The 144,179-nt window shown below is 41.8% G+C and overlaps 3 protein-coding genes, 1 long non-coding RNA gene and 1 pseudogene across 5 annotated transcripts; 1 reads left to right on the top strand and 4 right to left on the bottom strand.

Moving 5' to 3' along the window:
- The first annotated feature begins 30,085 nt into the window (after nt 1-30,085).
- On the top strand, nt 30,086-141,606 carry LOC140915413 (uncharacterized). 2 transcript variants are annotated; one of them, XR_012160155.2, is made up of 3 exons: nt 30,086-30,223; nt 37,119-37,297; nt 140,811-141,606. It is a non-coding gene; the product is annotated as an uncharacterized LOC140915413 (long non-coding RNA). The 2 variants fall into 2 exon arrangements; XR_012160161.1 differs by lacking the exon at nt 140,811-141,606 and adding an exon at nt 101,501-101,667.
- Nucleotides 64,035-66,267, bottom strand: TMSB4X (thymosin beta 4 X-linked). Its single transcript, XM_073354992.1, has 3 exons — nt 66,158-66,267; nt 64,792-64,905; nt 64,035-64,483 (listed from the first exon to the last, which is right to left on the bottom strand). Exons 2-3 carry the CDS (start codon nt 64,889-64,891, stop codon nt 64,449-64,451), a joined length of 135 nt encoding a protein of 44 aa, XP_073211093.1. The 5' UTR covers nt 64,892-64,905; nt 66,158-66,267; the 3' UTR covers nt 64,035-64,448.
- TLR8 (toll like receptor 8) lies at nt 102,016-115,450 on the bottom strand. The gene is made up of 3 exons (XM_073332670.1): nt 115,445-115,450; nt 109,228-109,473; nt 102,016-105,225 (listed from the first exon to the last, which is right to left on the bottom strand). Exons 1-3 carry the CDS (start codon nt 115,448-115,450, stop codon nt 102,070-102,072), a joined length of 3,408 nt encoding a protein of 1,135 aa, XP_073188771.1. The 3' UTR covers nt 102,016-102,069.
- Nucleotides 115,546-122,036, bottom strand: LOC140907220 (toll-like receptor 8 pseudogene; annotated as a pseudogene).
- LOC140915390 (toll-like receptor 8) lies at nt 131,214-134,755 on the bottom strand. Its single transcript, XM_073354980.2, has one exon. The coding sequence runs from the start codon at nt 134,753-134,755 to the stop codon at nt 131,633-131,635; it is 3,123 nt and encodes a 1,040-aa protein (XP_073211081.2). The 3' UTR covers nt 131,214-131,632.
- Nucleotides 141,607-144,179: the final 2,573 nt, after the last annotated feature.

The following is a 144,179-nucleotide window of genomic DNA, read 5'->3' as shown; positions in this document are numbered from 1 at the left end:
AGTAGCCAATGCAATCATTGACGTTCTGCTATCAAGAATAGTGACTCTGGGAAATGTGCAAGTCATACTGGTGGCTTTGCTGCAATGGGGTTCCCTAACTGTGGTGGAGCGATAGATGGTACACATATCCCAATCTTGGCACCGGACCACCTTGCCAACCCGTACATAAACCGCAAGGGGTAATTCTCAATGGTGCTGCAAGCACTGGTGGATTACAAGGGACGTTTCACCGACATCAGCGTGGGATGGCCGGGAAAAGTGCATGACGCTCACATCTTTAGGAATTCAGGGCTGTTCGAGCAGTTGCCAGAAGAGACTTACTTCCCAGACCAGAAAATTACTGTTGGGGATGTTGAAATGCCAATAGTCATCCTTGGGGACCCAGCCTACCCCTTGCTCCCATGGCTCATAAAACCGTGCACAGGCAGCCTGGACAGTATTAAGGAACAGTTCAACGAAAGGCTGAGCAAGTGCAGAATGGTGGTAGAATGTTCCTTTGGATATTTAAAAGCTTGCTGGCGCTGTTTGCTGACTAGGTTAGACCTCAGCGCAACCAACATTCTCATTGTTATTGCTGCTTGCTGTGTGCTTCATAATATCTGTGAGAGTAAGAGGGAGATGTTTATGGAGGGGTGGGAGGTTGAGACAAATCGCCTGGCAGCCGATTTTGAGGAGCCAGACACCAGAGTGATTAGAAGAACACAGCTAGGCACACTGCACATCAGAGAGGCTTTGAAAACCAGTTTCATGACTGGCCAGGCTATGGTGTGACAGCTGTGTATGTTTCTTCTTGCTGCAAATTCCCTGTAAACCAATCACCCTCCCCCCTTGATCACAGCTTACAAAGGAAATAAAGTAACTATTATTTTGAAACCATGCATTTTTCTTTATTAATTAAAAAAAAATTGAGATAAATGACAAGGTAGCCAAGGTGGGGTGGGGTGCAGGAGGAGGGAAGGACAAGGTCACCTTGCTTATTGTAGCCACACTACAAATCAAAACTGTTTGAATGACAGCCTTCTGTTGCTTGGGCCATCCTCTGGAGTGGAGTGGCTGGGTGCCCAGAGCCAACCCCCACCACGTTCTTGGGCGTCTGGGTGAGGAGGATATGGAACTTGGGGAGGAGGGCAATGGATGCAGTGCTTTCCTGCAGCTCCAACAGACGCTTCATCATGTCCGTTTGCTCCCCCATTAGCCTCAGGATCGCCTCCTGCCTCTGCTCTTCATGCTCACTTAATGCTTTCCTGGCCTCTGCCACTGAATGCCTCCATGCATTAAGCTGTGCCCTCTCAGTGTGGGAGGATTACGTGAGCTCGGAAAACATGTAATTGCAAGTGCGTTTTTTTTTGTTGCCTTCTAATCTGCGATAACCTCAGGGATTGAGATGATAGGGGGAATATAGAAACATTTGCACCTGGGGGGGGATAAAAAGGGAGAGTAAAATTTAAGATGATACATTTCTGAGAACAAAAGGGAGACTCTTTCACAGCAATCAAAGCAATTCACAGCACACAGCACATGTGCTTTAGGTACAAGGTCGCATTTTGCCTTTTATATTGAGCACCTGCCAGTATGGTGACACATCACACACGGCTGGGCAACAGAATTTGGTTTTCAGGCAGCCATGGTAAGCCTTTTGGTAGGTGGGATTGGCTTCTTCCGCCTTCATAACATGTGGGAATGGTTTCAAACTGCAGTGCCCTCCTTTTCCATAGCAAACAATGCCGGTTGGGTTTCGCATTTAAAAGGAGGGGCTGTGGTTTTCGGGTGGATGTGCAGCACACACCTTCCCCCCACCCCACTGCATGGCTATTCTCCGAGATGATCCCTTTTAGCCAAGCACAAACAACCCAGCATGAACGGGGTCCTTTTACTGTTCCCTTACAAAAATTCCCCTATTTCAACCAGGTGACCATGAATAATATCACTCTCCTGAGGCTAACGCAGAAAGATAAAGACCGAATGTTGCTTGAATGCGACCAAAACCCAGGACCATTTGCTGTCATGCTTTGTGCTGAAATTATTCCAACTACTTGCTACTGGCTTGGCGTGGTAAAGTGTCCTACTGTGGAGGACAAAATAAGGCAGCCCTCCACAGAAACCTTCTGCAAAGGCTTTCAGAGTACCTCCAGGAAAGCTTCATGGAGATGTCCCTGGAGGATTCCATCCCTAGACACGTTAACAGACTTTTCCAGTAGCTGTACTGGCCATGAATGCATCCCAATTCTTCAGGGCAAATCAAACATTAAACACTATTGCTTTTAAACCCTGCAGTGTAGTTACAAATGTGCACTCACCAGAGGTGCCTTCTCTGGCTTCAGGGTTGGGGATCCCGCCTTGGGAGGTGTCATAAATATAAAGGGAAGGGTAAACCCCTTTGAAATCCCTCCTGGCCAGGGGAAAGCTCCTCTCACCTGTAAAGGGTTAAGAAGCTAAAGGTAACCTCGCTGGCACCTGACCAAAATGACCAATGAGGAGACAAGATACTTTCAAAAGCTGGGAGGAGGGAGAGAAACAAAGGGTCTGTGTCTGTCTGTAGTCGTCTTGGCCAGGGACAGAACAGGAATGGAGTCTTAGAACTTTTAGTAAGTAATCTAGCTAGGTATGGGTTAGATTATGATTTCTTTAAATGGCTGAGAAAAGAATTGTGCTGAATAGAATAACTATTTCTGTCTGTGTATCTTTTTTGTAACTTAAGGTTTTGCCTAGAGGGGTTCTCTATGTTTTTGAATCTAATTACCCTGTAAGATATCTACCATCCTGATTTTACAGAGGGGATTTCTTTATTTCTATTTACTTCTATTTTTTATTAAAAGTCTTCTTGTAAAACACTGAATGCTTTTTCATTGTTCTCAGATCCAAGGGTTTGGGTCTGTGGTCACCTATGCAAATTGGTGAGGCTTTTTATCCAACATTTCCCAGGAAAGGGGGGGTGCAAGTGTTGGGAGGATTGTTCATTGTTCTTAAGATCCAAGGGTCTGGGTCTGTAGTCACCTAGGCAAATTGGTGAGGCTTTTTACCAAACCTTGTCCAGGAAGTGGGGTGCAAGGTTTTGGGAAGTATTTTGGGGGGAAGGACGCGTCCAAACAGCTCTTCCCCAGTAACCAGTATTAGTTTGGTGGTGGTAGCGGCCAGTCCAAGGACAACAGGGGGAATATTTTGTACCTTGGGGAAGTTTTGACCTAAGCTGGTAAAGATAAGCTTAGGAGGTTTTTCATGCAGGTCCCCACATCTGTACCCTAGAGTTCAGAGTGGGGGAGGAACCGTGACAGGAGGGTATTGGCTCAAGGGTGATGAAAAGGTCCTGGCTGCTGGGGAAAATGGATTCACCACCTGGCTGCTGCATAGTCTCCTCCTCCTCCTCCTCTTCCTCATCCACAAAATCCTCCTCCCTGTTGCATGAGACTCCCCCCCTTGCAGGTGCCCACAGACAGTGGTGGGGTAGTGGTAGGGTCCCCCCCCAGAATGGCATGCAGCTGATCATAGAAGCGGCATGTATGGGGCTCTGACCCAGAGCGACCATTTGCCTCTTTTATCTTCTGGTAGGCTTGCCTGAGCTCCTTAACTTTCACGTGGCACTGCTGTGTGTCCCTGTTGTAGCCTCTCTCCACCACGCCCTGTGTGATTTTGACATATATATTAGCATTTCTTCTTTTTGATCAGAGTTCTGCCTGCACAGATTCTTCTCCAAATACAGCAATCAGATCCAGTGTCTCCCATTAACTCCATGCTGGAGCTCGTTTGCAATTCTGGGGGGCCTGCATGGTGACCTGTGCTGCTGAGCTTGCCACACTGACCAAACAGGAAATGAAATTCAAAATTTCCCGGGGCTTTTACTGTGTACCTGTCTAGTGCATCGGAGTTTAAAGTGCTGTCCAGAGCGGTCACGTTGGAGCACTCTGGGATAGCTCCTGGAGGCCAATTTGTCAAATTGCATCTGCACTACCCCAAATTCGACCCAGCAAGGTCAATTTTAGTGCTACTCTCCTTGCTGGGGAGGAGTACAGAAGTCGATTTTAAGAGCCTTTAGGTTGATAGAACGGGGTTGGTTGTGTAGACACATTCATTTTAAAATTGACCTAACACGGCTAAATTTGACCTAACCCCGTAATGTCGACCAGGGCTTTATGGGAGCTGAGGGTGCTCAGTGTGTCCTCTGATCAGGCCCTTTGTGATACAGAATGCATGCAGGGGCTTGCCTATGTGTGGAAATTAACCGGAATAGCTATTGTAGAATAAACTATTCCATACTAGCCTCTGTGTGGCCATTATTTCAGAATAAAAGTGATTTCATCCCGAATAATTACTTCTTATTGGAAGTGAATTAAGATAAACTGAATTAAGGCCACTTTTGTTCACAATGAGAGTGGTTTTACTAATCCATTATACTTTTGGCTTTCACAACATCCAAAGAATTAGATAAATTCATGGAGGATAGGTCCATCAATAGCTATTAGCCATTCACAACATCCCCTGGCAACAAATTCCACAGGTTTACTGTGCCTTGTGTGAAGAAGTATTTCCTCTTGCTTGTTTTAAACCTACTGCCTATGGAATTCATCAGGTGTCCCCTGGTTCTTTTGTTATAGAAAAGGCTAAATAACACTTCCTCATTCACTTTTACCACACCATTCATGATTTTATAGACCCTTAGTCTACCATATTCCCCCTTAGTCTCTCCTCCAAACAGAATAGTCCCAATCTTTTTAATCTCTCCTCATATGGAAGCTTTTCCATAGCCTTTATCATTTTTGTTACCTTCTCTGTATGTTTTCCTTTTCTAATATATCCATGGGCAGCGGATATCATAGGCTGGGGGAGCCTGTGCCTCCCCGAACAGACTGGCATGAGCCCATCCCCAGACCCCTCCTGCAGTTCCCTGAGTTCTGCCCTGACCCTGGCTGCCTGGGGCCGGGGCTGGGGCTGGCCGGCCTGCCTGCCACAGGGACTCGGGCGGCTGGGGCCGTGCTGCCCTTGGCCACATCACCTGACCACCCAACGTTCAGGCCGAGGTGGAGGTCTCTGGGCTCCTGTGGAGGTGGGGGGACTGGAAAGGAAGGGGAAGGGCCTTGGGCACGGGGTGGGGCCCCGGAGGTTAGCCTCCCCCAACAGCCGGGTCACCAGCTGCCTATAAATATATCTTTTTTGAGATGGGGCAGTCAGAACTGCATGCACTATTCAAGGTCTGAGCCTACCTTTTAGATAATTTAGGATTTAGATAACGGCATTGTGATATTTACTGTCTTATTGTCTGTCCCTTTCCTAATGCTTCCTCATATCCTGTTAGCTTTTTTTGAATGCCACTACATGTCAATGAGCTATCCACAATGACTCCAAGATCTCTTTCTTGAATAATAACAGCTAATTTAGACCCCATCATTTTGTATTTTGGTTGGGATTATTTTTCCATTGTGCATTACTTTGTACTTATCAACATTGAATTTCATCTGCCATTTTGTTGTCCAGTCACCCAGTTTTGTGAGATCCCTTTGTAACTCTTTGCAGTTTGCTTTGGACATGACTATCTTTAGTAGTTTTGTGTCATCTGCAAACTTTGCCACCTCACTGTTTCCTGTTCTATTAATATGTTGAACAGCAGTGGTCCCACTACAGATCCCTGCAAGATACCACTATTTACTTCTCTCTATTCTGAAAACTGACCATTTATTCCTACCCTTTCCTGTCTTTTAACCATGATCTGATCCATGACAGGACCTTGCCTCTTATCCCACAGCTGCTTACTTTGCTTAAGAGCTTTGGGTGAGGGACCCTGTCAAAGGCTTTCTGGAAATCCAAGTACTCTATATCCACTGGATCACCCCGTCCATGTTTGTTGACTCCCCTTAAAGAATGCTAGTAGGTTGGTGAGGCATGATTTCCCTTTACAAAAGCCAAGCTCTTCCCCAACATGAAATTATGTTCATCTATGTGTCTGACAATTCTGTTTTTTACTATTATGTCAACCAATTTGCCTGGTACTGAAGTCAGGCTTACTCACCTGTAATTGTCAGTATTGCCTCTGGAGCCTTTTTAAAAAATTGGTGTAACATTAGCTATCCTCCAGTCATCTGGTACAGAAGCAGATTTAAGTGATAGGTTACATACCACAGTTAGTAGTTCTGCAATATCATATTTGAGTTACTTCAGAACTGTTGGGTGAATACTATCTGGTCCTGGCGTTTTCTGATCGTTTTATTTATCAATTTATTCCAAAACTGCCTCTAATTGACACCTCAGTCTGGAACAGTTCTTCTGATTTGTCACCTAAAAAGAATGGGAATCTCCCTCAAATCCTCTGCAGTCAAAATGGATGCAAAGAATTTATTTCTCTTCTCTGCAGTGGTTTTGTCTTCCTTGAGTTCTCCTTTAACACTTCAATCATACAGGTTTCAGAGTAGCAGCCGTGTTAGTCTGTATTCGCAAAAAGAAAAGGAGTACTTGTGGCACCTTAGAGACTAACCAATTTATTTGAGCATAAGCTTTCGTGAGCTACAGCTCACTTCATCGGCTGCATTCAGTGGAAAATACAGTGGGGAGATTTATATACACAGAGAACATGAAACAATGGGTGTTACCATACACACTGTAACCAGAGTGATCACTTAAGGTGAGCTATTACTAGCAGGAGCGCGGGGGAGGGGGGGGAGGCTGGAATAAACATGGGTGTCACAAGTACTCTTTTTTTTTTTCAATCATACAGTGGCTGCACTGATTGTGGCAGGCTTGCTGCTTCTGATGTACTTCCCCCCTCCCCACCGCTATTAGTTTGAGTCTTTTGCTAGTTGCTCTTCAAATTTTGTTTTGGCAAGCCTAATTTTACTTGACTTGCCAGTTTTTATGTTCCTTTCTATTTTCCTCAGTAGGATTTGACTTCCAATTTTTAAAGGATGTCTTTTTGCCTCTAACAGCCTCTTCTACTCTGTAGTTTAGCCATGGTGGGTTTTTTTAATCTTCTTACTATTTCTTTTTAAATTTGGGATGTACATTTAATTTGAGCCTCTATTATGGTGTTTTTAAAAAGCTTCCATGCAGCATGCAGGTATTTCACTTTGGGGGCTGTACCTTTTCATTTCCATTTAATTAGCTTCCTAATTTTGTGTAGTTCCCTTTCTGAAGTTAAATGCTACTGTGGTGGGCTTCTTTGGTAGTCCCCCTACCAGGATGTAGCATTTAATTACATTATGGTTGCAATTACTGAGCAGTTCAGCAATATCCACCTCTTGGACCAGATCCTGTGCTCCACTTAGGACTAAATCAAGTATTGCCTCTCCTCTTGTGGATTCCAGGACTAGCTGCTCTAAGAAGCCATCATTAATGGTGTCTAGAACTTTTATTTCTGCATCCCATCCTGAAGTGACATGTACCCAGTCAATATGGGGATAGTTGAAATCTCCCACTATTATTGAATTTTTTTATTTTTATAGCCTCTCTAATCGCCCTGACCAGTTCACAATCATCGTCACCATCCTGGTCAGGTGGTTCGTAATATATTCCTACTGCTATTCTCTTATTATTCAAGCATGGAATTTCTCTCCATGGAGATTCTATGGTACAGTTTGATTAAGGTTTTTGCTATATTTGACTGTATGCTTTCTTTCACATATAGTGCCACTCCCCCACCAGCATAACCTACTCAGTCATTGCTATATATTTTGTAACCTGGTATTACCATGGCCCATTGATTGTCATCATTCCACCAAGTTTCTGTGGTGCCTATTATATCAATAGCCTCATTTAAATACCAGGCACTCAAGTTCACCCATTTTAGTATTTAGACTTCTAGCATTTGTACACAAGCACTTATAAAATTTGTCACTTTTTAGTTGTCTGCCTTCATATGATATAACTGAACAGGACTCTTTCATTTTACTTTTTCTCTTCAGTTCATATCTGTAATTTATAAACTTCTATTCTGTCCTCTTTACTAGAAGTGAGAGAATCCCCATTAATAGATCCCCCATGTGGGATTCAGAGTAACAGCCGTGTTAGTCTGTATTCGCAAAAAGAAAAGGAGGACTTGTAGCACCTTAGAGACTAACCAATTTATTTGAGCATGAGCTTTCGTGAGCTACAGCACAGGTGAGTTTGTGTGTGTATGGGGGTGGGGGGGTGAGAAAACCTGGATTTGTGCTGGAAATGGCCCACCTTGATTATCATGCACATTGTAGGGAGAGTGGTCACTTTGGATAAGCTATTACCAGCAGGAGAGTGAGTTTGTGTGTGTGGTTTTTGGAGGGGGGTGAGGGAGTGAGAGAACCTGGATTTGTGCAGGAAATGGCCCACCTTGATTATCATACACATTGTGAAAAGAGTTGTCACTTTGGATGGGCTATTACCAGCAGGAGAGTGAGTTTGGGGGGGAGGGGAGGGTGAGAAAACCTGGATTTGTGCTGGAAATGGCCCAACTTGATGATCACTTTAGATAAGCTATTACCAGCAGGACAGTGGGGTGGGAGGAGGTATTGTTTCATAGTCTCTGTGTGTATATAATGTCTTCTGCAGTTTCCACAGTATGCATCCGATGAAGTGAGCTGTAGCTCACGAAAGCTCATGCTCAAATAAATTGGTTAGTCTCTAAGGTGCCACAAGTACTCCTTTCCCATGTGGGGTGTCTCTGTCTGAACCACATACTCCTCTGTACCTATCAGCTTTTCTCCAGCCCTTAGTTTAAAAACTCCTCTATGGCCTTTTTAATTTTACGCACCAGCTGTCTGGTTCCGTTTTGGTTTGGGTGGAGCTCATCCTTCCTGTATAGGCTCATCCTTTCCCAAAAGGTTCCCCAGTTCCTAATAAACCTAAAACTCACCTTCCTACGCTATTGTCTCATTCACCATTGAGACCCTGCAGTTTTGCCTGTCTAACTGGAAGCATTTCAGAGAATGCTACTTTAATCTCTTACTGAGAAGCCTAAATTTGACCTCCAGGACCTGTCTCCTACCTTTCCCTATATCACTGGTACTTACGTGCACCATGATCACCTGGTCATCCCCTTTACTGCCCCTAAGTCTATCGGCAATTTTTGCACCCTGCAAGCGATTCTCCTGGTCATCACAAATCCAGCTGTCTATATTTCTAATGATTGAATCTCCTATTACTATTCCCTGTCTCTTTCTAATAATTGGGATTCTCTCCCCCAGAGAGGTGTCCTCAGTTTGCGAGGATACCTAGACATCATCTGGAAGGAGGGTCCCAAATATGGGATCATTTCCCTCTGCTCCACTTTGATGTTCTCCTTCCCCAAAGCTCTCATCCTCCTCAACAGCACAGATGCTGTCAGATGGGGGGTGGAGGGGTGACTACTGTACTGTGTCCCAGAAAGACTCATCTATGTACCTCTGTGCCTCCCTTAGGTCCTCCAGTTCAGCCACTCTGGTCTCGCAATCCATATAAATATCGAATCCTTTTTTTACTTAGCCTGGATACTACTCAACATGAATAATATTGGAAAAATCTGTTCCTTAGCTTGCAAATAAAGCCAAATGAGTGCTATTTTAGGTCTAATCCCCTATGTCTTCTCATTCTCCCATCACTGCCCCAGGATCACCTCACAAATGCTGGAAACAAAGTGATGACACTGTGATCCCATCCTGGACCTTGTCTTGTGTCTCACCCTCTATGGAAAACTCCTCTGTTGGCACTGGAGAGATATCATCTTCTCTCAATGCAGTGACACACTTGGAGAAGGAATGTCTTCACATTTCTGGGTGGGCCTGCCAAACAGCTTTTTCAGGGCTCTCCTTGCCCCGCCCTAAATGTCCCCCCTCTCCTGTCTGCCATGGTTCACATCGTGCACAGGGCTGGCTTCAGGATTCTGAGGATGTGTGGAGCATGCCATTACTTACCTGACTCATATTATAAAAATGTAGCAGGCAACAACACGGAGCAGTCACAATTTCAGTTCATCTTACTGGTAAGACTTCTTTAGATAAGGGATTAAATGTTTCTTAAAACCAATTATACATCCTGTAACTCCTCCAGCAGCAAGTCTGTTGCACTCTTGTACAGAGAGGCCTTTCTTCTAAGTACTAATGTACTAGGAGTTTACTTATTGCTTACACAGTTACAAATGCTGTCTCTGCTGTCATTCCTGTAAATACATTCTCAGCAGTTTTCTGGTATTTTCAGCTATGATAATATTTTCATAGTGCAAAAGATCTCCCCTCCCCCTCATAAAAACAAAACACAAACAAACTCAAGTTATAAATACTAAAGTCTCTCAAGTGTCATGTTTCTAAGGCTTTAATATGCTCTGCTCCTGCCCAGGGATGAGTTAATCAATCTGAGAAAAGTTGTTTCTAAGTGCTTGCTGTATATGTTTGAGGGAAAATAGGAAATATCTGAGTTTGATAACAGTTGCGTTTGAATCAAAGCAAATGGCATGTAGCCAGAGCCTGGTTCACAAGAAAGGGTGAGGTTCCTAGGAAATCATAATTATACAGCTTCCTGTTTTTAAAGATGTATTTCAACAAGGATCGCAGCCGCTTCAAAGCAAATAGATGCTTGCTACCGTTAGGAAAGCACTGAGTGAGCTCTCTCCAGAATATTGCTCAGTGCCAGCAAGTTGCACAGCTCTCTGCTTTTCTTAAAAGTGATTCATGCTGGAAATGAAATCAGGCTTCCTTTTTTGGGTTTCGGCTACAGCGGGGTCAGTAAACGTTGCAGTGTTGGACTCTTTTTTCTGCTTTTGCTGTTGTACAAACTTTAGGCCTTGTCCTTGGCAATGCTGAGTGTGCTCAAGAGTTTAAGGTGCTCAGTGCCCTGCTCAATTGGGCCCTTTATATACAAAATGATTAAAACACAAGGCACACCAGTTATTTTTAGGGGAAAACATCCTGCAACAGATCTATTGCAATGTTTTATATAGCACCAAAATACCTCTCCTTTTCCCCCACCCCCTCCAAAGAGAACAACTTATACTCTAAATTGTCGGTTCTTTGTACTACTTACTCTAAAAAATATCATTTTATTTCTGAAATGAGAAAACAGGTTGCATGCTGCAGCTTGGATACTTATATTAAAGGTACAAACTTGCTAATCTTGTACATTTTCTTTTCTTAAAGTATACTTTTTAGAGGCAGCAAAATGCTTTCACTCTTTTACCCAGCATATGTTGACCAGTTTAAAACAATGTCACGATGGGCCTGTGATACAGTTGACTGGTTTCACGTCCACTGGGGTTTGGCATTGAATTGTCTTGAGTTAGTCAGCCACAAGTTTCTGGATCACCTCTGTTGGCATGGGTCACCTTTTCCAATGCTGGGAAGGGAGAGACACTGGGAGGTGAAACACTGCATGATTTCTTGTTTAATCAGTGTACAAACATTTGTACTTTAATCCAGAACAGTTTTATTAATTTTGATCACAGGGGACTGTAGAGAAGCCTGAAATTTGTCAACTCCCCCTCCACCTTTTCTGTCAGATGTTACTATGGCTACCACCTAGATTACCCAGAATGATACAAATTGGGGAAATAGATTCCTTTTAAAAACAGGATTGGAATACAAACCTGGAGTGAGATGGTCAGGGATGCAACCCCATTCTCTGGGTGTCCCTAAGCCTGTGACTGCCAGATGTTAGGACTGAATGACAGGGGAAGGATCACTTGATAACTGCCCTGTTCTGTTCGTTGCCTTTGAAGCATCTGGCATTGGCTCGTGTCAGAAGACAGGATACTAGGATCAATGGACCATTGGTCTGACCCAGTATGGCAAGTCTGACATTCTTAAGAATATTTAGACTTTATTGCTAACAATATTTTTGGAAGAGATATTACACCACACATTTCAGGGATTAAGCCTAGCTTTAACTATTAGAGATCAAGATGAGATATAATGTGGAGACGGATTATCCCCCATCTGCCTACCACAGGGTTCTTACCTTCCGCTGAGGCATCTCGTGCTGGCCACTGTCAGAGACTGGATATTGGACTAGCTGAACCTCGGGTCTGATTCAATCTGGCAATTCCTTTGTTCCTATCTTACTCCTCAAACACTACCATTGACTTACTTAAGGCGTTGAGGCCTTGTTATTGTTTGCATCACTGTATCTGCACCAATGCAACCCCACAGTGTAGATGTGCTGCCCTGGTGTGACTACCCAAGGAAGCTACTAGAGTAAATCACACCAGTGCGAGCCTGATGCGGCGTTACTGCATTGAGTAGTTAGGCTGGTGCATATGTACCTCGTATAAATCTCTAAGGTGTTACGCAGACAGAATCTGGCTGTCAAAAGGAAGTTTGAAGCCGTCAGCCCCTCTTTCAATTGCTTTGTTTCCTAAGTGTCTGGGAAGCTATTAGAGGAAGTGAGGAGGCCTGAATATGTAGGGCACATGTGCTGGCTGTGAACTGTGCAGTCAGGAACCGTAAAATACTTTTGTAAGCTAAAGCAACAGTTTCAGTGCTTTTTACCCTCAGATTTATTTTGCTTTGGATATATCCGAGTCCAGCAATGTAGCTGGGAAAACAGAAGAGAGGGAGTTCTGATTTAAAATCTGTTGCAAACGCAGCTCTCTGACTTCAGACTGAAGAGTGTTATGTAAACTGTTTAATCAGGAAAACAGAAGCTGGCTATGCCAAATGTGATATGTTTACTCCCAAAGTCTCTCCAGATTTTACAGTATAAGCCTGAACTGAGTTAGAGGGAAAGGCTATGCTCAGTCAGCTGTATTTCTGCAAGTGTCATTGGTGAAGGGCCTGACCATGGGAAGTTCTGAGCATCTATAAGTCTCTGAACAACAGGGAGGGTAGGATTGTGGGGCATGTGGAAGTTGGGTGGAGGGGTGGGAACCTGAGGGTGTGGGTGAGGATGGAAAGGACATGTTGGAATAGGAGACCAACTGCAATGGACAGAACAAGAAAGCAAACAACCTCTAAGAGCCATAAGTGGGAACTGGGCTGGAGGTGTGACAAGTGGCCTCTGACATTGCACGTACACCTTTTGGCCACTAAGATACTTTTTCATGATTGAAAACACTTGTGAAGAATCGACTTAGATATCCCTAGACTCTGATTGCCAGAAGCTGGGAGTGGGCAACAGGGATGAACCACTTGATGATCGCCTGTTCTGTTCACCCCCTCTGAAGCACCTGGCATTAGCTACAGCCAGAAGATAGGACACTGGACTAGACGGTCAATTGGTCTGACCCAGTGTGGCCGTTCTTATCTTCTTGCTGCAGCAGTTTGTAATGTAGTAGTACTATTCAAGTCACTGAGAACTGAATTTCCTGTTGTGTAATTCTCAAAACTGCCATAGGCAAAGTTATTTTATCCTTCCAGCCCCCCAAGCCCTGAAGCAAATTAGCTGTAACAGTAAATGATTTATTGTGAAATAACGATTACAGTGATTCCATTTCTATACAGGGCGTGAGTCTGACTTTATGGCTGTTTTCAGTGGGCACATGCTTTAGGGATCCTGGCTTTGCACATTGGGTGTTGCACTGCAATAATGTCTCAAAATCTGGGCCCTATCCTATCCTTCCTCATACTTACCCTTTGCCTTTGATTCTAGCCTCTTGGAATTATCCTGCTACTCACACATTACATTATTAATGTCTTGATAATAGTTAGTACTTACATACCACTTTTCATTTTCCCAAGTGCTGGACTAACATTAAGGCCTGGCCTACATACAGATTTTTATACCAGTATAACTATTTCCGTTGGTGGGGGGACAGGGACAGAGATCTTTTTTTTATTAATATATTTATATCAGTACAACCCCTAGTGCAGATGCAGTTATTCCAGTATAAAAGTGTTTTATGGCAGTGTAGCTATTCTCATATGGAAAGGGGAATTATTTATAAAGGGGCTGTAGCACTTAACTCTACCAATACTTACGTGTGCAGACAAGGCCTAAGAACCAGAGTTTGCCACCCTTATCCACACTGAGTAATTTCATGAGTAGTCCTGGAACCAAGATATAGATGGCAAAAACTGGCCCTAACTAATGAGGCATCACAGCCCCCATGAATCCAAGGAGTATTACTATTACCATCATGCAGATGGGAAAACTGAAGTCTTGTCTGTGCACTAACTTCAAATGTACAGAGTGGCACCAGTTTTAATTAATCCAGTTTAGTGCGGATTCCTATGTGGACACTTTTATTTGGTAAGGAGGATCTTATTTTGGTTTTGCTCTAAGCTGCTTCTGATCAACCTAAACTAAACTGAAACAAGCCTAGTATAAACTGCCATAGAGTGTCCACCAGCCTTTTGTACTGTTTTAACCAAATGGGTTTAAAATCCCACCTAGAGTTAAACCGGCACAACTCTGTGTGTAAACAAGCTGTGAGACAAAGGATGAGTGGCCTAGTTAGCTCCCTCCAGTGAGTCAATGGCAGAAGCATGATTAGAATTTAGCAAAAAGAAAAGGAGTACTTGTGGCACCGTAGAGACTAACCAATTTATTTGAGCATAAGCTTTCGTGAGCTACAGCTCACTTCATCGGATGCATCAAGTACTCCTTTTCTTTTTGCGAATACAGACTAACACGGCTGTTACTCTGAAAATTGTAGGGAGAGTGGTCACTTTGGATAAGCTATTACCAGCAGAAGAGTGAGTTTGTGTGTGTGTGTTTGGGGGGGGGGGGGTTGAGAAAACCTGGATTTGTGCTGGAAATGGCCCACCTTGATTTTCATACACATTGTAAGGAGAGTGGTCACTTTGGGTAAGCTATTACCAGCAGGAGAGTTAGTTTGTGTGTGTGGTTTTTGGAAAAAAAGGGGGGGGGAGAAAACCTGGATTTGTGCTGGAAATGGCCCAACTTGATTATCATACACATTGTAAGGAGAGTGATCACTTTAGATAAGCTATTACCAGCAGGAGAGTGGGGTGGGAGGAGGTATTGTTTCATGGTCTCTGTGTATATAATGTCTTCTGCAGTTTCCACAGTATGCATCCGATGAAGTGAGCTGTAGCTCATGAAAGCTTATGCTCAAATAAATTGGTTAGTCTCTAAGGTGCCACAAGTACTCCTTTTCTTTTTGCGAATACAGACTAACACAGCTATTACTCTGAAACCTGTGATTAGAATTTAGAATTTCTTTGCTCAGTGCTCAATCCAGTAGACATTGCTTTCTGTCCTCACTTAGCATTCTGATCTGTGGTTCTGAGGGGATATGATATCCCTTTGGAATAAAGATGATGGTAACAGTAATAGATTTGATCGCTGCTGGACTTTATTTTGGTATCTTGAGTGCAAAATTGTTAGAAGGTACAGTTAACATTTTGGAATTGCCAGGGAGGCATTCAGTTTTTAAGATGCACCCTGGGCAATATTGTTAGTAATATTTACCACATTTTAATAATTTTAGTATTTATTTGATTCAACTAACATGGAGAAGGGTTGGTTCCTCAGGACCCTCCCTTGTACAGCCTCCCTCAGCAGCCTGGCTGGCTCACAAGCTCCTTAGAGCATCCTCCTGGGGACTACTGCTGTGTTACACTGGGAAAATGTCTTGGTTTCTTAGCAGCTTATCTGATAGAAGAAAAAGAAGGTTAATGCAGCACTGTGTGTGATGTTTACACTAACACATGCTCGGTTAGTTTATAGAAATAGGCGAGAAATGTACTTCCAGTTCCCTTGCTTCAGGCGATAAGGCATTTCCTGTCTTGAATAATGGTGAAGGACATACGCATTATGCCTTGCAGTAAAACTCCTCATTCCCACATTACCAGGAGGAGCAATGGAGTCCAGTGAAATCCACTTAAAATCTAAGAACTGAGGAAATAAATAGTAAAAGTTTCAGGATATTGGCATTTTATTTTCTCACTAAACATGAACCATTTATTCCCAACTTGCCTTCTGTTATGGTCAACAATTGGTTTAGGTGTTGTTCCAATGCAGTTGTGCAGAGAGCAGCTCTGCGTTGTTCATTTGTCTTTATCTCAGATTGTGTTTTGTGGCTGAGTATTGTTCATCAGTTTGGCATTCTTTTCTCCGAAAAATGAGAGAGCATTGAAGTATTTGCTGGATAATGCATTTCTATGTGTGTGTTTGTTTTTACAGATAAAATCTGGCTTGGCACTGTATTTGCTATTGAAGTCTTTGCCTGCAGATATCCAGATTCGACAGGATTGGGAAATCTTGGATGCTTATACCCCAAATGGCCTCTTCTGATAGCATGGTAACCACCAAGTTTATCGGGAAGTAGGGTCAGGGATAGAGGTTACTGCTGTGGCCCAGAAGATGCTCATCCTTCAGGAAAACTGAGACTCCAAAGGTGAAGACAGAATACACAAGTGTATGTGTAGGGGAAAAACAACAGGAGGAAGTGGAGAAGGGATGAATTGAGCAGAAAGGAAAGGATAGGACCAGGTGATGATGGATCCAGGGAGGGGGAAAAAAAGAGTGGTCCATGGAAGAAAAGAAAGATTGGGTAAAAATGATGGAGCTGGTGTTTAAGAATGGCACTTAGCAGCCAAGTGGCACTGTGATTAATGCTGTTCTGCCTTTTCCCACGGAGACTCTGGGCTTATGTTTTAGGTACAGTCTTGTACTCCCTGGACCTGAAGGAGAGAACATGTCATGCCACTCTGCATGACCCCTGTGTGCACTGATGGGCTCCCGAAGCAATTCTGTCCAGCCCTCGTCAGCCACACAAAGAAACAGTCATGGAATGAGCCTTGCAGGAAAGGAGGCTGGTGTAAAATAAGGTGGGAAATCGTCTCTCCAGCGGGAGGGGAGGAGGAAATGACTGGCACACAAGGCAGTGCAAAATGTCAAGAGCAAACACTTCCCCATCACTGAAATTGCTCAAATAATTCCTTAGCAGTTTTTATGCTGAAATAGTTTCAAATATATCTGCCACAATGAGGTGAGGTAAAACAAAAACTAACATTGCTCTGCAATCATGAGGCTGTAGTAAATAGCTTACCATAGAAAAGGATCATTATACGGTCATGTTCATTTTATTTTTTTTTTGTTCTGTCACTTCAGCAGTTGTAAAACACTTACATTAAAGACAAAGTCTGTGGCCTGAAGCAAGCTGTGATGGATCTAAAGACTTATCTAGCCCCACCAAAACCCTAAAGACTAGTTAGCACAGCCTCCTTACTCATTTGCTATTCAGGCAAACCTTTTTTAGGCATGTCTAATTTACAGAATCTTCTTTTTGAACTGTCAAGTTGTTTTTTTTTTCTGATGGTTTGACTCACTGCTAAACAGAAGTGCAGCTTCCTTAGCCTAGGACTTTCCCTTTTGTTTTGTTCCCTTTTTTTAATCCTCGTTATTTATTGGGCAGGGAGTCTTTCCCATGTGTCATCCACACTTTGCAATATGAAAGGATAGTTTAATTTAAGCTTTTATTCCACCTTCCAGAGCTTAAATAGCAAGTTTTGCCCCATTCCCATTTCTCAAGCATGCTACGTCCTCTCTGTAGTTGAAATTGCTAATGAAATTGACTCTGCCTCCTTTGAGATATGGGTCAGATTGTGCTGTCAGCTACACCAGTGTAAATCCAAAGTATCTCAATGGAGTTGAAGTGAGTTACTCTAGCTGCACACAGGGGTAACAGAGAAGAATTTGGCCTGCTGCTTTAACCATTCTGCTTGGACAGCCTTGTTTAACTTCAGAAAGCGTTGATGACTCAGATCAGCTTACCCAGTTACATGCAGCATTCCAACAGGCTACTTCTCTTGCAGAAAAATAGTGAACAGAAACAGGAAGTTCACATCAGGGTTGTTAATGCTGCAAAGATCAGTTAATCAGGCTCTGCACCCCCATCTTCAGTTGTTTCTGTTACAGTTTCACAGTAACAGAAAATGGGCCAAAAAGTCTGATTGGGTCTTTAGAAACTAAATTTTCAAGTCTCTCATTCGGTTTTACAAGTGGGTAATTTAATCTTAAGGTAGAAAGTGGATCAGGATAAAGTTGCAATGGCAAACATTAAATTTTGAATAAAATCATTCACATGCTGTCAAGAGTTTGCCAGATTCTAAAACAGCTCTGTCATGGCTGAAAAATTGTCTGGCTTCTTACAAGCACAGGCTTTTCAATCTCTTTATCACTTTATTACATATACTGTCATGTTAATTGTGCTACGTATATCAGCAAACTTTGTCAGATCAATACTTACATGTACTGTGGTAAACAGTTCCCAACCCTTCTTTTTGAAGTGACCTTCCCTTACAAACTGTCCACATCCAACCTGCTACCCAGTGGGGACAAGCCAGGAAATGAAATTTCTCAATCTCAAGCTCCGACTTGGAAGGCAGCCAGGGTGCACTCCAGAGTATGAGCTCTGACAGCGGGCATCAAGGCTTCTGGCTTAAATGTAGGTCATCATTCAGTTATGGAAATTCACTGCCTCGAATACTGCGTGTGGAATGCCATGAAGCACTGCTTTGGAGAGACAAAGCAAATGTGTAACATGGTCTGTGACATAACTGCAAATGTGTGAATGGAAATCCTTCCGTTTGCTTTAGCTGTATGTATTAAACACTCAGCTTGGGTGGCAAAGCAAATGGCATCACTAAGCCAGCATATAGATACTTGGGGGCACATATAGGGCTGCAGTTAAAATAGAAAAAACTGTGACATAAATGAGGCATCTGTCCTTTGTATTTCTGAATGGTCTATGTTCCAGTAAAAGTTCCATTCCTAGTCTCAGGGAGAAGCGCTGTCTGTGAGCTAATCTCCCCATTGTCTGCAGATCTCTATCCTGGATCTGGCCAGCAGCAATTAATGTGAATCTTTCCTTGCTTGTAACACACCCACCCACACCCTTGCTGTTTGGATCTGACTGGTGCTAGGTTTTCAGTTCCACATTGTTCAAACACAACATGCTAGGTTTTTTAAACCGTGAGATTGACTCCTGCCTCTGATCGGCCCATGATGCCAGACTCCATCACCCACTACAAAAACACCTTTGTGCTTTCTCCCAGGCTGCCCCTCGTGCTTGGGAGGAGCTTCCTAAACTCATCTGCAAAGCTACATCATGGTCCTCCTGCAAATCCCTCCTTCGTCATGGGGTGCCTACAAAAACTTGACATTGTTAGACCACAGTCTACCATGCTGACTAATACTGTTGCCTTGCGCTCCTCCATCTGTCTTTCTGTATCCATCTGTTGTCTTTTGTCTTATACTTCGATTGTAAGCTCTTTGGCACCCTATCTTTGTAAGCTCTTTGCCACCCTATCTTTGTTTTTGAACAGTGCCTCGCACATTATGACGTCTAGCAAAATACAAGTACTAAACAATACAACATAACAATTATACTACTGCACTTCTGAGAGGTATTGTGGCCAATGGGTAAAAAGAGGCACAAGGAGTCAGTATTCTTGGTTTTAATATCCAGCTCTGCTCTGACTTATTATGTGACCTTGGATAAGTCACTAGTCTCTCTGTGCTTCGGTTTGGTGGCCTGTGAAATGGGTACGCTAAGAATTCATGGGATGTTGTGTGACCAGTTAATTGTTTATGTAATAGTTGTCAGCAGGGAATGAATCTGAGACCTTCAGCTCCAAAGCATAGTCCTCTACAACTTTGGCAATAGTTGGTAGCAGTAGTAGGTTATTCTACTTTATTTGGATCAGAGGGGCATGATACATTTGGCAAGTGTCTTATATTTATAAAATTCTCTAAGATCCCTAGATGGAAAAGGCTGGTATAACTTCAGTAAACATAGGGTTAATTATTTATGATATATTATTTAAATTATCTATTATTTTGGTATAAAACTCACACCCTACCACCATTATTTATACTTTTCCTTCTTTTGAGTGATTTTTATTTGCTTGCATCATCTGTTTGCATTTTCTGAAGTAAAATGGAGATACAATGAAGCAAATCAAGAATTGTATAATCACTGTGGTGTATGAAAAAATAGTATTTGTTAATATATACCTAGCCCACCTTTGGAACTGGAATCAGTGGAAAGCCCACGTTTCTCGGAACCACAAACATTTGGCCAGGACTGCATAGATGCTGAATGACAGGAACAGAAAGAGTGGAGAGGCATCTTCATCCTTGCTTTGAGAAAAGCTGATGGAGAGAGAGGAGGAAGAGAAGAAGAGAAAATGAGAGAAGGGGAAAGCCAGTGTGGGAAGAAGACAGTGATAAAGGAAGAGAGAAAAGTGCAGTGCAGAAAAAAGTCTGCATGTCATTTTCAGACAGCATCCTAGGTTGGTGTTAGGGGTTCCAAACAGGAAGATTGATGTCTCTGTAAGCAGAGAGTATGAGCCCTCAAAACTGGACAGGTTTTATATTTTCCTTTGCCTAGCTCTGCTAGGCTCTCCAGGCACTCTGCTCTCCTTCTAGACATGCACTTAATGAATCACATTGACAGTCAGGCACAGTAAATCACATCCCATCACAGAGCACTCACACTTCCATTCTCATATATGCTCATTCATTACTATGGCTAGGTATATCACAAATAATGCATCCGAAGAAGTGAGCTGTAGCTCATGAAAGCTTATGCTCAAATAAATTGGTTAGTCTCTAAGGTGCCACAAGTCCTCCTTTTCTTTTTGCGAATACAGACTAACACGGCTGCTTCTCTGAAACAAATAAGGACAGTGTCTTTCGCTTTTAGCAGCAGTTATTAAGTAATGCTGTCAAAGAAAGAGAGAGGCCCTCCCTTTCCCCATCAGTCTCCTAATCCATACTCACTCCTTGCCTTTGAGACAACTGTCTGGATAAGGGAACTACAGATGGAAGAGGGGAGATAGTCAGTACTCAAGTCCACCCGATTTGCATGATTATATGTGGAGACTGGTGCATTTAAAGTACTTTTAAAGCAAACTCATTCATAAAGGTCCTCTTAATCATTTGGTTAAGTGAGACATGGGTTACTGGAATCATGATTCCATATTGAACGTCGGGGTTAATCAAAGGCATTTGCAGTCTCTTCTTTTGGCATCTACATCTAGTTGTTGTTCTTGTCTCAAAACGACACATCTTCTACTTTCTTCTATTAACAATAGGTGTAGAAATAGCTGGGAGGTCAGTTTTCTTTGCTTTAAAAGATGCCTGATCTTTCATACTTTCTGGTTTGCTTTTAAAAAATATCTAAAGAGACACTCCCCACATTTTCTAAAAATTAAAAACATTTTACATGCCCCACATACTCATTTTAGAAATAATCAGGTGATTGGGGGGGAGGGCAGGAGGAGAGGAATGGAAGCTTTTCCAAAGTTCCTATGCCACTTTAAAAATGAGATTTAGGATACTAAATCAGTTAGATGCTTTTGAGGTAAATTTTTCAAATCTCCTGAATGTATTATTAAAGGAGGTGAGCCTGATGTCATGTTGCAGGTATTAAACTTAATCACTTCAAAGAAAACCACCTGAGCTAGCAAAAAAATCCAAATCTACTACCATTAAACATTACAAACTTGTAGAGCCTTGTTCATGTCATCTAGTGACATTATCTTATGTTGTAATGTCATAGTGAGAAGTATTTGGAGACAGAGTTCAAAGGTGAATTGTGAGATGATGTAAGTTACACTCTGAGATGCACTCAGATTCCATCAGGACTAATTATGCCCACTTTCTAATGTGTGAGTGAATGTAAGGAGATGCTTAAGTGGGTATAATTTACACACTGAGGAAATGTAAGTTCAAATAAGGGGTGGCTTATTTATATCTTTGAGATACCCTCCTGATAGCACAACTTTGGCACAATAGCCAAAATTAGTCAGGGCATAGGAATGTCCTGGCCATGCCCCTGGCATTCTTCCTGCTTTGACTGCCTTAGATTTATTTAGACTTGCCACAAAATTTGAGTCATAGAAAAAAACCCAGTTGTCAGACCAGTATCTGTTATGCTATGTGTCTCTCTGTAACAACACGTGAAAAGGAAATGGATCACAGGAAGTTTTTGGGGGCCAACAGCTTCAGTAGCCCCTTGTTCTCCAAATTTAAATCACAGGGCTTCTCCTTATTCTGCTGTGGGTCATCACCTAAAAAAAAGGGGGGGGGACTGGGCAAACTTTTACTTTCTGAAACAATGGCAAGACTATGCTACTCAACACAAAATCATATTGATCTATATTTGACTCATAAAAAGAGAGAGCGAAGCATGGTGCTAAGGTGATTTTTTATATATATTTTTATATATATTCCTTCTCAAAACAGTAGAACTTAGAGATAGGAAAAAAGGCCATCTAGTTCACTTCCCTGCCTGTGCAGGATATTTTCTTGTTGCTTTAGTGCTAACATGCACAGTATCTTTGGTTCTCATCGCATCAACAAGTAGTGAGAGTGGATGGCAAGGTGGGGGGTGTATGTGTGACTCTTAGAAAGACAAGAACAATACATATGGTGTGCAGAAAAGATTCCAGGCCACATTCACTCTTGCCAGTGCTGTGGGAATCTGACCCTTCCCATAGCCACGCACCAGCATGGGAGGGAGCATTAGCTCTGGGGAAAGGCACTGCCTCCCCACCCCAGCCCCAGGACTTCATCTGGGAGAAGACAGCTTTAAATTACAGCCAGGGATCCTTCCAGCAGAAACTGCCTAGAGATGTGCTGATTCAATGCATCACCAGGCAGGCTGGCCACATCCCTTTCACACAGAGCACTATCCTGTTTTGGGCTTGCACTGGCTGACTGCCCCCGCCCCCCTATGCAGAATGCGGTTCAAAGTTGCAGCCCCTTCCTGCCAGACTTTCTACTACCGCAAACCCTTCTGCTGATGTAACCAGGAGTTGAAACAAGCCCAGGTGCTGATCCCCCACTGCAGTAGCAGGGGGGTGGGTTGGGCTGCACCATTATAGGCACTATCCTTCTAACTAGGCTTTGATGTTAAATCCCTTCTGCCTGTGTCTGACAGTTGTTCAAGTAGATGTAAAAATATCCCATAGTGAGTTTCAAAAAGAGGCTAAGAAAAACTGGGAGCTCGGCCAATGATTTCCTCCCCCAGTGAAAGAGGTTTTAATATCCAAGGCCAGGTGTGTACGTAGGGATTGGTTTCAGTGTCAGTCGTACCTGGCTTCCCCATATTTCCTTTCTACTGCAAGGTCAGTGTTTCTCATCATAAACAGACCCTTAAACAACCTTCCCTCCTCTCTGTGCAGCTCCCTAGACCTGATCTCATTTACACTCAGAGCTATTTACACTGCTCTTCGCACTTCCACAGTTGTGAAAAGGGGCTGGCAGGTAAATGAGAATCGGATCCCGTTGTCCAGTAGGTGTTTGCCCAGCAGGGCTCCTTTGGAGTCTTGCATTCTTCTAAGGTTTCATCTTCAGATATACGCTGGATACACTCATTCCTTCCAGAATTTTGTTTGAAAGAACATCTTTCAAGCCACTTCTGTCTTTGTAGGGTAAAAGTCTGATCTTGAGACATGGATCAAGCTGTGATGTCAATATATATTCTCTTTCAAATCTTCAGCTGAAACAAAGGTCTGAAGGCTGAGTTTCAATCTCGTTTTCTCATCAGCATTTAAATTGTTTCCTTTAGTTTCTAATTCACATGATATTTTTCTATGGTAGATATGGCTAAGTGTATAGCAGTGCCTGTTTAATGTTGACATGGCCTTTTTCAAGGTATTGTAACCTGGACATGCAGGGCAATGGACTTTATGGGATAACTGGTCTTTCTATTTCTAATTAGATAGGATAAGTACTATATGTGACACTCTGTTCCTTGGGGGAACATCCTGCACCCTCATGTTCATCCTTATAATATGATTGTGTGGTATCTAATGCAAAGTTTGTCATGTCGGGTGTCTTCGTGATGTACTGAACATTGTTTTTATAGTAATGTTATAGGTTGTAATTTCATGTATATAGTTATGAGGCTGAAAATGTGTCCTCATGGCTTAAAACAAGCCCAGGCAAACTCCCCAGGAACAGAGAGGCAGTTCACACCAAATCAGGACAGGTATGGGACAAACCCAGCCCAGCCTCTCAGGAACAAAGGACACTGACCTAGGCAGCAACAAATGATCTGTTGGGCTCTCGAGTGAGTCACCCCCCCCTTCGTTTGGGACTATGATGCGGTAATGTTCATCTGATCCTGAAGGGGGTGGGAGCAAAGCCAAGAGGGAAGAAAGAACATGATAAAAGGGAGAGATGTTTGCCATGCTTGCTCTCTCTTCCTCCTCCATCCACCACCAAGCAACTGAAGTACTGATCAAAGAAGAGAGTCTGGCTGAAGGGCAACTAGCCAGCCTGTAGTGAGAAGCATCTAAGTTTGTAAGGGCACTGAAAGTGTTAAGATCAGCTTAGAATGTGTTTTGCTTTTATTTCATTTGACCAGATCTCACGTGTTGTGCTTTGACTTATAATCACTTAAAGTCTATCTTTTGTAGTTAATACATTTGTTTGCTTATTCTACCTGAAGCAGTGCGTTCAGTTTGAAGCGTGTCCGAGATTCCCCTTGGGATGACAAACCTGGTACATATCAATGTTTTTGTTAAATTGATGAACTCATATAAGCTTCCAGCATCCAGCAGGCATAACAGACAGAGGCTCCTAGGGTTGTGTCTGGGACCAGAGATATGGTCTAGTATCATTTGGTTACACGATCCAAGGAGCAACTTACATGCTAGGGGTCATGCGGGAGCAACCCGGAAGTGGGGGTTCTCACAGCAGAGCAGGCTAAAGCCTGGAGTGACCTAGCGGATCACTGGTCCAGATAACACCAGGGGAACATCACAGTGGCACAATGAGCAGGGTGTATGTGCAGCTTGTTACTCCCAAGTGGAGTTCACACTTTAAGCACTGATATTTGTAATTTTTAAGTGAGTCTAAGTGCAGTGGCTAAGAAGAGTCAAGGATTGGAGTGACCTAGCAGGTCTATTTCAGAGTAGCAGCCGTGTTAGTCTGTATTCACAAAAAGAAAAGGAGTACTAGCGGCACCTTAGAGACTAACCAATTTATTTGAGTATAAGATTTCGTGAGCTACAGCTCACTTCATCGGATGCATCCAATGAAATTGGTTAGTCTCTAAGGTGCCACTAGTACTCCTTTTCTTCTAGCTGGTCTAGCAGATCTAGTGACCTAGCTGGCAATAATTTTTCAGCAGGTGAAGTTAAGGGCTCCATCTTCTTTTCTAGTCCTGTGCTTGCCAGGATAAGCATGTATGGCTTTTTGTTGTGTACTGTTGCTATGTGCTTCTGAGTAGTTGTAACTCATCCAGAATATGTTCAGAAGAGACAAAATACCAGCTTAGTGAAAGGACTGCAAGAAATGTATTTTTTGCCAAATTCTGTGCTCTCCAATGCACAGAGTTTTGTTTTTCTTCGGGCATACAAGGCCCATTGCATGTATGATGGTACGATAGAGGTACAAGAGCAGAACCCATAGGAAGGCACAGTACACTAGCACCATTTATTAGGCTTCAGAACTGCGCATTTAAGGTAAATATTGGTCATCATGAACAGCAGAGATAAGGAAGGGAGTTTTCCCACCAACATTACTAATGACTGTATCGTGCCTTAAGATACTGCCCTGAGCACAGAATAGTATATAAGGCACTCAACCCCAGGAGTTACCTTGAGAGACATTATGCCTCGGAGAGATCTGTCTTAGGTACAGCTTCTTCAGCGCTTCCCCTCTTGTGTACAGAGAGGGGTAATTTGGTATATATATTTTTACAGGCCCCAGCGTACTTCCCCATCCTTATGTCCAGCCAGATCCATACAGGAGAATGGAGATTGGAGGAGTTCCAGTCTAACTCTAAGTGAAGAAAATAGCATATACTGGCTGCAGGAAGAAACCCGACAAGAGTATAATTGCCATTCCCCTTCTCTACAATATTACTGTCCTATCTTGATGTAAAACCAAAAATTGTGGTGTATTGAAGTTACAGAGAGAGCTGCAAACTTCACTCATTATGTTTGTTACCTCAAGACTGCACCTCTATTAAGACCTGTTTTGTACTTTTATTACTCTGTTATACTTAGCTGGTATTTCTACTTTTCAGTACATGCTAAGCTGAAATTTGTGTACATTCTGAAGGTGAGAAGTAAGTCCATGAGCCTATGTATCTCGCACGTGACTGAGACAAGGAGGCAGAGCACAGCTGTTCCACTTCTCCCAAAATGTGTACCACAGAGGCAGCAAAAATAAGAACAAAATGGGTCACATTTTTGTTCTCTTCTGAGTTCCTGCTTTGCTATTCACTAGGTCTCACAATGGAAAGCCATCTGATGGGATGGCTGGTCATTGGCCTTTGTGAAATGTGTTGATGGTCTCAATCCAGTTCCAACTTCCTGGTAGACTCAAATCCTTCACCATAGCTGGCATGAATTGGCATATTCGTTAGTAGTGTCAGGAGAGGGAGGAATTGAGAGATTGTAGAAGTTGTCCTTCTAGGTCGGGTGAGAGGCAAGTTGATGAGACAATATTGGTGAGCCTGTCCTACTGTTGCTCATGGTGTTCCCAATAAACAGATGGCTTCCATCTTCAAGGCTGTCAGTTAAGCCACGTTCCCAAACATGACAGTCACTATAAACTATTTTACAAAGAAAATGAAAAGTAATTGCCCTACTCTTTTTGTGTTTAAAGGATACAAATGGCACAGCTAAAGTATCCATCAAAGATATATATATAACTCATTCTAAAGAATTAGCTGGACTAGCAGAGTCTCTATTTCCAACTGGTTTGCTCTCTCTACCAGTAGACCATGTGTGATTTGGTTTGGTTATTGTTCTTATTCCAATGGGAGAAACAAAATCCCTTTGGAACTTTTAAAGTGACTTTATTTAGACTATCAATGAACTCCCTGAGTTCATGCCATAGGAAAAGATTTTACACATATGGGGCCAGATTCAGCCCAGGGATGCAAGGATGCCATCAGCATGAATCAGGGCACAAAGTTTATGCCTTCCCAGGTGTCAGAATGTCTGTTCTGAGTGAAGGTACAGTGATTCAAGGCACCCACATCCTATACTTCACGTAGGGGCCAGCTTAGCCCCAAAATTACTCAGTGCTAGTCAGGGATGGGGTGATATCATTTTACCCTGAAGAGGTACTATACAAGTTCCCAGGTAACTTCTAACTGCAATTATCTTATCGAGCTTGATCCACAAGTTAAAGATGTCCTTCTCTAGTGAAACCTCTGCAGCTGCCTTCTTCCAGGAGTGAATCTCCCTGGGATGCAGCAGTCTCTCTTGGTACAGGGGTGTGGGAGAACAATTTGACCATCTAATACAAACAGAAAAAAGCCCAGGATATGTTCATTCTTCCCCTCCACAGTTGTAGCCCTTGTTGTGTGATCTTTTGAGGTGGACTGTCATACTTGACAAATCACGTGTAAATGTCAGAAACAATACACTATTATAAATTACACGATTTTGCTGTGAAAATAAAGGCCTGTTCTATTCTGCTTAGGAATTTTGGTTCTTAAGACAAACAGTTCAGTCTTGCTCCTTTCAAACACAACTTTTCCATGGGACTAAGTGTTTTAATAAACATCACAAGCTATGTTTTAATACTTCCAAATCCCCTCCTTTCCTTGTTCATCTCGTATTATCTCTTTAATGCGCATTAGCTTAAAAACGTGCAATATATGCCTTTTGTACCATATGTATTATAAGATGAACTGCAGCCATCCAGGATCGCTTCCCAACAGTATGGTGAATCAGAATGATTTGTATGACTTATGTGCTGCCTGTCCCCCTCAGGTACTTTATTTCAACTTCTTGGCTGCATTTCCAGGCTCCATTTTATTGCCAGTTATCACAGTATTTGAAGTGTGGGTGTATTTCTAGCAAATAATCCCCTGGGATTTACTTAGTAAATGCCATGAGTCATAGGTTCAGCTCATCTGCAGTTATTATTACTTAACAATGTGCAAATATTGTGAGGTGTATTTCTTGTTCTCTCACACCTCTTACTGAGCTGCATGTCTAAAGGTATAGGCCACAGTTGTGTTTCATGCTGTGGCCCAGGTATGCTGCTCTATTGGCACAAAATCTCTATAAATGGATCTTAAATAGTCCCTGCAGAATAGATCATGGAGGAAGGTTTTCTCTTGATGGCATAGAGCCAATATGCCTTCCACACCAGCACCCTCCTAGCCCGCATAGGGGGAATGTAGGGATTAGCAGGCAAGTGATGAGAAAGGAGGAGACAGGCATTATTTTCAGATTCTTTTGTAGCAGCATAATGGCCCCATAGAGATCTGTTACAAGTTGGTGCAATAGAGTAACCATGACACAGGCACAAAGGTAGCTCCAGGCTACCTTCCCTATGTCACTCCCCTGCCCTTGCTTTCCTGTTCTGAGGATGGACAAACAGGCATGCAGCACACAGTGCCTCCTGGTAAGGCTAATTGTTGATGTGATGTGATGATTCATTTTTCAAGTGCTTTATAAACAATATGGCCACTTACACTGTGAGGTAACACACAGTTACCAGGATTTATTCCAGGGTAATTGAGCTTAGAGTCTGGCACTTTGAATACTGAGATTATTATTTTCTACAAGCTTGTGGGGGGAAAAAAATTGCTTGTTGCTGTCTTTTCTTTTCTGGATCTACTGCAGTTTTCTGGCAGCACTAGATAAAACAGGCATTAATTCTTCTAGATACCATGGTGGAACTAAGAATCCCCGTTCCTCATTATTGCACAAAATTTTGCAGCCCCCAAGCTGTTATGAAACATTGTACAGCGATCACAACAGGAAGTACCATCAATGGTGAGTAAATAAAGCCACCACTTCCTATTCTACAGATTTCAGAACTTCCTTATCCTCCAGTTCTCAATCCTCTTACAGCTGTTGCTCTTATTTATTTATGGGTTTTGGGTTTTTTCTGCTTTTTGCATGGGCTGCTTTAATGGGACCACCACCTGCTCCCTCTTACTGGCATTCTCTTTTTGCATGCAGGAAAATAAGTCACAGCTTAATCGGTCTCCAGGGAAGACTGGGAAGCCATTGGTCAAAGATCTGCAGATCGCATTAGATACTCTCCTCCCCCAGCTTTGCAGGAACTGATGTTGCGTCCTCATCCCCACTAAATATTAGTGGAATGATTTCTTCTATTTAAATTTTTCACTAGCAAATCAGACATGATGCGGTGGCTTGTAACAAGCAATAATCCTATAGCCTGTACCTGTTGACTCTAGCATAGCAATTTAATCAGAATTTGCCTCAAAATCCTATCAATCTGTTTGTTTATAAGCAGAACAAATAAATCCTGATAAACTATTTTCAAAACTCAGAAGACAGATTACTTGTGCCCATGCCACATCAACAGCAGAAGCTAAGGCAAGAGTCATTATTTACAGATTTACATTATTTGCAGATACTGACTAGTTGCAAAAATTGTTCAGATCCTGTTCACCTTACTTATATGCGTAGTCCCATTAAAATGACTGTGATTACTCATCTGAGTAAGGCAATCAGGGTTTGGCACATTATTTCCAACTCATTTCATATTCCAGCCCCTGATTCAACAAATGTTCTTATGCACCTTTAAGCATGTTCAGACGTAAGCAAGGAATGAAGCATGCTTCAATGGCACTATTCAGGTGCTTTAAATTGAGCCTGGGCTTAAATACCTTACTGAATAGAATTCTGTTAAAGAATTCACATCTCCTGAGGCTTTGTATTCTCTAGGGAGAAAGGTGTGCTCTGAACAGGAGTTGGCTATCATGAGGTAAGATCCTAATGAAGACAAGGCAATTTGTGGTTTTCACAGGCGTTAGCAAATCAAGGTCAGCCCTAGGTTTCCCCATAGTCTTTAATTCAGCCTGCTAATGCGTGTGGAAACTTCAGACGCTATACAAACACAGAACAAAAAGACTGTCCCTGCTACTTGATTTTTAAAATTTTTAATAGTGGCTGTTTGAAGCTCTAGGGATGTGCTGCGTGTTAGCGTTAGTGGGGAGAGGGCAGGTATGGTGATTAAAGTACCTGATAAATTTGTTCACCCCTTGGGATAGCTACCTCCATATACGTGGTGAGTATAATATATACATCCACATCTCTATAGTGTGTGCACAATACATATAACATGTATGTGTATGATTATAAAAAAGAAGAAGAAATACAGCTGAGCAGGCCTGCAGCAAATGCTGTTTTTGTCTTCTTCTTTCTTGGAAAGGCTGCTCAGAAGAAATTAATAATTAATCTCACTCCAACAGCTGGTGATTGCAGACTGTCTCCCCATGCACACTGCTTAGTCTCCAGTTTTTGTTTTAGAATTCTGTAGTCACTTCAGCTGGAGTAGCCCTCAGGCCTTACATTGCAAAGCAAACTCTGTATCTCCTGGATTATCTGCTTGTCACTGCCCAAGGCCTGTTGATTATCACTTCATCAAGCAAAATGAGGTAAGGGGATGGGAGAGGGATATAATGTAAGCGTGCACCACAATCTTCCAAGGTTACTGAGGGGCTGGTCTAAGGTCTGAGCTGTTGATCCAATGACTATTTCTTTGTTTCTGTTAGATGGGACTGTCAAGGCTGCAGAAAAGCTTCCAGATAAATGACAAAGGAACAACACATACCCCAGCCCCCACCACTCAATCACTTTCCCTAAATGGACAACTAAAAATAGGGATGTGCAGCAGCTAGGAAGGATCAGCCTTTATCAGATGCTTTATATAGGGGATTGGTGGGAAATAGCCTTAGCCCGCACAGAAGGACTCCACTAAATGAAGTTAGTGAAATTTTAAGATTAAACTCTCTAAAGAGAATTAGAATAGAGTTATAATAATGTGAGGGGACTGAGGTTTAACCTGGAAAAGACAAAAAAATTCAGAGCATTGTAGACACTCTCTTCTTAAGTCCTCACACTGCCTCTGAGTAGCCCTTAGAGTACATGTGGCACAAAACCATACATGCTTGGGCATGTCTTCACTAGCAACGTTAAAGGACTGCCGCGGCCAGGCTTTAACGTGGCTGTGTAGGTGTGGCACCAGCACTGGGAGAGCTCTCCCAGCGCTATAAAAAAAACCACTTCCACGAGGGGCGTAGCTACCAGCGTTGGTGCACTGTCTACACTGCCACTTTACAGCGCTGAAACTTGCAGCCCTCAGGGGGGTGTTTTTTCACATCCCTGAGCAAGAAAGTTGCAGTGCTGTAAAGTGTCAGTGTAGAAAAGGCCCTGCTTGGCTACATTAATAAGAAAACACCTTAGAAAACTAGATTAGCAGATCCCTCTCTATTTTATTTATTGTTTTGAAAGGGTAGACAATGCATGTAAGAGATGTCCTACTACAAAGGGTCATCAAGTCTAAACTGGGAGGTAAAACGTAGTGGATAGGGCATGGCATTAAAGAGTCCTGCGCTCTATTCCCATCTCTGGCAAACCGTGTAACATTTTTGTGCCTAGGGTATGTCTATTCTACAGCTGCTACAGTGGCACACCTACAGCTCTGCATTTGTGCCGCTTGTAGCAGTCTTGGTGTAGAAACCTCCTACATAGACTGAAGGGGTATTTTGGTCAATGTAGTTAATCCACCGCTCCAAGAGGTGGTAGCTAGGTTGGTGGCAGAATTCTTCCATTGATCTAGCCACGTCTATCTAGGGGGCTAGGTTGACCTAAATATCTTGCACTAACACAAAACTTTTCAGAGCTGTGAGCAACATAGCTAACTTGATCCAATTTTTAAGTGTAGACCAGGCCTTAGTTTTCCCATTGGTAAAATGGGTATAATAATGCTTCCATATCTTGTTAAAGCACTTAGGCTAAGTTTTTCAAAAGTGTCTATTGATTTTAGGGGCCTCAACTATTTGGCCTCAACCAGTTTGAGACTCCTTATATACATAAAGCACCAACTGTCCACACATGCATCCGATGAAGTGAGCTGTAGCTCATGAAAGCTCATGCTCAAATAAATTGGTTAGTCTCTAAGGTGCCACAAGTACTCGTTTTCTTTTTGCGAATACAGACTAACACGGCTGCTACTCTGAAACCTCTGAAAATCAGGCTGCTTTAAGGCATCTCAAGTTAGGCATACGAAATCCCATCACTTTTGAAAACCTTGGCCTTTGGGATGTATGCATGAAAAGTTCTCTATGTACTAGTATTAAGTACGACTGTCTCAAAAAATAAAATTCATAAAACAAAAGGCTATGCATGGACAAGTGTGTGTCAAAGGAACCTCAAACTCAATTCCAATTGTTCACAGAATCTGTATTTGCATGTGGAGACCTGATGACCTGCTGGTATAATATCTGCCTGCATGAACAAATTTAAAGCCCATTAAAAAATTGGCCCCAAACATAGACAACTCAAACACTTATTTTTTTGTACCATATTGAAAAAATATCTGTTGAATGAGATGCCCACATTCTTTTTTAACATGCAGCCTCTACTTATGCAGCAACATGAAAAAAGAGAGAGCAAACCACACAGAAAATGGTTGAACTCTATAATGTAATCGTGTTAAAAGAAATAACAGCTCTTTCCCAAGATAAACTCTTGCCTCCAAAATTTCAGCTGAAAAATCATCTCTATGACTGCGTTAATATTTTTTAATGGAAGATGCCTCGACAGGAAATACCAACAGAACCTTTAGCAATAACAGCCATGTCGCTGATGTGTGAACTTATTTGTTGAAATTCAGATACTGCTTTCAACAAATAACTGCAAAATATTCTTTCCTTCCTGGCTATTATTTTTTTTCCTCTGCACTGACTAGTATCCGTCAGCAGTTTCAACATTTAGTCTGCTTGTATGGCTGAACAAAAAATAAATCGTTTAAACTAAATCTACCCAGATAAATTGAATTAGCATGTAAATAATTGGCACTCACAGTCAATGTGTTGCTATTTTAAACACTATATGAAAACTCGTGATGTTTTGGGAGCTTCAGTAAAGACTGAATTTCTGTTGCAAAAATTTCTGTCTCCTTATTCTTTTTACATAGGCATGTACTGTGCAATGCCAAGGGCTTTCACTAATAATATTTATGGTGCAATAAATCTTCTTCCATATCATTTTTGTGGTTGATGTTGCCTTTGGTACATGGACATGTTCTAAAGTAGAATCTACAATTACTCATCCCCAGCAATTGGTTTTAATAGGATCATTTTGCTGAATAACTATTTGACTTCCAGACATGTTTAAAGGTAGCACACAACACACAGGAGGCTGAAGCACTGTTTAAGGTCACTTTTCTCCATGGGATCGCTATTCTGTCTAATGACATGCTGAACTGGTTTTGAACTCTTGCGAGATGGAGAGAGAGAAAAGGGGATACAGGAGACCAACAGGTCTTTACTACCCACTACCAAATCAGGTGAATGAGTTAATTTATGAAGCAAACAAACGACGACAACAAAAACAGTCCCCAACAGTGGCTTCATAATCTACACAGATTCCCAGTTCATATCTATAACTCCTAGAATGCTCAGTCTTTCTATTGTGTTTACTAGGCCTCACATTCTTTCTCTGTCTCCTCAGAAAAACACCCTTGTTTCCTCTTATTCTTTTATGATCTTTAAAATACAGATGCTCACTTGATTAATCATCTACACATCTTCCCATTACCTGCTTTCTGTGTCCAAAGAGTGGAATTCCCTTCAGGGCAGGAGTGGTAATTTTCTTATTGACATCCCAATAAGAGCTTCACTTTACAGTGAGCAATACAGCATATGCATCTGCAGCTTTCACCTATGATTTCATCTAACTTCACAAGCTATGCAGGAGTGGGCCAGGTCAGTTCTTGAAGAGTGGTATAGCCTTGAGAAAATGCCAGGTGCTGCAAGAAGTGGAACTGGCTATTTATTATCCTCCATTGGACCCAGCCTGTACGTAATTAACCTGCCCTGAAGTTAGAGAACACCAAGAAGGAGATGTACTGACTATTAATGGTCATGGTAATTGTATATTATTTTGCTGCAGCCAAGTTTATGCTAGCCAAGGGTTCTCAAACTTCATTGCACCATGACCCCCTTCCGACAACAAAAATTACTACACGACACCAGGAGGGGGGAAACGAAGCCTGAGCCCTGTGGCCCAGGCATGGGGGGTAGGGTGGGGGGGCAAAGCCAAAACCCAAGCCCCACCCCGTGGTTGGGGGTGGGGGGGGCAAAGCTCAAGGGCTTCAGCCCCATGCACAGGGCGTGTAACCTGAGCCCCGCCATCCGGAGCAGAAGCTCTCAGGCTTCAGCTTTGGCCGCAGGTGGCGGGGCTTTGGCTTTGGCCCCAGGCCCCAGCAAGTCTAATGCCAGCCCTGGCGACCCCATTAAAAAGGAGTCGCGACCCACTTTGGGGTCCCAACCCACAGTTTGAGAACCACTGTGCTAGGCAATCCACAGCACAGGTAAACTGCACAAGATCCTTGCCTTGTAGAATAGCTAACTACATGTTCCCGTGTGAATTTTGGCGCAGCAGGGGAGTTGGCTGTATGCTTTGTTGTGTGTATTTTGGCAAAGCAGAGTGCTTGTGAGCTGCTTGCTCCTAGAGAGCATGTAAAATAATAGTGTTTAGCAAGGGGATTTTGAAAGGGGTTTTTTACGATCCCATTAACAGTTCTAAAATTAGGGCAAGAATTATTTGAAGAGGATTATTATTTTAGATTTTTAATGTGACAAGTGAGAAAAGGCAACATGGAAACTATGGGCTGTAAATGAAAATAGAGATGGTTTTATTCCCCCCCCCCCCAGTGGAAAATGCAATGATGGAAGCTATGCCAACAATACGCATTAATTACACTAATGAGCAACAATGGGGAGGGGAAGAAGAACTAAGCAAACCCAGCTATAAATAAATAAAATTCCATGAAATGAATTCCATGAAAACTCTAATGTTAAAAGGAATTGTTCTGTAAATGTGTATGCAGTTATGCAGACATTTTGTGTATATCGCTGATTGGTAGATATTCTGGATATGACGAGAAAAAAGTGAAAAGTCACATTTTTAGTCTGTCTTCTTGCAAAATCTACAGTAAAACATATCTTTAAACTAATTTCATTCTCATCTAGTTCTCACTCCATTTAGAAGACTTAGTAATACATCGGTATTGTAACTGTTGGGAACTTTTGTGCATCCTGAAATAGCTAATCTTTGCAGAATATTACAGCTGTAAATTACCTTTTGAAAACTTGGACAGGAATCCACTAACCAAATGAATAGATTATTCAGTTATGAGGTACTACTCCCCCCCCCCCCCATCCCCCACTCCCAGAAGCCATAATGGGAACAATTTTGTAGAACATCAGTCAGGTTTTCTGACTGCAATATCAATACAAGAGCCACCACCTTTCTGTGCTCTACCTTCAGAAGAAAAAAAATTTGGTAGTGTAGTAGAATTGTGCTGGCTACTATGTAGAAAGGAATGTATGTAGCAAGATTGCCACCCTACCTACCAGTGCAATTCTCAGCGCGTTCCTTATTAAACTAATATAGAATATTTCCTTTTTTTGGTCATGGTTAAGGTTTATCTATGTGCATTTAGAACTCTGGTTACATGGGATAAAACATGGACTTCATTTTAGTGGTTTTTCCTTCAGTGTCTTCAAATGGTATCAATACAGGATGGCATATCTTACAGAAACACTGCCTCATGTTCTTTCCTGACATTCAGGAAGGCTCAAAGTGGAAGCTAGATGAAATAAACGGAATTTTAAACAGTCTAAATCTGCAGTCCTCAGCCTTCCTCTTGTCATCTGCCTGTACATTTTTTTTCTGTCATTCCTTCTCTTTACCCTATAAATGGATTATTACTTGTAAATTATAGTAACTCAAGTGGTACTTTGTCAAGTAAAAAAGCTTATTGCCTTTGTGCATTTACTATCCTCTTTTACTGATGTATCCTCTAATATGTAGTAGTAGTATTCCTAAAATACTATTCCATCAGTGAGCTAGAGGATTTAAATAAATTCTCTGGTCAATGAGCAATTCCACAGCCAAAGAAATATTATAAACCAGCATTCTAGTGCAGGGTTAATGCATTGGCTTTTCATCTGCAGACCAGAGCAGCTATCGTCTATTTAGTAGTGTGAACTTAAACAATTACAATGATATTTGTCCACATCTCAGAGCACAGTTGACTGGACCCAGTTCAACATGAGTGTCTCTTCAGGCTCTCCCCAAGTCTGTAGGCCTCTCAGTTAGCACAATGGCCATACTATGAGCACAATGCCTGTCTCTCACCAGTATTGTCATGCCCCACAGTAGAATTAACATTCACCAGCTTCAGTGGAAAATTGAAAAAATAAATAAGCAAAGCAATAAAAACTTACAGCCAGTGCTGTTGGAAGAGCATAGTGACAGGGGGCAGTACGCTCTTAACTTCTGTCGTAATCAATGGAAGTTAGGAGACTAAATACCTTAGCGCTGGGGTTCTCAACCTTCATTGCACCGTGACCCCCTTCTGAAAACAAAAATTACTACAGGACACCAGGACAGGGGACCAAAGTCTGAGCCCACCCAAGCCCCACCACCTGGGGAGTGGGGGGGGGCAAAGCCAAAGCCCCACTGCAAAGCCGAAGCGCAAGGGCGTCAGCCCCAGGCAGGGGGCCTGTAACCTTAGCCCCACTGCCCAGGGCTGAAGCTCTCAGGCTTGGGCTTTGGCCCTGGGCCCCATCAAGTCAAAGCCATCTCTGGCAACCCCATGAAAATGGGGTCACGACTCACTTTGGGGTCCCAACCCAAGTTTGAGAAATGCTGCCTTAGAGGATCTGGGCTAGAATTGCTTAGTATAGTTTGGTATGGCTGGTGGGCATAGATAGCTAGTGTCTATGGTATCAGTGATGTAGTGTAACAATGACTAGTATCTGCATCAGAATGCCTTTACATGCAAAACACTTGCATTGCCGCAACCCCGCTTATCCTTTAATACGTACTGGACAGCTCTATAATTATTAAAATAAGAACAAAAGCCTTTGGCTTTTGCTAGTTCATTAGGACCTTGTTCATTCATGCTCCTCGTGACTGGGCGCCCATTGTGAATAACAGAATTTTGTAAATTAGTAAAGATCTGATCCTGCTCCCAATGTGGTCAGTCAGAATTTTGCCATAGAATTCAATGGAAGCAGGACTGGTCCTGATTGACTTGATCCTGCATCACTGAAATTATAAGAGGCTTTACCATTGACTTCTATTGGTGCAGTGATCAGGCCTTAAAGCAAGTATGTGAAATAAGAAACAAAACAATGATCCCATGTCACAAAATATATTTTGTTAATTTATTTTGCCAGTGGTAATTTGTGTAATTATTTCTTATATTTCATAATTAAAATTGCCATTAATTATTGTGTATATATTATTTTACAGCACCCAAACATGTGATGAGCTCATACAGTACAAGTAAGACGTGATGGGGACAGATGCTCAGTTGGCATAGAGTACTGTAGTTCCATTGACTTCAGCTGGGGATCTGTCCAAGCATAACCCTGACTGAGGATGCTTTACATTCTAATTTCAGGCACGATGCAACAAAGTGATGGGATCAGGTAATAAATCAATATGAAGGGGTGGGTTGGGGGCACTGGGAGAGAAGAGCAGCAATACTTAGCCAAGGCGTGTACAGAATATGTGGTGTAGTCAATCCCACAAACCTTGTATAAATATCTTAGCCTCAATATACATAAGTATCTTTGACTCATTTCTTGCGGTAAACGCATGGTAGTAGGTTTTGTTAAAATAATGTAGTCTTAATATAATTCCTTACTACAGCATCTGCTGCTAAGGTTTAGATGAGGCATTGAGAGGGACTGCCATTCTTCTGTGCAAATTGTAAGTGCCCTGGTTTTACAGTCCTCTCCTGAGCAAGGACTGTAGGAACAGACTCAAAGAGTGAAATCCTAGCCCCACTGAGTGTGGCTGCAAATAAACCAGGATTTGAACTCAGGCTCAAGCCTAACCTCTCTTCCATCTATGCACAACTATCACTTACCCAGAGCTTGGACCCAGGGTCCCAGAACCCCATGCAGGTGGAGAGTGGTCCAGCCTAAGTCAAGCCAGGACCCAGGGTTCAAGCCCTATTGCTTTGCAGTATAGACACAGCCCCACTGGACTAGTGCTCTGGGAGTCTGCCAAGAGTATTCCACAATACCACATTGTGGTACTTCTTTGTCCTTTCTTTGTCCTCTGGACAGTCAAGTTTTCCCACATTGCACCATGAACAAATGGCTAGAGCAGCCACATTTTGGGAGGGCTCTAGGAAGTCTGGGATATGGGTGGTTGGACTTGAGCCCAGATAATGCAGTGTAGATGTTGGAACTCCAGGTTGTAATCTGGGGTTATAAATGAGTGTAGACACTTAAGCCCTAGGTTAGCAAACACAGGGTCTGCTAACTCGAGTTCGACGAACCCTGGGCTTACTTTTCACTGTACACATACCCACTGAAGACAAAGGAGCTTTGCCATTGACTTCAGCAAGGTCAGGATGTCACCCAGGTATGCAGGTTAGTGAAGTGTGGATTAGCAAACCTCTGCTCTGTTTAAGGAAATCTAGCCCTCATGTTTCAAAGTATTTTATTTACCTTGGGTAAACCATTAATATTTCAGTGATTTGGTGATATATTTTTCACAGACTATATTTAAGCACTTTCTTTTTTAACCTGTACAAACAATGTGTATCTGCAGCTTTTTGGCCTTGTTTTAAATAAAACTAACAGTAATAAAGAAGAGAAGCAGGTTTTTGCTTCCTTTTCTGCCCTTCTTGTTGAAAAGAGCTATTTGAAAGTGCAGTCTCTGGGGAACAGAGTCACTTCCTGACTGTATTTGGCAAGAGAAGGATGCTGTAATGCATGATACTTTTTTATACTGAGGCAGGAAGCTCTGGTCTTTGTGCTCTTCATGAAAATATTTTACACATCTTTCTGCTGTGTTCTATCCTAAATGAAGATATATTTTAAATATCACCAAAAATTGACTTGTTTCATGGGTAACAACTTTATTTGAGAAGTTAGAATGCTACAGTTGAGTTCAAACTGAAACACAGGGCAAGCGTAAAGCAAACTTACTCAGTGAAGACTTCCTGTAAAGGTGGCTAAGAACCAGAAAGGTCTAATGAATATTTGAGTAAGTGAATTTACAGTGTAGAGTATATAAAAGCAATTAGGAACTCCCCACCCCTTCAGCCACGAACTAAAGGGTGGCTTAAAAAATAAAAGTAGTTTTGCCACTATGTAAATCTCGATACAAATGAATGTGTTACCAAGAACCCAGCACTTTTCTTTGCAAGATTAGCCCAGATGGAATCTGAGAATTAGCACATTATTAGCTGAGCTTCATTTTTGGAATGCTAGGTACTTTACCTGGTTCTTATAAAATGTCTTTTCTCTTGTTCCATGAGGAGCACCTGGATCAACTGAAGGTAAAAACAGATCATGGGGCCAGATGACCCACTACCAGGCATTTTGCATAATTATTCATACCTGTGTGAAGTGGGTGTGAAACATGAGGGACCAGATCCTGGCCTGGCACTGGCTACTTTGCACTATACTAGTAGCATGAAGTAGCTGTAAAACTGGTGGATCCTGCCTCTTGAGATTTCTTCTCTATGCCAGGAAATTATCAGGAAGCATACACCACCCAGCTTCTCAGCCTCTCATGCATAGGGTATAACTGAGAGGAAGGGGGTGTAACCAGGGCTTACTCCCTGGTGATCCCAGTGATGTTGGGACCAGGGGTAGCTGGCATCAATTGTAGCAGGCCTGAGACCCAGTCTCTAACCAGCCCTAGTATTGTTTGAATGAAAAGGTAACTTAGAGCCATTCAGCCACCTAAACTGTGTGAAGTGCAACTTGGATGCAGTTTAGAATCTGGGCCTTGGTAATGTTTAAAACTCACTTTGCACCAGTGTTCATAAGTATGCAAGGTGCAAGGCAGTGCCTATCAGAACCTAATGTTGAAAGTACTAGGGAGGTTTTACACCCCCTCAGTTTCAGATCCCAGCCCTTCCAAGGCCCATTGTCCTGCACTTGTGCCCCACGTATTACTGTCTGGCATACTACTACCTGACAAAGCACAGTGCTGTATTGTTACATTTTGCAGAGGTTCTATTTTGTTCTGAATAAGCCTGGCCAGTGCACCTGTTCCCTCTGCTAAAATAATCTGGAGGAAAAAATTAGAATATGCACATTTAAGTAAGTACGTAAACTGCTTTATTGTTTTGGTTTTGCTCTATTGTGTTGGGCCATGAGGTAACTCTATGCATTCCCTGAGTCCTGTATCAGGAAGTCTGCAACAAGAGGAAATTTATCTTTTTCCCAAGGACAATGGAACATGTGTTAGAGTTTGGGGTTTGTTTGTTTCTCCTAGGAGAGAGGTTTGTCAGGTTCTCGCTGCTGTATTACTCACTTCTCAGTCCTGAACTAAATAAATCCCATTCTATAGGACAGGCTACATCCTGTCATCTGCCAAAACTGATGTTTGTGTTTTCCCCTGCTGACTTGAAAAGTTGTGCTCTATTGGTGAGAGAATCTCTGAAGCCTAGGATGTCTGGACATTTTTTTCCCCACAGGCTGCTGGTCTGGAGTGAGGAGATTCCATATATTTTATTGACATGATGTTCCGCTACATAGGAGATTAAAATCCCCCTCTTCAGAAAAGCTGGTGATCCAACTCCTAATGTCAATGGTAATTTGATCAAGAGGGGAAAAAAACTTGTTCCAAGAGAAAAAATTATTTAGTTTGAGCCTCACTACATTAAAAAAAATCTATAATGATGATTCCCCTCTAGTAGTAGTTTGACATCAGTGTATAAGCATTTACTTCAGTAGAGTTAATCCTGATTTACACTGGTCCAAGAAAGAGAGGAATCAGGCTCTTTGTGGTACCAGCTGAATGTTAGGGCTAGGTTGTGACTGGCCCTTGTGTGGGTGCTCACAGAAAGGCAGGACACAAGCAACATTCTCACCATGCACGAGGGCCAGTCTTAGATGAACACTGTGTGCTGGAGAGAATGCAGAAGAATGAGGAATACTCTTTTCATGCCCCCACTGTGGATGGAGAAGAGGTGGGGCCACAGCCAGAACCCCCTTCCACAGTAGCTCATGACCCTGTGTGGCAGACCCACCATAGGGAAGATGCACAATTCAAAAGGACAGTACAGCCTGCACACCTGCTGTATGTGCTCCCTGAGTTACCTTGGATGATGTGGCCACATGCCACAACCAATTCAGACTTTGTACTAACTACACAATCAGATCCTTTATCACTGATAAAGCAGCTCCTTCCTCTTATGCACAGTCTGAATTTCCCTTCCCTTTTCCTGTTTTTGCATGAGATGTTCCTTCTAGTCTCTTATGACACTCCCGTGTGTGTGCTTGTGGCTGATATCTTTATGATTCACTGCTCATTGCCTTAAGGGATATAAAAGACTATTGAGTTTAACGGTCAATCCCTTATGCATCCCATAAGCACCAAAAACACATGCAAAATCTTAATGGACAAAACAAACCTTTTCAATAACAAATTTAGCACATTCCATTCTACCTATAGTGCCACAGATTAATAAGCCAGTCTTTAGAGCATCCTACAAAGGTGTTAGCTAAAAACCTGATTCTGACCACTACTGTCAATGTGAGTTTTCCCGTAGACTTCAATGGAAACAGTATTAGGACCTTAGTGATATTATTACAACTAGGTTTCATTTTTATTAAATTATGTCTTTAGTTTATAATATATAAAATGCATTGCCCAGTTTATTACATAATGATCCAAAACATATTTACTTTGAGATATGTTATTATTTACTTAAATTATTTCTAGTCTAGTAGAGGCTCCAGTGAGAGATTGTGCTAGATCTTGTACCCAGCAAAAAGCTTTACAATCTAAGCATACAATGAGAGACAACAGGTGGACAGAACAAATACTTTTTTCCTCCTTCCTTCCTCCCACGTAACTGAGGGACAATTATGTTTGGCATAACAACCAGCAGTCACAGCACACCCATACACTTGCCATTGTCGAGTGCTAGGAATCATTTCAAGAGTGGCCCTCATTGCTTTAGTTTATGTCACTAAATACTGCAGATGGGGTTATCATTTACTATATATTTGTAGGTTGCCTAGCATAATGGGGCTGTAACCTAATCGCTAGAAGAGGTTGTTGAATTTAGGAAGTTGTGGAAGTACCTTTCCTGGTGGATTTGGAAGGAATAAATACAGTGCTCCTTCAACCACACTGCATTCCTGTTAAACAGTGTAATTTAGGAGCTCATAATACTTGGTAATAATCCATGTTTCATTCCATCTATGAAAACACACCCCATTCCATGTTTACCTATTGTTGTAGTGTGTTGTTTGTTCATTACTATATCACTTCATGTATTTAGATTGCCATTAAAGCCTCCACGTCAATGGCTTTGTACTTGTTTGGCATTGTCTCCCTAATGCACAATATAAATACATATACCAACTTGACACTACAGTAATGAGTGCATAGGAATGAAAACCGTGTTTAACTTTGGTAATTAGGGACCTGATCCAAAGCCCATTGAAGTCAAAAGTCGAAATGAAGACTTCAACTCATGCTACCCTACAGATGAACTCCCAGGAATTTGTATGCATATTGAGACACTACAAGGATAAAAACACTGATTTTCTGTCTTTGTGAGAAGCACATTTTATTATTTTTAATTATTATTCCATGCATAGGAGTAATATGGAGGTCCTGTAGGTCCGGGGATGGAATAGGCCCACTGCTTCTCCTGCATGTCATAAGAGGTGACTGAAATGGGGTTGCCTGGAGAGGGATGGGCTCCAGCAGGTTAGAAATTTGCCCAAGACACACCATATAATGAGCAAGTCAACCATGTCCATACTGGATTGGTCGCAGCCCGGGTTAATAATGACTGCGCCATCCGTCTACCACCAGGGAAGATGTGACAAGTATACTACTGGTGTAACTCCAACAAAGAGGATCTGTGGAAGAGTTAATGTCACCGTAGCCACATGGAATGTAAGGACATTGAGACAAATAGGAGGTTGAAAGAACTAACATACAAAATGGAACAATACCTGGCACCTCCTAGGAATCTCTAAGGTCAGATGGAAGAACTTTGGAGAGGCACTAACGGAAGAAGACCATGTACTCTATTACAGTGGAGAGGACAAACATGTCAACGGTGTAGGATTTCTTGTGCATAAAGATATCAAGAATTCAGTATTAGGATGCCGCTCAATATCCAGCAGGCTTATTTCAATCAGTCTAAAGGCAGTACCATTTAATATGACAGTGGTACAAATCTGTGTACCCCTACAACAGACTATGACAATGAGTAAATTGAAGATTTTTACAATCAGCTCCAAGACATCATCGATAAGGTACACAAGAAACATATCCTGATTGTACAGGAAGATTGGAATGCTAAAGTGAGTACCAGGCAGATTGCACAGGCAGATTGGCGAGATTATTGAGGCCCTTTATGTAATGTGATAACCAATGAGAGAGGATTGAGACTTTTGGAGTTTGCCAGCTATAACAATCTGGTTCTTGCACACACATTAGGAGCACATAAAGCATCCAGACAATCAACGTGGCATGCACCTGATGGTCTACATCACAGCCAGATCGACTACATTATGGTCAAAACCGATTAGTTCTGGGATTAACAGAGTTAAAACAAGGAGCTTCGCTGGTGCTGATATTGGAAGTGATCACGACTTTGTGATGCTAAACTTTTGGCTGCGGCTAAGGAAAATCATCAGGCCCCAAAATTCACAAGAACCAAGCTTGATTTAGAAAGACTCAGAGACCAAAACATTGCAGAGTCATTCCAAGCAATGATCAGCAAAAAATTTGCCCCTCTGCTTGCTCTAGAGGAAGACATAGAAACAATGACCAACAATTTCAATGCTGTAATGAATGAGGCAGCAATGGACATCCTTGGGAAATACCATAATAAGAAAAAAACATGGGTCACAAAGGTAATACTACAAATGTGTGACATTAGAAGAGAACTCAAGAGAGACAAGAACAGCACTGAGGGAGCTGATAAATACAGAGCGATTGGCAGAAAGATCAAGAAAGGAATGAAAGTGGCCAAGGAAAGATGGATTGAAAAACAATGCTCTAAAATTGAAGAGTGTATCAATAATAAAAATAGCAAATGAGCCTTCCAGGTTGTAAAAGATCTGACAAAGGAAAGATGGATCAAAGCTAATGCAATTCAAGACAAAGAAGGGAACAGTCTTACAGAAGAAAGGGACATCATCAATAGGTGGACAAACTACTGCTCTGATCTATACAGCCACCAGACAAATGGAAATCCTAGTGTCTTAGACAGCCCAGATTCAACAGAGGAGGATGACTTTCCAATACTGTGTGAAGAAGTGGAGACAGCTGTGAAATTACTCAAGAACGGAAAGGCTACAAGTATTAACAACATCCCAGCCGAACTGATGAAATATGGAGAAATAGTAATAGATGTACTCACCAAGATCTGCAACAAGATCTGGCAGACCAGTGAGTGGCCCTCGACGTGGAGACAGTCACTAATAGTGCAGTTCTCATCAATGGCACAATAGGAGTGGGGGGTTGCACCGCTGCTGGAGTCTGGCAAGTCTGCCTTCTTTCACCCACACTGTTCAACATCTACTTGAAGCGCATAATGACTGATGCCCTAGAAGATCACATATGCACAGTCAGCATCGGGGGGCGAACAATCTCAAATCTTCGGTTCGCTGATGACATTGATGGCCTGGCAGGTAGTGAAGATGAATTTGCCAATCTTGTGAAACGATTGGATGAAACCTCTGCAAAATATGGCATGGAAATCATGCAGAGAAAACCAAGCTGATGACAAACAAATGTGACGGGATCAGCTCACATATCACTGTCAGTGGACAAGAGCTGGAGACAGTGAAATAGTTAAATTATTTGGGGGCAGTCATCACTGATGAGGATCCAAGGCAGAAATTCTGGCAAGAACTGTGCAAACAGCAGCAGTGGCAAAGCTAAAGCCAATTTGGAGGAATAAGAACATCTCCCTGGAATCCAAACTGAAACTGCTGCACGCACTGGTCATCTCCATTTTTCTGAATGTGTGCAAGACATGGACCCTTATGGCAGAACTTGAACGGAAAATACAAGTAGTAGAGATGAGATACTTCCGTAAAATTCTGGGCATCTCCTACTTTGACCATGTCACTAATGAAGAGGTCCAGAACATCATCACCCAATGCACTGAGTCATCTGAAGACCGTGAAGAAGTGCAAGCTGAAGTGGTATGGCCATGTAACACGATCATCTGGCCTATCCAAGACCATCCTCCAAGGGACAGTACAGAGGAAGAGAAGAAGAGGTAGACAGAAGAAGAGATGGACTGACAACATAAAAGAGTGGACAGGAATGGACTTCGCGGAGACTCAAGCACTGACACACAATCATCAGGGGTGGAGACAATTGGTTGATTGCTCATCAATGATGGTGCCTCAATGACCAATGCAGTTATGGGAGTGATGACGATGATAGCTAAAGTTCCCATCACCACAGTATCTATCTGCTCCCATCATACCATGATACTCATGGATGGTATGGTGAGAATGTCCCTTAAGCACCAGTCCTGGTGGGCTAAAAATTTTGTTGTTTGCCAAGATGGCACCCTTGTAACATAATTTTTGTTAATTTAACAGGTTCTGCACTCTTACCATATTCTAAGGCAAGTAACCCTTTAGAAGAAATACAATTTGATGACAGTAACCACTAAAGACAAATAAGGCTTCAGCCTTGCAAGCTTCAAGCAGCAGATGGTACTATTGACTCCAATCGGAGTTCCATGTCTAAGAGACTGTCTTTCTATTCTGCGTTTGTACAGTGCCTAGCACAATGAGGTCCTGGTCCATGACTGGGGCTCCTAGGTGCTACCACAGTACAAATAATAAATGATGAGTGGCAGGCTTTCAGGACCAGATGGTAAGTTTGTGCTACTTGACACGTTTACCGTCTTCTAAATAGGGAAATGGAAACATCTTTCAGGATGGTTTCCTTCTGTGCCATTTTATGAGGCTCGAACTGCAGTAGTCGCAGATTGTATGTTGGCTGCAGTGTAAATAATCTGGAAGGGTAACCGCATTTCAGTGTTTATCTGTCTCCTTTTTAAGTATAGGAAAAGTAACATCTATAAATTCTATCAAAGCAATACATTACAAGAATGGTAGCAGCATTATCTCCCTGAGTGGTTACTTTCTGTATCTCTGTAATAGGTGGGGGCGGGGGGGAGGGTGCAGGGGAAGGGGGAGTTATATGTCATACCATGATGATCCTGTGATAGTAGCTCTATCTGATAATAACTTCTGCTGTTTGATTTTTATGCTAACCTTGATTTCATGAAGCTCCCGATTTCATGCCTTAATTCTAGATGCTAAATTATTAAATAAGGTGGGGGGTTTTCATGTTGAATATTTGTCAAAACATTTCTTAGCGTGGTCTGCAGACTGCTGTTTCTAGCCTTTGTATTGCTTTCAGTCTTTGCAAGAAGGGAGAGACTAATTCAGTTATTAAAAATGAAAAAGTCACCTACACTCTCTTGGTAGATCTCTAAGGGCACATTTCTAATGGTCCCTTTCTAATATTGCTACTGTAGGGGTGTCTTAGTAATGCTGTTAGACTTTATATTGTTTGACTTTATCTATGGATGTTGTACCTATGTAAGTACAAATTTGCAATATGTATTATTGAGCAACAATGGCAGCAATTTACAAGATAGGTATCTAGGTAAGTGGACAAATATTAAGTTTTCTGATTTTGGGGTGCCCAGCTTGACTGATTTGGGGGCCTGATTTCCAGAGGGAGGATGCTTAGTATTTATTAACATTCATGCCCATTTAAGGCATCCTAAGTTGGGCACCCAAAAATTGAGACATCAAAATCACGAGTCGCTTAAAAAAATTAGTCCTTTAGGTTAAACTGAAAATATCTAAAACAATAATGATGCTAAATATGCTGTTACATTTTGCAGTTAAGAACAGTTTTCAGTATAGATGCAGGAGTTTCATCATAGACTATTTGGTGGTTGTTCAAAAATAATTTTACCACTGATAGGACTCAACAGAAAAAAATAAATTTATAGATGGAGAGAACCAAAGGTGCATCTAGTCCATCTGCTTGCTTTATAGCAGGTGCTGCTTGCTATCTAACAGTCATGACCACTATAGTTTTGAATTTCACCTTCTTTAACTCACACCTCTTCTTGCCCTTTAGCATGTAAGTTACAACAATTCTGAGGGCTTGTCTAGGGGACACTAAGGAAAATTAAGCCAAATTAACTAAAGGTGTGAAATTGCATTAAAGCACATTTTAGTCCTATGTGGACACTCTGTTTCAGAAGTCAAGAGGCCTTAGTTCATACTAGTTTAATTCTCCTCCAAGGAGGAGGGATGTGGGAGATAGGAGACATGAGCCATGAACAGTGTCATTTTAACATAATGTCAGAAAATAAAGACAATGAGTCAATGACTATAACAACTCTTTGATGTTTGACTCAGTTCACTGGGAATTTGTTTCTCACTCTAGGCAAAATAATTTGGGTAAATACATTATAAAATGGACTAAACTGTAATACTCCAGCCCTGGAGACAAAATTAGAATCAACCAAATAAAGTCAACATATTTCAGTTTGCATAGGGGAAGATAGTAGAGATGTTCCCAATTTTTATTTGCCTTGAGAATGGAACCTCTAGCTAATATAATATCCATAGACTACTTACACCAAGAAATCTAAGTCATACCACTATAGTAAATGGGGAGATATATTTATTGTCTATTACTGACCCTAATGCTGCTCCCAGATGCTACCAACCATACAGCATTATGTTAAATGATCTAAATTATATTTTAATATTAATTGATCAACAGCTGGAGTGATGCCCTGACAACATATACAACTAACTTGCCATTCATTTGGTGAGCATAGGTGATGAAATGTTTAGGCATTTAAAAACATCATTTAGCACCTGCTTTATTTAGAGGGAGATATGCTTGCAGGTCTGAAGCAGATTGAGCAGAAAACATGAGGTGGGGTGTAAAAGGCAGGTGCAATTGGAAGCCTTTAAGCTACCACACAAAGAGGAAGAATTAGCAGTTATTTATTTCCAACTCTATTATTTAGGGCACAGAAGCCATTTGTAAGTATGTAGCAAAACGAATGGAAACAACTGAAATACTGTTGAAACACTGAGAACAACAAAAGCATTGGCTATTCTGAGCTTAGTTTACTTCCCATGTATATCAATATACACTATTTTCAGAAGTGGACCAACATACACTATCTATACATTGCTCCAATGCAGTCATGTTTTGAAAGTGTTTTGGTTTAAACCGGGAAGCGGGAAGGAGACTTAGCCACCAAATTCACAGAGAGTGCAACCCTGGAATTTCAGACTGCATAACTGTATCACAATCTTCTCCTGGCAGGACGTCTCCTACAACCTACTGCCCGTGGAAGTCCCACATACAGGGGAATAATGCAACATAGAAGGAGTTTTGAACAAATGTTAGTGCAGCCGCAGGCTACACCAATAGTTTGGTGAATTCAGTGCCAGATGCTGCGGGGTGGGAAAGGTAATAATTCATGTCTACCTTGGACCACCATATTCCCAAGGATGTGGTTACTATGAGGTCCAATGAGGGTGGGATGATTATCACCGAGGTGCTCACCCTCCCCTTTCATGTGTACAAAGGAGATCTGTGGGTGGATGTGGAGCCAATATGTCATAACGTTATGAATACTGAGCTCTAACCATTTTATGAACACTTCATGTGACCTGGTAAGTGAGAGGAAGTCATGGTATATTGGGATTATTGGAATTTCCTGCATGACCATATTGATCTAACTAATTGGGGACTGTGGGAAGAGCAAAAACAGGAAAGTCACATAATAAATCTAGATAAGGACATCCCAACACATATTGTGGCAAGTCGTTAGCTTCACTAATCCTGTCTCTGGCCTCTAAGAAGTAGCAGTCTAATTTTGCCAAAGCTGTGAGGTTAGAGATCAAAAGAACACTGAAGAATTAAAAGCTTTTGTCAGTGGCAGAAGGGAGTCAGTCACCTGTCAGTAGCTGTCTAAGGAGACAGGCTGACACTGGAAGAGAGTCTCTGTGGAGGGAGTCTAAGCAGTAGGGCAGATCCAGGGAAGAGCTTGATGTGTGTACAGTCCATTTTATTGTTTTAAAGATGTTTTATCTGAAATGTTTTTGTTCTAAGTAAATGATACTTTGCTTCAAGGAGGCTATTTGTTTACTGATTTCCACTGCCATTCCCCTGGCGAGAACAGAACCTCAAGGTCTGAGCCTAAGTCAGACCTTCCAAGGTAATCATAGTTGATCCACAGAGGACTGCTACTCAGGGGCCAATGAGTCTGAGTAGGTGAATCATGCGATTCCACCCCAAGAGAAAGGTGACAGCTTGAGGCCTGAGACCTAGAGGGGTGTGTGCTCAGAGAGACCAGGAGGAGTCAGAGGGGCAGCTCACCCAGAACTGTGAACAGTTCACCCAGGAATTTGCATTATTTTTTTGTTATCTCAACCTAAACATACTCACCAGGAAAGATACAAAGGCAGATTCACAGCTGATATAAACTACCATAGTTTCACTGAGCTATATCAGTGGTGCTACTCCAGTTCATACCATCTGAGAATATGACCCATAATCTTCAAATTACAGATGGTAATGACAAATGTAGAAAACAGACACTCGCAACCTGTTAAGCTAAAATTGGAGCATGATTTAAGACCTAACATTGATTTGTCAGAATGGTCATATACGTGAATTACAAATATATTGCCGTTAACTAGATGCAAATTACCACATTACCCATTTTCACCCTGCATTTATATAACCGTTATAAATCTGTACCATATGCACCCTAATAATTCTAAATATTTTAAAATTACGCTGGAGACCATTAGCCATCCATCAACTATTGAAATGTCTGCTTGATCAAAGAGTATTGGGTGTCTGGCCTCACCACCAAAAATACTGTTTGCATATGTAGAGTGAACTGGGCTTGTGTTATGCCTCTTGTCTGTAACTGATTAAATGTGTATTAAGCACACTGAATTTGTGAAGATGAGCTTGATACTTGTGAAACGGAAAGAACTGTGTGAAGGGCACATGGTTGATAGTCTATTATTGGATTAAAGATAATATATATATTCTGCCTGTGAAAAAGAAACAAGCTATAAGGAATAAACTAACATGGAGAAATTTCACAAGTATGGGATAATTTCCCAGACTTTATTAAATTTAATGGAGGAAGTCAATGCTTATAACTGAAGTGCCGCAATGGATTATAAATAATTTAGCTTTCTGAAGATCAAAGAACAGGACTTGGTCATGTAATCAAATGATATAGTCCCACAAAGGAGAAGAACGGAACCTGCACCTGCAAACACTTATCCATCTGAACAGCTACTCACAGAAGTAGCTGCCATCGAAATTCAGATTGAATAGCACCTTTCACACAAATAATTCTGATGGGATGGCTCATGTGAATAAGGGTTTACAGACTTGACCATTAGTGACTTACAGATAATTACAAGCTTTTATTAATTTGTTCTTTCTATTGCCTGTTTTCTTTCTTTCCCCTTTTAATGCTGTTTGCTCATGAGACAGCACCATGGCAGAGGACAGGCGTACAGACAACAATCCTACAACACCACTGCAAACTGTATTACTTTCTGTAAGAAAATCAATAAAAATGAATTTAAAAAAAGATGTCAAGTACTGGAGTATTCAGAAAACCATCGATTTATTTTTCCACCTGCCCTTCTTTTTAATGTAGATTGTGTCTTAAGGCATGGCCCTGGGGTGATGCATAACATGCCTCACTGCAGGAAGAATGGTGACACAGGGACACCCTACAAAGCACAATTCCCTTCTTGCTTTCCCTACACCAGCAGCAAATTACAACAGCACCCTACCCATCCACCAGCTTGGTTGTAATGGCTGGTGTTTTATTGGGGTCCCATTTATCCCAGCCTACCTGCTCTAAGGGGAGGGGGATAAAGGGGGAGAGGGAAGGATAAGCAGCAGGGGAGTAAGCATTTGAACCCGAGATCCTAACCAGAGCCTATTCCTTCCCCCTGTGTATGTAGTCCAAGTCACAACCAAGCCCTTAATCTTTTGAGGCTCATTTTTTCACCTTTACTTATGTTTGTCTCTCATGAAAAGCCGCACTGAAAATAAAGGGAATACTAGTGTGGGTAAGGCAGTATTCACGGTGAACAGAATCTGAGCCTGTGATCACTCTGGGAAATTTTCAGCCTACACTGCATTGGAAATTACAGGGTTTTTTAAAATTGGGTCAAATTCTGCAGTTTTTACTTAGGCCAGTTTTGCACTGACTCAAATCCTGAGAAGGGCTGAATATCTGCAACTCCCGCTGACTCTAATGAGAATTGCAAGCACCTGCCTTCTTTCTGGATTTGGCTTATTGATTTCAATGTGCATTTTCCTTAGTATACACACGTGTGCCATTTCTATTTTGTTAGCTCCTAGCCACAACTTAAGCCAAATATTTTTAGTGTCTCCACATACAATTTAGCTGTACTGATAACAATCTAACTGATTTCTGTGTTAGAACCTGGCCTGCAACTCCCTGGCACAATACTAAAATAATCTCCAAGGAATCAATCTTCTATTAGCAAGTAGAGCAATATTATATATTAATGGGTTTCGGATCTACAAGTCCATAATTTGTAATAAATTCCCTTTTTTCTATGTAACTTAAACCTCCTTATAGAGCTACATCTGTATAAGCACCCCTGGGGAATGCAATGTGAGAAAAGAAGCTATGCAGAGACTCAAATTTATGGATATGTCTAATAGAAAAGGCCTAAATATTTCAAATCTCAGTAGATGTGAAATGTGTGGGCAGGATGTTGCCCGTGATTACTGTCTGCATTATTGACCCTCTTATCACTAGCTAGTAACCACTAGGAATAAGTCAACTCCTTCAAGAAAAAAAACAAAACAAAACACTGCCCTGAAGCTGAGGTAAAGAGTAAGCCAAGATTATATGAATATTTAGATAAATGTCCTCTTCTTCTTCCTGATGAACAGTCTATACTGTTCCTAATTCTGCCCCATTTGCTGATATTCCACTGGCCTACTCTGCTGGGTCAGCTTTTGTCTTTCTGTCTTGCTTATCTGAGGAAGAGTGGGAGGGGGCAAATGGAGTATTACACAGGTATATCACAGGTCTAGCTGCCTGAGGCAGAAGAGTTTTGAAAGGAGCCTCTTGTTAAAAATTTTGCAGGATATCACTGCTGAGTTTGAGGGATTTAGAGACACCAGACAGCCCAGCAGACTTGCTCTGACACTGTATAAGGGATTCAAGATATTACCACAGATCGTGAGAGTGCTTGGTGGGAGAGGTGGCACTGTGACATTCCCCAGGGGCACGCAGAGTTGTGAGGCACCTCACCACTACTTGCCCTTAATATGAAGGAGTCTAGTCTGGGTTGTGCCTGCTGTGGACCAGCTCCCTGAAATCAATGGCCACGGATAGCATAAGCACCACCTTTCAGGCCTTACCCTTTCCGTACAGGTAGTGACAGCCACACACCAATCCCTAAGTCCTCAGAGCATTCCCTGTAGTGTCCTTCCCCTTATCCATGGGACACTCAGAGAATTACCAGGCTTGCTGTTCCCAAAGGAACAGTACACACCAGCTTGTCAGAGTCATCACTTGGCTTTACTCCACAGTACTGAGATATATTTATAGTACAAACACTAATCAATTTATTATCCAAGACTTAGAGATTCAGGAGATAGTAAGGATATTGGAAACAAATGGTTACATATAAAACAAAATCACAGCATGCTTTCTAGAGACTAAATTTAACTAACAGTTTAGTGTCCTGTCTAAACAAGATTATGTTACCCAAGGACCTCTTCAGGTTTTCAACCAAGATCCCGTTTTCATGAATATAAATGCACTGCCTGTTTACGTCCAAAGTGCAGGATGAAGAAGTGTCATCTTTGCTTTCTCGAAATAGCTCCAAAGTTCATTATCTTTACTCATAAACAGGATAACCATGTTTTTTCCTGCATGTCCTTTACAGTTGACTTCACATCTCTTGGTTAACATTTGACTTTGTATGGAAATGGGCAACCATTGTGTCATCTTACAATGCTTTAATTCACCTATCTCTCTGTCAGGATGTAAATTAACATCTTTTGTCTGACAAAACTGTTTTTCACCTTTGCTGGCGACCAACACCTTGATACAGATACTAAGATTATATTTTTAGTGTATATACATAACACCTTACATACTGTTCACAGTGATATTAATAACTAATGTGACACCAGCTTTCATCTGCAACCTTGCATTACATTATTTGGTGAACCAGAATGTGCATACCAGAATCAGGATCTTCCTGTAACACCCTTGCCAGCTAGCATTAAGAGTTTCTTGGGTCACAGGCACACAAATAGATTGTGGATCAGGGCAGTGTGAGGGCTAAGGAAAAGACAAGGATCATGCAAATGCAGAACTGGAATTATTGGGGGATCAGCCAAAGAGAAAATTGTATTCAAAGAGTGGGGGAATAGGAACACAGAGGAAGACAAGGAGTTGGGAGGGGAGGGGAGATGACTAGGTTTGGGGAAAAAAAGAGAAAAATGTCAAATAAAGAAGGCAGTGGGTAGGGAAGGAGAAAGAAGAACTCGGAAGATTTAATTCAATTTTACATAAGCATTCAAAGATGGGAGATCTATCCAAACCTCCAGGCCTTCTGATGAGCACTCATTACAGTTGACACCTGCCTGAGAGGTACAATAGAAGCTAATTTAGGTTTTGTCTACACTACACAGCTTTTAGTGACACGGCCATGTAGCTAAATGTCTGGCAGCTTAAATGCTGTTTGTCAGCACTTTTGCTGACAAAATACTTCCACCCCCTACGAGCAAGGTTTGCGTTGTCCACAGAAGAGCGATCCTGCCGACAACGCAGGCGTTCACACAAGCACTTGCCATGAATGACAAAAGTTGTGTCGTTCAATTGGCAGTGTAGACAAAGCCTTAGAGTCTTCGGCCAAAATTTACAAATGGGGGTGCCAACAGTTAGGTGCCTAAATTCAGATTTAGGCACTTACATAAGAGTGGCCTGATTTTCAAATACACTGAGCGGCCACAAATCTCCCCAAGGGGCGAGGGGAAGCTGTGAGTGTCAGCTCCTTTGAAAATCAGGGCACTTATTTGTGGCACGGCATTTGCAAAGGGAGAAATGTGAGTTTCAGGTTTTAAAAAGGTTTCAGAGTAGCAGCCATGCTAATCTGTATCCGCAAAAAGAAAAGGAGGACTTGTGGCACCTTAGAGACTAACAAATTTATTTGAGCATAAGCTTTCGCAATAAATTTGTTAGTCTCTAAGGTGCCACAAGTACTCCTTTTCTTTTTTCAGGTTTTAAAAAGTGAGCCAAAGTTATTCCAAATCTAAATACAGTGTCTGTATTTTCCTATTTTACATACCATAGGCAAAATATACGTTGGTATCCACAGCATGCCCTATATCCTGTATTGAAAACAAAGTTGTGTAGGTATCATTGGCTGACCAAATCACCAAATTGGCCCCCCAAAATATGTGAAGTGACATTTATTATTACATTAGAATATTGTATATAATAAAATAACATTAGAATATTACTGTATGCATGATTATACAGCTTTCCGCAAGGACATAAACATGCCATCATTTACAGACCTTTCAGAGAATGCCAGGCAGAAGTTTACTGTTCCCAGCTTTAACCTTTAAAAAGGCAGCAAGGACACTGAGAGCTACACTGACATTTCTCAATGGAACTAACACCTCCCACATGCTGCAGAGATGATTTTTAACAAGCGAAGCAGCCTGCCACACACGTACATGTTTAGAACTGTGCAACTTGCAGCCTTTTTCTTTAAAGGTTTATTCACCAGCAACCTTTGGCCTGTTCTCCCATTTGATACTGGAAAGCAAACCGCCACGCCCAAGGCAAGCAGCTGATTTTTGTACATTTCACAGAGTGAAAATGTTGTTCCCCGAAAAATGTGAACCTCTTCATGGGAGCTTAATTCTCTGCGTGGTCCAAACAAGCATCAGCTGCTTTTACAGTCATGAGTCGTGTGGATAAGGCTGTCTAGGATCCACCTTGCTCTCTTCCATGTGTTAAACCAGAGGGTGAACAATTCAGCTTTTCACATCAGAGACTTCTTATCCCTAATGCTGTTGGAATTACAAGGAATGAATAATATCACTGAAGCCTATAACACTCACTCACTTTTTGCATTTCCCTAGCTATCTCTGGGAAATGATTGCCCTTATAAAAATCATCACAAATTTGAATTCCGTTTAGAGTCATTATATTAATACCCACCTAGACACAACTTCAGGAGAACCTCAGACTTCCTCATGGCTTCAGATGTACTCTTAGGCTGAGATTTGTTGGTAGACCTGGCTATGCCACTATGAAGCAAAGCCTTTGGCTGAACAGTGATATTTCCCTAAAATAGCAATGTCTCTATAATTACATAAAATGAAGGTCCAGCTGCACATTCAGGCTACTTCGCACCACTCCTATGATGGAAAGCAGCAATAAATCCAACTTAAATGGCTGGTTAAACCAGCTTTATGACTGCTCTCCATTAGTGGAATGGTGCAAAGCAACCAGAATGTATTGGTATGAACCAACCATTTTACAAATGTATCTTAAATTCCCCACCTCAATGATTTGTTACCTAGCATCATCCTTGAAACAGCTGCATTGCCAATGAATGTAACAAAATTTAATGGACATTTTTCAAGAAAGAGAAAGTGCGTATTTTCCAAGACATTTTCCAAAGTAGTTCTAGGAAAAGACTAAAACAAATACACAAAACAAGGAAAAAGCTATCTTGCTTGCTTCCCTCCCTTTAGCTTCAGCTAAAGTCCCCTTCCCTCTTGAGTGCTTCCCTCCCTCCCACAAAAAAAAGCTTTTTTCCATTATGGTTGTGGTTTTAAAGAAACCATGTGAACAACTTGCCCTCTTAGTCTCTTCTTGCCATCAGGAAGCAAGGAGATACCAATACTATCTGTTGTTCTATAGGCAGATGAGCAAAAGATCAGGAAAAAGAAAAGGAGTACTTGTGGCACCTTAGAGACTAACCAATTTATTTGAGCATGAGCTTTCGTGAGCTACAGCTCACTTCATCGGATGCATACCGTGGAAACTGCAGCAGATATTATATACACACAGAGATCATGAAACAATACCTCCTCCCACCCCACTGTCCTGCTGGTAATAGCTTATCTAAAGTGATCATCAAGTTGGGCCATTTCCAGCACAAATCCAGGTTTTCTCACTCTCCACCCTCCTACACACAAACTCACTCTCCTGCTGGTAATAGCCCATCCAAAGTGACAACTCTCTTCACAATGTGCATGATAATCAAGGTGGGCCATTTCCTGCACAAATCCAGGTTCTCTCACTCCCTCAACCCCCTCCAAAAACCACACACGCAAACTCACTCTCCTGCTGGTAAAAGCTCATCCAAAGTGACCACTCTCCCTACAATGTGCATGATAATCAAGGTGGGCCATTTCCAGCACAAATCCAGGTTTTCTCACCCCCCCACCCCCATACACACACAAACTCACTCTCCTGCTGGTAATAGCTCATCCAAAGTGACCACTCTCCCTACAATGTGCATGGTAATCAAGGTGGGCCATGTCCAGCACAAATCCAGGCTCTCCCCTCCCCCCCCCCCCCCGGGACACACACACACACACAAACTCACTCTCCTGCTGGCAATAGCTCATCCAAACTGACCACTCTCCAAGTTTAAATCCAAGTTTAACCAGAACGTCTGGGGGGGGGGGGGTAGGAAAAAACAAGGGGAAATAGGCTACCTTGCATAATGACTTAGCCACTCCCAGTCTCTATTTAAGCCTAAATTAATAGTGTCCAATTTGCAAATGAATTCCAATTCAGCAGTTTCTCGCTGGAGTCTGGATTTGAAGTTTTTTTGTTTTAAGATAGCGACCTTCATGTCTGTGATTGCGTGACCAGAGAGATTGAAGTGTTCTGCGACTGGTTTATGAATGTTATAATTCTTGACATCTGATTTGTGTCCATTTATTCTAATTCATTTGCAAATTGGATACTATTAATTTAGGCTTAAATAGAGACTGGGAGTGGCTAAGTCATTATGCAAGGTAGCCTATTTCCCCTTGTTTTTTCCTACCCCCCCCCCCCAGACGTTCTGGTTAAACTTGGATTTAAACTTGGAGAGTGGTCAGTTTGGATGAGCTATTGCCAGCAGGAGAGTGAGTTTGTGTGTGTGGGTTTTGGAGGGGGGTGAGGGGGTGAGAGAACCTGGATTTGTGCAGGAAATGGCCCACCTTGATTATCATACACATTGTGAAGAGAGTTGTCACTTTGGATGGGCTATTACCAGCAGGAGAGTGAGTTTGTGTGTAGGGGGGTGGAGAGTGAGAAAACCTGGATTTGTGCTGGAAATGGCCCAACTTGATGATCACTTTAGATAAGCTATTACCAGCAGGACAGTGGGGTGAGAGGAGGTATTGTTTCATGATCTCTGTGTGTATATAATATCTGCTGCAGTTTCCACGGTATGCATCCGATGAAGTGAGCTGTAGCTCACGAAAGCTCATGCTCAAATAAATTGGTTAGTCTCTAAGGTGCCACAAGTCCTCCTTTTCTTTTTGCGAATACAGACTAACACGGCTGTTACTCTGAAACCTGTCAAAAGATCAGGATCACTTCGGGTCGAGGCACCCTTGAATGGTCCACAGGCCAGAGTAAAACAAACTGGAGCTTGACAAGCACACAGGAACTTGGCAGCCTGCAACACATACAACATGGAGCAACAAATTGTCTGCACCAAGAGCCATCTGGAAGACAGGCATAACTTTGCCGATTTTGGAGAGGCAGATTGCAGTGCACCATGATGAGAAATGCAAAGAAAGCAGAAGAAAAAAGTAAAAGCAGAACAAACATAAGATGGCATCAGCAATGTTTCAGGCCTTGCTGGTTTCTCCTGTGCCCCTGAATGCAGAGGAGATCAAGGACACTGTGGAGCTTATGTCTTCTTCAGGGAATGAATCCCTAAGGTAAGACCTTTGCCACATTTCCATTTGGGAAAGGTGCTCTACAGCTGGGTCACTCTTCTTAATCTCTTCATTGACTGACCATGTTAGGCTTCAGAAAATGGGTTTGATATCATTAGGATACTGGGCTAGATGGACCTTTGGTTTCACCCAGTATGGCTGTTCTTATGTTCTTAGTTTACCTTTCTGTGTTAATCCTCTCAGTACCTCTACCTGGGATCTTCCCTTTCTCAGTAGCACATTGCTCTGTTCCAACCAGCCATAAAGTTAAATGCTACATTTTTAGTCATAACCTTTTTGGCCACCTGGGGTGCTCAGTCAGTGAAGAGTATAGTGCATGCTTATTCATAACCACATAAGTGAAAATAATCAAGGTGATAAAGGGCAGAGCAATATGATGCATTTACTGCTTGTTAATTATATGGTCATACAAAACTCTTGTCAGAACCATCTTACTATTCTGGGCAATTGATACAAGTTAGAACAGCCCTCAGCCTGTTCTAACTTATGCCAGGGAATGATCAGGTGTGGACAAGCCCCTGGATTGTGGGGTAGCTTACCATTCAAATTACAAACTTCTAGAGGCAATAACCCTGTCATTAATGTAGTGCTGATTGTTTTCCACACATAACTAGAGTGACTTGAAAATGAATTACAGTGCTAATAATTGTTTTGCAGCAATATTTCACCATTTCAAAATGTTTTAAAAAGCCAAAACATAGGGTGAATAAGCACCAGTATAAGAAATCAAGTGAAAACTAATCTAAGGAACATTTAATTTTTAAAGTATTATTTATGTTCCAGATTCTAGTTATGGACTTTTTCTTAATTTCCCAATTTACGGCCATTTCCATCATCTCCTCTGCAATCTCTCACTTTCTGGCTAAGTCATCTCAGAGAAAGACACACATCTATGCACTTCCTACTGCTTGGTGGCCAATAACTACACAAACTGCCCTTTGAATGAGATTGTAGAGGGAAGACAATTGTTGAGCTCTCCTAAGTGAAAATGCCACCCGCAGCAGTAAGGTGCTGACAGGCAATTACAATCTGGCAAGATTTACAGCTCTGGCACTCTGCCCTAGCTTCAAAATGTCCAGTAACAGTGTAAGCTCAGTGGGGGTAAAGACATATCCACCAAAGAAATTTGTGTTCAGATTTATTAAAAACACCTTGTAAACTATACTACCATTATGGGTGAAATCTTGTCCTCATTGAAAGTAATGAGAATGTTGGCATTGATTTCAATGGGGATATCACCTTATAAAACTAGCTATCACATCTGCAACTGTCTCATCTTTCTAATTTTGGCACTACTGCAGGTTTGGACCATCACAGGAAATTTGGGTTATTATTAGCAAATAATAGTACGTGCTAATTTACAACCCCCACCCGCACCCTCCCGTTGTCAAATGCCTCCTAAGATGATTCTAATTTCTGCAGGGGTATTCCGTATTCACAAGGATTATGCAAACAAATTTCAAGGTATGGGTTGTTTTTGAACTGTTCACATTTACTATTTGCTGTTCATGGTGTGTGATTGGTCAACAAGGTCACATGATACTGTTTCTGCTCCCTGATTTCAGGAATTAAACATTCTGAACAGCAGAATGACGAATAACACATAATTTTTTTTGGATGAGCTATCATGAGTGGGTGACCATCCAAATAATACTATCCCAGAGGATTAACGGCAAATACATTGCAGTGCTTGTATTTGCATGATATTTGCTAATCATTTTTTCATTATTCAACACAAGAAACAGTATATACTAGGTAAATACATTTAAAAAGTATCAGAAAATAAATCCAAAGGCATCAGAAAAACCAGAACAACAGGTTCCATATCTTTTAAGAAATTTTTGCTTATAGCCTCCTTTGATCACTCTTCTCATACTGAGTAGTAAGTAATGAGTAGTCCTATTGATTTGGGCCATAAAATACTACCTTAACATGAGTAAGGGTGGCAGAACCAATTCAGTGTAGCCAACTCTCACAATTTTATTTTGAGTCTCACACTATTTGACATTTTTCTTAAAGCCCCATCTCTGGGAGACCTGAGATTTTGTGAGAATCTCAGGTTTTGCGTTTTCTTCCCCCCCCCCCGCCACATTGTTTTAGTGCTTGTGGCTAAGGAGGAAAGCTTGAAAATGTGACCCTAGTGCACAGCAAAACAGAAGGCAAATAAAAAAAACCCCACATTTATAATTTCTAAAAAAAATCTCATGATTTTTGGGGGTCTGCCTCATGATTTTTGAAAGCTTGAAGGCAGCAGTATTGAAATCCAGCCTTTAATTTGGAAATCCTTCACTCAGAGCAGGAGGGAAAATGGATTCTTCCTTGTCACAAGTTATACAGCTTTAAAGTAGGTACATGGTTAACAACAATGCTTTCTAAAAATAATCATATCACAGGGACGGTGGCAAATTAATATGTCAAACAGTATACAAATAACACAGAGATGATATATAAAATTGCCTTTATACAAATTAACAAAATAGCCAGTTTTCTTTGCAATTCCATTTCCCATTCTGATGTATTGCAAAGTGTATAAAATAAGCACATCAAATGCTGTCAGAGGAAACTGCCTTCCCCAGCCTTCTCTTACAGATTTCTAAGGTTGATTTGCATATTTGTACTAATGTGTATGAATAAGTAAGCTTCAGCTATATTTTTAATTGCATTAAAGAAAATTCTACCATATGTAGGATTAAAATGCCCACTTTCTCTGTCCTATGTTATTTTTTGCACCATCCTTATGGCTTGGCTTATCATTTTCCACAGTCAAACACATGAATTACTTTAATGTACCATTTGGAGTAGTACTTATTCATTCCTTCTTTTTAAAAATAATTTTCTTCAATAGCCTCATGTGTTCGCCACATATGATTAAACTAAAAGCTAGAAACTGGTCTTTGGTGTTCATTTCTACCCGGTTACTAGGGAAGTAAAGGTTACCAAGGGAAGTGGTGTTTTATCACACATTCAGCATTGCACAAAAATAGCCTAAATGTTTGCATTACGGAAAGGCTCAACAATTTTTTTCTGTAAATTTAGTGCCAAAAGGAGCTATTTTGGATATTGGGAACGTATGTTTTCTGTTCAATACATAGATCTTGCAACTTGTATGACAGTGAAAAATCTTATTTAAAACCCTAAAATGAACAATTTGCTTCAGAGCTTGAAGGCACCACTAAACATTTCATAACCTAGGCAGTTCTCAGAAGCTGAGCTGCATTTCTGGTGGGAGTGGGGGTGGGGGAGGGGGAGACAGCACATCAGACATCATAAAGACTTTGTCCCTGAGGGGGGCTGGGCTGATGTGGCTGCACAGCATGTGAGATCAAAAACCATATGTGCTGCTCTGTTTCAAATGACCTTTTTTTTCATAACCAGGTTTCTTGCCTGTGATTTTTTTAGTGAATTTAATACTGGTGAAAGTTGCTAGATTGACAGCGCTACAGCCTAAACCTAAACCTGTCTGTTTATTATTCACAGTACAACTCTAGAAGAGTAAGGAGCATCACAGTAGGTCTGATTCTCCCCTGCCTTGCACCTTGTGTGCTCACTTACACTTGTGCTATGTGAATGTACGATGCTACCATATTTAGAACTCTTTTTTCACACTGTGGGGAATGTTTTGCAGCCACTGTGCACTCACTTGGCACTGATATAAATGGCTTCACATGGTGTAAAGCAATGGAGAATGGGGTCCGGTATTCTTCAAATCTGACCTGGAGGGATCACCATCAAATACTGACAGGTTTCAGAGTAGCAGCCGTGTTAGTCTGTATTCGCAAAAAGAAAAGGAGTACTTGTGGCACCTTAGAGACTAACAAATTTATTTGAGCATAAGCTTTTGTGAGCCACAGCTCACTTCATCAGATGCTTTGCCTCTCTATTGAGGATCCTGACAATAGGACTAATTCACATCAGTTGTGACAAAATCACCTCCCTACTAGAGACTGGGCTGGAAACTCATCATATACTGTAGGCCTTCAAACAGCTAGCAGATGGTAACACTCTTTGAACATTACTGACTTCTGGTGCATTTGGACCAGTGACCTAGACGGGAAAGGTTCTATATCCAATTACCATTTGCCTGAGCCATCCTATATTCACCTACACACACACACACTGAATTACAATTTATCAAAGCTGCAATCAGATAGCTACAGGTTAAGTTCATGAGGCATCAATCTAAATGCATGCCATAAAAGGGAATGTGAAGCTACTGGCCACAGTACCACAAATACATGATATTGGGCCAGCTCCTCAAGTGGTTTAAATCAGCATAGCTCATTGACTTAAATGGAGCTATGCCAATTTACACCGAGGATCTGGTCCTCTGTGTCTAATGCTCTAATTCTTTTTAAATATATTGCTCTGATATTGCTACGGTTTTCTTTGCAGAGATGAACCACTGCAAGCAGATGCTCACTGCCATTCTAATTGACCACGACTCACATACATACAATGTAGACTAACACTCTTGAGTTTAGTCATATGCTACTTCCTGTGCTAGCTGATTAAGATCAGAAGCTAGGAGGTGATTGTCTAAACTATTTTTCAGAGTCTAACTGGTTTCCTGTACCTTTTCTACAATTCAGGAGGAAGAAAATGAAAGCCTAAAAATCTAACACTACAAGCAAAGATAACTGACTTTATTTTCTAATGGACCACCCTAAACATAATGGAATTATCCTGAAGCATTTTTGCCAACAGATTTTCAGTGGATTACATCAGCATTTCACTGAATCCCAGTTCTTAGAATATGTAGACTTCCTTATTAAACGCTTGATCATACAAGATGTTGAATGCCTTCAATTTTCATTGACTTCAGTGGGAGTTCAAGGCCACAGAGCATCTTACAGGATCGAGCCTTTATTCTGTTGTAAGTATTAAGCTAGAGGAATCAAGTTGTGCGCTGATGCTGGTGAGAATTCAGTCAAGAACAGAATTCATCCTGCGAGGTGGTGAGTGCTCCCAGTATCTTTTGAGTACAGACTAGGTGCACTCAGCATCTTGCAGGATTAGGCTCCGATCTATACACCTTACTCAGGGAAAAGGCGCAATGAAATCAATGGAGTTACCCCCAGGAATAAATTTGTCTCTGTTGCAGTTAATTCACATAGCACCCATGGGTACAGTTGATCCTGAATCAGGAAGAAGGTGCAGGACCAAGTCTTAGCCACTGAATAAGCTAAGATACTAGTGATCTTCACAGACCATCCCCACAACACCCATATGAAGAAGTGTCATTTCAGGCTGCTATATGCTTAGCGATGAAATCCTGATGCCCACTGCCTTTAAAATGGGTCCAGAATTTCACCCAGTGTCAAGTGACAGGGATGGGAGATGAATGTGTACATAACAAAGCAGGTTATGTGAAATGGCATGCTACTGTCTGATGGTTTACAAGATAGTTTTGTCCCATAATGATTTTTATTTTTTAAATTAACATGGATTTTATCCCCAAAGTATTAATTTTAAATTTTACGAACAAGATTCTAGGTCAGATCATCATACAGTGACTAATAAGAAAGACATTACCCAATGAAGCTCTGAACAGATCCAAACCATATTTAATTCTGCTGAACTTCCATTTTCACAGAATACCCTTTATTAAACGATCATTAATAGTTTTACTTTTAGCACAGCACACAGAATGAGTGGTCAACAATACGCAAAAGGCTGGCTACCCTTGTTGCTCTCTTAATGTATTTATTCTAAAATTTTTAGGTTCAGTCTATTATTGTACTGCCTACTAAACTGAATGCAGATTAATTACATATTTGCGTGAAGAAAGTGCAGTTCAAGGGTGAAGATACAGAATGGTTTCTACAAAAGGAAATGTTTTAAAAAAAATACAAAAATGCTGATTTACCTCAAATTTGAAAAATATATATTAGAACTAAGCATATTTACAGGAAAGCAAACAAAGTTAGCTGTGATGCATATAAATATGAATGAAATCGATTTTAAGTGTTGTAGGACTGAAATTGGCAAGAGCATATATCAAGAGCCAAAAACATTTTTTTTTAAATAATCTCCAAAGGTCTCCTAGCATCCCACATGTTAACACAGGCACTTACGCTTCATCCTGTGAGATCACTGTCCAAAAGATAGCACATCAATACCATCCAGGTTTTAAAACATTTTATTTGCATATTAAAAAAATTGTGCATTCCAATAATTAAAATCATTTGAACAAAAAAAAATGGCACTCGATTAACTGCATTTTACAGCTCGCAGGACCTTGGTACAGCTTTGCATTTATTCGTGTGTTACTAGTTTACTGTAGTCCCACCCAAGTTCTTCTTTCATCAACATGCAAGCTCTTTCATGCCACCAGGACCAAACCCAGACAGGCAGATGGAAAGGCAGCGCCTTCATTCAGTGTCAGTAGTTCTATTTTTTGATGTGAAAGGGGCAGTACAGTCATTTAAACTTTATCCGACCTCTTTGCATCTTACAAAGTTAAACAGCTAAAAGAAGTAAAATAAGAAGGCAATGCTTGTGGAATGTACAGTGCATAATTTGGAAGGGCAGATTTCATTACGATTCACCCGCTTGCTTCTCCTGTTCAATTGCTAAAAAAAAAAAAAAAAAAAAGAGGAAAAAAATAAGAATTTAAAAAATAAAGATGAAGTACTTGACCTTTTCTAAATATTAACTTTAATAAATTTTATGGTATAGAAATCAAATGTAGATTTATAAAATTGGTAAAAAAAATTATAAAATGTACTATGTTAACTTTACAGTGGTTAGGATATTTTATATCTACTCAGTAATCATACATATATTTCACATAATTTATATATGTATAAAAACTGTCTCTACCCTGGACTTTATCTTTTCCTTGCCTTCTCCCTCTCCCTGTTAAATTATACATACTTACTTTCTTTTGAAGGCAGTGGATTTTTCTCTTTCGTTTCTATTTTCTTCAATTTAGTCTTGTCAAATTTCTCAATTTCAGCCATATCTGGTTTGTCGGACATTTTTGCAGATTAATCTGTGCGTGGAAAGGAGAGACAGTTAGACTCCTCCACCTTTTAGCGTTACTCCTTGATCTCCAGCCAGCAACCCCGCCTCCCTGGTTGAGAGGTACGTAATAGCCTCTTCTTTTTTTGGTAATAAGATACATATTCAGTGAAATAAAATTCGTCCTGTTAACATACAGTGGGATGAAATGATATGTACATTTCATATACAAGGCTGATTAAGGAGTTTAAAACAAAATCAGTGCAGGAAATACGTTGTTTTATTTTTTAAGTGGAAATTTAATCCATTGTCAAAACAATTGCCTATTGTTGAGACTGTTTTCTTCTCATTAAAATCTCTTCAATGTTTCCACGAAGAGAACAATAGGGAGGATGGTGCCTGGAAGAGGCTATTATCTTTTTTTTAAAAAGATTTAATGCACACACACACATTTAAAAATGTGAAATAATGCCAATGCCAAGGAACTAGCCTATGCTAATCACATTCTCCATCTTGGGGTCTGTCTGCTCTCCCTTCCCTTAGCACATTTGGCTGAAGTCCTGCATTCTTTTCTCCTCACAAAGAACTGCAGCTGCAGTCTGAGGAAGCTCAAACCACCGCCCTTCTCCGTTTGCTGCCTTTCTCCTTCTCAGCAATGCAGCCACAGCTACAACGCTGCCTGGATTTAAACAAAAGATTTTCTTGTATCGATACACACACACACAGAGAGAGACAGAGCCCCTCTTTCAGCAGCTGGAGGTTTGAACAATACAACCTCCCCTTGCTCTCCCTCCCTCCCTCCCTGTATTGGGAGCTTGAGATTTTTGCGCACATCTGCTTGTAGTAAATTCCCTTCTAAATAGCAGGGAAGGAAGTAGTAATGCGTAGATCAACAAAAGCTCCCGTTGTTGGGTCACAGATACGAAAAGATTCAATGAGTGTCGACAAAGATGCCAGCTTTTTTGGTCAAGCCAGAACAAAGGAAATGGAGAGGGCTTCCCCCATTCTTTCCTTAGGCTCGCATTTAACATTTTCTCTCAATCTGTCCACCTTTAACGACGCCACTAGTCTTAAACACGGGCTTACAATTAAAATCTCTTGGGTGCCTTTGAAAGCAACAGGAATATCCCATCCTGAAATTTAGTAACAAAGCAAAGGGTGTTGAAGAAGGACTTGGGTTAAAAATCCACACTCATCAGCGTAGAGACGGAGAAATGCATGCTCATAAAAGGGGAGAAAGGGGGGAAAGAAAACCAGAGTTGAAATATAAATTGTATCCTCACCACTGATGCTCTGCACAGAAGTGACTCTACCCTTCGCCGCTGCTGCTCTGGACTGTAGCATCAGCGCTTTCGCTGCATGACCAGTTATATCCCCACTTCGATGCAAATGAGAATGACGTCATTGAGGCGGCTTTAACCCTTTCGCGACACGTCCTGGTCCTTGCTTCCTTTTTTATGTGATTTTTATTTATTTATTTATTACACCGCACTAAAAAAGCAAAAGCCAGCAACCAGATCCCCTATTGGAAAGCATTATTTTTGTAGACAGCTGTCCCTGAAAAGAATGTGAGGGAATTTTGTGTGTGAGATTTGTACTACTGCCAAATTATCACAAGGAAAGGCCTGTTGTGGCAGCTAGGCCATTACACCCGCCCCCGTACTAGAAAACGGGCAGGGTAAACAGGCAGCAAACCAATACAACACAGGGGGATGCGATCTTTGTGGACCTAATGCAATGATGGAAGGGCGGGGGGTGTGTGTGTGTGTGTGAAATGAACGTGTATGTCACTCCCTGGTTCCCCTTCATGTCGATGTGAAAGGATTTTCCCCTTGTATTTTTGTTTGCAGTTATTATTGCCTTCTCAATGTCTTCTGGCCCTTGAACACTGTCTGACATCAGGTGGGTTACTGTATTTAGTGCTAAAATCCCAACCACCGGGGAAAAAAATCCCATTTTAAAATCACTCCAGTTAGAACAACACCTTTTTAACAGATAATAACTCTGGGCCATATCATGCCAACCATTATTAAGCAGAAATCTCAGTTGAAATTAATGGGACGTTTTGCTTAAAAAAATCAATGGCAACAATATGCTGGCTCCAGAAAATAGCATAACAAAGTGCTTATTGTTCGTAATTGCTGCTTTTCTTTGTTCTTTTTTACTTCCTCTTAGTGTGTATGGAGGCGGGAGGGTCCAGTGATAGTTGTTTTTTTACATTTTGCAGAGAAATTGCAGCCATGTTGTGGTGACCATGTTGTGCTGCATTTCCAAAACCCTGGTATATTTTTGCACAAACTTTTTGTGGATCTCTTTTTGTTGAGCAATAGTTTCTTACTGCTCATGTTACTCAAATTTCCTCACTTACAAAACATCATCTCTATCAGAGAGAAGACTCCAGGAACTGCCCCCCTGCCATCCTTGTGATTGTGCTGCAAGTGAAAGAAAGAAATCATGTAGGCAGGCTTTCTTGCAGCTTCAGCAGACAATAGCTCTAAAGGAGACCCTGACTTGCCCCTCTCCACCCCTAGCTCCATTCACTACAGCTGGGTTATCACAAACCATGCATCTGCTTGTGTGCTTCCAGTTCTGGTTCATTGTGGTTGGAGGGCAGACAGAGACATGGTACAAACAGGATTTCCACCATACTAGGCCTTAGCTAAGCAAGGCCTGGGACCTCTCCATGCTGAATATTTCAAGCTTCCTTGCACACAGAGCATTGCAGGGAACACAAGCAGCACATCTAAAGGAGTAAAATGATCCATTTGTGAGAACACGAGGGTTTTTAGATGTTTGGGGTAATTTTTGGACATGGGGGAGGAGAGGACGGCTGGAATATGGTTTCTGTGTATACAGGATTGAACAATGCACCAAACTATCCATGCAAAAATACATAGAAGCGAAAAAGTTCAGTTAAAACTGTGAATTTTAACTATCCTGATTCGTTGTCTCCTGGAGAATGGGGGAAAGGGAGTTTTACAGGTCACACCAAAGGGGCAAGGTTTGTGGAGTCCCAGATTGTGTATGTGGAAATTAATTTAATCTTCGCTGACCCTGGGCCATCTATATGGAGACCCATGCGGCCCGTTGTGTTGCTCCGTGGTCCCATGCCCTGGCAACGTGTGTGTGTGTGTGTGTGTGTTGGAGGTCATTTGAAGCCACAACTCCTAAGCAGCATTAAGTTACACTGGTAATTATGAATAAATCTATGCCAGTTCCCTCGGGAGCATGCCACACAGAGTGGCTGCTAAATGGCGTTGCCTTAACCTATTACCAGGCAGTCTCCATAAAATCACAGAGTCTTAATTTCATTGGGAGAAATCCTGGCCCCATTGGAGTCCCAGCAAAAGTCTCATTGACTTCACTGGGGCCAGGTTTTTACTCATGTGGTTCACACAAGAGGCAATCCCATGTATGAAGGCAAAAAGGGTCAAGAAATTGTTTCCATGATCTGGGAAACACACAAGACTGAAGGCCAAAGGAACTGTTTAGAAAAGAAATGGAAAAGAACATACATTACTAAAGTCTCTAGAAAAATGGTCGGGACATAGATGTTTATTACAGCTTTTCATAATAAAAGTGTTGAAAGGATCCTGGAATATTTTCTTTATTAAACACAAAGCAACTTTGCTAATATGTGAGCAAGATTTGTAGGATAACATTATGACTGTTTCACTACTTCCAAATTTTGTGAACTTGAATCTTGTAAATCTGAATAGTTAAAATATTCCAGTTATTGGCCTATCTTTTTCTACAGTGTATGAAGTCCATTATGGCTCCACAATCTCAGATCTTTGGGCTTTCAAAAGGATCTTTGTAATGAATGTTGCGGAAGAGTTGAGTGCAAATTTTTCTTAAAAATTCCCTGAGCAGACTGCCTATTTCTTCACTTCTATGGCTCCAGCAAACACTTATGCGTGTGCTTATCTGTAAGTATGTGAGTGATCTCATTGTACTTTTATTGACTTCAATGGGAATACTCATATGCTTAGAGCTAGGCATGGATGTGAGTGTTTACAGGATTTGGGTCTGTATTTCTGAAAGCAGTTGGCCCAGTGGCAGGTACCTCATCTTTAGTTTCTTAGTTTGGGACAGATGCCCAGCTGGCATAAATCAGAGGAGCTCCATTGATTTCCATGGCGATTTACACCCACGGAGTATCTAGCCCAAATTTAGATTCAGTTATGGTTCCGAATGCCAGAGACATGCTAGGGCTCTAGTCTTTCAGCTTCAACTTGCCGCCCTCCCTAGTCCCGCCTGCTCCCATGCACTCAGGCTGGGATATTTAGAATCTACTCCTATGTTAAATATAGAAAGCATGTTTATTGTAATACACTTATGACCTGATGCTGACATTTTTCTCCCATTGAAATGAATGTGCTTATTGAGTAATGGCAGGAAATAAACGGTAAGTAATTTCTGACTGTAAATATCTATCTATAGGGCATATTTTATTAGTGATGGGAGCTACAGAATCTGCATACCTTAGTGCCATACTTTTTAGTTATATTGTGACTGTGAGAAAGGTGCTTGATCATCCAATACTAATTCATTGCACAATACCCTAGGCCTAGGGGATAGAAAACTTCAAAATGAACTTGAAGGTACCAATGCAGAGCTCATAAATAAACCAACCAGCGCATAGTATGTATTGGATAACTGGCTTAGAAATGCTTATTTTGGATATTGATGATCTGTTAAATTTTTCATTACTTCATGCGGTTTTGTCATCAATTTCTTCTCCTGTTTTGTTTTGTTTTTATTTAAATCAATATATCTTCAGTGATGTAATGCCTCATTGGACATGCATTCTGGTAGCTGTTTGCATGTTAAAGGCACGCACTTTTCAGCATGTTAGACAAGAGTCAGCCTCATGCTAATCTAGTGTTCTGTAACTCAGTGAAGGAACAAAAACACAGAGAGGTTGCAAAACCTGTCTCGTGTTTTTGCTAGTTGTAACAGGACAAATAGTGAATGGTAACAATAATTCAGAGCCCTTATGTATCATTTCACATGTCCAAACCATTGTACAAATACAACATCACACAAATATTAACACCCTCTTTAAGCAGGCTGGGAAGCAGAGATGCTAAATGACTTGCCCAGGGCAAAGCAGCAAGAACCCAGTCTGAAATCCACTGAAATCAATGAAAGTATCTCCACTTGGGAGTATGTCATTGACTTCAGTGGGTGCTAGATCAGGTCCCAGTCAGTGGCAGTCAGAGATGTGATTAAAATTCAAGACTTCCAACCTGGTATTAATTCCTCCAGACTTTGTCTGAGTTAATTAAAGCACACGTACATGGTAGTAATTATAGTAAAAATGAGGGATGAGAAATATCTATGTGACACAGTGGCAGAGATTAATTCCCATATCATTTAGTCCGTAATAATGGAAAAAGTGCTCACTGGCACAATAAATAAATGAATGAATAAAAAAGAAATCTGCATATAAATTTCTCCATCATCTGGCAAGTAAACTTAGAGACAAGCAACCAAGTGATTGGTTGTCCAGGATTTGAGGAAATCTTACTGTCAGATGACTTTCATTGTCTGTCAGAACTTTCTTTCTCTGCAGTTTGCAAAAAAGGTTACATAGAACCAGGAGTTGGCAATGAGAATTGGAAATGTAAATGAGAAGATGCTCACATGTTGCAATTTTTTAAGGCTCTGCTAGACTAACAATGCTCCTTGTTGTAGGCTGAGTATTTGCTGACACCATTATTTTGCTATTATGATATAATTGAGTAAAGCTCTTAAATACAACACCCAATACATTCTTTTTGCATTATATTCCACTCTACTTGGTACTAATTCCAGCAGGGTATTGAGACACTCAAAAATGTGTCCAAATCGTTTTTTAGATTTTTTTAGGTAGATATAAAAGTATTCATTTAACAGGCTCTCTAAAGGGGCATACTATTTTTTCACAGGTTTAATTCCAAAAGAGCACTTACAAAATGCCTCCTCCCAGTACTAATTGGCTTTACAAATAATTAACTCTCCTTTTTGTTGGGACAGATGATGGGAAGTTTGCAACAGGCCATGACATTAATAAGGTAAAACTCATGGGGTAGCAACAGAGGGCTTAGGAAACTAAGGTTCATCTCTTGGAGTTCAGGGGCTTCCACAGGTTCTCATGGACGGAAGAGGCTGCTGAGGCTCCCTTCTGCATCTGTGTCTGGATTTGCTTCCTTCCCTTTTGCCTGCATAAATGAGCCCATATTTTAATATGCACAAATAACAATACAAACAAGTTGTTTATAAAATAAGCCATTCTGACACACTGATTAGGACGTTCTCTTCATACAATCTAAAACAAAGGGCAGAGGATAAGGAGGCACTGAACTCTAGTTTTCAACTTCTGATGGAAGTTGTTTTCTTCTCACATTCTGCTGTCTGTTACGCACACAGCAGAGGGAAGGAAAGGTGGGTGCTACATTTTGGCGGGAGTATTTTATTGCCTGAAGTGTTTCTAAATACTGAGTTTAAAATTTATCTAAAAATGGTGTATTTTTGTTATTCAAAGTATCTGAAAGAACAGTAAACAAAACACTGCCAGGAAATCTCCTGTCAAGTCATTCCTCTCTTTCAATTTATGTGTGTGAATATAATGCTTTTGAAAGCATTGGTATAGTGCATGAAGGTATTGTGCAGTCTTTACCATTCAGCTCTGCTAATGCACCTCAGTCCTAACTAACAATACCCCTGTAATTCCAGTGCCAGGCCTCTCCTATGTAGTGGCTGCTAATCATATCCTGTGTATGTGTCAACATAGAATACAATTAGAAATCTGAGGCAAATGAAATGTGACTCCATAAAACATATAGAGCAAGGGTGGGGAAGAGAGGGAGATTGGACCTGTGACCGTTGAATATAGCTCCCTATCTATGTAAAGATAAAGCTGGCTTTGCCTCCAAAATACCATGGCCTCTTTGTTGAACATATAAACAAATCAATATATGTAAAATATATAAATGACAGGAAAGCAATTTCTATCACAACTCCCTTGGAAAGGGGATGGCCAAAATTAACACAAGGGAAGAAACAATAGCCAGTGGCTCGAGATTGATTTCAATGGGAGTTAGGTGTCTAAATACCTTTGAGGATAGGGGCCTACATACATAAGTGGTCCTAACTAGTACAATGAGATTTTTATATTTTTAAAGCAGCACCAGCTCTTATGCTATAGGCACCCCAAGCCTCATACATTTCCTATCTAGCTCTGCTCACCCGGTGGTATAGTCCTGATTCTTCAGATATTACTAAGATTCTTCCTTTTGTAGCAAGTTGCAAACATAACCAAATGTACAGGGTCAGTTAGAGGGGGAGGTTATATGGATAGAGTCCAAGGGGCTCTAGGGTGCCTCAGGAGAATGCCACAAGCAGCATAGGGTTTTTTAAGGGACTTCTTGAGGGGGGTGGAGGCAGGGAGGGGAGTCTGAATGCTTTGTCACCGCAGTCAGGAGTCAGAAAAGTGTATCATTCGGGATAGGATCAGTACAGTTCTTTCTTGGAACTGGCAAGTGTTGGGTTCCCATGTTTATCTTTCAAGGGAGAGGGCTTTTTCATGATGTTACAGCAAGAGTGCAGTCATAGATGCCTGCTGGGAAGGGGAACTGTTGAGCAAAGTCACAAGTTTGTTTCTTTGGGGAAGGGCTTTGGAGGGGGGTTGTTTTCTTTGAGACACAAGATTGGCCTGCGCCTGGGGCTGGCCCTGCAATTGTACGTCTTGTGTTTTCAAGCAGCACTGAAGATTATTTGTCACTGGGGGGAGAAGGGGAGAATGACGTTGTTCTGCAGAAAGCACAGTTTTTTAAATAGAGCTATCGTTTCAACTTATTCATGCAGCACAATAAAAGCCAATGCCGGAGGTTCATGATTGTGAATGCTTGTGACTTTTATTTTTAAAACTTCCCGTTTAGAGAAGTAAACCTACACACGAAAATACCAGGAAGGGAACTTGTTGTTCAGGACAAAAAGTTGGTGGGAGCTGGGGGGTGGGAGGGAGGGAGAGGACTTTTGTTTTATTTCTCCCTCAGCACTTCTGTGGGGGCATCCTTCCCTGGGCACATATTCTCAGGGTTACATGCACTGAAGGGAGAATATCTCTATTTTCAGGCATTAACTCAATCTGGTATGTCTGCTTTTTTGTGGTATCACCTCCTGCCTTCTCTGTTATTCATATTGTTGGTAGATACAGATTCATTTATATCTGAATGAAGCAAAAGGAGGCAACAGATAGCTCATTTCCTTGTGATTATCTCATGTCTCGTGTCTCTGGTCACCCTGGTGTTCTGAAGCACAGGGTATGAGGGCTAAAGGCTGAGTGACTTCAAATACCTCAGGAATGCAATAAGCTCTCAGAATGTTTTCTAGGGTGTGCTGTGATTCTCAGGAAATTATCATATACACACTCGAAAAATCATTAACGTACAGAGGGCTCTTGCCAGCAGTGTGTCATCACAGCCAGCCACTTAGAAAGCTCCATTTGTGTTTATGGGTCAAATACCCTTTGTAACTGAATTTACTATAAAACATAGTAGCAGAGAGAAAAATATGCAGGCTCCAATCTTTAAGTCAAGGGGAATTTTGCTGGTGATATCAATAAGAACAGGGTGGAGCCCATACCTTTTATTTGTTTTATTTATGTAATGTGCCTTAACGTACAGAATGTATGTGAAACACCCTTTCTGAATGGAACATTTCTTGACTTGGATTTACACCATCTAAATCTTTGGCTGATTAGTCTCACACAATAATTCTGGTAACATCAGAATTCTGGGTTGAGAAACAGGAGTAAAAGGCTAGATTGAATTATAAGTGAAAGTTCAGTGTATCTTTGCCACTGAATCTGGAAACTTAAAGCCCATGGTATTGTTCAAAGTTCTGTGCACGAGCAGTGAACTGCTGCCACCAATAGGCTGGGATTTGTATTGGCACAAACGTTAACACTGTTAAAACATCCAAAATACTTGTACAGTAATAGTGACCATAACTTTAAAAATGTGTCTAAAGTTAGACACTTAAATCCATATTTAGGAATCTAAGTAAGTCTTATTCAGGTGCCTAAATATGGATCTGGAAAACTAACTTTAGACATCAATGTTTGAAAATGTTGGCCAGTGATTACTAATTTGAATAATTATCTGTTGTTATTGTGTGGCATTTATTGACACATACTATAGTAGTTAAATGGATAGTTTCAATGGACACCACTAGTCCTTTTGGAGCCATTCTCTTCTGAGCATAACAGGCGCTCTATTCACCTCTTGTTTACACTGATGTTAGTCCACGGGGCTTGATTCTCAATTACTCTGTAACCTGTAGTTATTTACACCAGTGCAAAGTCAGTATAAAATGTTACCATCCTAATCTGTAAGTATATAACACATACTTCACTGTCTCTGTGCACTAATATCAATGAGTACACACGGTGCAGGGCAATGAAGAACCATGCCCATTTGGAGTTATTCTTGAAAACAGGACTGAGTGAAAGGAAAATTAGCCCTGATGTTCTGACTAGTGTTGATGAAAACAAATCCATGCTCTTGGCCAGCCTACGACAGTGTTTCACACACTTGGCTAATATTGAATGTTTATTTAAGGGCTACTGTCAACCTACTTTTGTCAAGTTCACCAAAATCCAGTCATCAAGATACTTTTGGAAAATAAATCTGCCTTTGAATCTGACTGGCTATCCCTTGCTTTTCAGAATTGTTGGAATAGGGCAGGGTTGGTTTCTCTCATCCTGGAGCTCATTAGTTGCGGACAGCTACTCTAAAAACAATTAATCGCTATTTGTTTTGTTTAATTTTTACGCAGAAGCTGTTAAGTAGTTTATCTCCATAAGGGGAAAAATCAAATTTTTGATCAAATGTATGTAGCTTCCTAGTCCTTTTTAATTATGACAAGATTTATTAGAGCTATTTCTCCTGTCAAAAAAGTACCAGTATGAACAGAGTCATATGCTGCTAAAATGGGCCCAAACACCAACTCAGTATTTAAACTGGCTTCACATATGTAAATATTATCACTGAAAAGTTGAAAAACTAGGGGCTTGTCTATGTGATGTGGCAATGCACACCAGAGGGGTGTAAACTGTAGAGCACTCTTAATATGTTGCACTGTAACTTCCCTGTGTAGATCCTGCTGATGCACTTGAAAAGGTACCTAGTGCGCATTGATGTAGTCCCGTTTGAAACAGTCCTACATTAACACACACTAGGAACCATTTAGAGTGTGTCAGAAGGGTCTGCAAAGGGCAGTTAGAGTGCAATACTTTAAAGCACTCTACAATTTACCCCTTTCTGATACGTATTGCCGCACTGTGTAATGAAGCCCTGAATTTTGTCCCAAGTTTATCCAGGCTACAAGGGACTAGGACACTGTGGAAGCAGCATGTACTTCCCCTTGGGGGTGGTGGGTGGAGGGGAAATGCCTTGACAGCCTTCCTCTGGCTGATGTGTGGAGTCGCATTAATGAGCATTAATACAGCACTCCTTTGGCAGGAGGATTGCCACCTTTTGGGGACTGTGTAAGTGGTAGAGATAAATAAGGGAATCTAAAATGCTCTTCCCTTCATTCCCAAAAATGGGACAACTAAAAATATCATATAGCTCTTTCCAGAATCCAGCTGATCAAGTGAGGTTTTAATCAGTCCAGAAACTTAATTGTGTTACCAGCAAGATTCAAATGTTCCGTCCATTTCTGTGAATATTAATAATCCCATGGAAAACTGCATATGAGACAGAAGATTGCCTTAGTGTTCTGATCAAAAGCCTTCCTTCAGTCCACTGAAATTGGCTATCCACACGACTGCTGCCCTTCACTCCAGAGGCAGTTAAATTTTGGAATGCTGAATGTATATAGTTTGAGAACTTTTGGATACTAGAGATTCTTTGCTATGTGTATCCAGCCAAGAAGTAGAAAGTAGATCTGAACTCAAAACTCCACATGAAAAAGCTCCCACATTACACAGCTTAATACTTTAGAATTTACGTAATCACTGCTCATGAACTTCATATGAATCACATGGATAAATTATTCTACAACAGTTCTTCTGGAATATCTCCCCATGAAGATACTCTTATTCTGGAATAAAGAGTGACTATTTCTGAGTTATTTTATGAATCGAGCTAAATCAGGGAAAGGCACTCTTATTCCAGAATAAGAACATCCTCCCAGGAAGGTATCTAGATAGTTATTGCGGTATAGTTTATTCCACAATAGTAGTCTGGTCAATTTTCAAGAATAGACAAGTTCTTAGCACTTGGGAACAGTTAAGTTGCTGATGAACTGAGACCACAGCCTGTCATGCTGACCAATAGTGTTTCATTGTTTCCTTGTACTCTCCCATCTGTCTATCTGTGTTCATCTGTCAGAAATTAATTTGTCAAAAGAGGAGGCATTGGAACAAACTGATAATGTAAATTACAATAAGTCACTCTGTCTTACTTACTCACAAAAGCTTAGAAGGAGCTGAGCTGCTAACAAAAACATACAGTCTCTTGTGGACACTCTAAGACCCAATGGCTAGTGACCCATTTCTTCTGGTGGCTCCAAATGCGACCCACAGTGCAGCCATCTGTTGCTTCCTGCAGTGTGTGTGCTTGCCTCAAGACAGCACTCTACAAACCTTGTGGTCTTCTCCAACCTCTGGAAACCCCATCCTGACCCTGGTCAGCAGTTGCCTCGGATTTGTTGTGGAACTACTGGAATCCAACAGATTTATGACAATTTTGACTGTGGTAGACCACTTCACCAAAATGACCTACTTTATTCCCGGCACCAGTCTACCCTCTGCTGAGGAAGTCACCCAGCTATGGATACACTATGGATACATAGTCCAACTCAGTAGCCACCCAGATCACGTTACCTCTGATAGAGGGCCACAATTCAGTTCCCGGTTCTGGCATGACCACCCAATTTCATCCGAAACTACCCACAACCTCCTGTAACCCAGCCACCTCAGACCGGTACAATGGATCCATCAAATCCAGGAGGTAGTGAGGGAACACTGGAAAAGGATAAAACAAACTACAAATAGTCGGGAGCAGGGTCCCACCTATTCAGTGGGACAAATATATGGCTCTCAACAGAGCACCTTTGCATGGACACTCTCGTAAACTAGATTACCAATTCTTCAACCCCCATTGAATCTGGCAACAAATTAATCCCATTACCTTTGACCTCCACCTATCCTATCACCTTCAAATCCACCCAGTGTTCTCTGTATCACTCCTAAAATGATACTCACAGAGCTCATTTTCCCACAGGACCCAACCAGCCACCCCACCCTCACCAGTGCACATACAAGGCCAAAAGGAATATATCATTCACAAAGTCTTAGCCTCCAAACTTAAACAAGGGAGACTCTGGTATCTAATTGACTGGGAGGGCTACAGCCCTGAGGAGCACACCTGGGAGTCAGCATAAAATTTTAATGCCTCGGCCCTCATATAAGCCTTCCATGAGAGTCACCCTGGACTGATGTCACTCAGAGGGCATCTCTAAGGGACAGGTGGTGTCATGTGTCACTGATCTCAAACCCAAGTCCATCGAGTCCCTGGGAGTCATCGTGCTTCAATCCTCCACCTGATGGCTTTCTAGCATCAGCTTGGACCAGGACTCCTTGAAGCCCAGCTCAGACAGACAGCTCCACCCCTGAATTCCAATTGCTGGAAAACTGGAGTTCCTGATTGGCCTGCTCCCCCTACTTAAGCTGAAAGGAGGAACAGAAAGTTGTCCATGTAGCTGGGCTCCACCCTGCTTTGGACTACTCACTCAGTGCTACCCATGCCTGATCCTGGTCTCCTTTTTTCTTGATTTAGCCTGATTCCTGGTATCTTACTCGTGGCTCCTGATCTCTGGCTTGTCTCCTGATCCCGGTCTCCTGACTTGTCCTGATACCTGGTATCTGACTTGCGGTTAATATCCCTGTTACATACTAATAGTCGGTATCCACTAAGTCCAGTGACCATTGGATGCCCAGGTCTTTTTCCTGAGTGGTTACAAGTAATTGAGAACCCAATAATGTATATGAGTAGTTGGAATTATTAATCCCATCTTGAATTTATCAATACTGAATTTCATCTGCCATAGTGATGTTTTTAACATTAATCACTGTGACGATGGAGGAGGGAGAGAATAGAGAGGGAAGAAATAACATCATAAAATATATACTGGGCAAGTGGATAGTTGTGGAGCAGAGTGTTTTGGTGAGGTAAGGCTGTATGTAGCTGTGCATAAACTGTACTAATGAATTATACTGGGCAGATCTCTGATTTTTTGAAGTCGTTAAGACGTCAGTGAAAGCTGACGTGAAAAGTCACTATGCACAGAAAGCCACTTGTGATTATTAATATAATCCAGGTAGTTGCCCTTTAAAATTTTAATAAAACATGTTAGACCTGTGCCTTGCTTCTACAGTAATTGTCCTTGAATTAAAAACTTTAATAGCATCCATTACTTTTTATGTGATAAAAAGGCAAGCAAAAAGCATGTCACTTGATAGTATCTAAAATAGTGTTCCATTAGTCTTAGCCTTTGTCCTGTAGTACTGTGCCGAAGTGGGCCTGGGGCATTGACCAACTCACTCCTACCTTGTATTAGTCAGAGAGGTGAAGGAGACTGAAATGAGATGGTTATATAGATTGGTGCCTCAAAGATAGCTCTTGGCTCTTGCCGTCAAAATTGTATTTGAGAAAGAAAGATACTGTGTGTTTTCAATTAATGTATAACGGAAAGGATGAAAGGTGAAGAAGCCTTTGGTAATGAAGAAGGAATGAGGTCTCAAGTGAGACTGATCAGCCTGCTCTAGAGAATGGATCACTTATTTTGGCCAAAGCATTTTTTTTGGTGTAGACCCCAGAGATGCTGTAAAATGTCTTTTGTGTAAATGTGAATTTAGGGTAATTTCCCACAAGCATATTCATGAGTTTAAATAAATCTGCCTCCTGTCACTTGGTACATTGCACCATTGTTGTTTGCATTGGTGTTGTAGTCATGTTGGTCCCAGGCTATGAGAGACAAAGTGGGTGAAGTAATATCTTTGTTAACAAGATGGTCCAATAAAAGATATTACCTCACCCACCTTGTCCCTCACATTCCATCTTTGTCATTCCTGCCTAATCTCAGTATTCCTGTGAGAGTTTACAAATAAATTAGCAGTCTGACACGCTTAGTCCTCTGAGGCTGGGAGTCAGGAAGGGCTAGTTTTCTTAGAAATATGAAAGACTCTCCTTTCTCTCAGGTCAAAGCTCAAATGCATCAACCATAAAGCATGATGAAAACCATATAGTTAGGAAGTGAGAACAGGGCTGTTTTCATCCTGCAACTCACTGTTTCACTTAAGGGTGAAACAATTTCTGGTTTTGTTTTTAAAAACCACTTATCAGTGAAGTACTCATATCTTCAGCTAAAGACGTGGGATATAATTTTCAAAGGCACATAAATGATTTGAAGCCTGAGTCCCATTTTTAGCACTTAGGAGCCAAGATCCATTGAGTTTCATTGAAACTCCTGATTGCCTAAATCACTTTAGAAATAGCATTTAAGCTGCTAAGGCACTTAGATGCTTTTGAAAATCTTGCCTGTGATCATTTGGCTGACTGATGAGGATTCCAGCTAGAAACAGGCAATCTTAAGGGCAGTGCCTACTCCTGCATTCTGTATGTAGAGAAAACAACCACTGGATTAACTAGGAGTTCTGTGCAGGAGCAGGCCCTTTCCGTATCAGCGATGAGTAGCACAAATATGAAAGCTATAGCAAGAGCCTTTTGTTAAAACCAGTGCAGTTCCACTGGATAAAGTGAAGGCAAGTTTCCATGAGCTTGAGCTGTGTTATGTGAGGGCTTGCTGTGAATTAGGCCTTGATCCAAAATGCATTGAAATCAATAGGAAGACTTCCCTCAACTTCAGTGGGCTAGATCAGGACGTATGAGGATGACAGAGGATGTTCAGGATGGGACAGTGATTACACAGATCCATTGACTTATTCTTCCACTAGTGGGAGGGAAAGTAGAAGCTGCAAGGGGGTCTGCATTAGCAGCTGTGGAAGAGCTCTTCTGTTTCTTCATGGGCTCATGGGGAGGGTTACCAGTGAAGCTCCTCGGTGCACAGACCGGCTATATTTAAAGGTTTTTAAACTTTTCTGCTGCATATTATCCAGACTTCCTGGCTAACCCTAACTCTTTCAACCATAATACATGGGGACGTACTTCACATACATTTTCTCAGGCTCTTATCAGCTAGCTACCTTCTTAGTAAAGCCTGGTACAATAGAATTTGGCATATAGTGATAATGAAGAAATTTAAAACATCAACTAAAACTCAACAATGGAGACCAATCTCTCCACCCCAAACAAATCTAAGAAGCTTTCACTTACATGCACCCTCCTTACTGGAGTGGGCAATAACTAGAGGATATGTATTCTTCTGAGACATTACTCCAACTCAGCACAGCATAAACACTACAGAGACAAAAGCAGATTCTTGAGTTTGATGTAACTGGATTGAGATCTTAGATACAAGCAGCTCTCTGATCAAGTCAGGAATTAAGGGATTGATTTTTCCACTGGTGAATGACAGCCATTTTGTTTTGTCACCATGAAGCCCCCCTGGTTTAGATGGGAGGCTTCCCTCTGTTGAAACCCTGTAACAGTTTCTCCAGAGGTGTTTGTATCCACTTCAGGCTTCCCTTCCTGCTGAAAGACTCCTGCTTACAGCTTCTACCTATTGCTCTACTCACCTATTCGGGCTTCCTAACCCTGCAGCAACCCTCCCCCATCTCCAGTGGCACTTACAGAGGTCTCTGCTATCGTGAAATATCCAAGGAAGAGTGAATACTTGTCCATCCTAGCTACTGTTGTTGAGAAGATCTGGCTTTAAATGATCCAGTTAGCACAATACAAAAATTAGAATATGCATCAGACCATGATCAGAAATATACACAGTCTCTATAGGAATTCGCTCTCGGATACCAATGTGACAGGAGCCTTATAAATAAGACAGATGAATCAACAGATACTTACTTAACCTTTTTCTCACCTAATCCACATTTTAATGCTTACTCACAACATCTTCAAATAACATGCATAAGTATTTGTACGTTGGCAGGGATTTTGCTGACACAAAGAATGAATACGAAACAATTCACTGCTCCATTTTGAAAGGGTTATGCCATCTGGTCTTATAGAATAAGAAAGCAAAGGCATTTGTGTACATTGTGTATTTCTCTAGCCATCTATAAGTGTAAGCAGAGTCAGGATGAGCTCCACCCTGACATCTGGTGGTGAGTTGTGGCAAGTTGTGGAAAAGAACTTCAGGGGCTGATCTCATTTGCTTAGGCACACCCACCCCGCCTAGCATGAGCCCATAGCTGCCCAAATGGTCACTTTGGCTGCTGTGGGATCCCCGGTTTCTCTGTTATTGGGGCAGGAAGAAAAATTGTTCTTATCCTGATTATGTGAATCAAGACAGTGGAACTGTACTTGGCCTTTTGTTATGATGGAGGGACTCGCCATCAACTAAGTAGCACTAGCTAGGCAAGGGACATGGGTTCCAAAACTCAGTGAATGGAGAGAGAGGCTGGGCTTGGGCTCAATACCAATACCTGGTTGTATGGGCCAGTGGTGAGGGCCTCTATATGCTAATTGCACTTCCTTCTTTGTCCACTGTGGAACATCAGAGCTAATTTTGATTCTATTAGGAGTCTAGTTACAGGCTGCTGAGCTGAATTCACTTTTGGCCAATGGTACACCAGCACTGAGGCTCCCCTACTACAAGGTGAAATCATGAAAGAGCTTAAAATTACTAGGAGCTGAAATCACTGTATGTTGTGTTAAGTAGCGGGGCCTGAAGATATGTTGTGGAGCAGTTTGCTGGAGCAGCTCATGGGACAGCTGGCAGAGCGGAGTGGATGGTGGGACGGAGTAGTTTGTGGGACAGCTGGAGCAGCTCACGGTGTGGGGGGCTGGCAGAGCAGAGAAGAGAAGAGCGATCTGTGGGATGGCTGGTAGAGCATTGCGGAGCCCCATGGAGAGGTGGGGCAATCAGCTTTGGACCATGTAAGGTGCCCCTTAACCCTTCCATTTCCACCCAGGTTGGGAGGTAAAACTCTGCAGATAAACTTTTGAACTTTGGAGCTGCACTGACCAGAGACAGAGACTTTTGGGTTGTTGGACTTTTGGGACTTTGGGTGACTTTTGGGTTGCTGGACTCAAGAACCAAAAGGAAAGGACACAGCCCAATTTGCTTGGGATGGGTTTTGCTCATGGGTTGTGTTATAAATCCTGTTGGTGGTGTTTCCCCAACATAATGCCACATTGTTTCTCTCTGTTATTAAAAGTCTTTTGCTACACTCAGACTCTGTGCTTGGGAGAGAGGAAGTATTGCCTCTTAGAGGCACCCAGCGGGGGGTGGTATATATTTGTCCCAGGTCACTGGGAGGGGGCTCGAGCCGGTTTTGCATTGTGTTATTGGAATGGAACCCCTAGATACTGAACCTAGCCCTTATTGCTGCCAACTCTGATGGGCAGAAGGGTTACATCAGCATAAATAAATGCAAAAGAATCAGCACAGAGTCATAGATCCTGACTGTTTGAACTTTAAAAGGATCTAAATTCTAATTAAAAAGAGAAGGAGTACTTGTGGCACCTTAGAGACTAATCAATTTATCTGAGCATAAGCTTTCGTGAGCTACAGCTCACTTCATCAGATGAATTCAGTGGAAAATACAGTGAGGAGATTTAGATACACACAGAACATGAAGAAATGGGTGTTTTCATATACACTGTAAGGAGAGTGATCACTTAAGATGAGCTATTACCAGCAGGAGAGCGGGGGGTGGTGGTGGTGCGGGAGAAGAAACCCTTTTGTAGTTATAATCAAGGTTGGCCATTTCCAGCAGTTAACAAGAATGTCTGAGGAACACAGACTGGACTTCTACATAGAGTGCTTCCGCCAACGTGCACGGGCTGAAATTGTGGAAAAGCAGCATCACTTGCCCCATAACCTCAGCCATGCAGAACACAATGCCATCCACAGCCTCAGAAACAACTCTGACATCATAATCAAAAATACTGATAAAGGAGGTGCTGTCACGAATACAGACTAACACGGCTGCTACTCTGAAACCTGTCATTATGCAATGCACTGCATTTAGCCGTATGGAGTGGAAATCTATCAACTTCATGCAAAAATACAGACAGACATCATCTTCCTTTCCAAATGCAAACAGATGGACATCATACCAAAAGGACTGAAGGTAAAAAATCCATTGCAGTCTACATACCACACAAACTATGCTGACAGCTTGTGCCACACGCTCTCAAAGAAACGGTGGAACCACCTGATCAACATCCTCTACAGCAAACAGGGAAAGATTAAGAATGAGCTCTCAAAACTGGATACTCCCATAAAAAACCAACCTTCCACACAAACTTCCTCATGGCTGGACTTCACAAAAACTAGACAAACCATTTACAACACACACTGTGCTTCTCTACAAAAGAAAAAGGACACTAAACTATCTAAATTACTGCATGCCACAAGAGGCCACAAGAGGCCATAACCCACCCAGCAATATTGTTAATCTATCCAACTATACTCTTAGCCCAGTAGAAGAATCTGTCCTATCTCGGGGCCTCTCCTTCTGCCCCTTCACCCCCACAAACATGATACAGTTCTGTGGTGACCTAGAATCCTATTTTCAATGTCTCCGACTCAAGGAATATTTCCAACACACCTCTGAACAACATACTAATCCACAGAGACCTTCCTACAAACACTACAAAAGGAAGGATTCTAGGTGGACTCCTCCTGAAGGTCGAAACAACAGATTGGACTTCTACATAGAGTGCTTCTGCCGACGTGCATGGGCTGAAATTGTGGAAAAGCAGCATCACTTGCCCCATAACCTCAGCTGTGCAGAACACAATGCCATCCACAGCCTCAGAAACAGCTCTGACATCATAATCAAAAAGGCTGATAAAGGAGGTGCTGTCGTCATCATGAATAGGTTGGAATATGAACAAGAGGCTGCTCGGCAGCTCTCCAACACCACTTTCTACAAGCCATTACCCTCTGATCCCACTGAGAGTTACCAAAAGAAACTACAGCATTTACTCAAGAAACTCCCTGAAAAAGCACAAGAACAAATCCACACAGACACACCCCTGGAACCCTGACCTGGGGTATTCTATCTGCTACCCAAGATCCATAAACCTGGAAATCCTGGACGCCCTATCATCTCAGGCATTGGCACCCTGACAGCAGGATTGTCTGGCTATGTAGACTCCCTCCTCAGGCCCTACGCTACCAGCACTCCCAGCTATCTTCGAGACACCACTGACTTCCTGAGGAAACTACAATCCATTAGTGATCTTCCTGATAACACCATCCTGGCCACTATGGATGTAGAAGCCCTCTACACCAACATTCCACACAAAGATGGACTACAAGCCGTCAGGAACAGTATCCCCAATAATGTCACTGCAAACCTGGTGGCTGAACTTTGTGACTTTGTCCTCACCCATAACTATTTCACATTTGGGGAGAATGTATACCTTCAAATCAGCGGCACTGTCATGGGTACCTGCATGGCCCCACAGTATGCCAACATTTTTATGGCTGACTTAGAACAACGCTTCCTCAGCTCTCGTCCCCTAATGCCCCTACTCTACTTGCGCTATATTGATGACATCTTCATCATCTGGACCCATGGAAAAGAAGCCCTTGAGGAATTCCACCATGATTTCAACAATTTCCATCCCACCATCAACCTCAGCCTGGACCAGTCCACACAAGAGATCCACTTCCTGGACACTACGGTGCTAATAAGTGATGGTCACATAAACACGACCCTATACCGGAAACCTACTGACCGCTATTCCTACCTACATGCCTCCAGCTTTCACCCAGACCACACCACACGATTCATTGTCTACAGCCAAGCTCTACGATACAACTGCATTTGCTCCAACTCCGCAGACAGAGACAAACGCCTACAAGATCTCTGACAAAAAATTCTTACAACTACAATACCCACCTGCTGAAGTGAAGAAACAGATTGACAGAGCCAGAAGAGTACCCAGAAGTCACCTACTACAGGACAGGCCCAACAAAGAAAATAACAGAACGCCACTAGCCATCACCTTCAGCCCCCAACTAAAACCTCTCCAATGCATCATCAAGGATCTACCTGTCCTGAAGGATGACCCATCACTCTCACAAATCTTGGGAGACAGGCCAGTCCTTGCTTACAGATGGCCCCACAACCTGAAGCAAATACTCACCAGCAACCACACACCACACCAGAGAACCACTAACCCACGGACCTATCCTTGCAACAAAGCCCGTTGCCAACTGTGTCCACATATCTATTCAGGGGACACCATCATAGGGCCTAATCACATCAGCCACACTATCAGAGGCTCGTTCACCTGCACATCTACCAATGTGGTATATGCCATCATGTGCCAGCAATGCCCCTCTGCCATTTACATTGGTCAAACTGGACAGTCTCTACGTAAAAGAGTAAATGGACACAAATCAGATGTCAAGAATTATAACATTCATAAACCAGTTGGAGAACACTTCAATCTCTCTGGTCACTCGATCTCTGACCTAAAAGTCGCTATATTACAACAAAAAGACTTCAAAAACAGACTCCAACGAGAGACTGCTGAATTGGAATTAATTTGCAAACTGGGTACAATTAACTTAGGCTTGAATAGAGACTGGGAGTGGATGGGTCATTACACAAAGTAAAACTATTTCCCTATGTTTATCCCCTCCCTCCCCCCGCCACACTGTTGCTCAGACGTTCTTGTTAACTGCTGGAAATGGCCAACCTTGATTATAACTACAAAAGGTTTTCTTCTCCCCCCGCCCCCTGCTCTCCTGCTGGTAATAGCTTATCTTAAGTGATCACTCTCCTTACAGTGTGTATGATAACACCCATTTTTTCATGTTCTGTGTGTATATAAATCTCCTAACTGTATTTTCCACTGAATGCATCCAATGAAGTGATCTGTAGCTCAGGAAAGCTTATGCTCAAATAAATTGGTTAGTCTCTAAGGTTCCATAAGTACTCCTTTTCTTTTTGCGAATACGGACTAACACGGCTGCTACTCTGAAACCTAAATTCTAATTGACATTGCTGCCTATTTAAAAATAAGTACATCCATGCTGCAATGCTCTCTAGGAATTTCCTGCTGTAAAAATCCATTTCATTCTGTACCAATGCAATGTATTTCCTACTGTACCAATTGATTTTTCAGAGCAGAAAACAGAGGAGTGCATATTTTTGCCCCTTCCTGTGCACACACATGAACACACAATTTTAGTCAAACCATGCTGGACTTATGGAACTTATGCAAAGTTTCAGATGCCTTGTAAAAATGTTGCATCTTTAGACCTTTTTAAAACATATTTTTGTGGGTTTTTAAAATGTACCGTGGAATCTACAGAAAGGTATCTTTTCTGAAACTGGTTACTTTACCTCTTATGGCTCTATGGGGAAAATGAAAGTCTTGAATTTATTTTGGATGTCACGGCATATATCAGATCATTAAGAGACAAAAGTTGCAACATCATGCTGAATCAGAGAGCTGGGATGTGATTATTATTATTAATAATAATGTTATTTATTGTTTCATTTATGTAGGACAAAAACAAATAGCTGGCAACCATATTTTTTCCTGTAGTTACTGCTGCTGGTCCCTTTCCTCTTTCTTCTCCAGTCTTTCTCATACACTTCCATCTGTCCCATTCTCTTTTGATTGTATCACTTAGCTGCAAGATTCTTTTTCTCTCTGTGCTCCCTATGCTTCGTCATATCTACTACTCTGTGTCTGTAATAGGACCCCATTTTCAGTTGGTCCCTAGCCACTGCCATAATTAACATGATTAACAATAATACCACACTGGAGTTGATGATACAAAGGTGCTTGAACACCATGTTGAAGCACACCTTGGAAATACCATATTCAAATATTTTTCTTTCTTCTTGTTTTTTAGTGTGACCTTTGTTCACTTCCCTTGCCTATGCTACCTCTTCATAACACTGCCCCCAAGCTTGACCTGCATTTATCTACCACTTCCATCTGCCCTTCTTATCATAAGTCCTAACACCTTTTGTCTTGCTAGGGCTCAACCCTACATTCTGACTGAGGGGTGATTCAGCTGCTGTTCAACAGCTGGCTGCCTCAGCCAGTTTTGAGATCAGCGTCTGGGTAGAGCACAGAAGGGTTCCAATCAGAAATGTCAAACCTACTGAGCCAAATCATCCCAGGTCACTTATATCAGTGGTGATATACCTGGGATAAATGGAGCCCACAAGTACATTTTGGTTGGAAGGTTTCCAGAAGTAATATTGTCCACATTGTGCCTATACAATACAGATTTAGTACAGGCAGGATTTTTCCCAAATTACATAATGACCAGTTAATTTGGCACTGAATTAATGTTATTAATTTATACCATTTGGTGTTTGAACATACTCACTGAATTCCATTTTTATAACATATAGTACAAAAGATATTGGCAATAATCACCTGAAGGAACACTATAAGATTAGTAAAGTGAAAATTTGACCTACATTTTTTGTAACTTTTCTGTTTGCAAAGTACATACCGTTATTTATATGTGACATTTTTCCAAAACAAATTTTTCAATGCTTTTTTCTATTAAAAAAAATCAATACTATCAACACAGCACTTGTGAGAAACCCTAAAGCCTACAGTGATAAACTACTAGCATTCCAAGTACAGTAGAGAAAAGAAAATCCTGCCAGGAAACATATTTCTGTTTTAAAATTTCAAGGGGTTATTAAAAATCTAGAGATTGAAAAAAAAAAGAATTTAAAAATTAGGAAGATTGTCTTGCTAGTATTTGAAACACTAAGTATGGCTATCGTCCAGGAAAGCACGTAAGCATGTGCTCAATTTTAAGCATGTGATTAGTCCTATTGCCATGTGTGAGGCAATTTGTGTGATTAAAGTTGAGCATGTGCTTAAATACATTGCTGGATCAGGGCCTAGGTTAGACTGCCAGAAAGAATGATGCTACATGCAGATATTGTTAAAGTAATGCATGCATGTGCTTTAGACATGAATTCCACTGATTTGCAAGCACAGTTTAAAGGGCACCAAATTTCAGAGAAATGTAATAGTTTTAAAAATGGTATTTTAAATAGATGGAACAGAATGGGCCTGTACTATTTACATTATTACTGATGTTCATTTATGTTATTACATTTTAAGGGAAACTGCACTTTAGAGATGATATCTGTCCCCCCACCAAGTAGCAGCTTAAAAAAGATCATAGGAATGGAAGGGCAGATTCCCCATGTAGAGCAGACTGGTGAGTACCCCGTAAATAGCAAAGTACACTCCCCAGCATGTACTTTGCTTTTATAAGCTAGTGTGATTGTTCTTTCTTTCTCTCCTTCTCACTTTGTGCCAAGTATTAAACAGCACTAAAGGAAGTTGATGACTGTTAAGATATAATTGTGTATAGCTAACCTGTCTGATCTACTGCAGTAGTACAGTAAATAGTCTTTGTGCATTTGCATAATTTGTGGAATGAAGCAGAAAATTCAGTGAAAAATCTGTATGTGTCCATTAGGATTTTCCAAATGGTGCACCAATAAAATGAACTTCTAGGTTAGGACTGGGAGTATTCAACAAACCTAGGGTCTGATCCTGCACTTTTAAATCAGCCCCGACACTCTTCTTTTCTGTTCCATCTGTCCTTCCTCCTCCATCACTGTCTCCCAGCTCAAAGGACTCTTTCCCACTATCTGCTTGTAACTTCTGGACAAGGCACTAGATGGCCCACTCTACCATATTCTTTCACTTGTTCTCAGTCTCCCTCCTTATCTCCTCACCAGCTGATTACAAGCATGTTCTTGTATCTACTGTCCTAAGAAAACCTTCCCTCTACCTGCCTTTCCAACTCACTCACAGAGTCGATCTACAGTTAATCTCTAGATCTATTGGTGGACCTCCTAAAAGAAAGACTTTAAAGAAAATATTAGTTTGTACCTAGAAGCTTGAAAAATTCTTGGTACAATTATGTATTGGTACCCATGTTTTTACCTCATACTTACACAAAATTACATGTATTTAATATGTAAGTAATATGTACTTGCATTGTAGGTGGCACATGTAGCAATGCATTTAGTTAAGATTGCCCAACACTTTCCATTATAAGACTTGTTTTCAGCTACTTGTAATTTTGCCAAACTCTAACCACTCGGCTTGAAATTTCCCATGTCAGGTGCCTGCCTCATGATGAATTTTTGTAAGATTTAGCTAAAACAATTCAGCCATTTCCAAGTGTATGCAGGGTCTGAATGAGCTCTCCCGTCTTATTCTGGAATAAGAGTACCTTTCCCTGATTTAGCTCGATTCACAAGATAACTCAGAAATAGTCACTCTTTATTCCTCTCCCTCCTGCCCTCACCATCCAGGAGCCATGTCACTTACTCCTCTCCCCTCCCCTCAGCAGCCAGGAGCAATTGTTTCTCGCTCCTCTCCACCTTCACCCCCGCCCCCGGCCTATTCTTTGCTTGGCCATTAGGAATGCAGAGGTGTATCTGGCAGAGCCAATAGCAGGGCTGGAAGCTTCTGCAGCACTTTTTCAAATTCATTCCTGAAACAAATATGCATAGGGAGGGGGTGGGGGCAAGGAGGATGCTCTCAAGCTCTGTCCTTAGGTCAGAAGATGCTTGCTGCAAATTTCATCAGGATCTGCCATTCACCTTCACATGTTGACATGTTACAAAGGCAGGAGCAGGCCCCTTGTGACACCAGTAGACACAGGCAGGGGAGGGGGCTGCTGCCCCAGGCACATTCAGGGGATAATTATTATCCCCACAGACAGCCCAGCTTTGGAAGTTTCAGGCTGCAAGAGCAGCTGAAGAATGACCACCTGGAATCATTCCCTGCTGTCAAGAAACAAACATGGTGTCACACCACAAATATTGTTTAATTACACTGAAAACTTTCCCATTATTTCCAACTCTCTAATTTTTGGGGGAATGGCAGTACCCCAGTGTGGCCATTTATTCTGCCATTTAGTTCCACTTGTCTGTGAGACTGGAGTACTTGTGGCATCTTAGAGACTAACAAATCTATTAGAGCATAAGCTTTCGTGGGCTACAGCCCACTTCATCGGATGCATAGAATGGAACATATAGTAAGATATATATATATATATATATATATATATAAGTTGGAAGTTACCATACAAACTGTGAGAGGCTAATTACTTAACTAATTAGCCTCTCACAGTTTGTATGGTAACTTCCATCTTATCTGTATGTATATATATATATCTTATTATACGTTCCATTCTATGCAGTCGATGAAGTGGGCTACAGCCCATGAAAGCTTATGCTCTAATAAATTTGTTAGTCTCTAAGGTGCGACAAGTACTCCTGTTCTTTTTGCAGATTCAGACTAACACGGCTGCTACTCTGAAACTTGTCTGTGAGACTCTTTCCTTTGCCTACAATGGGCTTTGGGTCAGGAAGGTTCATATAGGCTGTTACACACAAATGCTGATTCCTCTGCAAATGCCCTATCTTACCAAATCTCCCCAGGGTTGTGCTTTTCTAGGACCTTTTCTCCAGCACACCCTTTGAGTTGCTGCTGGTCCTTTACATCATAGAATCAGAAGGGACCTCAGGAGGTCATCTAGTCCAACCCCCTGCTCATTTTGCCCCAGATCCCAAAATGGCCCCCGCAAGGATTGAACTCACAACCCTGGGTTTAGCAAGCCAATGCTCAAACCACTGAGCTCTCCCTCCCTCCAGTGTGCAGATACAAGCAACTGCTGCCTTTATGCAGCCATTTTATAGCTGTGTATCTGCTGTGCTGTATGTCCTGCTCTTCTAACTGGTAAGAAATCTTAGCTACTGTTTACTTACTCTTTAATATTTCTGAGGGTGGCAGAGTCTCACTAACTTGAGTACCATCCATGAATTTAATTGAAGCTATATTTACTCTCTCAAATCCTTCCAACTTAATCCAATTTATCATAACTGTTTGTATAAACCCTTCAGTGCACATAAACCGAAGCCAATCTGAACAATTTGTAAGATTAAGCTGCTAAAATTGGTTTATTATACATCCATCATTTAATTACACTCTAGATAGTGATTTTTAAGAGATTTTTTTAAAAAAAAGTTAGGTACCTCAGTTACTTTCAAGCAATCATTAATTTCATCCATCCCGTCATTTGTTAATTAGTACACATACTTTCTCTCTAATACTACTTTCCCCGTGGACATGTCTGACTTTTTGGTTCTTAAATCGCCGTCCAGGAGGAATTTTTAAATATCTAAAAACGTCCTGGATTTTGCCATTATTATTTTTCCCCAAATTAGAGTTGATCATTCAAGAAAGAGAGTGAATGTTGACCATTCGAGAAAGAAAGTGAATGTTGATAACTCGAGAGAGTGCCCACTTTTTCCCCCTAGCTCCCAGCGCTTCTGCCTCAAAACAGCTGTTTCGCGCGGCTGGGAAGGAGGGGGAGGAGGGGGAATGCAGCATGCTAAGGGGAGGAGACGGAGTCGGGGCGGGGATTTGGGAAAGGGGTCCAATGGGGCAGGGAGGGGGTGGAGCTGGGGCGGGGACTTTGGGGTGGGCGGGTGTGATCAAATAACCCCCCCTGTGAAGTGTCCTCTTTTTTGAATGTTCAGCTATGGTAATCCTACCCTTGGCAAACTTTTAAATGTTCACCTTAACCCCTGTAGTTTAGCTTCAGCTCATTTATGTTAATGGTTACAACACATAATCTGAACATTTCTTTCATGATGAATTAGAAAGATCTCCAAAAATATCATGCCTAAAAATAATTTAGAGATAATTCAGCCACTGTGCTGGCCCTGTATATTGTTAGGATATTCAGGCCGGTCTGTAAAGGCCTATACTTCAAGAATTTAGGTATATGTTTATCATTTAGCTAGTTATAGAGGTATAAAAGAAAGAATCAAAGTCACTGTCTGCCTGTGTAAGGGCCTTCTCTCACTGTGACAGTCTGAGGCCCTGTTCTTAAGCTAAGGCCTTTGGCTAAGCAGTGGGAGCAGCCATAAGCTGGAAAGCGTATGGTCATGTCCTCACACATTTCAAACCACTTATATTGAAATAAGGCAATCGGGAGCTGTTAGAAAGGTGATCCAATCTATCACCTCCAGATAAAGGGAAGAGCCTAGAAGATGTAAAAGGAAATTTAGTTTGATAGTTTTCTGTTTCGTAAAAATTCACTTATCCATAGACATAGTTGGGAAACCCTTATGTCTTTATAGATGTAGTTGTGAAAAACTCACTTCTGTATTGTTTTGTATTTATAGTTTCCACTTTGCTATTGTTTATTTGCATGGCCTCTGTCTGGTTCTGTGATTGTTTCTGTCTGCTGTATAATTAATTTGCTGGGTGTAAACCAATTAAGGTGGTTGGGTATAATTGGTTAGCTAATCATGTTACAATATGTTAGGATTGGTTAGGTAAATTTCAGTAAAATGATTGGTTAAGGTATAGCTGAGAATATTACTATATAAATTAGGGGCAAAAAGGAAATAAATTGGGATTTGAAAATAAGGAAAAAGGAACTTGGATTTAAGCTTGCTGGAAGTTCACCCCAATAAACATCAAATTATTCTGCCATTTAGTCCCACTTGTCTGTGGGAGTCTTTCCTTTGCCAGCAGTGGACTTTGGGCCAGGTCCATAAGCTGTGATAGAAACACTGATTTCCTCTGCGAATGCCTGGATTTTACCAAATCTCCCCACACTGGGGTTGCACTTTTCTAGGACCTTTTCCCCAGATACCTTCTGAGGAGCTGCTGCCCGTCAACTGCTCCTTCCATCAACCATTTTGCAGCTTTCTGCTGTATCTCCTTCTCTTCCAGCTGGTAAATATTCTTATCTCCTGTCATACTTGCTGTTTAACATTTCTGAGGGTGGCAGAATCTCACAAACTTGAGTTGCATATGTGCATTTCATTTAAGTGATGTTTACTCTCCCCAATTCTTACAGCACATCTACCAATGTGATATATGCCATCATGTGCCAGCAATGCCCCTCTGCCATGTACATTGGTCAAACTGGACAGTCTCTACATAAAAGAATAAATGGACACAACACACTAGAAACCTCCTTCCAACTTAATCCTTTGTATTTATCATAACTATTTTATAAACCCTTCAGTAAACATAAACCCAAGCCAATCTGAACAACTTGTAAAGTATGGCTGCCAAAATTTGTTATAGATCTATGCTGCTAACATCCATCATTTAATTATACTGTAGATACCGATTCCTTTTAAAGGTATAGACCAATGTGTTAATAAAAAAATTGTTCAAATAAATAGATTCGGCTACTTTTGGACTAGTTTTTAAGTGATTTCGGAGTATTGATGCAGTATAAAGTAACCCCTCGTGGCTAAAGTTACCCCCCAAAAAAAACTGAAATGGTGCTCCTGGATGAACTGGGGGGAAAAGATATCAAGAGCAGGCTGTATTTACACTAACACACCTACTCTGTCTAGATCAGGGGTCCCCAACGCAGTGCCCGCTGGTGCAATGGTGCCCGCCAGGGAAGTTGTGGGCGCCCACCAGGGAAGTTGTGTGCGCCCGCAGGACACTGCGCCGCTGAAATGCCGCTGCCGAGCAAAGCCACCTGAGAACTGCCCACCGTTGCCACTTCTCGGTGGCATTTTGGCAGTGAGGCTTCTTTCCACTGCCACTTCTCGGTGGTGTTTCGGCAGCGGGGTGTTTGGCACCCACCACAGTCTGTTGGGAATACGAATGTGCTATTCCCACAGAAAAGTTGGGGACTACTGGTGTAGGTGATCAGCAGACAGGTTTGCTTTGCTACAGTGATCAATTTTGACTGTTTTGGATTAAAATTTATTTATGAGTGGGGAAGTATTGCTTCTTAGAGGCACCTAGGGGAGGTGTTTAGTGTTCCAAGATTTTTGGGTGGGGGCTCAAGCTGGTTCTGTTTTCCAATGTTAAGAAAATCTCTATGATATTGAACGTGGTTTCCTGGCCCTTGTGGCTGCTGACAACACCTGGCAGAAGGCTCACACAAGAATGAGTATAAGGGAAAATACACTGTTTTGCCCATGTTAAATTTTTCCCCAGCAGTTTTGATGAGACAATCTATGCTTCCATGCTTTGTAGCAGCGACTTGAAATTTACAGGGGGGGGCGGGCGAAGGGGTCAGCCTCGTGTCCATTACTACCCTTGTGAAAACCTGGCCAAGTTACCTTTGAAGAATCCCCATGTGCACATGCTCAGAAAAGACTTGTTGAGGGGCATCTAAATTCTCCAAAGATTTCACCTGCCCTGGGCATGCTCCATTCCCTCACGACTCCTACGACCAGGCTGTACATGCATCATCCATAAGGTTAAGATTTTGTCACAGTTATTTTTAGTAAAAGTCACTGACAGGTCACAGTGTTATACCAATAAAATAAAAACCAGCAGGATCTTATTAAAGGAGGAAAGGCAAAATGCCACATTTATTGTGAATACAGAAAGAATCATAGCAAGCAGTTAGTTATAGCTATAACATTCCATTCAATTTCATATTTATTCACACATTCATTCATACACACACAGATTCTGCAAGGTTGTTATCATAGTTACCAGCCTTAGAGTTGCTCATGCCAAGCCACTGGCCAGGTGGCCTGGACATGAGGAGGGAGCAGGGCCTTCTCAGATGCTCATCTGATGCTCCTGGAAGTTGGTTTGCAGAATCAGACCTCAAAGTTCTCACTTTCTAGAGTCCATTTTTATAGGAATTTCTTCCTATACCAGTCTATGGGAATTGCTTCATCATGCTGTTGCTGAATCAATCAGCAGATCGCACATTCCTGATGGCTGCGTGCTGCTAGATGTTATCTTGTTCTTTGGTTCTCCCATCCTTGAGGCTGTTGGGTGGATTGCAGTCTGCCCTGGGGGTCCTCTGGTTATTTCCACTTGACGCCTTCTTCAGCCGATGGACACTGGATTCTTTCACTGGCACCTCCCTGATCATTCAGTTATTATGCACACCAAGCATCCATCCACATACATCCTCTATCTCTATTTTAATCACAATTGTTATCAAAGCAAGATGAATACAACAAAAGGGCGGGGAGTCTTTGGGTGCTGTTTCTGTTGTTACAGAGTATTGCTTTGAGTCTCTCTCTGTGTGAGTAGTTGTTGTTACAAAGAATTGCTTTGAGAACAGACTCTGTCTTAGGATGTACTAACACAATTAGCAGCTTGCAAGTTTCACACAGAGAGGGAGAAAAACAGTACCAAAAACCAAGAGACCTCTTAATTAGTAATACCCTGGAATTTAAACTATGGGGAATCAAACTCATTTGTGATTTTAATACAGAACTTCTTTAATATGGTCCAACAATGGGCAATAAACAAAAATTCAAGGCAGCCTGTGACCTATTTGTGACTTTTACTAAAAACAACCAGGGAGGAGGGCTGAGGGATGGGGAGGAGAAATGGCACTGGAACCCCATGCTCGGGGAGGGAGGTGGGATTACCAGCCTGAGCCATGCTACGGGAGGCAGGGGACTGACAGCCTGAGCCCCACAAACATTGCGGGGACACAGCCCTGATGGTGGCAACACTCTCACTCTGGCAGAAGCCTTGGGGAGGGCACAGTCCCGGCCCCAACTGCAGGCGTGGGGGGGTGCGCAGACCCTGCTTCAGCTGCAGCATGGGGGTTGCACAGAAAGAGGCGGGGAAGAGGTGGGGCTTCCAGGGGTGGAGCTGGGGGCAGGAGGGGGTGGAGTGGGGGCAGGAAGAGGCAGGGCAGGGGTGGGGGCTTGGGGAAAGTGATGGAGTGGGTCTGGGTGTAGAGCAGGGGTGGGAAGAGGCAGGGCAGAGGTGGGGACTTGGAGGAAGGGGTGGACTGGGAGTGGGCCAAGGGCAGAGAGGGAGGTCAAGTACCCCCCAGCAGAGAGGAAGTCGGTGCCTATGCATGAGAGGCACTGCTTGGGCGAGTAGAAAGCTATGCAGGGTACATTACCACAGATTTCAGAAGTGTCTTTCCTCACCTAAGCCCTGCCTCACCATCTACACTACTATTTATAGCCATGCTGGGAAATGCAGGGAGAGCTGTGTATATACCCAGCACCCGAAGGAGTGTGCAGTGTAGATGTACCTTTAAAGTACTGATGAGAAAGTCTTTATGTAACCAAAGCTGTAACACAGGACACATCATCTAATTCTGAAGGATTTATTATAGTATACTTCTGTTTTTTGGTAGATTTTATTATCATATCTATTTTTCTCTTGAGCTGCCGAGGAACTAACATGAAATTACCAAAGCTAATCATTAATCTTCATTTTCAAACAGAGAAGCTGTGGTTATGCGGCAAATAAAATAAAAGGAAGGAGGATCAGATGGGGCAATACTTCCCTTTTAATTCCTTTTTATTTTTTTCGCTGAGGTAGATATTAGTTGTAAAAAATATCTGGACTCAGAATCATTTCCTTGGACATTTGACTTTTTAAAATGCACGATGAAGTGTTGGATTCTACACATTGTAGCAGGAATATTGGTCTGTGAGTGTACATTGTTATTTTCTGAACATGAATCCACTTGCCACATGCTAAAAATCTGGAATTTACCCAGGGTGTTATTTTAAGTAGGGCTGGTTTTTGCTGCTGCTGCTGAAATCTCCATATAGAAGTTATGGGATCATTCTATCTGTGTGTATGTAAACAGCAGTTTAGGTGACAGGAAAGTGTGCTGAAAAATATGTAGCACAGTTCTTGAAGGATTTTTAGGACGAACAAAAATGTGTTGTTGTGCACTGTAAATGGCTTCCTCTGTGCATCTCTTTACATCAGCGCTTAACAATAAGCAGGGCTTTTAAAGACAGGCAGCTACTTTTTAAAGTCCCGGTCCAGCAAAGAACAGGGACTGTTCATGTGCTTAAAGTGGCATGCGGCGGAAATGGGTATAACTAGGAATACTGAGATGAAACTGAGAAAGGCAAATATAGTCTGAATGTCAGGAAGAACTACCTGCTAATCACATATGTGATAAATGAAAGGGCGGGTGGTGGAGCTCCCTTTTATGGACACCCAGCCAGCCAATTAGCTATAAAATCCCTCTTAGTAGCTGTTCTCTACTTGCTTTACCTGTAAAGGGTTAAAAGAAGTGAATGGGCACCTGGCCAGGAGAGCCAATGGGAAAGCTTTAGAACTTTTTAAAAATTGAAACAAGACTCCTCTTTTGTCAGTCTGTGGTTGTTCTCCAGGAGCGAGGGCACAGGAAAAACTATGCTGTAAGAAGCTTGGGGCCAGATATGAAAAAATCATCAGGATCATACCTAGAAGCTACTCATTTAAAACCCCAGATATGTAAGTAGATCAGGAAATGTCTAGGAAGACACAATTAGGTTTATCCCTTTTATTTCTTTATGGCTTGTGGACTCCTCTGTGCTAACCCCAAATGCATTTGTTTTGCTTGTAACCTTTAAGCTGGACCTCAAGAAACTATCCTTGATGCTTAATCTTTGTAGTTGCTCTTTTTAAATCTAGCAATAGCCTAAACTCCAAGATATATTTTTTCTTTTGTTTTTTAATAAAATTTACCTTTTTAAAGAACAGAATTATTTTTTGTGTCCCTAAGAGGTTTGTGCACATGTTGTTTAATAAGCTGGTGGCAACAGCTGATTTCCTTTGTCTTTCTTTCTCAGCTCTTCCCGAGGGCAGGGTGTGTGAAAGAGCTTAAGGGTACTCCACAGGAAGGAATTCCCAAGTGCGCCTTCCTGGGTTCTCAAAGGGGTTTTTGCACTTGGGTGGTGGCAGCATCTACCAATCCAAGGTCAGAAAAAAGCTGTGACCTTGGGAGTTTAATACAAGCCTGGAGTGGCCAGTATTAATTTTCAGAGTCCATGTGGGCCCCCACCTTCTGCACTCGAAGTGCCAGAGTGGGGAATCAGCCTTAACAACATATAATGGATCCTAGAACAGTCTCCTAAGGAATATAGCGGAAACTTCATTGCTTGTGACAGTTAAAAGATTGGATAAAGCTAGGAAATCTACTGTAGGGAAGCAGCCTGTATAGGCAGGGGTATGGATTAAATGACATAATAAGTCATTTTCAAGCCTAATTTTGAGGATTCTGTGATTAAGGGCTTGTCTACAGGGCAAGTTACTACGTGGCAAGCCAGGGGGTGACTCTGCATTGCATGAGCTTGTCACACAGTGAAATCCCATGTGGGCCCAGCTACAGTACACTGAAAGTCCCAGAGTGGAGCTTGACATACTAAGCTTTCAAGTCATAGTATACCAAGCCGCACTCCAGGACTTTCACAGCACTGTAGCGGTGACCACATGGGATATTACGGTAGATTCACACCCTGGCTTGCCACACAGCAACTTGCCATGAAGAGAAGCCCTGAATGGCATCACTGGACAAATACTGCTGACTTACAAAAATATTCCCACTGAAACCAACTTGTATGAATAAGTAAGCAGGATCTGGGCCAATATCTAGACTTGCTAAACTCAGCCGATGTATGTCCTCACAATAAACTTGTGAATAATAAAGGCCCCACCCTGCTACTACTGAGGTCAATTGATATTTTGCTATTGATTTCTATAGCAGCAAGGAGAGGTCTTTAACAGTCATTTCAAAAAACTGTTACAGAATATTTTTATGGCAGCTTTTTAACAGGTGACCTTAAATTTTTTCAAAGATTTGTTTTGAATGCCAATAGCTACACAAATGTAGGGGATAGTGTTATCTTTTTCAACCTATTCAGAAGTAGAACTGAAAGAAAAAATATGCAAATGCCCACAAAGATTGACTTTACAAAGAGCTCTAGCTCTACTAGTTATTGCTAGCAGCAGTTATTAGTAGACAAGGCCTCTGATTTCTCATGCTGTCATGTAATGTAATTGAGATAAAAGAAAAGGGGCATGACTAGGAAACGAAACTTTGGGTATTTTTTCCAGCTTTGCAGTAGCACAGAAATGAAAGTGAAAATGTGAAGCTACCTGTAGAAATATCCCAAGCTCAGACTAGTCAGTTCATGTGTTGTGTCAAAGTTGCTTTTTGTTAAACTTAGAAAACTAGACTTCCCATGACCTGGCATGACCTGATGTGACCACAGACATGTGTGCTCCCAGTTTGCATCAGCACAGTATGAACCAAGCAGTGACAAGGTCACTCTTTAAATGTCAAGATAGAGAGAGAGGCAAAGAGTCCTGTGGCACCTTATAGACTAACAGATGTATTGGAGCATAAGCTTTCGTGGGTGAATACCCACTTCGTCAGATGCATGAAGAGAGAGAGAGAAAATTAAAAGTAAAGCTTGTCAGGAATTTTTCAATGAACCATCTTTTCCCCCAAAAATATTGATTTGTCACAATAAAAACTGGTTGCAAAACAGGGCCAGTTTTGACAAATCTCCTGACTCAGAAAATGACTGGGAACAAATGTTTCAATAGTGTCCCATTTTGACAGTTACCAAATGAAAAATTTGGGGAGGTTTAAGTCTCAAAAACTTTTTGTTTAAAAATTTTAGTAAAGTTAGACACCCCTCCTTCCTTCCCCCACTCCTCCCCCCCCCCCAAAAAAAAAGGATTTTGAAAAGGTCAGAATTGAAATTGAACATGATTGACCTGAACCGATATTTTTTCAGATTTTCAGTTTGCGAAAATATTTGAGATTTTGTCTTATTCCAACTCAGGATGGGAAAATGTATTTGCTATCTCTAATTTTTGCAGGATGGAAAAATCATTTCCTGCCCAGCTCTAGTTATAAGTGTTATACCAATAAAATAAAAACCATCGGGATCTTATTAAAGGGGGAAAGGCAAAATGCCACATTTACTGTGAATACAGAAAGAATCATAGCAAGCAGTTAGTTATAACTTTAACATTCCATTCAATTTCATATTTATTCACACATTCATTCATACACACACAGATTCTGCAAGGTTGTTATCATAGTTACCAGCCTTAGAGTTGCTCATGCCAAGCCACTGGCCAGGTGGCCTGGACATGAGGAGGGAGCAGGGCCTTGTCAGATGCACATCTAATGCTCCTGGAAGTTGGTTTGCAGAATCAGACCCCAAAGTTCTCACTTTCTAGAGTCCATTTTTATAGGAATTTCTTCCTATGTCAGTCTATGGGAATTGCTTCATCATGCTGTTGCTGAATCAATCAGCAGATGGCACATTCCTGACGGCTCCGTGTTGTTCTTCGGTTCTCCCATCCTTGAGGCTATTGGGTGGATTCCAGTCTGCCCTCCAGGTGTCCTCTGGTTGTTTCCATTTGACGCCTTCTTCGACCCATGGACACTGGATTCTTAGGCTGGCACCTCCCTGATCACTCAGTTATTATCCACACCAAGCATCCATCCACATACATCCTCTATCTCTATTTTAATCACAATTGTTAACAAAGCGAGATAAATACAACAAAAGGGCGGGGAGTCTCTGGGTGCTGCTTCTGTTGTTACAAAGAATTGCTTTGAGAACAGACTCTGTCTTAGGATGTACGAACACAGTTAGCAGCTTGCAAGTTTCACACAGAGAGGGAGAGAAACAGTACCAAAACCCAAGAGACCTCTTAATTAGTAATACCCTGGAATTTAAACTCTGGGGAATCAAACTCATTTGTGATTTTAATACAGAACTTCCTTAATATGATCCAACATAAGGGAGAAGATAATAGAAAAGCCCTTATAAGCTTTATTGGTCCATGTATTCATTTCTGTTAAAGGATCAAATTACCACGTCCAAAATCACTGACTAGAGTGGAGCTGCTCAGGTATAACTGAGAAAAGTATTGTTCCATTGTGTTCTGTTTTACATTCAGTGAGTTGGATTCTCCCATTTAAGTATCACTAGCTGATGACTTGTACAAACTTGGTTGATTTTGTTGTCATCTAACTTTCATGTCATTTTTCCTGATAAGGCAGTTTGGGTTAGATCTTCATTGGGGCCTCTGGGAGTGTAGGCACCCCAGTCTTATTGACTTGTAATGCAGTAGCTCTCAAACATTTTTACTGGTGACCTCTTTCACATGTCAAGCCTCTGAGTGTGACCTCCCTTATAAATTAAAAACACTTTTAAATATATTTAACACCATTATAAATGCTGGAGGCAAAGCGGGGCTTGGGGTGAAGGTTGACAGCTCACGACCCCCCGAGGGGTCCTGACCCCCAGTTTGAGAACCCCTGTTCTAATGGGATTTGGGCATGAAACACCTTTGGGCATACTTGAAAATGTCAGCCTATATTAATAGGTCTATCAGCGAATCAGTTTATTAGCATGATTTCCACTAATAGAGTAGAAATTTTTATTTTTATTCCCTATGGTAGATAGCCATTTGCACCCATTAAGAGGAATGCTGATGTAAGAGAAGACCCAATTCTAAGAGTGAACATGCAGTCCACAAAGCTACAGAACCGACCCCATTATTAGACAGACCAGTGTAGTTTGGAATCTACTGCCCCATGCCAGTAGCAAGGGCAGCTATAAGACATCTGACATTGGATCCAAGCATGGGTAATTGATGGTCAACAACCAGAGTCAGGCAGTGAGGTCACAGTGTGTACACTTTCTATGTGTATAACAGGTGTGAAGAAACCAAAAGCTGATTTTAAAGAAGCAAACATTCTAAATCAACACAAGACGAAAACACACAACGAAGCACCACTAGACCACTTGCAAGTGTCCCTGTTAAGCCGCAACTATTGTTAGTAAGTATCATTGGACTGAAGTATAAAAACTGTTTCATTAAAAGGTAGCCAAAGGTAAGACTGTTCTTAATTCTCACTAGCAAGTTAGATAGTTTTGAAAGTTCCATGATGTTAAACATACAATTCATAATGGCTAATTACATGTGTAATTAGTGGTGATAACTGACAAGTATTGAGAAACAATTTACACAAATCATCAGTACAGCACAGTATCTGTGTATATGATCTTCCACTTGCCTGTAGTATCATAACTGACATTAATTCAGGCCAAAGTACTGTAATGTTTGCTTCCTTCATACTTCCTCAAACACTTTAGTAGAGATGCTGTTTTAACTAGATCCAATGATGCTGTTTTAACTAGATTCTAATTATGTACTCAAAACTGATAATGTCTCAATACAAAGATATCTGCTACAAAGAAGAAGACATTCTTCTCTCTTTACCGTCATTTAATGGAATCTGTGTACAATGCATTATATCTTTTATAATTTTCTGTTAGCACTACACTTTTTAGATTTTGCCAGAAAAGGCTTTCAGCATGTGGATTCTTAGGCCAGTCAAGAACAGAGCTCTTGCATATCCTCCTCCTCAGCCTCAGGTACTGGGAATGCTGTAGCACCGGCTCCAGTAGAATGAACACAATCACATCCGTATTCTCATCCATTAGTCTCTGCAGAGCGATATAAAAAGCAGTTTTAAAGTTCCCATTTTTCACATATCTTTCGGTTAGAACAAAGATGGTCTTTCTGCTGTGATGGATACTCTGTGCAAGGTTGTCAATGACAGCCTTTCCCGGCTCCCAGTCCCTTTCCTCCAAACAAAGCAGAACTTGCTTGTCTTCACTTTCCTCTAGATGAAATCGTAGTTCATTTATTACCCAGTCAGTTACTGTTGCATCCTGAGTATCATAGGCGACATAAGCATCATAGAGAGCTTTGGTCATGCCAAGAGATTTATATCCTTTTAGTTTTGCTGTACAAAAATAGTAAATATACCAGGCATCCCAATAAAATAAATGTTTTGTGATAGCTGTTGTCATAATGGTCAAAATAATGAAGAATGATAAACAAAAGCATATTGCTGCAACCTTATCCAAAGTACAGGCGTATATGTCTAAACTTATGATGCTCTTCCCTTTTTGATCTCCAGGTGTTGCACAAATGACATCTGTTGCCAGTCGTGGGATACTAATATTAACATAATGATTTATCCAGTTTTTGAAATCAACAGTTGCACAGGTGCATTCGAAAGGGTTTCCTTTTAAGTCCAAAAGCTCTAAATAAATTAAGTTATCATACTGAGGTATTGACTGGTTTATGGAAGGCAGCTCATTGTAACTTAAATCAAGGTGCAGGAGACTGCTGGCTTTATTAAAAAATCCATCAGCAAGCTGAGAAATCTTGTTTTGTCGAAGCACTAGTCTCTGAAGGGAAGCTGTGCAGTTGGCAAGGTTATCAGTTACAAAGGACAGAGCATTTGAGCTCAGGTCCAGTAATGTGAGGTTCTGAAATTGTTGCAGGGCTGTCCATTCAAAGTACTTTAATTCATTGTTGGTTAGGTATAGCTCAATTAGACTTTGTGGCAAGCCACGGAATGCGTTGGTAGGAATTTTATGAAGTCTGTTGTAGGATATGTCAAGATGAGTCAGATTGCAGAGTCTTTTAAAAATATTTATGTATCTATTATCTCCATTTTTCCATAAAATATCAAGGCGGTTTCCTCTGAACACTAACTCTTTCAGGGAGCTGCTAGTTAGATTAGGCTCTGTGAGTGTAAAAATTTCATTGTAACTTAAGTTTAAAACTTTTAGATACGGAAGATTTTCAGTAAATCCCAATCTGTGTGTTATCCCTGACACAATAAAATAGTGTACGTTGTAGCTGAGGTCCAGTACCTCTAGCCTAGGCAGTTCATAAAATGCATATTGATAAGCCAAATCAAGTTTATTAAAAGACAGATCTAAATATTTGAGATTAGGTAGAAAGATAAATTCAGTGCCATTCAAAGCTTGTCCAATGCCATTTGAGGACAAATTCAAACATGCTATATCATGGAAACCTTTAAATTGCTGTTGGTCAATGAAGAAAATACTGTTTAAGCTTAGATCTAATGATTTACCATACATGCTGCATTGGGGTTTGATTAAAGGAAAAATGGAATTATACACACTGCTACTGTCTTTGCCTTCTGCTGGTACCATACTATTTACTGATGGCTCAAGATCAGTATCTGTTGAACGACTTTGAATTACATGATTTTGGACTGATTCTCCTCTAATAATACTATTATTGCTGCTCTCTAGTATAGGTGATATCCTGTTGTCAGACAAAGAAATTGTAGTCAGATTAGCAAAGAGCTGAAACACACTGAGATCAATTTGCTTGATAAAGTTGACTCCTAAATTGAGGACGTGTAGTTTGGTAAGATTTATGAGGGGCCGAAGGTGTTTGCTCTTAAGTTCCTTGAACACGTAACCTCTTAAGTGCAGTTGCTGGAGAGAGACCAGGTTGGAGAACTTGTCTGAAATATTTATATACCTCGGGTATGATTTCCTTGCATAGTTAAAAGATAAATCAAGCACCTCCAAATAAGGCAGCTGGAGTAAAAATTCTCCAGAGGCTATTTCCTTTATTAAGTAGTTAAATTCAAGATGCAGCACCTTTAACTGTGTTGTGTTATAAAACCAGCTGGCCGGTAAGCTAATGAGAGAGGTACTGGAGAGGTTTAAATTCTGTAAATTTTTCAGATGCTGGAAAGCAAGAGGATGTATTTGAATGGCAGAGTCCCCAGTGCAAGGTTCACATGGGTAGGGGGCATTGTAGCACCTTGGACAGTTCCCACTTAAGTCAAGGACTTCTATATTAGACAGTTCATTAAAATCATCTTGGTAGATGGTTTTGATCTTGTTGCTGCTGAGGTAAAGTTTCCTTAGAGATGAAGGCAGTTTGCTTGGAACTCGGGTCAGGTTGTTGAAGGCAAGTGACAGGACTGTCAAAATAGTGAGGTCTGAGAAAGCTCCATTGTCTGCAAGGAAAGCTTTTTCGCAGGGATTGCCATAATAACAATTCCCATCCATATACAGTTCTTTCAGTTGTGTGAGTTCTGAAAAATTTTGCCGGCAGACAGAAAGTATGTTGTTATATCTCAAACTCAGTGAGGTTAAGGACAATGGCATCCCAACTGGTATTTTACATAGGTGATTTTCATCAGCTAGTAATTCCCTTAGCTTTGTTAAGTTAGCAAAAGCTCCATCTTCAATTACCATTCCTTTTTTACACAAATCATGAGCCTCTTCCTCTGCCTTAGAGTAGTGATTTCTGTTTAGATCTATTTTCATAAGATTATTCAGGCCCTGAAAAGATTCTTTAAATACCTCCTTTATAAGGTTGTCTGAGAGCTTTAATTCTGTTACATTACCATGCATTGCAGTAGGCACACTTCTCAGTTGACGGGCACTGCAGTCAAAAATGACGGAGGAGTTATTCACGCTGACATCACATGGCAGGGTTCTAGGATACTTGGTCTCAGCGAGAATTTCTGAAGTACCATAAGCCAGAAGAAGTAGCCATATTAGATTTGGTATTGTGGGATTCATGTTTCCCTTAAAAAAGAGAGTGTGCTTTTTATAATAATAAATAGGTAGCATTACTATAGCAGTTTTGAAACTAGCATCATCAGTTCGTCAATTCATAGTCCAAGGTTTGCAAAATTGGGTGCCTGAATTTCTGGTGCTGAATGTAAAACAAATTTAAAGGGCCTGATTTTTAAGAGATGGAGCTGAGCAGTTTCTGAAAAGCAGATCTTGTCAAGCTTATCTCAGCTTGAATACCCAAAAATATAGGCACCCAAAATCACTAGTCTTTTTTTGTACATTGTAGCTGTGGTTTTTAAGACATTTTAGTTTGTCTTCTTTATCCCTCCCATTACAAGTGCAACCAAAAAGTTTAGTTACAAGGTTGATAGGAAATTATACATAGTATAGAAATTAATTATAATGGCATCTTAGCATCATCCAACCTGTGCACAGAATGAGGCAGGTGTCTTGTACTTAAAACAGCATGTGCTCATGTAATTAAAGATTGTATCAGAATGCATATGCACAAGGGAACTGAATTAAGGGTTAATTAATTCTGGCATTTCCTAATTTTCAGTGATTGCCTTTGGAACCTTCATGTTCTTTTTAATGCAAGTTATTTTTCTGTCACTATCTAGAAAGCAAACTGAACCCCCCCCCCTAAAATCTTGCATCTCATAGAACCATATTGATGCCCACAATGGTCATCAGAAGGGTGAGACCTTTCGATCCACCGCACAGTCCTCTACTGCTTGAGCTAATGGAGTAACTAGCAGTGTTAGTAGGCTGTTCTCCTCTCTGCTGCACCAACCACTGCAGGCAGATGAGAGACATATTTTGTCAGTGCATTTCTCAGCTATTTTCTAAACAGCAGAAGAATATTGGTATACAGGAATCTAGACTCCAGTTGCTGGTTCTGGAGGGGAGTATTCTCCAGTGGTTACAGACCTTTTTGCTTCTTTCCCCATCATCAGCCCCCCCTCCACACACTTTTGCCTCTGTACCCTAGCATGTATCCTCAGCCTGTCCTCTCTCCTTCTGTCCTATCCAGGTTGCTCCTCTTTCCCTCTACTCCCCATATAACCTGCTCCTAACCCTGCCCTTCCAACTCTGCCCTCACTCCTCTGCATTCATGTCAGGATGCTTCTCCCTTCTCTTCCATGCTGCCTGGATATCATGGGGGTGGGGATGGGGGAGCACTGAGAACACAGGAGAGGCAATCTCCTGCTCTCAGTTCCTGTGCTCAGTACCAAAATGGCTCCCACAATTACAGGGAAAGCTTTGCTCCAGCCCTGGAGCTGGACCACATTCAGAAATGAACAGCCCCAGTCTTCTCAGTCTCTGCTCAGTGGAAGTCTGTCCATGCCATCTTTTTTGCCAGCTAGGTTTCTTTTTAAAAAAAAATGATTAAAAAAAAATGGACAGCTAAACCTGAAGCCATTTTTAAAAAGCTCTACCTAAAATCTGTATAACAGAATAAATAGGGCAAGTATTTGTCAAAACAAAAGTAATATGGGAGAGAAAGTGGCAGGAAGAGCCTGGGGGGAGTATGAATAGGAAGGCACTGGCAACCAGTTTGAAAATGCTCACCCTGCCTCAGCCAGGCTACCAGTTAGGCATATGGATCAGATTTAGACCAGGGTTCCTTATCATTCTATCAGTTCCCTTGAACCCTCCAATTCCTTCTCCCATTTTCTAGTTTTAAAATATTGTAAAATATTTGGGGCCATGCTCATACACAGTGGAGATGAGTACAACTTCCTTGATTTCAGTAGAGTTGCACCCACTTATGCCAAAGCTGCAGTAGACCCCATGAGTGTCCATGTTTTGCCAAGAACCCAGTGTTGATTAGTGCTAATTTAATGTATAAAAAGCTAGGTGGGAGAAGTATGTTTTGTGATTTCCCTATGCAACAAACTAGCTAGCTGAGCTCACATGCAGTTTATGTTAACAGGACCCTGAAATGAAGACAGTAATGCTACACATCCATGTTTAGAAGCAATAATTCAGGGCCACCTTTCCAACAGCATGTTACGTGCATTTATTATTTGTTGTTTGATTCTTTTCTAGTGCTTAATTACAGGTGCTGAAATAAATGTATTAAAACAGTTACTACAATGGTATCATTTGTTAGAAAAAACTTGAAGATACACAAGTCATGCAATTCAGTTTCAATTCAGTGGAGGTTTTGCCTGAGCAATGAGTGCAGGACTTAACTGGGCTTTCACAGCTACTGTACAGGCATCACGTGCCTCCCTGAATATGTACAAACACCACCAGCAATTCCAGTTGTGAAATAGGAAATATGATTTATTGCTAGCAGAAAACAAACAGTTTGGAATAGCTTCTTAGACTTAGAAAAAGCTGATCAAAATGGCTTATTAGGCAGCATTTTCCTTGGAATTCACTATACTACTTTTTCATTGCTTTATTTCCCTTTCTCGGCCTTATTGGATAAAAATTATTAGGGAATGATCCAAAGCCCATTGAAGTCAATAGAAAGACACCTATTGACTTCACTGGGCTTTGGCCATGAAGGATTTTATGTGACTATTATGGTCACAAAAAGACTCATGCTTTATTTACTCTGCATTAACTGTCTCAATAGCCATGTTGGTTTGAAATCACTCCATGATAGCTGCTTGTGTCATATTTAGAAATACCTGAAATTCTGAGGATCATTTTGACCCCCTGCTCCTGCTCCCAATGAAGTCAGTGGTAAAACTTCTATTGGCTGAATTGGAAGCAGGAGCAGCTTCCTTGTCAGCAACTGTGGTTTACAAATGAGATGCCCGCAAAAACCCTAAATATTTGAACCCTGTTTGGGAAACAGAGAATTGAACTTTAGGTAACAAGTCAATTTAGGTTCTCATTACAATCTTAAGGGTATGTTCACACTGCAAGTAAAGGTGTGATTGCAGCTCAGATAGACAGAGCTGCAGTAGCCTGGCTAAAAATAGCAGTTTAGATGCAACATTGTGAGCTGTACAAGTCTGCCTGGAACCCTGGGTACCAACATGGGTTGCTACAGCCCACGCATCTACCCTGCTGTCTTTAGCCATGTTAGAACAGTCATGTGAAGCTGCTGTGTGCACGTCAGTTTGAGCCATTTGTAATGTTGTTGCAGCCAGGCTGGCCCCAGAATATTAGAGACAAGGTGGGTGAGGTCATATCTTTAACTGGGCCAGCTTTTGAAGTGAGACCTCAGGTTGGAGTGTACATCTGGTTCTGATCCTGCAAACATTTAGGCAAATGAGTAACAGTTGTACACAGAAGTAGTCTTATTGAGCTCAGTGGAAATACTCAGCACCATGAATTTATTCACTTGTGTGTCTGTAGGATCAGACACAAAGTTTTATCCTTCAGATGTCTTTAGTTTTTTAGACAAATGCTAAAAAGAGAGGAAAATTGATAGGAAGGAAACTCTTAACATGCTGAAGGCAAGATTCATAGTGTAACTGATAAACATATAAACAGGAAGAATGAAGGGGTAAAAGAAGTGGAAAGAAGAAAGGCAAAGAAGCCAAGGAGATCATAGTCATACAATTTTTTTATTATTATTTTGTAAAAATTGTGTTCAAGTTATATATCAGATAAAACTAGGCACTGTATAATCAAAACACTTTACAATTTAACAAAATTACATTTAACTTAGAAAATGATGAATAAAAGCATCCAAGTTTTAGAATGATCTGTAGCAGATTGATAAGCCACAGAAAAAGTAAGACTTAATATTTAAACAAAATATAAAATTGTCTAATCAAACATTTTTTTAAAAAGATTGAAATGTTTTTATTCCTTTCAACATGATAGAGTTACCAGTGCCACTTCCTAACATCCAGCTGCAGCTTGCACAATAGTTAAAAGCACGCGTTTATTCCAGACTTCCTGCTAGTTCAAGATTTTCTAACTAGATGCTGTGGTGCTGATTCTGATCTCGTTTACTCTCACATAAATCAGGAAAAAACCCAATGTTTCTTTAAAATTCATGGCTGTATGTATGCACTTTTGTAAAATAAAAATACTTACTTTCTTTATTTTTCTGCTATACAAGATGTCAGTCCAGTGAAGAGTTTTTAAAACAGAGCAGAAGGGGTGAGCACCAGAGGCTGAAAGCACAGATGGTAACTGAAGTACACTGATCAACTTCCCCAAACTGGCCACTACAGTGACAACAGAAGCTGGCTTGTGGTTTGCTATAGCCCAAGTGGGAAGAACAGAAGCCACACCTATTTTGATAGTATAATTTATTGACTCATTTGGCACAAGAATATGCTGATAAGTTGAAATGACAAAACATGGCCAATTGAAGCATGGTTGAACAATAACTTTGTAAGCCAGGGAAAGTCCATATCAGAGAACAGAAAGCTGGCAAACTATTGGGAAAATAAAACTTAAATCAGAGGAAAAATTCACAAAAGCTGAGATTTGCTTAGGCAGCACAACATGAGGATTATTCTTTGTTGTGTCTTTTGTCCTTTAAACAATGATAATTATGGGAAGAAAGAAACCACATGGGCACAATGGGATCCAGTTTACCATGTTTACTAATGATACGCAACATGCAAGGCCTAATTAACCTATACAGATTGCTGCTTTGGCTGGTTTGTAAAATGTCAAATACAGTGAGACTACTAAATGGCTCCCAAACTACTTAAAGGGATATTATCCTCTTCAGGGGCAGCTTTGAAAATTTACAGTGAAATACATGCTCAGCTGAAAAGCATAGCTTTCAGATAACGAGGTGGTATGTGAGTGCTAAGTAAGATCGCTTTGCAAGGTAGTTGTAACATGCATAGAACAGTGTACATATATTCATATGTTACTGTCTTCATGGCTGGAAGAGGTATGATTTGTGTTCCCACCAACTTCACATGATTGAGGACCCCAGCAGGTCCTTCTCTTCCCTCTCCCTTACTGCCCTCCACCCCCACCCCAATCTATCAAGGGAAGGAAGAAAGCCCAGAGACTTCAAAGTGACTAGGTTTTTTGGCTGAGCACCTGTGAGCTCAGGATCATGTAATAAGCAAGGGACTGCCTGGTTTCAGTCTCAGCTCCTAGTCAGAGGCACACATAGCATGTTATCTTGGGGGTTGGACTGGATTTTGGAGAGGTGAAGATATGTTTTTCACTATCATGTCATCTCGTTCTCCACACTGAAGTCAGGACCTATCATGGTGAAAGACCAGTTTTAATTATTAGTTGGGATGCCGATTCTGAGACATTATACTGCTCCAATGCACTGTTACAGGCATAGTGGAATTTTAAGGCAACTTGCTATGAACGAACATTGACAGACTGACATAGATCCACATGCTCCCCTCCCACTTTGTCACATCATCTTGACATGTCTCCAAGGTTCACAGATGACTTGTCACTGATTAAGGGTTTTGGAAACAGTCTTGAGACCTAATGCTCCAAACCAGACCAACTGCAGCCCACAGAACTTTTACATTCCCATGCTGTGGTTGTGAGAGAAACAATACCTCAGACAGCTGCAGCGGCACAGGAGCTAGCAAACAGAGCTGTAAACAGGGGAGTTTGAGTGGGAGTTTGAAAGCGGAGTTTGTCTTGTGGTGCTTGTGTGGGGTTTGGTTTTGCTGTGGGTGGTGGTGTTTTGGTGTGGTTTGTGTTTCCCAGATTAACAGGGTTTAGGTGGGAAGGCTATGACAGATTCAGAGGTGGCAGTGGGAGTGACCCATGTAGCAGATGACACAATGAAGATGACTGGATGTGGAAGCTGTGGTATGTACATGATCCTGGAGGGGGCACCTGGTAAGAGTTTTGTCTGCATGAAATGCCGTCTGATAGAGCTGATGGAGGAAAAGATCAGAGGTTTGGAGATGCAGGTGGAAAGTCTGGTAGAGTTTAGGAAGGGGTTTGAGCAGATTATGGAGCAAAGACATGAGGTATCTGAAGGGAAAAGCTCAGACTTGCAGATGGAAGCAGGACTAGGGAATTCTGAGGGGAGACTGGGTGAGGAAAGTGGTCAGTGGAAGCATGTGACTAAAAGAACTAGGCAGAGGAAAAGACGGGCTAGTGAAGGAGAAATAGAGCTTCAGAATAGGTTTGCAGAGTTGGAAAATGAAGAAGGGGCTCAGCAGGTAGTCACTGAAGGTGACAGGGCAAGGAAGAAGAGAAGAGCGGTTAGTCCTATAGGAAAAGGGGAAGAGTTAATGGAGATTACACCAAATATGAGCCCCAGGAGGATACAGGATGGGTTAAAAAGGATTACAAGGGAGAATGGGAATGGAAAAAACTTGCAGCCAGAGGGAACAGGGGATAGACTGGAGAATAGCACCGTCACTAGGAAAAGGCAGGTCTATGTGATTGGGGACTCTTTACTGAGAAGAATAGATAGGCCTGTAACCAGAGCTGATCCAGAAAATAGGAGGGTGTGCTGTCTTCCAGGTGCTAAGATACGGGATGTAGACCTGAGGTTAAAAAGGATTCTAAAGGGAGCGGGAAAGAATCCCCTAATTATCCTTCATGTGGGAACAAATGATACGGCTAGATTCTCGCTGGAAAGTATTAAGGGAGACTATGCTAGGCTGGGGAGGACGCTTAAGGAAATTGAGGCTCAGGTGATCTTTAGTGGGATTCTGCCTGTTCCTAGAGAAGGGCAACAAAGGTGTGACAAGATTATGACTATCAATAGATGGCTTAGGCAGTGGTGCTATAAGGAGGGCTTTGGGATGTATGGCCATTGGGAGGCATTCATGGATAGAGGACAGTTCTCTCGGGATGGACTTCATCTGAGTAGGGAAGGAAATAGACTTCTAGGATGGAGGCTGGCACAACTGATTAAGAGAGCTTTAAACTAGGAATTTGGGGGAGATGGTTGGGAGATGTCCAGGTAATCTCCACGCCAGAATTTAGCATAGAGTGGAAAGAAAATGAAGTAAGAGTGGATACAGCTGTAGGTAGGAGGAAGGGCAGTGTAGATACAAGTCTAATAGGTTATACTGGTAGTAAAATAACCGTGCCTAATAGGGTACAGAATGTGAGTGAGGCCAAACAGCAAAAATTAAGATGTTTGTACACTAATGCAAGGAGCCTAGGTAACAAAATGGAGGAACTAGAGTTACTGGTGCAGGAAGTGAAACCAGATATTATAGGTATAACAGAGACCTGGTGGAATAGTAGTCATGACTGGGCTACAGGTATTGAAGGGTATGTGCTGTTTAGGAAAGACCGAAATAAAGGTAAAGGTGGTGGAGTAGCACTGTATATCAATGATGAGATAGAATGTAAAGAAATAAGAAGCGATGAAATGGATATGACTGAGTCTGTCTGGGCAATAATTAAATTGGGGAAGAAAACTATTAGAGCCTCCCCTGGGATAGTGCTTGGGGTGTGCTATAGACCGCCGGGATCTAATTTGGATATGGATAGAGCCCTTTTTAATGTTTTTAATAAAGTAAATACTAATGGAAACTGTGTGATCATGGGAGACTTTAACTTCCCAGATATAGACTGGAGGACGAGTGCTAGTAATAATAATAGGGCTCAGATTTTCCTAGATGCGATAGCTGATGGATTCCTTCAACAAGTAGTTGCTGAACCGACTAGAGGGGATGCCATTTTAGATCTGGTCTTGGCGAGTAATGAGGATCTCATAGAGGAAATGGTTGTAGGGGATAATCTTGGCTCAAGTGATCATGAGCTAATTCAGTTCAAATTGAATGGAAGGATTAACAAAAATAAATCTGCAACTAGGGTTTTTGATTTCAAAAGGGCTGACTTTCAAAAATTAAGGAAATTAGTTAGGGAAGTGGATTGGACTGAAGAATTTATGGGTTTAAAGGTAGAGGAGGCCTGGGATTATTTTAAATTAAAGCTGCAGAAGCTATCGGAAGCCTGCATCCCAAGAAAGGGGAAAAAATTCATAGGCAGGAGTTGTAGACCAAGTTGGATGAGCAAGCATCTTAGAGAGGTAATTAAGAAAAAGCAGAAAGCATATAGGGAGTGGAAGAAGGGAGGGATCAGTAAAGAAAGCTACCTTATTGAGGTCAGAATATGTAGGGATAAAGTGAGACAGGCTAAAAGTCAAGTAGAGTTGGACCTTGCAAAGGGAATTAAAACCAATAGTAAAAGGTTCTATAGTCATATAAATAGGAAGAAAACAAAGAAAGAAGAAGTGGGACCGCTAAAAACTGAGGATGGAGTGGAGGTCAAGGATAATCTAGGCATGGCCCAATATCTAAACAAATACTTTGCCTCAGTCTTTAATAAGACTAAAGAGGATCTTAGGGATAATGGTAGCATGATAAATGGGAATGAGGATATGGAGGTAGACATCACCATATCTGAGGTAGAAGCGAAACTCAAACAGCTTAATGGGACTAAATCGGGGGGCCCAGATAATCTTCATCCAAGAATATTAAAAGAATTGGCACAAGAAATTGCAAGCCCATTAGCAAGAATTTTTAATGAATCTGTAAACTCAGGGGTTGTACCGTATGATTGGAGAATTGCTAACATAGTTCCTATTTTTAAGAAAGGGAAAAAAAGTGATCCAAGTAATTATAGGCCTGTTAGTTTGACATCTGTAGTATGCAAGGTCTTGGAAAAATTTTGAAGGAGAAGGTAGTTAAGGACATTGAAGTCAATGGTAAATGGGACAAAATACAACATGGTTTTACAAAAGGTAGATCGTGCCAAACCAACCTGATCTCCTTCTTTGAGAGAGTAACAGATTTTTTAGATAAAGGAAACGCAGTGGATCTAATTTACTTAGATTTTAGTAAGGCGTTTGATACTGTGCCACATGGGGAATTATTAGTTAAATTGGATAAGATGGGCATCAATAGGAAAATTGAAAGGTGGATAGGGAATTGGTTAAAGGGGAGACTACAACGGGTCCTACTGAAAGGTGAACTGTCAAGTTGGAGGGAGGTTACCAGTGGAGTTCCTCAAGGATCAGTTTTGGGACCAATCTTATTTAATCTTTTTATTACTGATCTGGGCACAAAAAGTGGGAGTGTGCTAATAAAGTTTGCAGGTGATACAAAGCTGGGAGGTATTGCTAATTTAGAGAAGGACAGGGATACCCTACAGGAGGATCTGGATGACCTTGTAAACTGGAGTAATAGGAATAGGATGAAATTTAATAGTGAGAAGTGTAAGGTCATGCATTTAGGGATTAATAACAAGAATTTTAGTTATAAGCTAGGGATGCATCAACTAGAAGTAACGGAGGAGGAAAAGGACCTTGGAGTATTGGTTGATCATAGGATGACTATGAGCTTCCAATGTGATATGGCTGTGAAAAAAGCTAATGTCGTCTTGGGATGCATCAGGAGAGGTATTTCCAGTAGGGATAAGGAGGTTTTAGTACCGTTATATAAGGCACTGGTGAGACCTCACCTGGAATACTGTGTGCAGTTCTGGTCTCCCATGTTTAAGAAGGATGAATTCAAACTGGAACAGGTACAGAGAAGGGCTACTAGGATGATCCGAGGAATGGAAAACTTGTCTTATGAAAGGAGACTCAGGGAGCTTGGCTTGTTTAGCCTAACTAAAAGAAGGTTGAGGGGAGATATGATTACTCTCTATAAATATATCAGAGGGATAAATACCAGAGAGGGAGAGGAATTATTTAAACTCAGTACCAATGTGGACACAAGAACAAATGGATATAAACTGGCCACTAGGAAATTTAGATTAGAAATTAGACGAAGGTTTCTAACCATCAGAGGAGTGAAGTTTTGGAATAGCCTTCCGAGGGAAGTAGTGGGGGCAAAAGATCTATCTTGCTTTAAGATTAAACTCGATAAGTTTATGGAGGAGATGGTATGATGGGATAACATGTTTTTGGTAATTAAATATTCATGGTAAATAGGCCCAACGGCCTGTGATGGGTTTTTAGATGGGGTAAGATCCAAGTTACCCGGGAAAGAATTTTCTGTAGTATCTGGCTGATGAATCTTGCCCATATGCTCAGGGTTTAGCTGATCGCCATATTTGGGGTCGGGAAGGAATTTTCCTCCAGGGCAGATTGGAAGGCCCTGGAGGTTTTTCGCCTTCCTCTGTAGCATGGGGCACGGGTCACTTGCTGGAGGATTCTCTGCTCCTTGAGGTCTTCAAACTACAATTTGAGGACTTCAATAGCACAGATATAGGTGTGAGGTCTTTTTTAGGAGTGGTGGGTGAAATTCTGTGGCCTGCATTGTGCAGGAGGTCAGACTAGATGATCATAATGGTCCCTTCTGACCTAAATATCTATGAATCTATGAATCTATACCTCCATTTATGGACAGTGACACAGCTTCAGCGAAAGCTTGACAAGATGAGTTCTTCAGAATATTGAGCAGTTTCTTAAGCTTCCTTCCTGCACCTGTTGAGTCAGCTTAAGCACCTTCTCTTCAGCTCAGTGCTCCGACTCGCCTCCTTAAATACAGCTTCACCTTGTGCTGGATCCACTTTATTGTACAAAACATACCACTGCAAGTCGATCACACTCTCCTTGAACTTAACGGGAGTTTTGCTAGTCAACTGGAGCATGGCTGGGCCCTGTATTAACAAAAGAAGGAGATAATACGATAAATACAAAGTAGAGATCAGATCTTTCAGACATTTCTGTGCATTGGTGCCCGTTGCCCTAACCCTCAGGTGCATCCAAGCTGCACTTTGGGCAGGAGCAGAAGGAGTGAGAGGGCAGAGGCTCTGGGCGAGATGGCATAGAAATGGCTCTTCCAGCCCTGTGCCACTTGGGGATTCCCATAGGCCAAGGTGGGCCAAATACCCAGTTTTACTGGGGCTGGCACTTTGGCCCACTGACTAGTATGGGAGTCTCATGTGTGGAGTAGCTGCAGGATAAGGCTAGAGGTGAACTTCAGTAACTAGTTATGAAATGAATACAATACAACCGCCTTTCAGAGGAACAAATCTGGTCAAACCCTCACAATAATCACATGCATCCATATGACGGGATGCAGCTCACCGTTGTGGCACCTTCTGCTGGCTGTCCCGGGGATTAGCTCTTTTCACCAGTGCACCTTCTTCTGGTGATGTCTTGCCACCGCCACTTCTTCTGCTCTTGGACCCAAGTCACTCCCAGGACCACGGCATCCTCTTCATGACATCTCCCTCTGGCTGAGCCACACTTTGTGCTTCCTCCCTTCCGGGGGAACGGCAGTCCTCTGTCCAGCCACTTCCTCAGTGGTGAGTGGGGGCAGGAGGTACCCAGGCCCGCTCACTTCTCTGGGTCCCGGCCCAGAGACCCTGTAGAGGGCAGCCATGTGCTGCGTCCCCTCCAACCCTTCAGTCTACTTCTGTGGGCCACTTCCACGCAGCCCCATCACCTTCTCCACCCTTGTCTCAGGGCCTCAGCATGCTAGTCTTAGCAGTCAGCCAGGAGCTCACTCTTGCTCCCCTGACCCTGCTCAGCACTGTTCTAACCAAGATGCTAGCATTCTTCCTCCTGCAGGGCAGCTTCTTCTCCCGCCTTGAGCTCCAGGGAGCAACTGAAGCTGCTCTGCTCTGCAGGCCAAATTAAATGGGCTTGCCCGGCCCTGATTGGCTGCTCCTTGCAGCCCCTCTCTTATTGACTGCCACCTGTGCAGCCTCCCTATGGCTCTATTAATGCCTAGTGGGCCAGTGTGGGGCAGACGCCCCATCACAATCCAGTACAGAAAGAGAGGAATCATTTGAACTGATTATCAACATTACCTTAGTAATAATAGTAATACCATGAATAGACACAAGGCCCAATATTGAGCCTATTAAAATCTATGGCAAAATTCCCATTAGCAAGTCCATGCTCCTAGTGCCTTGGATCAGGGGACCGCAAGGCACTTTACAGACATGAATTTAGAAGAGAGTCTCAGTGTATCCTTTACACAGATATTAGTTGCCCAGGATCACACAGTATTAAAGAATAAACTTCCTATAGATGAACAGTAAATATTACTAAAAGCAGAAAATTATGTGAGCACTGAGGTTATGCATTTCACTGAATAACTTCATATTATGCGTTTTTAGCTAGAGTGCTTTAAATATGCAAGGCAGAATCTTTGAGACATAAAGCTCTGTCACAGTTACATTAGATGAAAGGCACTTCCCATAAAACAGCCCCATTCAATCAGCAAGGAAAATGATGGGGTAACCCAGGGGTTGGCAACCTATGGCACGCATGCCAAAGACGGTACACGAGCCGATTTTTAATGGCATGCTGCTGCCTGCCAGGTCCTGGCCAACGGCCCCGCTCAGCCCGCTGCTGAACCCAGGCCAGGACCCCGGCAGGCAGCAGCGTGCCATAAAAAATCCTGCCCGCCACGGACCGCTCTTCTCCGCAACCATCACACCCCCCCACCACGTGGGCGCAGGGTGAAGAAGCTTGGTCCTGCCGTCTACTGCTGCAGGGCAGGCAAGGTTCCCCCCATCCCCCGCCATACTGGGTTCCTGCCCCTCCTCCTCTCCCTCCCGGCTGCCGATCAGCTGATGGCCCTTGGGAGGGAGGGGGAGAAGCAGAGCCGCAGCCCACTCACTGCTTGGGGGAGAAGGCGGAGAAGAGGTGGGGATGGGGCCTTGGGGAAGGGCGGGGGAATTAGGGCATATCCCCTCCAGCCCCCTGCCATGAGCTGCTCTGGGCAGGGTCTGGGAGCACCTCCATGCCCTCTGCCCTGGCCCCCCCCCACACCCCCAGCCCTCTGCCCTGACGCCTGCACCCCCCTCACACACACCCAGCCCTCTGCCCTGACCCCTGCACCTCCCCATGACCCCAGCCCTCTGCCTTGACCCCTGCACCCTCCTCACACACCCCTAGCCCCCTGCCCTGATCCCTGCACACCCCCGACCCCAGACTTTACTCCAGCACCCCCCACACATACCCCCAGCCCTCTGCCCTGACCCCTGCACCTCCCCACAACCCCAGCCCTCTGCCCTGGCTCCTGCACCCTCCTCACACGCCCCAGCCTCCCCATGCCCTGACTCCTGCACCCCCCTCATACACCTCCAGCCCTCTGCCTGACTCCACACCCCCCACAATCCCAGCCTTGACTCCAGCACCCCCCACACCCCATGCCCTGACTCCTGCACCCCCTCACATGCCCCCAGCCCTCTGCCCTGACTCCTGTACCCCCCTCACATGCCCCCAGCCCTCTGCCCTGACTCCTGCACCCTCCTCACACACCCCCAGCTCTCTGCCCTGATGCTGGCACCCCTCACCCCCCCACAGCCCTCTGCCCTGACCCTGCACCTCACACACACCCCAGCCTTCTGCCCTGACCCATGCACCCCTCACGACCCCAAACTTTACTCCAGCACCCCCACACCCTATGCCTGACTGCTGCACCCTCCCCTCACACCCCCAGCCCCATGCCCTGACTCCTGCACTCCCCACTCATACCCAGCCCCCCCACACCCCATGCCCTGAGTCTTGCACCCCCCACATTTTCTCACTCCTCCCCCCCCACATTCCTGATGGAATGGGAGCTGCCCAGGTAAGCACTCCACACCCAAACCTCCTGCCCCAACCCTGAGTCCTCTCCCTCATTCCAGCTCCTGGCCAGACTGAACACTCCAAACCCCAGTCTGCCCCTTCACCCTGTGCTCAGTGCACTCCCACCCTCAGCTCAGTGCAGAGAGAGAGGAAGACAATGGGCTAGAACCAGGGAGAAGGTAGGTACCCACTCTATGTGGGCAGGGCCGGGATCCGAGGCCGGCAGCGGGCTGAGCGGGGCCGGCAGCCGGGACCCTGGCTGGAAGGAGCTGGCGGACGGAACCCCAGACCGGTCTGGGGTCCCAGCCGCCGGACCCGCTCAGCCTGCTGCCAGTCTAGGGTTCTGGCTGCCGGCCCCTTGCCAGCCGCAGGCCGCAGGCCCCCTCAGCCGGCCTAGGTGAACGGAACCCCAGGCTGGCAGCGGGCTGAGCGGGCCAGCAGCGTAAGATCAGCATTTTAATTTAATTTTAAATGAAGCTTCTTAAACATTTTGAAAACCTTGTTTACTTTACATACAACAATAGTTTAGTTCTATAATATATAGACTTTTATAGAGAGAGAGACCTTCTAAAAACATTATAATGTATTACTGGCACGCGAAACCTTAAATTAAAGTGAATAAATGAAGACTTGGTACACCCCTTTGGAAAGGCTGCCGACCCCTGGGCTAACCTCTTTCTATATACTGTACACCCATCATGTCGCATGCTGTTATCAGTTAGCACTGCACTTTTTAGTCTTTGCCAGAGAAGGCCTTCAGCGTGTGGATTCTTAGGCCAGTCAAGAACAGAGCTCTTGCAGATCCTCCTCCTCAGCCTCAGGTACTGGGAATGCTGTAGCACCGGCTCCAGTAGAATGAACACAATCACATCCGTATTCTCATCCATTGGTCTCTGCAGAGCGATATAAAAAGTTCCCATTTTTCACATATCTTTCGGTTAGAACAAAGATGGTCTTTCTGCTGTGATGGATGCTCTGTGCAAGGTTGTCAATGACAGCCTTTCCCGGCTCCCAGTCTCTTTCCTCCAAACAAAGCAGAACGTGCTTGTCTCCGTTTTCCTCTAGATGAAATCATCAGTTACTGTCGCATCCTGAGTATCATAGGCGATGTAAGCATCATAGAGAGCTTTGTCTTTGGCTGTAGATTTGTATCCTTTTAATTTTGCTGCACAAATATAGTAAGTATACCAGACATCCCAGTAAAAAAAAATGTTTTGTAACAGCTATCAACATAATGTTAATAACAACAAAGAATGAAATATAAAATAATGTTGCAGCATCTTCCTCCAAAGTACAGGCATGCAGACCAGCAGAGACAACACTCTTTTTTCTGTGCTTATCAGGGATTGCACAGTTGACTTTTGTTGCTAGCTGTGGTATATAAATAGTACTTGACTGTATCCATTTTATGAAGTCACTATTTTGGCAAGTGCAGGCAAAAGGGTTGCCTTTTAACTTTAAATATTTTACACCTTGTATTTGAACCAGTGTTGACTGGTTCATATATTTTAGCTTGTTGTGACTCAGATCAAAGAACAGAAGGCTGCCATTTGTATCTGAAAAGTCCACAGCAATCTCTGAAATCCTGTTACCCCTCAACAGCAGAGACTGCAAGGACTGTTTGAATGAAATATGAACAGTTCTGAAATTATTTTGACTCAGGTCAAGCAGCTTCAAATATTTCAGTCTTGTGAGGTTTGCAAAGATAAACACTTGCAGTCTGTTGTTGTTTAGGAATTGCTGTGTTAGGTTCGGTGGCAGGCTCAGGAATGCTTCACTAGGGATTTTTAAAAGTCTATTGTGGGATATATCAAGGTATGTTAGGCTACTGAGATTCTTTAAAAAATGTATGTATCTTTCATGTTTGTCACCCCATAAAATATCAAGGCAGTTTCCTTTAAACACTAATTCCTGAAGGGAATTGCTGCTTAACTGTCTGTCCGTCAGTGTGGAAATAGCATTCCAACTTAAGTTTAAAACCTTTAGCTGAGGAAGTCTTTCAATAAATGCCAGTCTAAGTGTGACTCCTGCCAGGCGAAAATAATGCTTGTTATGGGTCAGGTCTAACACTTTGAGAAGTTTCATTTCATTAAATGCAAAACCATAAGCCAAATCCAATTTATTATTTGATAGATCTAAATATTTGAGTTTGGTTAGATTGAATTCAGTGCCATTGAAAGCTTGGTTAATATCATTTGAAGACAAATTCAAGCAGGCTATATCATTAAAACTTTTAAATTGATTTGGATTAATGAAGATGAGGCTGTTTGAGCTCAGATCCAATGCTTTGCCATATGAAGAACACTTTACCATATGAAGGTCTAAGAATATAATACAAGAAATGGTCTAATTTTTTGTACTTTTGTGTTACTGAATGGCTCGGCTGGCCTTCTCATTCCAGAGTTAGATGGCAATATGTTGGGAATGCCTTTTTTCCAACCAGTTCTAAAAGACAATTATTGTCCTCTACAAAAGGTGATATTCTGTTATCTGTTAAGTAGATTTCTGTGAGGTTACTAAAATTCTGGAATACAGCAAGCTCAATTCGTTTAATAAAATTTATCCCAAGATCAAGGATATTTAGCTTTTTTAGAGCAATTAGAAGTTTTAAGTGCTTTTCACACAGGTCTTGGAAAACATAACCTTTAAGATATAATCGTTTTAAAGAGACTAGAGAAGAAAAATGTTGTGAGAGGTTTAGATACTGTAAGAATAAGGTTTAGATACTGCCGTAAGAATTTGCCAGAAACTATTTCATTTTGTAAATAGTTAAATGCCAGTATAGCACCTTTAGCTGTGTCATGTTCTGAAACCAGATGGCTGGTACACTTGTAAGTGAGGTGCTGGTGAGAACCAAAGTCTTTAATTTGTTAAGATTTTGGAAAGCAAATTGGTGTATTTGAATGGAAGAGTATATAGTGCAGGGTTCACGTGGAAAGGGGGCATTATAACATCTTGGACAGTTCCTGCTTAGGTCAAGAAGGTGCAAATTAACCAGCTCATTAAAATCACCCTGGCTGATTCTTGTTATCTTGTTAAAGCCAAGATAAAGTTCCCTTAGAGATGAGGGCAAATTGAGGGGCACTCGGGTCAGGTTGTTGTAGGAAAGTGACAGCACAGTCAAATTGGTGAGGGCCACAAAAGTCTGATCCTCTATTTCAAAAGTTTTTCCACAGGGATTGCTATAGTAACAGTTCCGATCCATGTAGAGTTCCTTCAAATTTTTGAGTTCTGAGAAGGTGTTGTTCTTAATAGAAACTATTTTGTTGGCATTCAGCTCTAATGAGGTTATACTAGGTGAGAGACCTTTGGGTACTTCTTGCAGGTGATTGTGACTGTGAGCTAATTTCTCTAATTTTGTTAAGTTTCTAAACAAGCCAAGAGGCTGTACCATTGACTGATTTATTGCATTATAGTTAAGGTTGAAACTATAGTAAAAAACAAAATTGTCAGACATATAGATGAATATGATTTGTTGGGGAAGAGTGAACATAGTTTTTGTAAAGGGAAATCGTGCCTCACCAATCTACCAGAATTCTTTGTGGGGTTCAACAAGCATGTGGACAAGGGGGATCCAGTGGATATAGTATACCTAAATTTTCAGAAAGCCTTTGACAAGGTCCCTCACCAAAGGCTCTTAATCCAAGTAAGCTGTCATGGGATAAAAGGAAAGGTCCTCTCATGGATCAGTGACTGGTTAAAAGATAGGAAACAAAGGGTAGAAATAAACGGTCAGTTTTCAGAATGGAGAGAGGAAAATAGTGGTGACCCCCAGGCAGGGCCATCCCTAGACATTGTGGTGCCCTACACAGCCCCAGGCCTCCCCAGGGCTGGGCAGGAGCAGGCTTGGGGGGGCAGAGGGGAAACCGCTCCCCAACAGTCACTGGCGGTGTGTCTGGGAGCCAGCGGAGTGGAGTGGGCTGGGACTGGGTAGCTCTACTTTCCACAGCCTGATGAATGCAGGGTGGGCCTGACCATGCACTCACTGGGCGGCGGGAAGTGGAGCTACCCGGCCCCAGACTGCTCCACTCTGCTTCCTGCCTCCCAGCCTTGGGACTTGGGGTCAGGAGGGAACCACCCCCCAGCACTCACCGGCGGAGTGGCTGGGAGCCGGCAGAGAGGAGTGGGCTGGGACCAGATCACTCCACTTCCCGCCGCCCAGTGAGTGCAGGGCACGCCAGACCTCTGCTGCAATTCCCCGGGATGTAGCTCGGGGAAGGGGTGGAGTGGGGGCGGGGCTGGGGCAGAGCAGGGGTGGAGTCTTTGGGGAAAGGGTAGAGCGGCGGTGGGATGGGGGTGGAGCAGGGCTTGGGGCAGCTTTCCTGGCCAGCTCAGCCGGCTGGGGGATTGGGCTGGCTGCTGGAGCTGCACACAGCTGCGTAGGGCACCAGGAAATCTGGGGCAATTTGGTGCCCCAAATTTCCTGGTGCCCTACACAGCTGCGTAGTTTGCGTATGGGTAAATACGGCCCTGCCCCCAGGGGTCTGGACTGCAGCCAGTCCTATTCAACATATTCATAAATGATCTGGAAAAAGGGGTAAACAGTGAGGTGACAAAATTTGCAGATGATACAAAACTATTCAAAATAGTTCAGTCCAAAGCTGACTGTGAAGAGTTACAAAGGGATCCCACAAACCTGGGTGACTGGGCAACAAAATGGCAGATGAAATTCAATGTTGATAAATGCAAAGTAATGCACATTGGAAAATGTAATCCCAACTATACATATGAAATGATGGGGTCTAAATTAGCTGTTACCACTCGAGAAAGAGATCTTGGAGACATTGTGGATAGTTCTCTGAAAACATCCACGCAATGTGCAGCAGCAGTCTATAATGCTAACAGAATGTTGGGAATCATTAAGAAAGGGATAGATAATAAGACAGAAAATATCATATTGCCTCTATATAAATCCATGGTACTCCCACATCTTGAATACTGTGTGCAGATGTGGTCGCCTCATCTTAAAAAAGATCTATTGGCCTTGGAAAGAGTTCAGAAAAGGGCAACAAAAATGATTAGGGATATGGAATGGCTGCTGTATGAGGATAGGTTAATAAGAATGGGACTTTTCAGCTTGGAAAAGAGACAACTAAGAGGGGACATGATAGAGGTCTATAAAATCATGACTGGTGTGGAGAAAGTAAATAAGGAAATGTTATTTACTCCTTCTCATAACAAAAGAACTAGGGACCACCAAATGAAATTAATAGGCAGCAGGTTTAAAACAAACAAAAGGAAGTATTTCTTCACACAGCACAAGTCAACCTGTGGAACTCCTTACCAGAGGATTTGGTGAAGGCCTAGACTATAGAAGGGTTTAAAAAAGAACTAGATAAATTCATGGAGGATAGGTCCATCAATGGCTATTAGGCAGGATGGGCAGGGAAGGTGTCCTTAGCCTCTGTTTGCCAGAAGCTGGGAATGGGCAACAGGGGATGGATCACTTGATGATTACCTGTTCTGTTCATTCCCTCTGAGGCACCTGGCATTGGCCACTGTCAGAAGACAGGATACTGGGCTAGATGGACCTTTGGTCTGACCCAGTATGGCTGTTCTTATGCTCTTAGATGAATGACTCATTAATAACAATAGTGGCATCTGATGCAGCATTTATGCTCTATTTTACCATATGCTAATTAGTGCACAAACTTACATTAATAACATAATTAAAAAAGGACCAAGTATTTCATAAATATCATGACCTGAACATCATGGATTCAAGCTGTTTGTTATTTTATAAACTTGCCATCCACAGTTAAAAAGTGTCCAGAGGGGGATGAATGTTATTTTGGATGATTTTGGTGTGCAATCATAAACACTGTCTATATCAAGTATCCTATGTTATTATGAAAGCGTCTCAGGTACTGTTTCATACTTCAAAAGCAGTCATAAGATTACATAAGAAGCAGAACCAACTGATGTTATACATATTACAATGACTGGAAATTAAATGACCACAGTCCTCAGCTATACCCGGTGTCCACTGGCTACAGCTGAGGGAGGCGGGTATAGTTGCAGCTCCCCAATCCTGGAAGTGGCTAGGGACCAGTTTGCTTTCAATATAGTTTACAGCAGCCCCGCTCTAAACCAGGATTTCCCAACCCATGAGTCTCTACCCAACATTGGGTCACCAGAATGTGTCAAAGGGTTGTGTGGGAGTCCTGGGGCAGCGTTGAAAGGCAGCTCTTTGTGGCTTTGGTCCTGTGGGGCTGGCTGGGTTCAGCTCCCCACTCCGGGTGTTGTGACCTGGTGCACAGGGCTGCAGTGCTGCTCAGGTTTGACCTGGACACCCTTCCATCACGATCACAGGGGACCCAGGCCAAACCTGAGCAGCACGGCAACCCTGCAGGTCACAATGCCTAGAGCGGGGAGCTGAGCCCAGACAGTCCCACAGGTCTGGAGCCACCACTCTGGTACCTTTGGTGTCTTTATTTAGTATTTGTTACATGGGAGTTTGGGCCTGACCTGGAGGATCTGGGTCCTAGTTATTTCAGTGAACTTAGGGCCTAGTCCAATGTGCATGTGAAGCACATGATCCTGTATATGTACAACTATCTTAGCCTTTGCAAACATGGTCAGTTCTAGCTGGGTATTTATTAAAGTTGTGAGTGAATTTAGGCCCTGGGGATCATTGCATTAATAGCTCTGGCGTGGGCCATGTCTAGTGCAGATGTTGGGGAAATTTCTCCATTCAGCTCAGCCACTGTTCACCCAAACTTCTGCTCTACTGCCCCATCTCTCTCTTGAGCAAAGACTGAATTATTTGGTGGCTATGCCTCTTTCAGAAATAGGAGCTAGATTAAGATCAGTAAACACAGGGCCTGATCTCACATCCAGTAAAGTTGAATCAATGAGCAGGGGATCAGGCCCACAAACTAAAGCTGCTGTATTAGCCGACTTTACGACTGAGCTCTTTTATTTGCATATTGCTGACTAACACCCCCAAATTACACCTTTGGTTATAAACACTCAAAAACTTCACATTCACCTCCAATAGATACCAAAAAGCAATGTGCAGCTCAACGTCATCAAATTAGTACTCTAGTACAAAGTCTTCATGGTAATTGGGTGCCCCTGTGTTAACAGATCAACTCGTCTCATTCACACGTTCAGAAAATTATTCTGCTTTAACAACACTGAGGTCATAGAATCATAGAATAACAGAGTTGGAAGGGACCTTTGGAAGCCATCTAGTCCAACCCCCTGCCCAGAGCAGGACCAATCCCAACTAAATCATCCCAGCCAGGGCTTTGTCAAGCCTGACCTTAAAAACTTCTAAGGAAGGAGATTCCACCACCTCCCTAGGTAACGCATTCCAGTGTTTCACCACCCTCCTAGTGAAAAAGTTTTTCCTAATATCCAACCTAAACCTCCCCCACTGCAACTTGAATGGTCACTGTTAATGTTTTGAGTGTGAGTTTGATAAGTTGGTGTATGCATTGCTTTTCGGTATCTGTCTGCTGGAGGAAGATGTGAAAGCCTTATGGAGAGTGGTAGTGTGTTACCAACAGTGCTTTGGGCAACACAAAGGTGCCAAGGAACGTAGGAGACTTTCCCCCTAACTTCTTTCCATACATTTCACATTTTCAGTTGGCTGGGAGTGTCCTGAAGCAACTTTATCTATCATTATGTGAAGTTTTTGTGTGTTTCTTTCCTACCTTTTATATATTTGTAAAATGAGAAGGCAACTCATACCAGATTGCCTGGTAGCCTTGATGAATAATAAGGCTGTGAGATGCATGGAAATATAAATTACAGTCAGTAGAGATGAAATTTGAACGCATTGTCTCTTTCCTAATTCAGGGGGCATTCAACTAGACTACAGGAATATTGTGGGAGAGCAGGGTTGCGTGTGTGTGTGTGTGTGTGTGTGTGTGTGTCAGTCTCTGGCATCACTGAATTAATCACACAACAAGCACAGATTAGCACATTTCTTTTCGGTTATGTAGGAAATTACAAATCATGACACAGGTTAAACTCCCTTATGTATAACTGCCATTGTATTAATCATTAAATCAACAGAAGAATGAAACGCAGATCCCAGAGTGTTTTTGTTTTCTTTCAAAGAGCCAGAAAAAAGGTGAAACAATAAGGTGAAAAACTTCAAAAAAGAGGGGTCATTTTGGAGCTCTTATTATTCTTTCTGTATCAAACCAGTTTTCGTCAAATCCCCAGGAAAAATACAGATAGTTCTGAAAGTTTACTTTTTATGTTTTGTGTGTTGCTATTTTATTGAGAATGTAATCAAATAGTTTTAATGCTCCTGTTATATTGAACACTCAGTCTTAACAAAGGAGTTGCAATCAACACCTCCATCATAAAATGTTTGCCCCTAACATTTTCCCAATCTGCCTGCAAAAGTTAAAATTTAAACAATGTTGCATCTCTAACTCCTTGATCAGGCGACTCACCAACCACCAACGCAGGACTCTGATAAGAAAGAGTTAGGACCTGATTTTTAAATGAATTTAGACATCTAAAGATACAGATAGCTGCCTAGTGTGATTTTCAAAAGCACCAAGGTGCCTAACTTCCAATTCGGTGCCTGAGTGCTTTTGAAAATCCCATTAGGTGTCTGTCTACTTTAAAAAGCTAGCTCTTAGAGTCTGATTCAAAATCCATTGAAGTCAATGGAGAGGTTCCCACTGACCTCAGTGAGCTTTGGATCAGATCAATATTGCACTGTTCCTTTGCTTTCATTGTGAGCTCCATTCCTGTAACCTGAAATCATCAGCATATATGCCCTCTCTTTTTGTTGCCAATTAAAGAATAAAGGATAGAAATTGTAGCAGGGTGGAGTAGGAAATCAAATGTTGGAGCTGACAGCCTTGACAATGTCTGTTCAATAAAGAATAAAAGATAAGCAGCAAAAATGATTAGCAGTGATAAAATTAGAACCAAATGTTAATTTTAATACAATGGATACAATGGAGTTTTTTCTAAAAACCCTAAGAATTGCTAGATATTTACTAACTTTAAAATATATATATGTATATATATATATGAGAAAATGGAAAGTTCTCAACTTGTTCAAATAGAAATAGACAGTCTTATAACTATACCATTTACTTACAGAAATGAAGAATTCTCGCTAGTAGAAAGAGATACATGGATAATAATGCGTTCTTGCGGTAAAGAGCATGTCCATGGAAATCAGTTGCAGAAGCCTGACTTGTACATCATTGCAGAGTAGCAGAAAGTCTGCCTTCAAAAAATCCTTTTCTCTAGCATATCAAAAATCACTGCTAGCAAGAAATTAAATGTGAAATTCTCCATCTCCATCTATGTCTGGGGTTGGAAATAAACAGTTAATTTGAGCAGATAGTGCATGCTGCTTTTTTTCTATAAATAACAGAACTGTTTCAGAGTTAATACACACACTTCTTACAGGTTTGCACAAAGCGCAGGAGTAGGAAGCCTTCAGAATTGGGAAGTGAAGGAGAGATAAAAGGGAAGTGTCGTGTTTTTAATGGAATCAAGAACTAAGAAACAGGAACAAGATGTTTCACGGTTTTATAATAAAGGCAATGGGAATCAGAAGATAAAGTCAAAACAGAAGTGTAATGGTATTCTGTACATCAAAAGTGTGAACAATGTTAAGGATGCAGTCTTGAGTAAAAAGGGAAAGAAAAAGATATAACTTTGTAATTAACTTTAAATTTAAAGTGACATTTACTTTTACAGTGAAATTAATATATTGCCGTGTGAGACAAATCCACATTAACAACCTTTGATTGTTAAAGAACAATATTGTGTGCCTAAAATTCTCCCAATCACAATTAATATGGAACCCAAACTTTTTCATAAGGGTCAGATTTGAACCTCTTACATACAGCATGAGCAGTCCAATTGAAGTCAGCTAATAATTTTATTTAAATAGAAGTCAGTGGGACTGTTCATGTGACGAACTGTGAACCCCTCCCTCACAATGGTGAGCAAGGTGACTTTTAGATATTTCTGTATCCAGATGGCTCACTTGATCACAATGTACTTAACACTCCTACAATGCTGTTCATTCAAGGACTTTTCAGTTAAGACACCTCTTAGAGTAACATTGTATGAACACTGAAAGAATCAGCCTATTTTCTATATCAACCATAAATAAGGCCCCACAAAGCGAGTAGACATCCTTAATATCTTTGAGAAAAGCCTATTTTGGGCTAAAATAGCCAGCTTTTCCTCCTCCTTCTGAAAATAAAAGGAAAAGAACAAAATATAAGTTTCAAGTTTTGTTTTTCTTGAAATGAACTAATTTGTTGGTGGATCTGGAGTAAACCCAGAGTATCCTCCAGTAAAAGTTGCTTTGTTTAAATAAAAGCAAGTTTATTTCATTTTATTTTTTCTTTATAAGTTACTGAAAATGTTGGGCCTTATTCTCTTATTTACACCATTTTTACACCAATGGAACACCCTTGTCTTCAGTGGAATGACACCTGCATTATCCAATCCAAATACACGTTAACGATACTAGCTTGGGTGCAACTGCTCAAATTAAGCCCTTTCCAGCCCTATGTCAGGCTTTTCATTTCAATAAACTTATTAGCTTCTATTATTTACAATTACAGTATCATTATCACAGAAACTTGCAAGATCCATGGAATTAATGGCCCCAGGTATCGGTATGTAGCAGGAATGGATTCCAATGGGGTGGGGTGGGGGGAATCCAGGAAAACCAAGCTAATCCTGAAAACTGATAAGAAGTGAAAAGGTCTCAACAGGTAAGTCACAGCATCCACAAGTAGCACAAAAATCAGAATTTCAGGATACTGATAAAATGGCACGTGATCAGACATCTTCAAAATGCCCAAAGCACCACCCTTCTCACCCCCTCTGGAGAAAATTCTAATGGCAACTAGTGACAGGCTGCTTTTAGCTCCCAGTGCTGACCAGCAAAATGAATTTGAATAGTTCCAAACTCTGCTGGACAGGACAGGGGCAAATCATTCCCCACACAAATTTCTGGGCCTGGTCACCCATTCACAAACATTTACAGAAAACCTTTGACATAAACCGTAATAAAAACTAGACCTATTTTTATGTCCTGGTGGGCCTTTTCATGAACTTTCATAACAGCACAGGACAATACTCATTCAAAATATTAACAACTGCAAGAAAATGCTTTAATGCAAGAAAATATTCTGGCTCATGAAGGAAAGCGCTGCAAATGAGATGTGGCTAAAGAAACTAAAAGAAATATAAGAGGTGGAACAGATCACAGCTGGAATTGGGAGTCGTTTCACTGCTGTGTTAGTACAAGATATAACTCAAATGTTGCCCCTAACCCAACTCTTGTCCATGCACAAAAGTCTCTCGTTAGAGTTAGGTGGTGCTTCAAACTCAAGGTAGCTGGCCATCAGGGGGGTATGGCTTGAAGCCCAAGTGCTGCTGATGCTTGAGGTAGTAATGTAGTAGATAGTAGCTGTGTCGGTGATGCTAAATCAGTCATTCTGTGTGGCTCAAGCATTGTTTTGTAGTATAGCTGCTTTCTCTCAAGCTAGGCTAACTCAAGAGACAAAACGTAGTGTAGATCACTTGAGCTAAGGCTGCAGTGATGACATACCCTTACACAGTCCCAAGAGCAGTACATACACTGTTAGGCTTTACCTCACACTCTGTGAAAACCATACATGAAACAAAAAGACACGATGGCCCCACCCTAAAACCAGCCAATAATATGTCAGCTTATCATCCATATAATGATCCCCAAACTGAACAAACCCAGTTACCCACACATCTTCCTACCACAAGCAATTTGTAAAACAGCCGCTTGTGTACTTCTCCATGTATAACATTGCTATAACAAACACCTGTATAAATCTATGCTTCGCCAAATCCTACTTTCCTCCCTTGGCATAGAAATACTGCACCAGTGGTTTGGGAACCAAATGATAGCTATAACGCTGTATCAATAACACTTGCACATTCCTATTTATACACTTACGTAGATATTTATTCTTACCTCAGTATATGCATATTGACCTTTATGCCCAATTTTGAATTTACTCTTACAATCACTAGTGAACAGTTTCTAAAGAAAATATAGTTGACAACATAGAAAAAGGAAGATTGGTTATTAGGAAGCATATGCCAGTGGCCAGAATCAGTCTATCTGTTCCTTTACATGAGGTGGTGTAAAATATAAAAATTAATATGTCTCATACATATATAAAAAGACATTTTACTAACAGTGTAACAGAAAAAATATGAAGCAATGGCAGATGTCTGAATGACATAATGACACAAAGAAGGCATCAACTCCACAAAAAAATTTCTAGTGTCATTATTAAGATAGCATCATAAATGTGCACCATGCCTGACAAAGGATTAAACCTGCCATACATGCAGCAGGGCCTGGCCCCCAAGTAGTTGACATTCTGAAGGCAATTGTTATGTAAACATAAATTTTATAATAGAATGTTGTATTTCATTATTAATACAAATTTATATAAATTTCAATAAATAAATGAATAAAGTTGTAATAAATGCATTGCCTATAAAGATACAGAAAAAAGTGACTGTCTGAGCAAACATTGCCTTGTTAGAGAATAAACTTTCTTCCACTACTGAAAAATGTAGCACAGGAATAGAAAGAAAAAAATACTGTTTATATGCAGCAAGTTTATGCATGTTATTAATTCTATCTCTATGATTTTATATCCGCTCTTTTACTTTAACCTCGTAAAGCACACTTTCTTCAGTACAATATAGCAATGTAACAGGTACATTCAACTGTAAGTACTTACCATAGAGTACACCCCTTAAAACTTTAAGAAAACCACCCAAAGTTTTCTAAGGTGACCAGTGATGTTGGTTGTCTAGCAAGGGAGAACCTAGAGCAGCCTGATTTTCAGAAAATGCTGAACAACCCCCCCTTCCCCTCAAATTAGGACTCTTTTTAATGCATTTAAAATGTGGCACCCAAATACTGAGGCACTGAAAAGCACAAGTTACTTTTTGAGAACTGAAGCTAGCTGTTGTAACCCCTTTCTATATACTGTACACCCCATCATCTCGCATGCTGTTATCCGTTAGCACTGCACTTTTTAGTCTTTGCCAGAAAAGGCCTTCAGCGTGTGGATTCTTAGGCCAGTCAAGAACAGAGCTCTTGCAGATCCTCCTCCTCAGCCTCAGGTACTGGGAATGCTGTAGCACTGGCTCCAGTAGAATGAACACAATCACATCCGTATTCTCATCCATTAGCCTCTGCAGAGCGATATAAAAAGCGGTTTTGAAGTTCCCATTTTTCACATATCTTTCAGTTAGAACAAAGATGGTCTTTCTGCTGTGATGGATGCTCTGTGCAAGGTTGTCAATGACAGCCTTTCCCGGCTCCCAGTCCCTTTCCTCCAAACAAAGCAGAACGTGCTTGTCTCCATTTTCCTCTAGACGAAATCGTAGTTCATTTATTACCCAGTCAGTTACTGTTGCATCCTGAGTATCATAGGCGACGTAAGCATCATAGAGAGCTTTATCTGTGGTTATAGATGTGTATCCTTTTATTTTTGCCATACAAGAATGATAAGTATACCAGACATCCCAATAAAATAAATGTTTAGTAACTGCTACCATCATAATGCTAATAATAGTGGAGAAAGAAATATAAAATAATATTTTTGCAACGCTATCCAGAATGCAAGCATGCAGGTCAATTAAGAGAACGCTATGCTGCCTTTGGTCCTCAGGGTTCATACAAATGACATTTCTGGCTACTTGTGAGATCAAAGTTTTGGTTTTCTGTATCCACCTTATGAAGTTGCTGTTTTTGCAGGTGCAGTCAAACGGGTTCCCTTTTAATTTTAAAACCTTCAAATGTTGTATAAGTCCTGATAAGAAAGTTGACTGATTTAAGACTTGCAGTCGGTTGTAACTCAAATCCAGGTACAAGAGGCTGCTGACTCTCTCAGGCAACCCAACAACAATCCTGGAAATCTTGTTCTCCCTCAGCAGCAGAGTCTGGAGGGACTGTGTGTAGTTGTACTGGATATCAACAGCCTTCAGTTTGTTCTGACTTAAGTCAAGCAACTTCAGAGACTTAAAGTATCTAAGATTTTCCCAGCTGAGGGTATGTATTTTGTTGTTATTTATATACAATTTAGTTAAGCTCTGAGGCAGATTTTGGAAAGCCCTAGTGGGGATATTTCGAAGTCTGTTGTACGAGATATCTAGATGTGTCAGGTTTTTTAGATGCTTAAACAATTGTATGTGATTCGTTTCTCCATTTTTCCATAAGATATCAAGACGGTTTCCTCTGAAGTCTAGTTTTTGAAGGGAGTCACTCCTTAGTTCAGATTTTGTTAGTGCAGAAATGCCATTCCAGCTTAAATTTAAAATTTTTAAGTTAGGAAGGTTTTCAGTAAATAAGAGCTGATGTGCAAAACCTGTCACTAGAAAATAGTGCTTGTTATAGCTAAGATCTAATACCTCTAGGTTAGGTAGTTCTTTAAATGCAGAGGAACTGGTCAAATCCAGTTTATTAAATGAGAGATCTAAATATTTGAGATTAGATAAATAGATTAATTCAGTGCCATTGAAAGCCTGGCCAAGGCCATTTGAAGACAAATTCAAACAAGTTATATCCCCAAAGCCTTTAAACTGATTTGGGTTAATGAAGAAGATATTGTTTAAACTCAAATCCAAGGCTGTGCCATATGAGGTACAAAGCTGGTGAAGGAAGTCATATGATTGCTTTTTTTTATCAGAATATATGACAGGAGGGTTCAACTTGTATTTCCACACCAAGGTACGATGATAATTGATCAAATAGTCCTCTTTCTCAAATGATTTTAAAAAAACATGCTTTTCTGTTGTTTGTGGGAATATTTTGTTTTCTTTCAAGTATATTTCCGTGAGGTTTCTAAAAGCCTGGAAGACAGACATATCAACTCTTTTAATAAAATTTATTCCAAGGTCAAGGACATTTAGCTTTCTCAAAGCAAACAAAGGTTCCAAGTGCAGTTTATCTAATTCTTTGAAGACATAACCTTTAATATATAATCGTTTTAGAGATACTAGAGAAGAAAAGTATGTTGAGAGGTTTAGATATCGTGAGTATATTTGTTTCTGGTAGTTGAAAGATAGGTCAAGTTCCTCTAAAGAAGATAAATTCTGCAAGAATTTTCCAGTAGCTATTTCGCTCATTAAGAAGTTAGATGCAAGGTGCAGCACCTCTAGCTCTGGCATGTTTTCAAACCAAATAGCGGGTACACTAGTGAGTGACATGCTGGATAGAACCAAAGTCTTTAATTTTTTAAGATTCTGGAAAGCCAGAAGATGTATTTGAATGGCAGAGTTTCCAGTGCAGGGTTCACAAGGAAAAGGTGTATTGAAGCATTTTGGACAGTTCCCACTTAAATCAAGAACTTTTAGATGAACTAGTTTCTTAAAATCATTTTGACTAATGTTCTTTATCTTGTTATGGCTCAAATAAAGTTCTTGTAGTGACACAGGCAGTTTGGGTGGCACCCGGGTCAAGTTGTTGTAGGAAAGTGACAGCACAGTCAAACTGGTGAGGGCTGAAAGAGCCCCTTCTTCCATGTTGAAAGGTTTTTCACAGGCATTACCATAGTAACAGTTCTGGTCCATATAGAGTTCCTTCAATTTTGTGAGTTCTTTGAAAGTGTTCTTGCTAATAGTAACAATGTTATTGGACTTTAGACTTAGCGAAGTAATGCTAGGTGAAATCCCTGCAGGCACTCTGGTTAGCTGATTGCCATTAAGATGTAATTCCTGTAAGTGTCTTAAGTTTGAAAAAGTTGCATCTAGTATTTGTAAAGGTTTTGGAGACAAATCAAAATTAGATTCTTCTGGCTTAACATGCCAATTCCAGTTTAATTTAAAAAATGTAAGGTCCTTAAAGTTGTGAAAATCCTTCTTAGAAATCTCTTCAATCCAGTTGAAAGACAATATCAAGCCAGTAACATTTGTATATATTTCCTGAGGGACTGCTCTCAGCTTTTGTTTACTGCAATCAAGGAGAATGGAGGAGCTATTCTGTTTTGCTTTTATTTTACAAGGTAGAACCTTAGAAACCCATTGATGATGAGTGGACAGACCAAACTCAGGTTGAATCAGGAGGAGTAAGAAGAACAGGTTGTGGGGCATGGTAGCCATATTTACCTAATTAAAAAGAAACAGAAAAATTAGTGGTTTTGGTATATTGTTGATGACAAGTGCTGTTCATGCGCATATAATATTTCACATTGTAATCTTAATAATTTTTAAATGCATGTGTCCAAACCACAAAAATACAAACAAAACATACTGCTAGTATAGTGTACAGGTAGTTTGTGATTGTTATCAAAATTGACCAGCAACATAATTTCAGTTATTTTATTACTGTTGTTACATGCACTATATGCTGCCCAAAATGGAATAAATAAATTTTTAACAGAAAGCACTATTTTTGAGGGAAATTTCTGTTAAGTTCTTTGAGCAAGAAGGACATTGTAAGATTTTGACCAGTTGTAATCATTACCCTGGTTTTGTCTAATCACTACTATACTTTTAGTATTCTAATGAAAAGGGTTAGGGTGCGGAATATTTAACAAAAGGCTAATTAATCTTTGATGTTAAATAAGTGTTTACAAAAACAAGCAGAGAGTTTTAAACAGTCTGACTAAAAATCCCTTCAGCTTCCACTCTCTTGGCTCTTGTGATGTCTCCATTGCACTACTTCTCCTATCATCATAAGACTTGCTTAGATGAGGATTTTGAGGGCCTGAGCTAGCACATATTAGCTAGCATGTGTTAACAGCCTAGTATAGACATGGCAGTGTGCCTTTAGCATGTGTAAAGTGGTCAAATTAAAGTTAAACTCTACTCTAGAGATCAACTTGTAGAGTGTCTTTAAATTAATTAGGTGAGAAATGCGAAGGTGATCCTGGCAGGCAACCCACACTCCATGCTGCAGAGGAAGGCAAAACAAAAAAACCAAACCCAGGTCCCTGGCAATATGACCTGGTGGGAAATTTCTTCCAGATCCAAAATCTGGTGATCAGCTTGACCCTGAGCACATGAGCAAGACACACTAGCCAGGCATCTATGAGAGAGGATTCTCTGTGCCACCTCAAAGCATCAGTCCACTCTAACCAGTGCTCCATCTCTCACCACGGCTGATCTCTAATGCTTCAGAGGAAAGTGATAAATTATATCTATTCAGGGAACACCGTCATAGGGCCTAATCACATGAGCCACAATATCAGAGGCTCGTTCACCTGCACATCTACCAATGTGATATATGCCATCATGTGCCAGCAATGCCCCTCTGCCATGTACATTGGTCAAACTGGACAGTCTCTACGTAAAAGAATAAATGGACACAAATCAGACGTCAAGAATTATAACATTCAAAAACCAGTTGGAGAACACTTCAGTCTCTCTGGTCACTCAATTACAGACCTAAAAGTGGCAATACTTCAACAAAAAGACTTCAAAAACAGACTCCAACGAGAGACTGCTGAATTGAAATTAATTTGCAAACTGGTTACAATTAACTTAGGCTTGAATAGAGACTGGGAGTGGATGGGTCATTATACAAAGTAAAACTAACTCCCCATGTTTATCCCCACTCCCACCCCCCACTGTTCCTCAGACGTTCTTGTCAACTGCTGGAAATGACCCACCTTGATTATCACTACAAATGGTCCTCCCCCTCCCTCCGCTCTCCTGCTGGTAATAGCTCACCTTAAGTGATCACTCTGGTTACAGTGTTTATGGTAACACCCATTGTTTCATGTTCTCTAGGTATATAGATCTCCCCACTGTATTTTCCACTGAATGCATCCAATGAAGTGAGCTGTAGCTCACGAAAGCTTATGCTCAAATAAATTTGTTAGTCTCTAAGGTGCCACAAGTCCTCCTTTTCTTTTTGCGAATACAGACTAACACGGCTGCTACTCTGAAACCTGTAATTATAACTGTGCATCTGGGAAAACAAATTCTTCCTGATCCCCACAGGCAACCAGCTGAAGCCCTGAAGCATGAGATCAAGCCACCTCTCAGCCGTCTCTTCAATAAACTGAAAAAGTTGATCTCTTTAAGCCTCACATCATAAGCCTTGTTTTCCAGCCCCGGATCATTTCTGTGGCCTCCATTGAACTCTCTCTAGCATTTCTTCATCCTTCTTGAAGGGCAGACACCATGAGTACACATGTAATCTATTAGCAATCTGACCAACGCTGCATACAGAGGCAAGATCACTTCCCTACTTCTACCTGAATTTCCTCTATTTATACATCCCTGGATCATAGTACCCCTTGTTGCCACAGCATAGTCCTGAGAGCTCCTGTTGAGGCAATTCTCTGTGGTGACCTCTGAATCTTGTCTTAGTAACTGCTTTCCTCTGTCTTGGAAATGCTTCGGGGAAAGTAGGTCCATTAATTAATGAGAAGGGGAACAAAATGGTGCCTCAGCAATGGCTGAGGTTCTGAACTTTTTCTTTAACAAGAAAAATATACTAAAAGATCATATCACACAGTACACTCTCTCACACACAAATAAATGCATACATGAGATTTTAACTCAATGTATTGAGTTTTTATAGTGTTCTTAGTAACTCCTATGGGAGCCACATGAGCTGGGACCTGAAGTGAGTACAGAGGCTCAAGGCAATGATCTCCAAAATAGGTGCTTAAAGTTAAGCTCCTAAATCCCATATTTATACCCATAAAAAGTGGCTTGATTTTCAAAAGCACTAATCATTTAGCAGCTGCCTTCAATGAGAGGGGCTGAAGGCTCAGCACTTTTGAAAATCAGGCCATTTATTGAGAAGTCTAGCTTGAGGCACACAGTTCAGAAAAAGTTGTCCACGTCCTTCAAGTAGATGGTTCAGTGTCTCCAGCAGATCCCTTCTGCCAGTCACAGATTTGGAGGATGAACCACTCTCTAGTCTTCGGAGTCCAAACTCTGTCACCTTCCTTTGATAGCAGAATTTGGAGACAATTCCTTGATCTCATAGAGTTTAATTCCCGTGTGTAGAAGAATCTTGCTTTGTGTAAGGCCTTCAGTACTGTCCCACCTCGTGTGTGTGTGTGTATACACACACACATACATACGAATACTCAACTGATATTAAAATATCTCCTGATTTCAGGTTCAGTATGGGTGTATGTAAGTGAGTGTGTGTATACACATGGACACACATTAAACAGGAGATTAGGAGATATTTTGAATACCAGTTGAGTATTGTCAAGAAAGGACAGATACTATGCTACAAATCATATGCATTAAAAACTTGATGAGAGCATATCCTAAGAAATAACAAGAAGTTTGGCACAATTTGTAATACTCCTGTATAAACATGTCTAGATATCACTCTGTCACACACACACACACTGGCACAAGCTCACAAAGAGAGAGAGAGAGAGAAAGTAATAGTCAAATACATTTGTGTTGAACTGTGAGTTTCAGCAGAAGGATTGAATCACTTACTTGCGGCAATGAAGAATCAACACTAGCAGCTAATTAGATGATTCTAGTGTCGTGGTGCAATCAAGAGAATGTGCACTTTCCTATGTGGTCTTCTACATTGTAGACTGGCACAAAATCTGCCTTCAGGGCATCTTGTTAAGCGATACAGATAAAGCGTCTCACTGAGTGGTTTGCATGAAATACCTTCTCCATCTGAAAGCAGGTGCAAAAGAAGTATGGATGATGGTTAGAGAGACTATTCCAGCGTTAGGGTTGAGGCAATGATTTTCTTTACATCAGCCCCCACAAATCAGGAAGTGAAGGGGAGGTAAAGAGGAAGGACCAAGAGTAAGTAGAATAAAAAATTAGGAAATACGAAGAGGGTGACCAGACTTCCCATTTTTAAAGGGACAGTCCCATATTTAAGCCCTCCTGCAGCTGTCCCGACTTTTTCTTAAAAACGGGCAAATTGTCCCGTATCTTCTGTCTCCCTCCCCCATCAGTACCGGCGGGTCCTGCTGCTGGCCGGATCCCTGCTCGCTAGCCGCCCGCCCACCAGCAGTGAGTGGGGTGGGGGGGTCCAGTGGCTGACGATGGGGGTGGGTGTGTAAGGCTGGTGGCGGGGAGAAGATGCAGCGCGCAGGGCCAGCCACTCCCCCTGCTGGTCCGTCAGTGCAGCCCTTGCCGCGTGCCGGCTCTCAGCCAGCAGGGCCCCGTCCCATTTCCAGCTGGCACTGGCTGCGAGCTGCGGTGTCTGAGTGCAGGCAGGTGCGAGGCGGCCACGGGTTACGTGTCACCTCTGCTGCCCACCCAGCGGCCCTTTATGTGCTCCCCCTCTCGCTGTCCTCTCCCTGCTTTGCCCCTTCACCCCCGCCAAGCCCCACTGCTCCTCCATATCCTCCCCGGCAGGGCGTGCCGCTCCCAGCGCTGTGCGAAGAACCAGCCCCTGGTCGGAGCGCTCAGCTCACCAACACCCTGGCCATCAGGCTCCTGCCTTCCCCCACTGCCTCTGGCTGGCCCAGCACCCTGGGAAAGCCCAACACCCTCTGGCCTGGGGCGCTGGCCAGGAAGAGCTGAGCTCTGCATATGCCAAAGCCCCACACAGTGCTGGCATGGGGAAGCCTCTCCACCCCTCAGCTAAGCTCTGGAGTGGTGGGGGGGGGAGCGATTTCCAGCGTGTTCCCGCCCTGAACCTGCAGGCTCCATAACACTCCCCGGGGCTTAACAAACCCACTCCCCCACCCCGCCCTGGGTCCTGCCCCAGGGAGCGTGGGGCTGCTCCATCCCCTAGATACTCTCCTCCCTGCTGAGCCACCTCTCTGGTGGGGTTTGCTGAAGCCTCTGCACTCAGGTTCCCTGGGCCCTGGTACACAATGCATCCTTAGGGCTTAACCCCTTCCTGCCCATGCTGTAGCCAGAGGTGGCTGGCTTATGTTGATGGCCAGCAGCAGCCTGGAGGTGTTAGCTACCTTTCAACACTGTGTAGGCAGTAAGGGACAAGCTGCTTCCAGCCACACTGGCAGGGGTTGGGGGGTCAGGGGAAAGAGAGAAACTCTGCAAAGACATGGGCCAGGTCATCCCTTCCCTCCCGCACAGTGCCAAAAGGCTGCTGCTGGCCACATTCTGGTGTGAACCCTGGCAGAAATCTGGGTTGGGGAAGGAGTGACCCTGGGTGCCCTTGCCCCCACGTGTTGCCTCAGGAAGACGTGGTGCCAGGTACTAGGAAAGGTGGGTCTGTCCCAGGAGCCCAGCCAGGCATGGAGCGTGGAGAGCACTGGGCAGGGAGGGGAGGGGAGGTTGGTTACCCCCCTCACCCCCCCCCCCCCCGCTGTGTGAAAGAGGTATACGGAAGTGTGTGTGTGTCACTTCTCCCTGTGTGCATGTGCGGGGGTGGAGAGAAATAGGGGTGTGTCACCCATCCCCATGTGAACCCTAAAGCCTTAAAGAGAAGAAGGTGAATAAAAAGAATCCAACTACCCAGTATTTCTTTTTAACAGGGACTTAGTCAACTTGATGTTAATATGAATGTTTGTATTGCATAGTTCTGATTGATCGCTTGAATACGAGTAATTTTACCAGGTGTCCCGTATTCAGCATAGGGAAATATGGTCACCCTAAGTATGAACTACATGTCTACATGGTGAGGGGGGAAAATAAAGGCTCAGACCAGTTATGGTCAATTAAACATCACATGGAATTATTCTACAAGACAAGGGGTATATTCCTGTGGCCTGGCTGAATTCCAGTTTTGATAATTACATTCTGCTTACATAAATTCATCGTTTAGTTTTACTAGAAGTTTTTGTTCATTCCTCTCCTGTGACACTGTTGTGTAATCTTGCTAAGATAGAATAGCTACCGTACTTGTAAAATTCTTTAAAGCACTTTGGGATCCTTCAGGGTAGCAGTTAACCATATTTAGAAAATGCTATTCGTTATCAGGAACTTATGAAAGCGAAAGAGTATGACTAAAGAGCAATCGTAGAAAAGACAAAACAACATTAGATGTAAAATGAGAATAACACATTGAAACTAACAACAAAGGAGAGAGAATGACCTGGAAGTAAAAGAGAGCGGCATTAAAATTAATTATTTGGTAAGGAAGTGAAGATTTAAGTGGTTGTTTCATTTGAAGTCAAAGCTAAATGTTGGTCATAGCATGATCTGTGGGTTTTGTTCTGTTTTTTGCTGGAAAAGATTCTTTGTGGGTGCCAACATTCTATGCATTACTTAATTTGTCTTCTCTACTTATCTGTAGGCAATGTTATGGCAACGTTATGGCAATCCTTCCTCTAGCCAAGGGAGACAGATATGGCTATGTCCAAGGCCCATCGGCATGATCTGGCCAAGAGTCATTCGACTGTGAGGTAATGTACTCCCTTTTAAACAAGACGCTATTTGCTCCAACCCCTCAGACAGAGACAAACACCTACAAGATCTCTATCACGCATTCTTACAACTACAATACCCACCTGCGGAAGTGAAGAAACAGATTGACAGAGCCAGAAGAGTTCCCAGAAGTCACCTACTACAGGACAGGCCTAACAAAGAAAATAACAGAACGCCACTAGCCATCACCTTCAGCCCCCAACTAAAACCTCTCCAACGCATCATCAAGGATCTACAACCTATCCTGAAGGATGACCCAACACTCTCACAAATCTTGGGAGACAGGCCAGTCCTTGCCTACAGACAGCCCCGCAACCTGAAGCAAATACTCACCAACAACCACATACCACACAACAGAACTACTAACCCAGGAACCTATCCTTGCAACAAAGCCCGTTGCCAACTGTGCCCACATATCTATTCAGGGGACACCATCACAGGGCCTAATAACATCAGCCACACTATCAGAGGCTCGTTCACCTGCACATCCACCAATGTGATATATGTCATCATGTGCCAGAAATGCCCCTCTGCCATGTACATTGGTCAAACTGGACAGTATCTACATAAAAGAAAAAATGGACACAAATCAGATGTCAAGAATTATAACATTCATAAACCAGTCGGAGAACACTTCAATCTCTCTGGTCACGCAATTACAGACATGAAGGTCGCTATCTTACAACAAAAAAACTTCAAATCCAGACTCCAGCGAGAAACTGCTGAATTAGAATTCATTTGCAAATTGGATACTATTAATTTAGGCTTAAATAGAGACTGGGAGTGGCTAAGTCATTATGCAAGGTAGCCTATTTCCCCTTGTTTTTTCCTACCCCCCACCCCCAGACGTTCTGGTTAAACTTGGATTTATGCTGGAAATGGCCCACCTTGATTATCATACACACTGTAAGGAGAGTGGTCACTTTGGATGAGCTATCACCAGCAGGAGAGTGAGTTTGTGTGTGGGGGGGGGTGAGAAAACCTGGATTTGTGCTGGAAATGGCCCACCTTGATTTTCATGCACATTGTAAGGAGAGTGGTCACTTTGGATAAGCTATTACCAGCAGGAGAGTGAGTTTGTATGTGTGGTTTGGGGGGGGGGGGTGTGCGGGGTGAGAAAACCTGGATTTGTGCTGGAAATGGCCCACCTTGATTATCATACACATTGTAAAGAGAGTGGTCACTTTGGATGGGCTATTACCAGCAGGAGAGTGAGTTGGGGGGGGAGGGCGGCGGAGGGTGAGAAAACCTGGATTTGTGCTGGAAATGGCCCAACTTGATTATCATACACATTGTAAGGAGAGTGATCACTTTAGATAAGCTATTACCAGCAGGAGAGTGGGATGGGAGGAGGTATTGTTTCATGGTCTCTGTGTATATAATGTCTTCTGCAGTTTCCACAGTATGCATCCGATGAAGTGAGCTGTAGCTCACGAAAGCTTATGCTCAAATAAATTGGTTAGTCTCTAAGGTGCCACAAGTACTCCTTTTCTTTTTGCGAATACAGACTAACACGGCTGTTACTCTGAAATCTGCCTCCATAGCAGCTCAGTTTATCCGAAGGTGTCCAGTCCGATTGGAAGCTCTCATCGCCAGGTGTTTTTGCAAAGCTGCACTGGACCAGCTCCCAAGCATTGTTTATTATTTGTATCGCGGTGGTTCCCGGAGGCCCCACTCAGGACCCATTGTGCTAGACACCCTAAAGGCAGATAGGAAGACATTCTTAATGGAAATTGTGTACAATGCTGGGCACTGTAATGAAAAATTCTACCAGACCTGTTAACCAAACTCTTCGGTAGAGCAAGACAACAATTTAGGATAAATAATATAGTTGGGAAATGTAGTTCCCTTTTCTGTTGTCTTCTATAAATGTAGACGTTATTCATAATTGTTTGCCAAATAGTTTAAGCAAACTGATTTCAACCTATGGATTCTTTATGATTATGATGATTTGGTATTTGAGTTAACTTAACTAGTCTCCTAATATGGCATTGTTTCTGTTCCCTGATTGGCAACCAAAGCTTAATACATAAAAGCAGTGCCTAATTCACACCCCTGAGCAGCATAACATATTGACTGAAGCTGTAGTATGGCCATCGCTGAAGTCAGGAGTAGTAAGGAGTGTGGAATCTGGCACATAGACTCAGTTGCTGCACTGATGCACTTATTTGAGGTCTGGAAATTCTGCGTTACGGTCAGAGAGCCTTACGAAGCTCAAGCTATGTATTTTATTAAAGTGAAGGTTAGGACGCTCTCTCTCGTGCAAAAGACTTTAAACGTTGGAACAACCTACATAGGGATGTGGTGAATTCTCTTTAAATTGAGTTTGGATGTCTTTCTAAAAGATATACTAAAAGAGAGAGGCATTAAAATTAATTATTTAGTAAGGAAGTGAAGATTTAAGTGGTTGTTTCATTTGAAGTCAAAGCACCAGAAGCTATGGACTTTATGCAGGAATTACTGGGTGAAATTCAGTGGCCTGTGTTATGGAGGAAGTCAGATTAGGTTAGATGATCACACTGATCCCTTCTGGCACTAAAATCTATGAATGGTTTCTATTGCTCCTCTGCCTGACTGGTATTGCCCTGCTCATAGGGTTTTATGCCAGAGGAGGAAAGTATGAACTGCCAAAAGATTAACAGGCCTAAAACATTGTACGTAGGATATTTAAAATCTTTTGCACGAGAGAGAGAGTGCTTGGATTGAATCCACAGATCTTTATATATGTCATATTAACATGTACCAACCACACACCCCTTATATACAATATATTAATGTACCTTTGTGAGTCTCAATGTATTAGCTCTCTTTATGGTAGATATCTGGTCTACAATTGGCAGGAAACACTGTCCAACTGCTTCTGTGAAGTTGCCCCCACAAACGCAACAATGACAGGTTTCAGAGTAGCAGCCGTGTTAGTCTGTATCCACAAAAAGAAAAGGAGGACTTGTGGCACCTTAGAGACTAACAAACTTACTTGAGCATAAGTCTTCATGAGCTACAGCTCACTTCATCGGATGCATGCAGTGGAAAATACAGTTGGGAGATTTATATACACAGAGAACATGAAACAATGGGTATTACCATACATACTGTAACGACAGTGATCAGGTAAGGTGAGCTATTACCAGCAGGAGAGCCGGGGGGTGGGGGGTGGGAAGAGAACCTTTTGTAGTGATAATCAAGGTGGGCAATTTCCAGCAGTTGTCAATTTGTTAGTCTCTAAGGTGCCACAAGT

The sequence above is a fragment of the Lepidochelys kempii genome, chromosome 1 (assembly GCF_965140285.1).
Source record: "Lepidochelys kempii isolate rLepKem1 chromosome 1, rLepKem1.hap1, whole genome shotgun sequence".
Classification (NCBI taxonomy): domain Eukaryota; kingdom Metazoa; phylum Chordata; order Testudines; family Cheloniidae; genus Lepidochelys; species Lepidochelys kempii.
This window is presented reverse-complemented; position numbering and strand designations above follow the sequence as displayed.

Coding starts and splice junctions, on each gene's coding strand:
- TLR8 (XM_073332670.1), bottom strand. Junction 105,226..109,227: donor ATAGCAGAAAAATAAAGAAA/GTAAGTATTTTT, acceptor CTCTTTTTTAAG/GGAAACATGAATCCCACAAT.
- TMSB4X (XM_073354992.1), bottom strand. CDS start 64,891: ATGTCCGACAAACCAGATATGGCTGAAATTGAGAAATTTGACAAGACT. Junction 64,484..64,791: donor TCCACTGCCTTCAAAAGAAA/GTAAGTATGTAT, acceptor TTTTTTTTTTAG/CAATTGAACAGGAGAAGCAA.
- LOC140915390 (XM_073354980.2), bottom strand. CDS start 134,755: ATGGCTACCATGCCCCACAACCTGTTCTTCTTACTCCTCCTGATTCAA.